Source organism: Ailuropoda melanoleuca, chromosome 6 (genome assembly GCF_002007445.2).
Source record: "Ailuropoda melanoleuca isolate Jingjing chromosome 6, ASM200744v2, whole genome shotgun sequence".
NCBI classification, from domain to species: domain Eukaryota; kingdom Metazoa; phylum Chordata; class Mammalia; order Carnivora; family Ursidae; genus Ailuropoda; species Ailuropoda melanoleuca.
The window spans coordinates 67,485,832-67,630,010 of NC_048223.1; the positions used below are offsets into that span (position 1 = coordinate 67,485,832).

At 43.6% G+C, this 144,179-nt stretch overlaps 2 long non-coding RNA genes across 6 annotated transcripts; both read right to left on the reverse strand.

Moving 5' to 3' along the window:
• Positions 1 to 41,811: 41,811 nt before the first annotated feature.
• Positions 41,812 to 48,415, reverse strand: LOC117802683. Of its 2 annotated transcripts, XR_004626134.1 has the most exons (4): positions 48,021 to 48,415; positions 47,739 to 47,872; positions 42,512 to 42,683; positions 41,812 to 41,997 (listed from the first exon to the last, which is right to left on the reverse strand). It is a non-coding gene; the product is annotated as an uncharacterized LOC117802683 (long non-coding RNA). The 2 variants fall into 2 exon arrangements; XR_004626133.1 differs by having other exon boundaries at positions 41,812 to 42,683.
• A 4,290-nt stretch (positions 48,416 to 52,705) lies between these two features.
• LOC117802681 lies at positions 52,706 to 84,566 on the reverse strand. 4 transcript variants are annotated; one of them, XR_004626128.1, is made up of 6 exons: positions 84,427 to 84,566; positions 74,701 to 75,011; positions 73,295 to 73,390; positions 57,065 to 57,133; positions 54,471 to 54,606; positions 52,706 to 53,654 (listed from the first exon to the last, which is right to left on the reverse strand). It is a non-coding gene; the product is annotated as an uncharacterized LOC117802681 (long non-coding RNA). The 4 variants fall into 4 exon arrangements; XR_004626131.1 differs by lacking the exon at positions 74,701 to 75,011; XR_004626129.1 differs by lacking the exon at positions 57,065 to 57,133.
• Between the last annotated feature and the right edge of the window lie 59,613 nt (positions 84,567 to 144,179).

Sequence of the window (144,179 nt, forward strand, 5' to 3'; positions counted from 1 at the left end):
GGCATCAGACGAACTTCCTGCTCATCCTTCAGGATCCTACTTCCATGTCCCCCTTTTCGGGAAGGTTTCCCTGGCCTCCTTTGACAGTTATAAGCTCCCCTCTCGAGTTCTCTCTGCTATGGCAGTTAGCACATGGCCCTCATTACTTGTTCTAAGCCTCCCCACCCTTGGGGAGCAGAGACTGTGTTCTACTCATCTTTGTTTCCCTGTTGGGCAAGTGTTGGGAGAGTTGGGAGATGGTAGGTATTTAATGAGTATCTTAGTCAGCTTGGGCTTCCATAGCAAAATACCATAGACTGAGTGACTTAAACAACGAACTTATTTCTCACTGTTCTGCGAGTTGGGAAGTCCAAGACCAATGTGCCAGCAAGGCAGGTTTCATTCTGAAGCCTCTTCTCTTGGCTTGTAGGAAGCTGCCATCCCTCTATGTGCTCAAGTGACTACTCCTTACATGCTCTTGGGGGAAAAGGAAGAGCAATCTCTCCGATATTTTCCTATATTCCACCATGTGGGCCCACCCTCATGACCTCACCTAAACCTAATAACCTCTCAAAGACCCCATCTCTAAATATGATCACACTGGGGGTTAGGGCTTCCACATAGGAATTTGGGGGTGAGGGGACACAATTCAGTCCAGCAATTAGTGTTTGGTATATAAAGTAATGGACTAATGGACATTACCCTGACTCATACCCTCAGTTTACCCTGAATTACTTCCTAGATGCACCTTGACTTGGATTGACCTATCTGGTGGCCCTTGACCTGTCCTTGGCCAATGTTTTGTTTCATCCCTGTACTCATATAGCACAAATGATACATTAAGGTTCATCACTGATCCAGCCAACTAGATGTCCTAACCTCCTTGAAATATAAATTTCTTGTATTCTCTATGGCATTTAGCACAAGCCCTAGCACAAATTGAAGACTTAGTCATTCTTTTTTAATAGCTCTACCTGCCCTTTACAATTGGGGCAGAATGTGAAAGCTGCTGAGAAATTGCCTGAGTCTTAGATTTAGGATTTTAGTTGCAATGGGATCTATTTTGCACAGAAATGTTTTTGATAACATTGAAACATTACTTGTTCAAATTACAGAACCTGATTACTCTTAGAACTCTTTCTCCAGTGTTTAATTTTATTCTTTTATTCTCCCAGGGAATAATTGGTGATTAGAATATCTTGTTTAGCTATCAAGAGCATCACATGTGGCAAATTGTCAGGCTCACTGTAATAATTTTTAATTTTTTTGGCCAATGACTTGAAAATGTTTCCCTCTGAGGCCTCAGATGCCTTTTTTCCACCACAAGTAAACCTTATCGACCCCATTTCAGTCAAGTTTAGTCTGTTCATTTCATTTCACTGTGAATGTTCTTGTAGAGGTGCTTAACGATGTTTCTAGATTTGTGAATTGTTATAAGCATAATGGGTTTTTAAAATAATCTTCACCATAGCTGTTGATTTTGCTAATCACAAATTATTTCTGTAGTCTATATAATGGGTGAGGAACCAAGCTGAACAAAAAGCTGGTTAGGTAGTTTTCTCTCTTCACTTGATTCAAAGGAAAGGAAAGTCGGATCAAGGATATTGAGTCTAGGGTACAAGTCCATTTTATGACTATTAACTTCCTGATGCAAGCTCATCAGTCACAATTTGGGTGCTTCCAATGAATATGATTGCAGAGTGTTCATAATCAAAAGTAAATCCAATTTGTGACTTTACCTAAAAGATTTGATTCACTGAACATTGTCAAGTGATCATACTAAGTGTGGTAAAAGATGGTATTTCATGATTAATAATGCCTAATAGGAAGATTAGCTAAAGAATATTCGAGACGGTCATGTACTGTCTGAAGTATGATTGGAGTGTGATTGAAGTCAATGACCATTCAAGTGCATATTGAGTTCTAATGGGAAAAAGGAAGATTTCTTGGTTATCAAAAGAAGGGGCAGCCAGACCAATAAGAACAATATGGAATAGGTAGTTCAAGTTGTGAGCCAAGTTCTTTTAAATTGGTTTTAGATGAGGGAAGCCTATGAAAGTCTATGTTCCCCTTGCAAGGTTCAGCTCTCCTCTTTGTTGCCAGTAAATTTTGTAACAGCTTTGTTGCTTTGATACCTCCAGTTGAAATGTCCATATATGCCTAAGTTATATGTCAAGGACAAGACTATGAAGCAAGTGAAACTTGTCTTTGAATCCCCACCACTTACTCATTCTGGACCTTTTGCACTATTTGGATCTTCTTATTTACTCTCCCCTCCTGATGCAAATCACAACTGCCTCCCCCTTGCTGTAGGCAGCCCTGATCCCCACGAGTCCCCCGACCACAGTCTGTGCAGGCCTATTCGACTATTCAATATCCTCCAGTCTGCTCACTCCACTGTGGCTGGTCTTACTCTAACTAGATATTAAGAAAGCACAGAAGACAATGAAGATATTTCACGATGAGGTCTAGACTCATACTTTGAGGGATACTGTCAAACCGGAGCATATTTAAAGGATAGGAGAGTGGAGTACTTGACAGAATTTCACATACATGGGCATTAGAAGGCACTGGGATTTGGGGAGAAGGATTTAGTCTGGTGCTTAAAAAATTACAAAAGATGAGAAAGCTGCCTTTTTGTGAAACTGTGTTATCATCATCATCACCTTTTATGAAGATCCTTGGCATGCTCTATATTTTATGAACATCAGCTCTAATTCTCACAGCAACCCTACAAGACCGGTATTTGTGTCCTGGATAAGGATCAGGCTTGAATCTTAAGAGCTAAAAGTCTGCTTAGAGGCCATGCACTTTAACATTCCTCCCAATACAGAGCCAGTAAACATGAATTCCATGTGCCATTAAGTAATAGGACTGGAACCCACGGATGGCAGTTGCAAGGAAGAGTTTTTGGTCAATATGAAATGGAAATTTCTAACAGAGTTGCTTTAAGATGGCATGGCTTTCCACAGGAGACGTGCAGTTCCAGTCACTGGAGGTGTGTGCAAGCCGCGCTGGACACCCACATGACAAGGACACTGCGGAGGGAGGTCATGCCTCAGAAGCAGAGATGAGACGAAAGAACTGTGAGGGTCCCATTAAATTCTAATTCTGAATCTAAGTCATGAATGGCATATAATGTTAATAGGGCATTCCTCCTCCCGCTCATGGCCTCCAGGATTATGAAATTTCCAGAAAGAACACCATCTGTAATATGTGGGCAATCTGTGAGGTTTAGATCTGTGTGTACAGGACACTGAAACCGAGGTCAGCATTAAAGCAAACACCATGATGCATGCGCTCAAGAGCTCACGTCTTCCATTTAGTTCAAACTGCAGCTCCAAAACGGGTCTAACTGGGGTGAAAGAAAGTTGTTAGCAGCTCTGGTTCCTTCTGGACACTTTAAGGAAGTATCTGTTTTCTTGCCTTTTGCAACTTCTAGAGACCACCTGTATTCTTTGGGTCATGGCCTCTTTCTCCATCTTCAAAGCCAGCAAAGTAGTCTCTTTAAATCTCTCTCTGATTCTGCTTCTGTAGTTACTTTTTCTCTGACCCTGACCTTCCTATTTTAAGGGCCCATGTGATTATACTGGGCCCATCTGGATAATCCAGGGTGATCTTCCCATCTCAAGATCTTTAACTTCATTACATCTGCAAGGTGCCTTTGTTGTGTAAGGTAACACAGTCACCGTTTCCAGGAGTTGGGACGTGGATATCTTTGGGGGACGATTATTCTGCCTACATAGTCACGTGAACTCAAGTGAATTATTACATCTCCAAACCTTGTTTTTTTCATGCGCAGAATGATGATAATGATAACAGGTTTCTCAAAATATTGTGAAAATATAATGAGATAATGCATCTAGAGTACTTAGCACAGAGCCTGGTACTTTCGTAAGCACTTAAGAAATTATGCTTTAAGAAACGAGAATGGAAAGACAGAGTAGAATCACTTCTCTTGCAAAATGGCTGTCACTGACTTAAGCTGTTTCCACAACTCTGTTTGAACAAAATGAAGAGGACAAAGCTAGTGTAAGCGGGAAAAATGCCAAAATTTGTATATTGTCAAAACCATTATCATCCTACAACCAATATACTCCTGTGCCCCAAACTGCTTATTCCAGTTTTAGACGGCTTTAATAATTATAAAGTTCATCCTGGTATTAAACTAAACTGCCTCTTAATAATGGCTTTCCTGTAGTTCTGTTTGCACCTGCCAGCTTGCTTATTGCACATCTAGTGGTTCTTCTCATAGACGGTGTTTCCTTAGCCTTTTGAAGACAACTAGCCTATTTCCAGTCCCTTCTGCCCCACCCTTGAGCTTTCTCTAGAGCAAACAAACCCAGTTCCTCATACTAAAATTTAACATAAATCAAGGTTGTTTTTGAGGCAGCAGAAAAAAAGAACTGAAACACTAGGTTCCCCCCCCCCTTTTTTTGGACCACATCCTCTTATTCATCTTGAACATTAGGATGAATAGACTATGAATACGGGGTGGAGGAAAGCCAAAGAGGCTCTCCATGTTACCACCACCAATACCCTGGCTCAAACCACTGTTATTTTTTTTTCCAAGACTACCGCAATAGCCTTCTAACTAATTACTCCTTCCTCTTCCCCCTGCCCCAACCCCCACCCCTCTGGCCTGTGTCCCTATCTTATAGATAAGTCTACTGATACAACAGAGTTTAAATAAGTAATTTACTTAAGGTCATGCAACAGTAAGTGGAAAAATTGACACCAAGACTGTTTTCATTTACAGCCTATTAGAAAATGAAGGACAGCCAATGAAATCAATAATTAGGGCATAAAAGCACACTCGATGAAATGAAAATAATGCACATTTGAAGACAACTTTAAAAGACTTAGGGTTCTGGTCTAAGAAAGATGGACTAAACACACTGCACCCCATCTCTTCTGAATGCAACTAAAAGTCGTCGACTGATTGCATGAGACAGCTATGTGAAAACTTTAAAAGATAAATGGCAGGGACGCCTGGGTGGCTCAGCTTGTTAATCATCTTATGATCTCAAGGTCCTGGGATAGAACTCAGACGGGAGCCTGTTTCTCACTCTGCCTGCCGCTCCCCCTGCTTGTGCTCTCTCTCTCTGATAAATAAATAAATCAATCTTTAAAATAAATAAATAAATGGCAGCATGCAGATTGAGAAATAAGACCTGAATTTGAAATTTAACCCAAACTGGTGAATTTATGAGTTTTTCCCTCCAGTATCACAGAGCCTGGACTCAAATGCAGCCCAAAATCTGAAAGGCACCCTGGCTGTTGTCAGGAAGAGATTTAAGAGAAGCTCTAGATTTCTGTTTCAAAAGGCAGGGAAAAGGAGATTCTATGGAACAGAGAGAGTGGAGAACACCCCAGGTTTTGCCCCTATTTTCTCCTATTCCAAACCCCAAGCAATAAAGGAGTAGCAGTGTTTTTGTTTCTGCTTTGTTTCTGTCCTACTGCTTGGCGCTAGTCATAGGAAGTACCCTACAGAGTAGAAAAAGTTAAGATTCAATTTTCTGGCTGGAAGTCCCAGTGAGCTAAAACAATTTGGTGAGATTGCAGAGAGAAGGGAAATCAAGAGTAATTCCCTAACATTATATATGAATACTGGGCCTACATTTGATATGCACATATATGGATCTGAGCATACCATAGGATTAGAAGACCTGGTGACAGGTTAGACCACACCCCAGCTGCCAAACACACATGTGGGACAGAATAACATTGAAAACACTTTGAAATTGAACTGATACTGGAAACTTCACCCATAGAAGGCAAGTTAGAACATGTGGCTTGAACGGAACCTGGACAATTGCCTACTAAAACAAAAAAGTCATTTCCCTAAGGATTTAAACAAGATTCGGAATCTCATAACATAACATTCTAAATGTCTAAGACTCAATCCAGAGTTATTTAGGAGAGAGGGGCAGAGAGATAGAGAGAAAACACAGGGAAATCTTAACTCTCAAGAAAACACAATGAACAGCGTCAACTCTGAGATGACCCAGATTACCTGTAAGAAGGAAGAGTAAATGCTCTTGAAACAAACAGAAACATAGACTATCTTGGCGAGGAAATAGAAGATACTAAGGAGAACCAAATAGATACTTTAAAAAGTGAAAAATAGTGAAGAGTATTAAGGAGGGCAAGTATTGCATGGAGCACTGGGTGTTATACGCAAACAATGAATCATGGAACACTACATCAAAAACTAATGATGTATTGTATGATGACTAACATATCATAATAAAAAAAATTTTAAAAATAAAATAAAAGTGAAAAATAAAATGTCCAAACTGAAAAATTCACTGGATGGGCTCAATAGTAGAACAGAAATGATAGAGGAAAAATAGATCAATGTAAATCATGCAATATTAACAGCACAGAAGATTTTAAAAATGAACAGAGCTTCAGGGAACTGGGGGAAATACCAAAAGCTCTAACATCAATATTGTTTCATCAGACTCTCAGAAAATGAGAAGAAAGAGCATGGAGTAGAAAAATTATTTGATGGGGGCGCCTGGGTGGCACAGCGGTTAAGCGTCTGCCTTCGGCTCAGGGCGTGATCCCGGCGTTGTGGGATCGAGCCCCACATCAGGCTCCTCCACTATGAGCCTGCTTCTTCCTCTCCCACTCCCCCTGCTTGTGTTCCCTCTCTCGCTGGCTGTCTCTATCTCTTGTCAAATAAATAAATAAAATCTTTAAAAAAAAAAAAAAAGAAAAAAAGAAAAATTATTTGATGGAATAATGGCTGAAGACATTCTAAATCTGACAAAAGACACATTTTTTTTTTTTTAATTCAAGAAGCTCAGTAAATTCCAAACAGAATAAACTCAAAGAAGTCCATCTCCAAACACGGCATAATCAAATGATTGAAGGCAAAAGACAAAGAATAATCCTGAAATCAGTCAGAGGAAACCAGTGTATCTCAAGGATATGAATGGTGGCAGATTCTTCATCAGAAACCGGGGAGCCCAGACAAAAGCGATACAACATTTTAAAGGGCTGAAAGAAAAAAACATTCAACTCCAAATTAATAACCAGTGAAAATATTCTATCCAGTGACTGTTCTACTGTCAAGAATGAAAGTGAAGTAACATTTCTCAATGTAGAAAAACTAAAAGAATGTGTCATAAGCAGACCTGCTGTAAAGGAAATGCTAAAGGAAATTATCCAATGGGAGGGAAATGATATCAGAGGTCTGAGGGAGAGGGAAAGTTTGGTGAAGTGGGAGTATAAAAATAAATGCATTGTGAACATGAAAAAAATTCTTGAGATCAATGGTGATATTGATTGCACAACCAGGTACTTAATGACACTGAGCTATATGCTTAAAAATGGCTCAGATAGTAAATTTTGTGTTATGGGTATTTTATCACAATTTTTAAAATTTTTAATAGAATAAAAGAAAAGCAATTACTGTATGTAAGCCACCATATTAATAAACCAAAAAAGAAAAAAGCCACGTAATCATTTAAGTTGATGCAGAAAAAACCACTTAAACACTTCATGAAACTCAACATCTATTCATGATCAAAACCATCAGCAAGCTAGGAATAGAAGGAAACTTTTTAAACCAAACAGAGGGCATGTACAGGAATCCTAAAGCTAACATCATACTTAACTGGTGAAAGACTGAATCCTAGCCCTCCACACTGGGAACAAAGGAAGGATTCTACTCTCACCAGTCCTCTTTGTTATTATACTGGAGGTTCTAGGCAACAAAAAACAGGAAAGAAAAATAAGTAAAAGACATAAAGATCGGAATGGAAGAAGTAAAACATCCCTATTCACAGATGACATTGCCTATATAGAAAATTATCTATATAGAAAATGACATGGAATTTACATAAAAGTTTCTACAGCTGAGTTTAGCAAGATTGCAGGCTAGAAAGTCAACACACAAAAATCAATCATATTTATATATGCTAACAATGCAGAAATTGAAACAGAAATAAACAAAATAACATTAATTTCCATAGATCCCCCCCAAATGAACTATTTAGGTATAAATCTAAAAATCATGTATAGACTTAGATATACAAAATGCTGATGAAAGAAATCAAAGAAGGCACAAATAAAAGAGAGAGACATACTGTGTTCTTTTAAATCTCTTGGATTATTCTCAGTGGATCAGAAGACTCCAGAAGGGTTAAGATGTCAATTCTCCACAAATTGGTCTATAATTTTAATGCAATCACAGCTGATTTTTTTTTGTAAATACAGAAACACTGGTTCTAACATTTATATAGAAAGGGAAAGGAACTAGATTAGCCAAAAGAATTTTGAGAAAAGAAGAACAAAGTTGGAGGACTGAAACTTCCTTTTTTAAAGACTTACTATAAAACTACTGTAATCAAAATGTGTAGCACTGGCAAAGGGATAGACACATTAGGTCAATGAACAAAACAAGAGTTCAGAAAAAGACGCACACAAATATGGCCAATGGGCATTTGGCCAAGATGGAAATGCAATTCAGTAAAGAAAATACAGTCTTTTCAACAAATGGTGATGAAACAATGGGATATCCCTAAGCAAAATAATGAATCTTGACATAACCTCACGGCCCATACCAATGTTCAAAATTGATGACACATTTACATGTAAATTGTACAACTATAAAATTTTTTAAAGCAAGCATAGAAAAAAAAGTCTTTGTGGCTTGGAGTTAGGGAAAGCATTTTTAAATTTAACAAAAAAGCACAATCCATAAGAAAAAAATAAGGATAAACTGGATTACATCAAAATGAAAAACTTTTGCTCTGTGAAAGATACTGTTAAGAGAATGAAAGCCAAGCTATATACTTGGAGAAATATTTATAAGTCACATATATGACAAAGGACTTATATCCAGAATATAGAAAGAATTATCAAAACTCAACAGTAAGAAAATAAACTACCCAAGTAAAAATGGGCAAAGGACTTGAAGGATACTTCACCAAAGATGATATACAGATGGCACATAAGGACAAGGAAGGATGCTCAACACGTGAACAGTTAGAGAAATGGGGATGAAAAGCATGACGAGATACCACCACACCTGTTAGAATAACTAAAATAAAAAACACTGACACACACACACATATCAATAACAATGTGATATGGAGTAGAACTTGTGTGAATTACTGCTGAGATGTCTATATATAAATCCAAGGGCTTCCATACTGACATATTTGAAATTCTTTCGAATGCCATGTTTCGAAGGAATGTTTCACTTAGTGAACTACTCTATTTGAAAGATTACTCTTTATTGTGATTGTTTCCCAGGATAATTCCATCATCAAAAAATGTTATAATCATTAAAATATGTATATTGATGATGCCGAGTGCCGAGGAGGACTCAGAGCCCCTGGAACTGTCATATGTTGCTGGTGGGAATGAATTTAATTGCCCCAAACGATGAAATACCACGCAGGAATAAAATGGGGCAAGTTAGGGGAGCTTGGGCGATTCTGTCGGTTGAGCGCCGGACTCTTGGTTTCAGCTCAGGTCATAATCTCAGGGTCATGAGATGAACCTCGAGTCTTCGTCGTCGGGCTCCTTGCTCAGCAGGGAGTCTGCTTAGGATTCTCTGTCTTCCTCTTCCTCTGCCGCTCCCTGCCATGCTCTCTCTCTCTCAAATAATTTTTTTAAAGAACTAGTTAATGATATATCCAACAACATGGGTGAATATCAAAGATTTCTGCTGAGTCAAAGAGAGTCTTAAGAGGCTGCATCCTGTATGATTTCAATTAATGACACTCTAGAAAAGACAAAAACAATTGATGGAGATGATGGAGAAAAGATCAATGGTTGCCAGGGGAATGAGGTAGGAGGAGGGAGTGGCTAAAAGCAGGGGCAGCACTGGGAATTCTGACAGCATTGGGCTTTTCCGTGGAGAAGTTTAATGTGAATCTATATTTGTGTTAAAATGCATAGAACTGTACATCAAAGAAGTCAGTTTTATTGGATGTTAATTAAAAAAACAGAACAAAACTTTATACTTCGCATTTTGGGTATAGATGAAGAAATCATACTCATAAAAAGAAGAATAAAACTGTGAAACATAACAGCACGCAGAACTGAAATGGTATCACATGGGTGTGAAAAAGTTTTTGGAAGAGAGTAAGTAAGTAACTTGACAAATTCACAATTTAATAAGCGACCATGGGATTTGAAGGCAGGCCGGCTGACCTGGACTTGGAAGGGCAGTCAGAGCACCACGCGATGAAGTGTCTATGGTCCGTTGTTAAGAACACTGGACAAGAACTCCAAATGCCTGCTGGTGAATCCTGGCTCCACCCTGCCTTCCAGTGTGGGATGTTACCTCATCCGGAAAATGAGATTAATAGCAGGACCTGCTTGATCAAGTTTTATCACGTCTAGAGAAAATGCTTAGTATATGACCTGGCACGTGGTAAGAGCTGAAGAAACAACAATCCTGAACCACTTGGAGACCTAGTTTCTCCACTGGTAACTAAAATAGCACCTGCCCTGTCAGGGGTTTAAAACCATACTCTGCACACGCGCTTCGTAGCTGGTGTGTTAGGATTTCCACAAAGAACACAAGTCCGTAGGGTTCATATTTGGTTATAGACATGGAGGAAGAAAATTGAATTTAGGTCTGTTTGATTAAAAAACAACAACACACAGTCTTCCTTCTACTCTTCACCCCACCCCCACTGCTTTCTCATTGTGGTTGCCTAATAATCACTTCCTGAGTAGATGTCCAAGAATATTTTACATTTCTACTCGGATGTTCTTTATGGAGTACCAGTGAAGGTTACATGACTCTGTGTGTGTATCTAAATACATAAAACCCTATATCAAAAAAGTCCATTTTATTGGATGTTAGATAGTAGAGAAAACAGAACACAAACATACTTAGCGTTTCTGATATAAATGAAGAAATAGTACTCATAAAAAGAATAATCAATTGTGAAACAAAAAGCAGGCAGAACCGAAACAGTATCACATGAGTGTAAAAAAATTTCTTGGAAGAGCATGATTAAGGAACTTGACAAAAAGTCACACATTTAATAAGAGACAACAGTGGAATTTGAAGGCAGGCTTGCACACTTGGTCTCAAAGACAAGAACGAGGAGTCAAGATCAGGAATGACAAGAAGGGAGGGAGAAGAGCAGAGAAAAAGCAGTAACTTTTCCGAGCAGAGCACCTCTGGTTAGCTCGCTGCGTTTGTGTCCTGGTGAAGCAGGACAGAAATGACAAGCACCGTGGCTATTATGACACATACAGATCACCTTGATTACTTCAAGTGATGTGGCTTAATACAGTCAATGCGCAGCAGCTTTTTACAACAGGCCAAGCTCTTTTCCAAGAATTGACGTCAGCAGGGCCTTGTAATTGTTCCTCTCAATGGCTCAACTGCCACTACAGTCACGGACAGATGTTCCCTGCATGACAGGGACTGTTGCTTTCCATACTCTAGCACAGGCCCACGGCAGCTACCCTCTCCCTTGGGGTTGGCAGGGGTTTGGTAGGACCTTTGCTTCTAGCCTATTTGCTGTCTGCATCATTTCCAGTCAGATGTGAGGGATATAGTTGGGGGCTGTCCCTTTTGCTCACTCGCATTAATGAAATTCAGTGTCAGAAAGGGATAGCTTGGAAAACTGTAATCCATCTCAACTTGGCATGGGTCCTGCCCCTACTCATAACCAGAGGGCTGTATGCCTAAGTAGTTTGATTTTTAAGTGAGCATCAGAAAGCCCTTTCCTCCTATTCCAATTCATATTCCCATGAGCCCAGACATGCTGCTAGAAATAGCAAGATTATTAAATCTGGACTAATATTTTGGCCAAACTTAATCTATTGATCTTTTAGCAAAGGGCAAGACCAAAGGGTAAGGGACTCAGGGAAGACAATTTTTTTAAAAGATTTATTTATTTATTTGAGAGAGAAAGCACAAGCCAGAGGGGCAGAGGGGCAGAGGGAGAGGGAGAGAGACTCTCCAGCATTCTCCCCACTGAGCATGGAGCCCCACATGGGACTGCATCTCAAGACCCTGAGATCACAACCTGAGCCGAAACTAAGAGTCAGATGCTTAACCGACTATGCCACCCAGGAGCCCCGAGAAAGACAACTTCTGATGGGAACTCTAAAGGAGAGATAGCAAAAAGGATTAGGAGTAGAAAGAACACATGAGGGAGTTGAAGTGTGCAGGATGGAGATGGGGGAAAGGAGAGCACAAATAAGAAGAGAAGTTAATAGAAACAATTTCGCCCACTCCATCAGAAGAAACGGACCTACTACTTCTAAGACTCATAAATAAGAGAACGATTCAATAATTGATTATCCTCTGTGTTTTATCTGGTTATCACCCTTTCGGTAATCTTTGTGGACTAGCAGGAAATCCAAAGATGTTGGGTTTTAGTGATAAAGCGTGATGCATCATCACTTTGAAGTTGGTTGCCTTAATTTTGCCTTTATTCACCACAAGCAAGACTTGGAAAGCTGTAAACCTTTGTGTGTTTTTTCCCCTGGCTGTGTTCCCATGTCCATAAATGATAATTCCGGAAAGACAAAACTCAAGTCCTGTCCCGGATGTGATCAAGACTGGACTATTATCTAGGATCTGAATAAAATTCTCATTTTCTAAGAGAATGCTTACGAAAATAGCTCTTGAAAGCCCGAAAGTCTGATTGGTTTTCCCACTATGTTTGAAGACGTTTTGACCTGAAATCAGTACACGCTCCGTCTTTGCGATGATTGGCCAAGCCCTGGAGTTGGGGTCGGGGGGGGGCAGAGGTGGGGAGGATGACTGTACACAGGAAGTAGACAGATGACATCTTCGATTCCTACAAAAATCTTTTTGTGTAAACTGTGAGAACTTTGCTGAGTTTAAATAAATACTTTGAAGTGTGAGATGACTGGGTTTCTCTCTGTGCTGCCTAGAGTAACCTCCGACTTCAGTAAGTGTCACTTCTCAGGAGGTAGACAGACCTACCAGCTTTCCCCCAAAAAGGAAAGGCAGAATTCCTTCTCCAATTAATAGAGGCTCTGATATGGATGCAGATAATTAACTATGTTATAAAACCTCTGGTTGTACCTCAATTTCTATTCATTGTGTGGTTAATAGTGTGGGCTCTGGAGTCAGAGAACTGGGTTTAAATCTGTGAGTCTGGACAAGTTATTAACTTAGGCTCAGTTTTCTCATCTGTAAAATGGAGGTCATTAAAGTATGGAAAGCCCTTCATCCTGTCCCTGGAACATGGTAAGGGCTCACTAAATGGCAGGTATTGTTATTATCACTATTGTTGCTCTTGATTTTTTTTTTATAATTGGCATAATTATTACTCCTTAAGTGGGTATCTCTATCCAGAGTGGGGGCCACCGCGCCAGTCAGGCTGGGTAGAGCGCTACCATCGCACTCCAGCACACCTAGCGCCAAGACGGCAATTCAGCATTCAGCTCAGTGTACTGATTAGTTGAGAGGAGCTTCCTGGAAGACTGCATGGACAAGAATTCTAAGGCTGCTGATGAGATGAGCAGAGTGCCTGATGGAGTATCACTGTGCCACCAGTGTGGGAGGACAAGGGCAGTACTCTGCTTATTCACCAGCACTGGCCTAGGAACTCCGGGCCAGGGCTCAGCTCCTTTCTGCTCTTCTGACAGCGCAGAAAAGTACGTTCTCCTTCCTGGTTACCACAATTTGAACACCCTGGATGTTGAAAAGGGATTTTTATTGGTAGGAAGTTATGACCCAGTTCAAGACCAAACACTGAAAAATTGTGTGTGTGTGTGTGTGTGTGTTTTAATTTTGTTTAGAATTTCATAGCTTCCTTCTGGGGAAACTATTTGGCTATTAGACATCATCATCTGAGTAACATGGTGGTCTCCTCTTTCTCAATAATGATGATAATGGCTTATATTTTCAGAGCACTTAATTTGTAAAATGCTTTTACATCCATTAGGACACTTTATATTCAACTATTTGGCATGCAGCAAGCACAAAAGGAAGGGAAGGCAAACTGGTGTGGCTATTTCTTAAGTCTCATTTCAAGTTCATTGATGATTCCAGCACATATGTTTTGTTTCCAAAGTGCTGGCGTTTCACTTCCAGGGTAATGGTATCTGCCTCTTGCTGTGAGCCTCCCTCTGGTTCTTGACTCCTTAATTTATTTTCCTTTCATTTATGATTTTTCCCCATGTAATACATGTTTGTCTGTTGTTAAAATATTGCCCTCATATTGTGCGGCATGCCCAAGTATTTCCTCCATGAGTCACTTATGGATCACGGGGCCAATTCTGTTCTAAAGACGAAATACCAAGGCTAAGATTAGTTCCAGTTTTGTATTAATGATTGCAGATTCTTAAGACTTAGAAACTTCCAATTGTTGCACAGATACCAAAATGGTCAAATGGTGGCCTATGTTGAAGGCAGGCTCTCATTCTTTTTTTGTACCCAAAGGTTGTTATCCTGTCCTCCTAGATAGTTTCTACTTCAGAAGCATAATCCATTCTCTCCCACTCATCCAGTCTCAAGAGATTTGGAACTCTTTTGCAATAAAAGATGTGTAAGGTTGACCCTCCCTGCCCACGCTGCTCTCTGCTCAAATGGGTTGAGTCAGTATTTCCTCTCTCCCTAATTCAGCAATGGGCCAGCGGGGTTTGTCTGATAGATTAAGACCCAATTAAATGACCTTCTTCAGACTTCATCTAACCAGGAAGAAGACAGTTAAGCAATGATTTAATTAATGAAGTCATAGAAGACTAAGGAAGCCGATCAGATCCTAAAACGTCTTTCCTCCATAGCAATATTTTGGGAAGTTTCCACGGTAGAGTAATTTGTCTTATGAAACTTTGAATTATATAATAGGGAACAATGCTTTGTCTTCTGTCAATCGTATGGCAACCTACATGGATCAAAATTCCTTAGATGAAGAAATAAAAAATATTATTTATTATTTATATGACATCAAAGCCCAACAAAACACTATTAAAGGCCATCTGGCCTTATATGTCTCTGTCTCTTTTTTTCCTTGTTATTTAGGTTTGTTTTTGTTTGTTTTTTCAGTATAGTTTACATATAATGTTACATTAGTTTCGGGGGTAAAACATAATGATTCAACAAGTTTTTACATTATATTCTGCTCATTATAAGGGTGGTCACCATACATCACTATTATAATACCACTGACTGTATTCCCTATGCTGTGCTTTTTACTCCCATGATTTATTCATTCCATAACTAGAAGCCTGTCTCTCCCACTCCCCTTCACCCATTTTGCCCATCCTCTCACCCCCCCCCAGCTTCTCTGGCTACCATAATACCCTCTAGGTCCATCCACAGTGTCACAAATGGCAAAATCCTGTATCTCTTATATAACTGTTTTCACTGAATGAGGGTTTAGTATTACGTCCTTGATATACATTAAAAAGTGCCCCAAGAAATAACCACATGAAATATAACTTTGCATTTAATGTGGGGATACAAATTGAATACATTCTCTACATAATTCAGTGTCTTTTCTTTGGTGCCGTTTCTGAGACATTTCTCAAAGATCTAAGTTCCATGAAAAGTTACCTTGAGTAACTGATATTATTCTCAAGGACAATGACAAATAATAATTGATCAAGGATCTCTTTGTTGTTGTTGTTGTTGTCTATTAGGAAGCTCAAAGACAGATGTGTGGTTCAACTTCAGTAGGAAACTTTGAATATATGTAGTCGGAGTTAGAAATGGCTTAACCAATGCAAATATGTGGTGTCTCATTAATAAGAAGATTAGGAGGGGTGATTGCTGGTATTGGTGTGGCTGTTTGTTGACGTCAACAAAGACACAGAATTTTTCTCTCGATTTTTCAGCCCTGCCATTTTGGGCTGGTGTCTTTTCAATCTAATGCTTAGTGCCTCATAGTCACATGATGGCTGTTACAGGACCCAGACCATATGTGCACATTCAGTTCAAGAGAAAAGAGAAGGGGTGAGCCAGCAAGTTCTCTTCTCCCTGACCATTTTAAAAAGAAACAAAAGCTTTTCCAGAATGAACCTACTTATATCTCCCTGGCCTTTCTGGACCACATGACTACCCAACAAAATCAGCTATATTAGCCTATTATCATAGCTATAACAACATATTTTGTCTGGTTCCATTTTTGTAAATATTTTGATAGGCAACCTTCAGTCTAAGGAATTGAGAAGTGTTTAAGATATGGCCCCTGCTTTCTATCAGCTTAGCCTCTAGTTCAGAGGCAATTCAGGACAATAATAACAATAAAAATAATAGTAATAATACAAGTCAATAACGTGGGTACACAAGACATTCATCATGAAACACCCATTGAGTGATCCAAATAGTAAATGTTGAAGGATCCAGATAGTAGCTAGATAGCAGTAAACTGAAGGTCTAGATAGTAAATGCTGAAGGATCCCACTGTGATTTGGGAAGAATAGGATGGGTTTTGAAGAGTAGAAAGAGTTTGAGGTAAATCTTACAAGGAATGAAATAGAGAATTAAATGTCTTCTTTTGTCATTAAGCCCCAGAACTACATGTATTCTGCTGTGATTTTAATATCTGCAAATCTGCTCCCTATCTTCTTTAATAGAGAGTCCATTTTAGACTTTAGAGATTTTTTGAGGATTGATGACCTATCAGCTCCCTGAAAATCAGAAGTCTAGTGATAAGGCAAATAGAATTAAAAAATGTTGAGGAGTGGTGCCTGGGGAGATCAGTCAGTTAAGCTTCCAACTCTTGGTTTCAGCACAGGTCATGATCTCAGGGTCATGAGATAGAGCCCGAGTTGGGCTCCATGCTCAGCGGGGAGCCTGCTTGAAATTCTCTCCCTCCCTCTCCCCTAACCCCTCCCCCACTGTGCTATCTCTATCTCTCTCTCTCAAATAAATAAATAAATCTTTAACAAAGAAGTTGGTAGCTGATGTAATAAACTAATGAATAAGTGTATCTAAAGTGTATAGGAATTGGATGAACCTGGAGGGAAAGAGGTGATCAGGAGATTTGAACCCTGAGGCCCTGGGTCCGGTTTCACTTGACATTTACTAATTGTGTAATCTTGGGCGAATTGCTTAACTTCTTAAGCCTTGAATTTTCTCATCTGTAAAATGAACACGGTAATTTTTTCCACACTGACTTGCAATGATCATATAAGCTAATATCCTTGAAAGTGTTGTGCAAACTTTAATAATGAGGTACAAAGTTTTATTCAAAAGTGACACTCATTTCAGCAATAGATTTCTTCATATAGATTTGATTATTATCACTTTACCAGAATGCTCATCTAACTAGGTTCAACGGTCCCCGTTGACTTCACGCTTGGTACTGGGAAGCGAAGCTGACAAGTCCGCTTATGCCAGGGCTAGTAGGCAGACAAGGAACTCTGAAACAGTGGACAAGTATTAGGTGCTTTTGTTCTTCCATGAGTGGGCTGACTCCCCTAGAAGGCTTAAAGAAAATCCTCAGATGTCAAGTCAGTGGGGTTCTTCCAGGTATGTACATAATGCCAGCTCAAGGAGAGTTCACACCCATGGTAAAAGTGGGTTTATAATGAAGCAAGATATTACCTTTCCATTTTGAGAAAGTCTGGAGTCACATCTGTAAAAATGCTATGAACCTCAGGAGAAAGTCTTTTGGGATAAGGATAGCATGAGGATTTTCAACAGCAGTTCAATCTCTCTTTGCTAGATTTGTCCATGGAAAACTTATAAGTAATTTTGGAAACAGCAGAATAATGAGCACTCTGGAGCTCTGATGTCACTAGCCTCCTCAATTAACTAACAGAAATGAGAAAATAGCACATTCATATATTATAAAGAAACCACCACATGCAACACTAAGTACTAGACAGGATGCAGGAATTTTTTTCAAATCCTAATGCCGTAAATATGCAATAAAGCAAAGAACAATACACAAGTAAGTTGAAAATAGAACTGAGCAGGTCCCATCCATTCTATTTTAAGGAAATCCAATGAAGTATGTACTGGGTTTCCAAAATTGTTGTAACGAGTGTTAGTGGAAATTCATGGGTGCCCATCTCAGACCCACCTCACTAGACTAAGGGAAAATCTTGCAGACTGCAAGAGGTTGTATCCAAGTATATTGCCCAGTATGCTTGACTAGTTATTATAATGTTAGGGCTTAGCATCAAATTCCAGATGTGGTACTCATTCTCTTTATTGTCTGTGGACCTGATTATTTAGCTGGAATAAAAGATTTTAAACAAATAGTCCAGATGGGAGACTGACACCAGCAATGTAGTAGTATAATCATTTCAATAAATCTTAAGTACAGTTAAGCACTGGTTTCCTGGCTATCCTAAAATTTACAATTGTTTCTGGGAAATTAAATAAAATTTTATGTTTATTACATTGCTCTGCAACACTCCTCATGGATTAGTTATTCTCCAGGGATTCTAGGGGACTATGATTAGTATGTTTTAATATGTTCTTAGGTACATCCTAGGTGCCCAGATCTTATATATAGCATCTGATTTCATCCTTATGGCCAGTCCAAAAAGTAGGTGTTGTGATCATTTTTCCATAGATTAAGTGGAACTTGGGTAGGTTAGCCAATTGACTCAAAACCACTATGGGGTGTACTTGGAATTTGAAGCAGAGCCCACCAATTACATAGCCCCTTCTCTTCAATTATTTTGAAAACCATTCTTTCCCACCATACCATGTGGTCTCTGGATAAATTACTAAGGATGCTTAAATGTATATATTGCCCTTTTCTATACCTGTAATGCCTACGAAATAGGGTTAAGAGGAATTCTGGCTCATTGGCTTTTCTAATTAGCTGAGGGTTAATGTTTTCTTTAAAAATCTTGCTGAGGCAGTTCTTGAAATGCACCCATCTTCTTCCTTGGCTTAGCAAAATATGGCAACTAAATGCAACTTTTTCTCTGGTCATGCTGTAGTCTTGACCAGATCTCTGCTCAACTTTTACCTCCTCAGAGAGCCCTCCTATGACCACACTTGATAAAAAAAAAAAGTCACTCCCACTCTCCCCTCAGCCTTTCACCCTGGCACCACTTTGCTTTTTCCCCTCAAAGTACGTATCACTAATTGATACATTACATACTGACTTGTTTACTTTTTGTCTATCTCCCTTCAATGTAAACTTCATGAGAGAAGGGCCTTCATGACATCCAGAGTTGTTTTTCCAGGGCCTAGGACAGTGCCTAAAATGTAGTAAGTACTCAAACAGATATTATGGGATGAACGAATGGATCCAGTTAAATATGAACTCTAACCATTTAGTCCTGTTGTTATAGATAGGGATGAACCTGTGTGTGCGTGACCCCCTGAGGCCCATCACCGGGCACTTAGGACTGGGTTCTTTATAATAAAGCTGTTGCCACACTATCCGATTCTGCCTCATACACACGGACTCAGAGCCGCAATTTTAGCAAATCAAGGCTTCTGCTCGTTGGAATCGGTCCATCAAGGAGTCTTACAAGATGAAGGAAAGAAGTGGTTTCTTGTGTGCTCTGCTTTCTACGCTGTGCATTCTTTTACGCTGAGCGTGCATGATGTGACCACTTTCCCTCTTGAACAAAGGACAAACACTTTGAAAATGACTCCCGTCTAGAGAAAGCAGGTTCCTATTTTGTGAGTCTGCTCTAGAGATTCCTGCCAGGGAATGGTGGTTGAGAGCTTGGGCTCTGCACCCAGACTGCTCAGGCTTAAATCCTGGGTCTGCCACTTCCTGGCTGGGTGACCTTGGGCAAACTTCACTGTAGGATTAAGTTTCGGTCTTGACACTCTCCTGCTCACATCCCTCTAGTGGCTCCCCATGACTTCAGCACAGTCTACATGACTGTGTCTGGTTCCACCTTGGACCTCTTTGCAGCCTGCTCTGCTCTTGCTTGTTCTGCTTCAGCCTCAGGGGTCTTCCAAGTGGGCCCATCTCAGCGCTTCCACATTTGCTGGCCCTTCACCAAAAGGCTCTTCTCCCACATGTTCTCATGGCCTGCTCTCTTGCTCTCTTAGGGCTCCTGCTCAACTCCAACCTCCTCAGAGATGCTTTGTACATATCTTTCTAACACTTATCATCCTTGAGCAACTATTAGAAAATCCACTCTCTGTTATCTGTGCTGCACCTTACCCCATCCTGACCCTAAATGTAAGCACATGAGGTTATCCATGTTGTCCACGGTGGGGCTACGAGGTCTAGAATAGTGAGTGCCTAGCACATAGTATGTGTTCAATAATACTTGTTGACTCTAGGAATCAGTATCTGACCTAAATTGTTTCCATCAGCGTCTCTTTCTCCTTGATTTGGCATTGGGTGCAAAGAGACTAAGTCAGCAGCACATGCTACAACGATAAAGTCTTGTTTCAAAAGCTAAGGCTCTAATCTCAGGAAAGCATTATAAGTCACTCTGTGAACAAGAGAATTGGGTCAGGAGGAGGGAGAGAGGGAGGGAGAGAGAGAGAGAGATTTGGATGTTGCTATTTTCAGGACTCTAATCCTACTAATTCTCTTTGCCTAAGAGACTTGAGTGCATTTCTGTTTCTTGCATCCCTGATCCCTGACTAATATAGGCCTGAAATCAGGTGCCCCTGCATTTTGGGTCGTAGAGGGCAGAGGAAGTGCTGGTGTGCCTTTTCACATTTGTATCTCCAGAGTCCCCTGCAATGATTTCTAGTACTTATATGATAAGCAAATAATGAATACAAATTTTTCAACTTAGAACTTGGTTCCAATAACATAGATGTAATGATCCCTAGTTTACCCTCCCAAGACTATATTTGTTTTCTATTCCCTTCAGAGGCCTTCCCATCATCTAGCTCCTCTCACTGAATATTTTCCTGAGCATTCATTCATTTAAAAATAAAATCTTTTTCACACCAGGTATGCACCCAACTCTGACGAAGAGAAAATATAGTGGAGTTTCTGGGTATTCTATGTCAAGGTCTATTGCCCCAAAAGGGCCAGTTACATCTTTAATAGTGTGGTGGGCTTTATAAATTTATATCTTCAAAGAGTGGACTTAAAATTATTTTGTGGAAGCTTATTTTTTTTACGCTGGAACCAGAAATATAGTTTAGCACCAACCAATGAATTGAAAATTCTGGTCTTCGGTATCAGAAAGCAATTATTTTGTAGAAGAAAATTAGGGCTTGCAGTGAAACATTTAATTGTAACCATGACAAATATTGTCCTATTAGGTGGTTCAACCCATACTTGAATCCATGTTTCTACCTATTCATCTCATCTACCTTTACCACAATCCCTCTCAAGAAAGAACTTCATTTTGATGGGTTACTGGTTTCATCAAGTGTCCTATGATGCAACCTGCACCATTTCCCATCAAAGATCCCTTCTGCTGATAACCCTCTCCATTTTCCTGTAGTTAATTTCATCATTCTATTGGGTTACTGGTATTTTCTTTTCTACCAAAGATGGAATCTCTTTATCCTTGTATTAATACCTTCTCAATTCATGCAGGAGCTGCCATTTAAATATCATGGTTTATTGCTTTTTGGATAAAAAAACCATTCACAATGATTGTGAAATTAGTTACCCATATTTTTGGCTTTTATGTATCATTCCTTAATTGATTTCCTCTCCTCTCATCATCACCTCCTCTTCTGGGTTCGCTGCAATTACTGACTGAGAAATCCTGAGCTGAATGGGATAAAGAGGAGAAAATTGATACTACCCCAGAGTCCCTTATACCCTGATATATCCTAGTCACAATTTAGAATGCTATCTTATATTAGATTGATTTTCAGGACCAGCTACCCATACCAGCTGAAAACTAGGACAAGAACACACTAATTCAATCATTTGAATATTGAATCCATTGCTTTCATTTGTCACTTTCGAGAACTATTTAAACCAAGTTGACTTAATTTGGTTGCAAAAGTGTCTAGACTTACAGTGTAGGAAGAAAGGGGCTTCAACTTTCTAGGTAATGGGAACAAACGCTCACAATAGGGCTGTGTAGTGACATGACTAATGAATGGACATACAACCACAGGAAAGCCTAAATTTTCTGTTCTCAAATCCAACCCCTGCAACCTCCCTCCAGAGATATCCCTGTCTCCCCACTCAAGGAGCCAAGACATAGGTAAAAATCCACTTCTTCTGGTTTTCTACTCATGGAAAAAAGCCCAGGTTGAAGCACTTTCCGGCTTCTAAGCCCAATGAACATGTCTGATTCTGTTCAGTTCTGAATCAACATTCTTATGTTTGGAACTATCTTGCTCTCCCATGTGAATATGGGTGTGGATTGGACTTCAGCAGCTGATCTGTGTTGCATGTAGGCAATTTTCGTTTCTCCTGGCAAGTGACCCATCCCTGTTGGATTCTGGACAGTCAGGAATATATGGGGGGGGGGTGTCAGAGAGAGATAGAGTCCCAAAATGAAGAAGAATTCCTAATGTGAGGAATTGGTTGATGTGCGCCTCACGGGAGGTTGTAGGGGTGATTCCAAAATGCCATTGTTTCATAATTTGTCAGGGTGTCTGGAGGGCTATCAGCACAGCATCTGTAGGCATCTGACCTCAGCCAATCAGTCCCTCTATGGAATTTTAAAAATCAGAGTTGAGGAAAGGGGTCCAGCCTCTCTCAGTTGGCAGAGGCTATAAGAAGAGAGATTTGAAGGTTCAGTGGTCTTGTTTCTCATTATAAAGGAAAAATTGGTTTGTTATGAGAAAAAGTGAAATTGACCTAGAGAGAGACCAAAGGTAAGAATGAGGCAAGAAAGCCCAGGTACTCCTCCAGCCCTTAGTTCCCACTGTTCCTGACATCCAGAGGCACAGCTCCCATTGGCACAGTTTGATGTTCAGCTATTTCTTTGATTATATAAAATATCTCCAGAAACCTTCTGATAAACTCGTTTTTCCTGGACTAAGTCAGTTCCAGTCGGGATTTTGCGTATTTGCACTCCAGAGTCCTAATTATACATATATACTTGAGAGCTTGTAACCAGACATCAATCAAGCCATTCTAATGGTATCTGGGACAAGGTGAGGTTTGCAATCAATCCAATTACATTATTTTCCTAAACTGCCAACCACAATTAAGAGAGCAATAGGTAAGAATCACATTTTTTCTGGTTCTGTGTTAAGGGCTGGAGTACAGTTTTCAACAGGAAGCTTCTAGATTAGCTTCAATGTACTTTGATCTCTTGCTCATCAACACAATCTCATGGTCTCCTTTCTACTGACTGAATACAAATGACTGAATACAAATGATGGAGAGGAATGGGCAGAGCCAAACCCAAAATGTTCCTCTATATATCTATACCTTTTCTCTTTTTTTGCCCATGAGATTGCATGTTAAATATGGCTTTTACTTTCAAAATTAATATTCTCCTTGGACCCTTTAGAATACATGCTTCCTGGGTTTTTTTTATAAGTTTAAATCCCAATGATGGTCGATGATGATAAACCATTTCAGTTCTCTCTCCCCACATTTCTAGAGCATTCCGAAGGTCAGACTATTTTCAGCTCTTGGTATACCCATTTCTATTCCTTGAATTTTCCAACTTTTCCTGCAAGTTGCATGAGGCGAATCAGCTCTCACAAGTCTACAGTTGAATGAATAAACAACCCTGCAAGAGTAAAGATAATGTTGTGAGTTGATTAAAGCTTCTGTTCCACTAGGTGGTGCTGGTTGACATGTCGTCTGCCTTGGAGCGTTTTCAAGGCCTCAATCTGTCACCATTTGGTTGGCAGTAGGAATTGATGACAGTCAGAGTTTATTCGTCCAAGCCAGGAATTTCTGAGTCTCCTTGTCCTCTGACTAGATGTGTGGGCTTCTTAATTCCCTTATTCTTAAATAGGCTAATGATCCTGTGTGAAAGGATGTAGTTAAGATGTCCTGCTCTATCTCAACACATCTCAGAGGCCCACTTTCCTGGGGTTTGGGGTTTGGGGGCACTGTTTCATTAGAGCTAGATGGGAAAGGGGCTGTTTGGCTAACAGTGAAAAGACATAGGCTTGGGTGACCAGTACTGGACACCTCACTATCACCTTGCCCACTGATCATTAGCATTTGGTCCCAGCACTGCCGGTGACCCTGGGTCTCTCCTTTTTTGCACCTAAGATAGCATTTTATCTTATTTTTATTTTTTTAATAATAATTTTTTATGTTATGTTAGTCACCATACAGTACATCCTTAGCTTTTGATGTTTTGTTCCATGATTCATTGTTTGTGTATAACACCCAGTGCTCCATGCAATATGTGCATTTTAGATATGACTTTTACTTACAAAACGTAAGAAATACTTCCCTAGGATCCTTGAGGATCGACTTACAAAGGACCTTTTAGAGAATTCATCTTTTGGCAGGACAATGTCTAATGTAGTAGTATTCAATTCATCAGGCATCATCAGAGAAAAAGGTATTGCATACAAGCAAATTTTCCAGATAATCAAACCTTATGATTTTCCATGCCAAATCTTTAGAAAATTTTGCAGTGTTGGAGTAGATAAAAATAGTTCTGAAGTGTATTGTACATGCTGTGCTTTTAAAAGCATAATATACTAAATTTAATTTATTTAATAACTTATAATCATTGTATTTATTTATATATTTGTTTGTTTATGTTCTAAGAGCTGCTTTGGTAATCTAGTATTTCTGCCTGGAAAAATTGCTAAATGCTTCTACCATTCTTCCTTTCTTCTTGACACACTCCACTCTTTTGTATTTTTCAAGTTTACAATTGATGACATATCTTATGCTCTATCCCATATTGGCAGGCTGCTCAGTATGGGTTAACACGGGCACGAAACTCCTCAACTGAAGTTCTGCATACTAATATCTTTGGACAGAAAACCCTGCATTCTGCCTGCCTTCCATGGGGTTCTCTGGACTCCTGAACACTTCAAACCCCAGGGACAGTTTCCTAGCCAATGGTCTAACCCGAGACCTCACTTTGGTTATGGTCAATCTCTGAACATTTCCTTCCCATTCAAATTCCACAATGGAAATAGCTCTATGAAAGACACCAAGGAAATAACATTAATATAATAAGACAGGGAGAGGGAGGAGGATATATGCAAAAGTCAGAGTCACAGTGGTAGGTTCTTATCGAAAAATGAAAGGCCAGAAAAGAGAAATAGCAGACAAGACTCCTTTATTCATAAGGTTGGAAACCCAGCTCCAACTGGCTTAGGCTCCAACATTCACCAAAGAAAGGACCATTTGGAAAACTTCAGAAGAGGTGTATACAAGGGTTCAAACAGCTTCCAAAACCCAACTGTTCTCCATCTCTGCCCTACTTTGCTCTGTCTTGGCTCTATGTGCAGACCTGCCTTCCTCATTCATGGCTCCCAGCAGAACCAGGCTCATATCCTCCTGGCTTCCAGTCAAATGGAGAGAGAGCTCCTCTTTCTAATAATTCCTACAAGCATCCTAGAAATGACTCATAGGTCTTATGGCTCCTGAAAGTGGATTGCTTTGATTGAAAAGCTGCAATACGCTGATGAAGCAGATCTGGTCCACATGTTCTCTCTAGAGATAAAGGGACAGATGACCACAACCACCTGGATTAAGGATTTAGAGTTTGAGTGTAGTCACTCCCCAAAGGAAAAGCGACTGTATTGTTACCAGTGTAGGTATGAATGGATACTGAGAGAATAAAACCAACATTTATGCTAAAGAAGCAAATGGAGATAAGCCAGTAAAGCCAGTAAAGCCAACTCCTGTTTTGACTCAGAGTGATTCTACCACACACCAGCCATACCTTCCCATTGGGTGCCTACCTCCACCCATAGGCTCTCTTCTCATGTCGCCCCTGCCCAGGCAGAATCAGGGATGGGAGAGGGAGAAGGCAAGGCAACTGCTCAAATCTCCATTACCCAAACACACTGAATTCTCCAATTTGGCAGGTTCTCAACTACTACAGCTAATTTTTCTTCCTTTTTACAGGCTTTAAAATAGGCCCGACATCATGACTATTTCTCCAAGGACATGAATGTTGTTGAAAACAAACAAATACAGCTCAATGTCTAGCTTCTATTACTCTGACGGTCAACCGTACTAACACGCCAGACAACTACTGCAATGTGAATCCAGATCATCTTTCTCACCTAGTTCCCCACTATTGAATTAGAAGTTTTGAAAAGTTCTAGAGAACCCCATGGATATCTCCCTCCCTTTTCTTTTCCCTCCCTCCCTCTCTTCCTACCCCCTTCATTCCCTTCCACAAAAATGGACTGAGATCCCATGTACCAATCACTGAGGACACAAGCACGAAGACATGAGTCAAAGTCTGACCTTGCTCACAGAGCTCACAAAGAATGGCATAGACAGGCAAATGGATAGTTATAATACAGAGTGGTCACCACTAGCGTAGAATTAGACATATGGTGGCATGAGCATAAAGATAAGGACCTTCCTCCCGGAAGGGTTGGAGAATTGGTTGGGTGTATTACCTACCATTACTGCAAGGTTCTCAGCACACACTTGCCTTCTCCCGGAGTGCCCCAGGTAATACAGGGGCCCAGCACATCCCTTAGACATGAAAGAGCAGAGATTCCTAACTTGAGTCCATGAGCACTGGTTTTAGGGGGTGAGGACAGTGTCTGAGGTTGTGTGCAAAATTCTTCAGGTTTGTGCATTTTTTTCTGAAAGAACATTTATAACTTTTACCAGAGCCTCAAGAGGACCATGATCAAAAGGGTTGAAGAGTCACTACTCCAGAAAGAAAGGGGGCGAGAAAAAGAGAGAGACGCAATCCCTAATGACAGATTTCTATTGTTTGATGGGGAGCCAAGGAATGAGGGCGATTCCAGCTGAGCAGGTCTTGCATCATCTCACTTTCCCTGAAACCATTTCCAGCTAGGACTGAGGTTCTCTAGAAAGTATACTAATAGATCTTGTTTCCTTCTTTTTTCTGTTCCCTTTAATGGTGAAGAAGCCTATTGCATGTTGATTATATTAAGTTAGCCACTGCCTATCCCCCACTCCCAGCCTTTCCCCAGGGAATGTTGAGCAATATCCTGACCAGGCTGCATGTGGATCTGGGCTGTGTCTGGCCTTCTTGTGAAGAAGATGAGGCTTGGTTCCAGGGCCCCCTCCTCTGTTCTCCTTCCTAGACTCTCATCCCCCAAACGTGTGTCTCTCCCCTCAGGGCCTATCCTGAGTGCAATTCTTCTTGTTCATCTTCATCCTCACCAAAGGATTAATTCACTGTGGTGTTGGTTGACAAAGGAAGGAACTCATGATTACACTTCAAGAGAAGATTATCGAGTGGATTTGGAAAGTTCTTCAGGATTCAAAGGATGGTTGAATGACTGCCAGAGGGACTGGTATTTTAAGGCACTAGAGACTCTCAATCACACTACAGAGGTGCGTGCTGATTCGTAAGGAGACTGTGCTCCCAGGCTGGAGTCATGACAATGGGCCAAGACTTCCTGGGAGTCACTGGACCTCCCAACAACTGTTAAGTAAGAGAACTGGACCAGATTCTCTCCAATGCATCTTCTAGCTTCAAAATATCAGAGAATCGAGTGAGTTAAAAAGCTCAATGTACAAATAAATTCCCAACAAGCAGAAATGTCCAAATACAGAATGGGAGACACTGAATGCCCTATCATGGAGATGTTGATATGGAAGCTAAAACAACTCCTTGCACAGGATATCATACAAAGGTGTGTGTGCGTGTGCGTGTGTGTGTGTACTTATTTGTTCATTCAACAAATACAAAGAAAGCCCGATCTACCTGTTCGACACTGATGAATCAGCATGGAAACATGACACTGAGTTTTTGCCTTAGTAAATCTGCATTCTAGACTCGGGGCCCTACAGGTAACACATGCCTGCACTGGTCAGACATGACAACAGGGGAAGATGGGGCCTGAGACAAACTTGGGAATATAAACTCCACTAACAGCATTCAAATGTTAAAATTATACTCATTTTGTGGGCCAGAATAAAATAGGCCTACAAGATATATTTAACATTGATCACAAAGGGGTATTCATGGTCCAGACAATAATAAAGATTTATTAAGTGTTAACCATGTGCTAACATTGTTCTAGGAGCTTTACACATATTAAGTGACTTATTTCTATAATAAATGCACTCTTATTAGGGACATTTATTACTTCTGTCTTACCGATGAGAAAGCCAAGGCACAAAGAAATGAAGTGAGGAGCCCAAGTTACCTGGCCAGCCAAGAAGTCTAACTTTAGACCCATTTTTGGCACTCTATGTTGCCTCCATAGATGATTTCTCTGATTCTGAACTTCTTGATTATGTGAAATTGGTCTTATTTGATCAAACTAAAGAAAGGGCATTAGTGAGCAACTCTTGTTTACTTCTTTTGTGCATGACCTATTTCATACAGCTTACAGTGAAAAGAGTTAGAATCCATTTTAGACTTGAACCAGAATGACTTCTGACACCTCATCTCATTTTAAAAGTTGTCTTCTCAAACGTAGGCAAGCCCCAAAACATGCAGATGGTGTCCTTGCCTGCAGAGCAGCCAAAGGCTGGAGTGGAGCAGTGAACAAATAACCTTCTATTTTACATCAAAGGACCAAGTAAATTATTCATTCTTCTGTCTAATAGACGTGTGGCCTTGACCACAAAGCAGTAGAGCTTAAGAAGTGGAAGAGATCTGATCATCACGTATCAGAGTTAGTTCTATGGGATGTCAGTTGGATTTACAAGAATACAGTAGCTTCGTGGTCAAAAACTAGAAATTTCTGAGTTACAGAGAGTCAACCTAGGTGTGTTACTTCAAGTTTTGTCAGATTCTTTGCTGTACACTGGGTATCCTTTTTGCCTTTCTTGAGCTAGGGATGTCTGCACAACAGATTTGGAAACCTGGCCTTCCCATCGATTTCACACATATGGACCTGAGGAGCTTGGAGAAGATGGGTGAGCCACCCAAGGTCACCCAGCTGATAGACGATAGCCTGATTTAGTGACATACTGAACGAAAGCCCACTGGATTGTATACTCCTGATAGCCTGGAACTGAAAGTAATCTTAAAGAGTATCTAAATTAAGCAATTCATTTTGCTAGAAGAGGAAATACAGCTCCAAAGAGGATAAGTTACTTGCCCAAAGCTTTACAAGCAGCGTCTGGACCGCAACTCAGGCTTTCTGCCTTCTCCTTAGAAGCGGACAAAACCAAAATGAATTTAAATATGCCAGGCAGAGAGATTGTTAACCAAGATTTTCCATGTACTATGTAAGAGCTTCTGCTAAATGTTGTAGGACTTTTACATGACAGACCCTGAAATGCTGCTGTAGCCTCAGTAAGAAAGCAATTGAGAGGTGACTGGTGATTACACATTAGGATTATGTGAGGAACTTTAAAAATAATACTGATGCCCTTTCTGGGGCCATACTAGATGATCTAAATCTAGAATTTGGAGGTAGGATGGTACCCTGATATCTGTACTTTTTTCTTTTAATTTTTTTAAAGACTTATTTGAGAGAGAGTGTGTGTGCATGTGAGTGTGTGCGTGAGCGGTGGGGAGGGGCAGAGGGAGAGAGAATCCTTGCACAGACTCCCCTCTGAGTGTGGAGCTCACGTGGGGCTTGATCCCAGGACCCTGAGATCATGACCCCAGCAGACATCAAGAGTTTGGCCACCCAACCGACTGAGCCACCCAGGGACCCCCTGATAACTGTACTTTTTAAAGTGACCCAGATGATTCTAGTTTATTGGGTGAAGAACCACTAACCCAGAGCAAAACAAGAGCAAAACAAGATCTGGAGTTGGGGAGAAGGAGAGGACACTGGCAGCAGAGGCCTCAGGCAAGAGTGTGCTCAGCTCATCCACAAAGAGGAGACCATGGTGCCCATCTCCTCATGTCACATACTACATACACACACACACACACACACCTTTTATCTGTCTAGAAGAGGAGAAACACCTTGTCGGAACAAGACAGCAGTGAGAAGAGATGAACAAAGGGATCATTAGCTAGCCTTGGCCCCAGCTGGGTCTTGATGGTGGGGATTTATGGGAAATCCTATCATCATGGCCCCATGGTTTTCTTCTGAAACACACCACACTCTGAGCATAGAAGTGGAAAAACAGGACTGGGAGTTACTTAAAACTTTGGGTAGACAAGATTGACATAGAGGACTCTCTAGCCACAGAACTCAGGGGTGACAGCAGGTGGTTGATAGATTCCATGAGGATCGTCTTTGTATCACAAATACAAGGAACAAGTGATGACTCCAATGAGCAGTAGATCCCACTGCAAATGGGCACATGTTAACTCCACTACCCAGGAAATGCTACCTGGAATGAATTCCTTGCCCAGGACAGTGCCAGTCCACTATGCTCATATCTATGTTCTTTAGATTCTTTTCAACCCTCCTTTTGTCATCCTTCAGCAATTATTTTTCATTTCAGACAAATTTTAGACCTATAACCATCACTCCAATTATTTCTGTAATAATGACCTTCTTATACGTTGTGAGATTGCCAAATCTGGCCATGACACAGCTGATTATGAACTTGTGACTCAGTGGCCGACATTTCAAGACAACCTTTAGCCAGTTCCAATAAAAAGTCAGCAGCCAGAATCTTCTAGCAATTATTGTAATTTATGTATTAAAAAACAAAATAGCAATACGCAGATTTCTCTAATTGATTCTTGACTGACCACATGAGGTTGGAATCTCATTTGGAGGGGAACCAGCTTCTTGTCCTTCACCCCTGATCACAGCAAGTCTCAGAATGAAGTGCTATCTGAGATTAAACTGTGGCTTTCTGTTTTTATCCCCCCTCCCTTTTTATTGACCCACCCCCCCGCCCTAGCCGGAACCCAAGAGCTAGCATGTACAGTGTGCCTTCCAACTGAACTGCCTGGTCGGCTATGACTCAGCTGTCCAGAGAGCCACAGCTGGCTTGGTGTGGGTTTTTAAAAACTCCCCTCTCTCAATCTTTCTCTTTCTCTCTCTCTTTCTCTGTCTCTCCGTCTCTCTCTCCAATTACACAGTGTGAATTAATAGCCAGTTCCTTCCAGTTGGCTGCGAGGAGCACGGAGGGAAACTCCTAGTTTTCTGGCTGCAGGCTTGGGCTGAGGAAGCAGCTTATAAGGTCAGTGTCCCAAACCAAAGCAGACAGCAATACAAATAAACAGCCATGGGGAGACAGACACGGAGTCAGGAAAATCCCCTACATGACTAGACTATCAGTTTCAGCAGTGCTGTGGCTGGAATGTCAGGTTCAAGCCTGTGACACGGAGGCCAAAGTGTTTGCCTTGAAATAAGTGGTGTTCTCAAGCCTCTTTCTCCTTAGTCAGTGACCATATTTTGCTAAAGAAAGAAAGAATCATGCCTGAATGGGATGGGTGGGAATTCAGTGTCAGATAACTCCAAAAATGATGGATTTCCAGGATTCAAGTTAATTGAGGTAGAAGGACATTCTAAATTAGTAAAGAGCCTGAATTGTAGAGGTTCTCGAAAGACAAGGGCCTACGGGGAGGGGTCCCACTGGGTGGCATTCTAAAAAAAGGTTGGGTGTTTGAGGTCCTAGATGTCATTTAAGTCCTGGCTCCAACTGCAGTTTGCTGGGATAAGTGTTACCAGAGATGCGTTTGTTGTGAAGCCAGTGCAGCTTGTATTATGGGACACGGATAAGGGGCACTCATACTGAGTTTGCATAGTCGTATGTTGTTGTAAAATATGCAAAAGTAAATTGCTTTGGTATTCTTGTTCTTAGAGAGGGGTCCCAACTTGTGTAAACTCCAGACCTCTTAAAACCTGAATCCACCCCAGTTCAGAAAGGTGTTTAGAGCTGGGGCTGAGGATGAAGGGGATTGCCTTAGCAGTTCACTCTCGTTCCTGTGGATTCATGAATAGAGGGGGTACCCAGCTGTGGGGGTCCAGCTTTTCATGTTCACCAGTGATTCAGGGCTCCTCTCTCTTCTTCCAGGCCAGGCTCCCTTGTATCCCTCAGAACAATTTGATGTGTCCCTACAGACGCCTCCTACATTCATGATCCTTACCTTAGAAGTAAATGAGAGAGTTTATATCCCTGGCACAAAAAAAAAAGTATTCAATAAGTGCTGGCAGTTGTTGAATTTTGGGTACTCAGAAAGGTATCCCCTTTCATGGGAACCTCACATCCCTGGTCATGACGATTTTCCATGGTGGGCATGTGGCTCAAGTCAGGCCTTTCAGAGTCCTTCCCTGAGTTATTTCAACTGAAAGAGGGTGAAGAGGACCTATTTTCTCTCTTCCCAAGGCTGTCGAGGATAAGGACCCATGACTGATGGCAGGTGCGTCTCCTGCCTTGTGGAAAAGCTGGTCTGAGAATGAGTGGAGACAGAAGGCTAGTAGCCCTGTCAGAAGGTCAGCCAGTCCCATTCCATCTTTCTATAGGTTCATGAGCCAATACACTTCCCCTTTCTCCTCAAGCAGGCTTCTGTCTTTTGCACTCCAAATTATTCAGGCCAATACATCTTTTATCTGGAATCATATTGTCATTGAAAAGATTTGTTCAGCTCTGTTTTCTCTTTCATTAGGTTAAGGCTTCCTCGTGGACATACTCTCTGTAGAGTCATTCTCTAAAATGAAATTTTAATCACTTTTATCAACACACCTCCTATGCATGGATTTCTACACATCTCTGACACTTCCGATTCAACTACCATATATTGAATGCCTATGTCCCTGACAACTGGCTCCCATCTGGACTAGGTGAACTACCTGGAATCTAGCTCTGCTTACACTGCAAAATATGCCACAATTTGCCCAGGCTCTGTCGCTGAAAGGGAGGAGAAACTCTCAGGTTGACCAATGATGGCTGTAACTTCTGGAATATATTAAGTGCCACACAGATGCTGGATTTAAGATTATCTGAGAGCTTGAAGGACATTTTGACCATCACAAGAGTTGAAACACAGAACTAGATGTGTTGGGTGTAAAGACTTCGCTCTCACTGAAATTACTCACAAGAGACAACTGTTCCCATTTGGGACACCTTGGGTTGGTGACTTCCTGTATTGCTAGGTGGTGTGCCTGGGGGACATCAGTTTTTACTGGGCACATGTAAGTGTGAACCACCACTCAGACCGATTTGCTCAACACTCAAATTAGTGCTGCCAAGAATAAGATCTTTCAATAAAGCAGTTAAGAAGGACCTGTAACTTGTTTGCAAATGATGTTTACGGTGGATTTATTAAACGATACTATTGAAGAGCTTGAAAATAGCCCCTTTCGTTAGGTAGGTTATATAAATCCAACTTGAAACCCAATTTTCACAGAAAGTAGGAAAACATGTATTTCAGCCCAGTTCAAGTTTTCACAAATTACATACTCAAAAGATCCAAATTATGGAATGAGTGATAAATGGCAAATTACCCTGAAGGGAGTGTTGGGTTGGAACTCAGAAATTCCAAGTTCTTGTCTTAGCCCTGTCCTTAAATTACTTCAGTTACTCTGAGCCTCAGTTTCTTCATCTGTAAAATGATAGGGTTGGACAACGTAGTAACTGCCATTTATTGAGCTATTCCTATGTGCTCAACATTGTACTAGGAGCTTCATGTACTATTACACTGTCATGTATTTCTCCTACTAATTCTTTAATAAGTGATACTTTTTATCTCTAATTCTGTACACATAAGGAAACTGAGGCTCAGAGAGATAGAAACTTTCTTAAGATCACAAAGATAGCAGGAGGCAGAATAAAGATTCACTCTGGATTAGACCAGTCTCCAGGTCAGAGCCTCACACATAACCACTATTTGGTACTATTATTCTGGAAGGATCTCAGATATTTTTTTTCCAGCTTTAAAGTACTTTTCTTCTATGTCTATGTAACATTCTATTTCAGGATGAACATGGTTTCTTTGTTATCTGAATGTATTTGGACCAGATTGTGGCAGTTAATTTCCAGTTCACCCAATTGTAATAAAAATGTGATCTCAGACCTATTTATTCAATTATAACCGGCTCAGAACTAATTTTCAGTAAAATTAAGATACACTAGTCAAGAAAACACAGATGGCCACTTAATTCTTTAACTTATTCTCCAGTTCATTCTGGCCACATTGCTTTTTTTAAGGCGCAAACCCTGTTTAGAAGGTGAATTTGTACTGAAAGAGAATTGACTCCTCTTGGTTTCTTTCCAGTTAGTACAATCCTAACCCAAACACTGTTCGTTTCCTGGTCTCCGATCCCTCAGCTCCACCCCGGCCACCACAAACACTGTCTGACCATGTGGTCTGACTGCTTGTTTTGGTGGTGGTGATTTCAATTCTACCCCAGCTCCTCTAAAAAGAATGTTGGGATTCCAAGCAAATCCATCAATAAGCTTACATTTAGCTTCCAGAATGTTTCTAACTCCTTGAGGAGCGGAGGGTTGGAGTCGCAAAGCAATGTAATGTATGGCCCATGGCCTTGCAGGGGCTCCAAATGGTGAGGGCGCAAATGAAGCAGCTAGAGATATAGAACAGTGTAGAATAAAGGTTATGTTAGGAACTCTTCACTGCCATGGTGGAGGTGAAGGTGGGCAATGCTGGTCGAGAGTTGGGCTCGAGAAGAGAGAGATGGAGTAGAGACTCAGATCTGTTGGAGAGAAGGGACTTTCCACTTAAGAGGAGTAAGAGAGCCCTGGGGACGGTGACAGATGTTCACTAAACTTGTTTGGTAGTCATCTGACAATATGTATGTACGCCAAGTCTACCCCTGACACTGATAGTGTTGAATATCAATTCTATCTCATTAAAACTAAAAGGAAAAACAAATAAGACATGCACAATGAGGCACAAAGAAAGGAATGAACGTGATATGCTGTTGTACCATGAGGAGACTTTCTGTGCTGAGCAGACTTCTAATCAAAACCTCTTCTTAAAAACTGGCAACTTCCTGGGGCGCCTCGGTGGCTCAGTTAGGTAAGCGTCTGCTTTGACTCAGCTCCTCATCTCAGGGTCCTGGGATCAAGCCCCTGCTTGCAGGGAACCTGCTTCTCTCTCTCCTCCCTGCTCTTGCTCTCTCTCAGTATCTCTCTCTCTCTCTCAAATAAATTAATAAACTCTTTTAAAAAAACTGGAAAATTCCATCAGAAAGTTTTGTTGAGAGCAGAAGCCGCATTTTTTTTTTTGCTCATCACCCTGTACCTATAACAATGCTCAATACAGAGTAAGTATTCAACCATATTTATCAAATGAATAAATAAATCATTTATCTACTTTTAATACCTAAATGCTGTATTTCATGTAGGCCTATGGCTCTCAAAGTATGGTCCCTGGATTCGCATCACTGACGCCACCTGGGAACTTGCTAGAAATGAAAGTTCTCGGGCCTCACTCCAGACATATTGAGCCAGACACTCGAGGGTTGGGGTCTAGCAGTCTGCGTTTTAACAAACTCTCCAGGTGATTCTGATGTAAGCTAAAATCTGAGAACCACTGATATGGGCCAAAGCTTTATGATGGCAACTTTACTACTGCCTCTAAAATTTGAGATACTCTTTCTTCTCTTCCCAGCTTGCTTTAAAATGGAGGAAGATGGGAATATTAAACCAGAACCAAAGCCAAAAAATACTGGCAAGTATCATCTGAAACACTGAGGGCTGACAGTGAAATCCTTATATTTTAAGGAACACAATTGTCTAAATTCAAATAAACCGAACTTAGATGTATCCTTTTCTTCAGACTGTTACTTTAACTACTATGTGGAAGTGTCTCTGACAGGAAGAGGAAGTAGGACATCAGGCCCGGGTAAGGCAATGTTACTCAAAAATCAAATGATGAGGTGTCAGTTAAGATGGCTGCCTGACCCAAATATTTTCCCTGCCTTCCAAAAGCTCAATAAAATGATTGCAAAAGAGTAAGCTCATAAGAACAAAGAATGGGAAGAACACCAAGATGGTACCAAAGATTTAACTTAATGTCTGAAAAACTGAAGAGGACAGAAGACTGTGGGACCTTCTTGGACTATCTTGAATGTACTTGTACTCTTGTTGGTAAATCCTGAGGAGCTGGGCCTGAAAGTTTAGCAAGGCTCTCTCTATTCCAGAAGTTAATCAGCCTCCTTCACAATATTTCATAGAGAATTTGGAAGAGACAGTAGAAAATGCAGTTCTAAACTCTGCATTGAACCAGTGAGGAAAATGAGGCATAAAGAAAATAAGAGATTGCCCCAGTAACCCACTAGTAACTGGCAGACCTAAGATAATAAACCATATCTCTTTCCCAGTATACGTTCTGCCATATTTCACTGCTTGTGTCAGATGATCAGGATTGTCAAGGCCTCCCATGACTAAGTCCCTTTTACCTGTCCAATTACCTGTACCTCTGTTGTACTGTTGCATGAGGCCTAGAAGAAAATACTGAGCGAGGGGTCAGAGGACAAAAATGCCTCAGCATTTGATTCACTAACCTGTCTTGTACTTGTGGAGGTATGTGGTATGTTAGAGAGTGGGGTGGGGCAAATGGGAATGGGGTTTTTAATTTGCATTTTTAAGGGTTTTTTTTTTTTCACTTATTTAAAAAAAAAATAATGTATGGGAATATTATTCAGTGATGAAAAAGGGAAAGAAATCCTGTCATTTGCAACACTATGGATGGACGTTGAGGGCATTACACTAAGTGAAATAAGCCCAATGGAGAAAGATAAACACTATCATCTCACTTAAATATAGAGTTTAAAACAAACAAAACAAAATAAAAACAAACAAAACAAAACAAAACAAAATCCCCCAAACTTATAGACACAGGGAACAGATTGGTGAGGGAATGGGTGAAATTAGTGAAGGGGGTCAAAAGGTACAAACAAAATAAATAAGTTCTTGGGATGTAATCTACACCATAGTGACTAGAGTTATTAATACTACATTGCATATTTGAAATTTGCTAAGAGTAGATATTAAAAGTTCTCGTCACACACAAAAAGCATTTGTAACTATGTGGGGTTATGGATGTTAGTGAAAGGTATTGTGGTGATCATTTTACAATATACACACATATCAAATCATTACGTTGTACACCTAAAGTGCATACAATGTTATATGTAGGCTATATCTCAAAAATAAATAAATTAATGTATGCTCATTAAATTAAATGAGCTCTACCACTGGAACCATCAATAAATTATTCTTTAATATTCGAGCATTCTTTGGGACACATTACTTTTTGCGCTTTAACATCCAGCTTAATATTCTTATGAATTATCAGATAATTAGGATTTCTTTAATCTTTAAACAATCAATATTCCTTTAAATATTTGTACATACTTCAAAACTGAAAAAATTGAAAACATATGTAGTTATCAAATTAAAATTTCCCAAATATTTAAATATTGATTGCTAAGGCAAGTAATTCTAAACATTTGGTTAAAACCACAATTCTACCATAATAAACACTCTTTAGCATTTAAGCACTTAAAAAGAAGACATGAAGGCTATTAAAATGATAAAAAGCTGATGTGTACCCTGAAATGAAAACTAGTTACTGTAACATTACACCTTAGATTTAAATACCATTATTTTATTTGCATTTCTTTCTAGGTTTGCCTTCTGAAAGATAAAGTAATTTTAGTGGTTTTATATTTTATACCTCATCTGACCAGAGAAGAAGGACCCGGTTCCGGTGTCTGAGTAATCAAAGAATTGACGTTTGACCTGTGGCAGCATCTAAGGCAGTTCTCATTCTCTGGTTTTCCAACTAAGTTCCTTTTTATAACTATGTTTCACTTATTACAGCATAGGAGTTCTAATTTTCTGTCTTCCACGTAGATTTACATTTTTGAAACCTAGTGCCTTTCTGAAAATGATTTCTTCTTTAATTAGGCACACCTGGCAGTATCTCACACATTGTCCTGCCATTTTGAGATATTGATTCGGCCCCTTAGCATTGCTGAAAATGAATATAAATCTTACTTGAATATAAGCCCTATTGGTATTTTATCACACTTATAAGGGCCATCTAAAGCAGAACTTTGCAACCAGCCTACTCTGCCATTTCCTATTGCTACCCATGAATTACAGGGGGCCAAAACAGAGACCCCCCGTACCCTGAGAGTACCCTCAGTGCTCGGGAGCCCTAGGGGAGGGCAGCCTTTCATGTGCCATGAATTAATATGTCATTAGATAAATATTATCCCTCTCCAAATGTGCCATGAAATGAGACGTTTAGGAAGCATTGGTTGGCACAATTCATCTCCAAAGAGAGAAGGGATTAAGTCTGCGTGGTCAATGCTCTTTTCTAGGACAAGAGGCTAATTCATCCTTTCTTCAGCCTGGCTAAGGGAAGCCCCATTCAGTTGGCTCTTTTGTCCTTTGATTGTTGCCTCTGCATTTTATAAAAGTTTGCATGCTGTCTGGCTGCACCAACTGTCCCAGACCCACCCTGGAACTTCCCTGAGCCCCAAGACATGAAAGCAGCCACCTTCCAAAGGATCTTGGGGTCCTTCAATGGAGGAAAGTAAGAGAGACCCCAATCTGAGCATTATCAATGCACAATGAGAATGGGTGGTGAATTATTATTCAACATAGTGCTAGAAGTCCTTGCAACAGCAATCAGACAACAAAAAGGGATAAAAGGTATCCAAATCGGCAAAGAAGAAGTCAAACTGTCTCTCTTCGCAGATGACAAAATACTCTATATGGAAAATCCAAAAGAATCCACCCCCAAACTACTAGAAGTTATAGAGCAATTCAGTAATGTGGCAGGATAAAATCAATGCTCAATCAGTTGCATTTCTATACACGAACAATGAGTGTGAAGAAAGAGAAATTAGGGAATCCATTCCATTTACAATAGCACCAAAAATCATACGCTGTCTCGGAATTAACTTAACCAGAGACGTAAAGGATCTATATTCTAGAAACTACAAATCACTCTTGAGACATTGAAGACGACACAAAAAATGGAAAAATATTCCCTGCTCATGGATCGGAAGAATTAATATAGTTAAAATGTCTATGCTACCCAGAGCAATCTACACTTTCAATGCCATCCCGACCAAAATACCAATGACATTTTTCAAAGAACTGGAACAAACAGCCCTTAAATTTGTGTGGAACCAGAACAGGCCCCGAATCACCAAGGAATTGTTGAAAAGGAAAAACAAAGCTGGGGGCATCACGTTGCCAGATTTCAAGCTGTACTACAAAGCTGTGATCACAAAGACAGCATGGTACTGGCACAAAACAGACACATAGACCAATGGAACAGAATAGAGAACCCAGAAATGGACCCTCAGCTCTTTGGGCAACTAATCTTTGACAAAGCAGGAAAAAACATCATTGGAAAAAAGACAGTCTCTTCAATAAATGGTGCTGGGAAAATCGGACAGCTACATGCAAAAGAATGAAACTTGACCACTCTCTCACACCATACACAAAAAAAACTCCAAATGGATGAAAGACCTCGATATGAGACAGGAATCCATCAAAATCCTAGAGGAGAACATAGGCAGTGACCTCTTTGACATCGGCCACAGCACCCTTTATCATGACACATCTCCAAAGGCAAGAGAAACAAAAGAAAAAAATGAACTTGTGGGACTTCATCAAGATAAAAAGCTTCTGCACAGCCAAGAAAACAGTCAAAAAAACTAAGAGGCAGCCCACGGAATGGGAGAAGATATTTGCAAATGACACTACAGATAAAAGACTGGTATCCAAGATCTACAAAGAACTTCTCAAACTCAATACATGAGAAACAAATAAAACAAAAAATGGGCAGAAGATATGACAGACATTTTTCCAATGCAGACATACAAATGACTAACAGACACATGAAAAAATGTTCAAAATCATTAGACATCAGGGAAATTCAAAACCAAACCACATTGAGATACCACCTTACGCCAGTTAGAACGGCAAAAATTGACAAGGCAGGAAACAACAAATGTTGGAGAGGATGTGGAGAAAGGGGATCCCTCCTACATTGTTGGTCGGAATGCAAGTTGGTACAGCCACTTCGGAAAACAGTGTGGAGGTCCCTTAAAAAGTTAAAAATTGAGCTACCCTATGATCCAGCAATTGCACTACTAGGTATTTACTCCAAAGATACAGACATAGTGAAGAGAAGGGCCATATGCACCCCAACGTTCATAGCAGCATTGTCCACAATAGCTAAATCGTGGAAGGAGCCAAGATGCCCTTCAACAGATGACTGGATTAAGAAGATGTGGTCCATATATACAATGGAATATTACTCCGCCATCAAAAAGAACGATTTCTCAACATTTGCTGCAACATGGACGGGGACTGGAGGAGATTATGCTAAATGAAATAAGCCAAGCAGAGAAAGACAATTATCATATGGTTTCACTCATTTATGGAACATAGGAAGTAGGAAGATGGGTAGGAGAAGAAAGTGAAGAAGAAGGGGGGGGTAAACAGAAGGGGGAATGAACCATGAGAGATTATGGACTCTGGGAAACAAACTGAGGACTTCAAAGTGGAGGGGGGGTGGGGGAATGGGATAGGCTGGTGATGGGTATTAAGGAGGGCACGTATTGCATGGTGCACTGGATGTTATACGCAAGTAATGAATCATGGAACTTTACATCAAAAACTAGGGATGTACTGTATGGTGACTAACATAATAAAAAATATTATTAAAAAAAGTTTTAAAAAAAAAGAATGGGTGGTGAGACTACTAACTAGCAGAATGGGAAAATACATGCGCATTTTTAAAGATGGTAGGAGTTTACATAGAATTTTGCACTTTGGTGGAGCATGTTTCCATATGCTTCTCTTCCTACTCTACATGACTTTATCAACCACCAATACTCCCTTCTACATTGACAATAGCAGCGGCAACATTCTATGATCCCATTATCCCCCCATCATCCAAAATTAGCATTTTGTTATAGGTCCTGTGGACTTTTTTCTTTAACAAGTCAGTAATTTCACCTTTAAAATAGGAATGACTCTCCAACGTAACAAGTAGTTGAATGGATTAAATGAAATCGTGTAAAAAGCCAAGAAACTAAAAACAATTTTTATTAACTACCACTACAATTCTATCATACACGATCTTCTCAGGGTTTGTGGAACATATCTATATTTTCCTATTTCCTTATCTTTGCTCACGGTGTTCCCCCCCTGCTAGAATGCCTTTTCTCTGTCAGGAGACCAGGCGCAGCTTACATGATGCTGCCTCTGGAGATTTCCAAGGATTCCAGGCAGGATGAGTCCCTTCTTTTCTATACTTCAGGAGTGCGCCAATAATTCTGCTTCTTAAAATCACTGGATTACATGATTTGTGCGCATATCCACCTCATCTAATAAGGTAAGTTTGTGGGGTTCAGAGATCGTGTGGTATATGCCCAGAGCCTCATGCAGAGCCTTGGGTGAAGTAAATGCGAGATATTTGCTGATCTGAAATGAACATTGATCACTGACTGATTTTCTATGCTTGTGCAATTGAACACACTCAGAGAGCTATTGATGAGTACCATAAATAATCATTTAAAACACTAGACTTACTCTGCTAACACCGCATATTCCTAGAACTGAGGAAGGGTGGGTTCACACTGTGGAACTGAATCACCTAGGAGACTCATTAAAAATGCAGACACTCCAGGGGCGCCTGGCTGGCTCAGTCCCTTCAGCATCTGACTCTTGGTTTCGGCTCAGGTCATGCATGATCTCAGGGTCGTGAGATTGAAGCCCAAGATGGGCTCCCGGCTCGAGGGGGAGTCTGCCTAGGATTCTCTATCTCTCCCTTCCCCTCTGCTTTTCCACGCCCCCTCCCCCACCCGTGCGCGCTCTTAAATAAATAAGTAAACAAATAAACAAACAAATAAATAGATAAACTCTTCAAAAGGAGCCATGAGACACTGGGGCTCACCGGAAACCCTCATGAGGCAGAATGTCTGGTGACGGAGCCAGGCAGCCTGCGTCGTTGACGTCGTCTCAGGTGGTTCTGCCACACGCCCGTGTTTGACAATCACCGTGTGGAAGTAACCCGGGTCCTCATCTCACTCGGCACGGGAATCCTACTCAGAGACGCTGACAACTCTCCGGCCCTTGTGTGCACGTCCTCCAGCTGCCATCTGTGAGGTCTTCAGACAAGGCGCTGCTGACGTGAAGGTAACCAGTCTCGCGGGAGGGCAGCCGCGGTGCGTGGGGCGGAGCCGGAAGAAGTCTTGTGAGTTTCTAATACCTTCCGGGAGCGAGGGGTGCGAGCTGAGAGCGGACTCTCGGGGCGCAGCGCTGCCCGCGGAACTGACGCACACTGACACTGATGTGGGATTTGGCCCCAGAATAGGTGGACTGGGTCCCCAGTGTTATTCTGTGACGGCTGTGGAGCCCAGGGCATGCTAGAAGGCTCTCAAAGTTTTTGTTTGGTTTTCTGTAAAATGGAAATGTGAGAACCTCCTTCGCTCTCAAGGATGTGATGACGACGGTGCGAGCGGCAAGGACCCATGTTCACATGTTTTATAAAATCTCAAAGTGGCCTTTGTTTCTTATTTTTATCGCACGTGTCGGTTTAAAATCTCCGTGGCTTCTCCCAGCTCCCCCCTGCTGGCTAGGCGGACCTCGAGTGCCGCTGTACCCTAGACACCGGTGACATCCACCGTGCACACAGGGACCTACCACCTGCCTCGGCACCGCGCACCTCAGGAGAAATGGCTTGGCCGCTCTGGTTCTCAGCCATAAAATGAGAGTTACATTACCCATTTACAGAGATGAAGATGCTCGCCGCACCCCATGCCGCGGTCATGGCTCTGTCCAGTGACACGGCCCTGCTTGGAACGGTGATGAGCTCCGCCGCTGTCAAAGGCCTGGGCCCCTGTCCCGTTCCATTCAGAAGGGGGTATGGCGCCCTCCAGCCCAGAACAAGCGATTCTGAAATTCGAGTAAAGGACGTCATGTCATCTCCAGAACTAGAACCTGCCCCTCATGATGGCTTCACTCCTCTCCCTGCTGCGGGAAGCAATTTTATCCCACTTGTCAGGCACCTTAGTTGCTCCTTTCCGTAGGCCCAGCGCCCCGGAGCACCTTAGGCAGATGGTCTCTCAGCATTCAGCTGACTTGCTCAGCAGTGAACTGAATGTATACTTGTTATCCAAAGGAAGATCTTGGTCAAAGATACACTGCATTGGTGAATGTGGTGGTTATAACAACACTTCTCTGTAGAACTCAAGGTTCCGCATATAGTTTAGACAGAAACTCTTATCTGGAAGGGTCTTTGACAATCTAGCATTTTCCAAAATGTATTCCATAGAACATTAATTATGTGAGATACTCCTTAAAGAGGGGGTAGAATTCCATTGTTAAATAATTTTAGACAATACTGCCTATTCGCTCAAGACCTCTTGAGGTCTCAATGCACAATGGCGTGTTAAGGGCTCTGAGAAGTCCTGCACTGGTCTCCACTTGTTTTGTTGTTTGAGAACCTGTTCATATTTGACATGATTTGGTAAATTTTGCTGTCTTATTATCTCAGCTTCCTCAAGCCTTACTGGTTACATGGTTTATATGTGCAGTAAGCGAACCACATCTTTTTAGGCTTTTAACTGCCACTCATTGCCTATGGAAATTTGTCTCTAGACTAACCTAACTTCTAACTAATCTTGTGGTGACATTGTAATCTCGGGTTGCCTTCGGTGTAAAAGAGCATTTTTTTTTCTTCAACTCAATTTTTCTTGAGTAATCAGTGACTTCTCATGTTTCAAACATCAAAAGATAAGAAAAGGTGTTAAATGAGAAGCCTCCCTCCCACTCAATATCCCGTTCCTCCTCTGCTCAGACGCCACTTCCCATCACCAGCAGTTCCAGAAGTAACCGCTGCTTTAAATTTCTTGTTTAACCTTCCAGACAATGTTTAGGCATATCAACGCATAGATCTATATCTATAGTGAGTGTGTGTGTGTATATATATATATATTTTTTAATAAGAAATGTTAGCTTATTGGGGTGCCTGGATGGCTCAATCTGTTAAGTGTCCAACTCTTGGCTTTGGCTCAGGTCATAGTCCTGGGGTCGTGAGATCTGCCCCAGGTTGGGCTCTGCGCTCAGAGGGGAGTCTCCTTGGGATTCTCTCTCTCCCTGCCTCTGGCCCTCCCCCTGCCCTGCCCCTGCTCATGCTTATGCACACTCTCTCTCAAACAAATAATCTTTTTAAAAAAGAAACTGTAGCTTATATTACACATTTTTCAAAGAGCAAAAATTATTTATCATTTTCCTACATGGCATAAAAATCACAAAATTGGATTCTGCTTTGAAGCCTTAATTTGCCCTTGTGGAGATAAGAAATGTGCTTGTGGAGGGCCTAGAAATCTTGGGAGTGGAAAACCAGAGACTTCTACGGGGCAGGAGGCTCCATTAGGCCTTGCAGCATGTGTCCAGTTTACGAGTCAATGAAATTGGGAAGACTCCCTCACCTTTATGGGCACAGATCTCTCCTGGATACTTTGTTACTGATATGAAATATGTGTCACTTGAGTGCAAAAAAAGGTGGGGTAGCATTCAAAAGGAGATTTGCCAAATGAAAAATGTAAGTACCATTAGAAGCCTAGCAAGTAGGAACCCAGGGAGAGGGGAAGGGTAGCCACAGCTGACACAAGGAGTGAACTATTCAGTGACGATTGCTACTTCTTTTTCAGTGTTAACCCACTGAGTCCAGCCGGTTTGTCCTATCATCGGGCAGTATAACAGAATGGTTAAGAGGATTTAAAGTCAACTGGGACTGTTTTCATGTTTGTAGCTCTGCCACTTACTTTCTGTGTGACCTTGAACAAGTTACTGAACCAGGTTGTGCCTTGATCTCATCATCTGTAAAATGGGCCAGTAAGTACCCACCTCACAGGACAGTTGTGAAGGTTATGGGAGATGTTACCTATAAAGAACTAAGCCAGGAGCTTGGCCCTGCAGGATTGGTATTTGCTGAAGAGATTTTTTTTTAAATAATAATTTTTTATTATGTTATGCTAGTCACCATACAGTACACCCTTATGAAGAGGAGATTTTTAAGAGGACTTTGCTCGTAGGTGAACTATTTAGCCTGTATCTTTACCCCATTCAAGTTAACAGTCCATTCACTTAGAAGTTCAGACTGAAAGCCCAGTGTTTCTGTGCAGAATGGGAAGTTTCTACCTGATTCCTCTGATTTGTTTGTTTGTTTGTTTTAGTGATGCTTGTGATTTCCCTTTGCTACTGCTGCCTTAGGAAGTTCTAAGTTATCCAGTAGAGTTGGAGCCAACTGGGTGTTCTAACCACTGAAAGACAATTTCAGTTCTGATGAATGACAGAGTCAGATTCTTGCCCTTTATCTTAGTCCCCAGGAATGGGTTAGTGGTCCAGTCCTCTCGCTAATTTGTGGGAATGGCTGAGAGAAAGATCCATTTCAAATATCATCCATTAACTCAACAGAAGCTATGCTGAATCCATGTTCTTTACATAAAGTAGAAATGATACTTGGAAAGTACCATAGTCTGAAACCCAACTGTGTAATAAGAACCACATTGCTGATGTCAGCAGCTAGGGGCCTGTAGCCCGTTGAAAGTCCTTGGGACTCTAGCATCTGCCCGTATTTATAACATTTTTGCTTTTTTGCCCTTGAAATGACACATCATCTTAGAGTTTCAGAGAGATTTCCAAATCAGGGAGGGCTGAGCCTATGTAAGAGCCGATGGGAGAGTCACGGCAAGAACGTAGTTCTCATCCAACAAATGAGGAATAGAGTTACTTCGGAAACTACAGGTCCACAAATTTCTTTAGAACTGAGGGCTCCAGACAGTTCTCAGACACTGCAGCCAGCCCAAGTCTTTGGAACCCACCACAGTGTATGTGAAGGAGGGGGATTCTTTCACGTGTGGCCAGGGAAATAATAATGCCTCACCAAACATTTCCAGGAAACAGGCGAACTATGGCTCACGTTATTAAATGTAAGTGTACATGTCTCACTGGGGCCCTCAAGATAAATAGTATGAAAAATAGTGCTTAATATCTCTCTGGGTGATTCTGCTCTGGAAACAGCTTAAATGACATGAAAATTGTCATCTGTTATGGATGAGAATAATAAACTCACAGAGTAATTTTTATCCTGAATTCAGATCCCGTCTGCTTCTCCCTCCCCTCTCTTTCCACATGCTGTAATGGGATAAATGATGTTTTCAATCAGGGAGGGATGGGAGAAATTAAGAAGCTTCAGGAAAAGTATATCCTGAATTTCCAAAAAGCTGTCTAGGTCAGTCCGGAGTCTAGTCAGAAAGCGTATTCATCCCGCCTGGATATTTCCACTGACAGCGGAAGCGAGGAGGGACAGCTGGAAATAATTACACTTGTGACCCTTTCCCAGGGAGAACCTAGAGTTGAAGGTACTTGGAGGCTCACAGCTTGTTACCATTTTGCTTTTGTTTCTCCGGGTGAGCAGTCATGCTGAATGAATTTGTGATTCACTAATAAACACTTGGGGGAATGATTTCTTGCTTCCCTGAGCCATGTTTTTTAATCCGGTCTACACCACCTTTCAAAATATGAAAGAAAAAAAAAAGCGTTAGAAAACCAAATGACTGTCTTTTCTCAACATGGGTGAGGAATGTTTTCGTTCTGTTTGTGTTATTACAGAAGAAGGTGTGTGTGGCCAGGGGAGGGGGGGAGGCACGAAATTAGATGTCAGCCCTACCTGCCCGTGGGGTGGCTGAGAGAACTATTACATCTCAAGTGGTTTGAAAAGTGTAAAAATTCTAGAACTATAAAGTCATATTATTCTTTTCTATTTGGTGAGCCTATCAGACCCCATCATACTACTTGACTAGTTTCCCAGACACACTACCGTAAGTCAAGGAAAGACTCCCCTCATGCCCTTAATGAGGCTATCTAACGTGTTCACCTTACCGGTGTTCTTTCTCATTTGAGCCTATGTGATGTAACCATTGCAGAATCTGTTTAAAAAACCAAAACAAGCAGAGAACATATATTCTGCTTCCATGGAACTGAAGGATCTGCTTGGCCCAGTCAGCTGACTTCTTCTCTCTCTACTTAGACACCTGTATACAACATTAATCCTGGAGTGAACCAGTTGTTCAAGGATAGTGTAGTCTTGCCAAAGAGCCAAACAATGTTTCACTATAGGTTATAGCTCCCGAACTTTCTGCCAGAAATTCAATACACACATCTCATACCTATTTCACTTAAGGTAGTGGAAAGAAAATATGAGAATGCTCCAGCATCCTGAGGCTTCTATGTGAAGAATGTCTTTCTGACTGTGTCTGCAGCAAGGTGTTTGTGGACACAGGTTTCCTGTGCGGGGAAGTTGCTGGCTCGTCCCAGAGATTCCTGTGTTAGTGCTTAGAGACACCGAGCTTGTGGAAGGCGTACAGCACACCTGCCTTGATGGTCACTGAAGCTTTATGTTAACAATCATGGGAAGGTGGTTTTAGTTTAGTAACTGCAAAATAGCTGTTTAGATAGCTTTTGTTTTTAAAAGATACTTACATCATCTTCTAGAACTGACCCCGTTAGGCTTTGCTTTAACTTCTCATCTACTGCTAAGAGCTCTTCCATCTTATTTCCTTCTATTCAGGATCTTTTTTTCTCCTGCTATAGCTTTTCTATGATTTTCTATGGTTTTCCCTTTTACCTACCCATCAGGCCTATTGTTCACTGAGCGAGCCTCCAGATTTTTGTACTAGTTGTAAAGTGTAGTAGTGGGGATGGTAGCATAATAATAATTACTATTATTTATTAATTTATTTGCTGTATTTATTTACTATTATTTACTATCATAATAAATAGAAAATGATAGTAATAATAATGGAATACTAGCTGCTGCAGTGAAAAATAGCTCTTCCATTTCCATTTGGAGACTTGACCTCCCTACTCTCAGTTTACATAGACACAGGACCCAGGTCTGGCCAACCAGAACATTCCATCCTCCGGCCCCAGGGACTGACTCACAGCTGCACATGAGATCCAACCAGGCCAATGAAATCTCATTCCAGGGGTTTCCCTTGGTATCTCTTTCTCCTGTGGCTGCTCAGCTGGGAGGATGTCTCAGCACCCATTTTGTCATCTCGTGGGGGATAGTCTGTCTGAGAATGAAAGCAATCAGAGGAATATAGAGCCAACTGATTCAGAGAAAACCCACAGCGAGGACCTTGGGTGAGCCATAGATCCAGATGCTTCTGAACCCAGAACTTTTTTGCTTAAGTGAGGTTTAGCTGGGCATGTCCCACTTACAGCTGGATGAATCTTGACTGATACAGTGGTTGCCATGTCACGAGTCGAGCACCGTTCACGCAGCAGGCACCTGGGCAGGCACTTTACTAGATGTCCTCTCCTTTAATCCACTCAATAATCCTATGTTTGTTCTCATTGTGTAGTTGAGGAAACAGATTTAAAGAAGTTAAGTAACTTGTCTGGGGTCCTGCGGCTGGTGAGGAACACCAACACCTTTGAATTGATATTATTGGTAAATTGACTTTAGGAAGAAAGGCCTGTGACATCACCTCAGAGAAATATTCACACGGGAGGGCTGCATTAGCCATCACGGAGGCAGTGAGAGCATGAATTTTAGGCACGCTGGAGCCTCGATCTTTTTTAGCCGGTCTCGTCAGAGCTGACCATGGATGAAATGTAAGCCAGACAAAACTGTGCTCACTTGGCCACGGGGCTGGTCAGATCCTGGGATTGTCCACAGGGAACAGGAGTGAGGACAGTCAGTCCCAAGGCTTCTGTGAAGAGGACAAGCATGTATGTCGGGCTATGTGTCCCATAGCTCCTTAACCCCTGCGAGAATTAGGTACCTCCTGAAAAGGGTCTTAAGCGGCTGGTGAGAGGATGAGGCCGAAGTTGACCCCAGAGGCCGTTCCAGCCAGCATTTGTGGCTTATGATTGATTTGTCATGGTCTGGCCCAGGGTGAGGTGAAGTCATTGTGGTTGAAGGTAAAAAAAAAAAAAAAAAAAGGATCCAAGCATGGTCATTGTCCCCAGCTGGGGCCTGTTTGTGCCCCGGGCCTTCTTTGCCTCTCCCCTGCCCTGCCCTGCCGCTAGGGGGCGCTCCCCAGGGCAGCCTGCCCGGACTCCCATTGGATGGCTTCTGCCAGGGGGCTGGCGCAGCAGTGGCAGGGGCCCCTGAGAGATGAGCGGGGACGACGGCCAGCTAGCGGGTTTCTTCCTTCAGTCTCTGCAGTACCCGCTGTCCTCCGTGGCGTGGGCCCTCACACCCACCATAGTTTCACCTCCGCCTCCTAAGCCCAGGCCCTAGACCTCTGGAAATGTGGCCTTCGTGCCTTCCGTCCTCCTGTCCTGCTGTCTGGCTCCTCTCTCACCTGTGTAACCAATCTAACATTTCCTCCTTCCTGGTTAGCCAAACGTCCAAAATAAAACCACTTCTGGAGGGCGAGGTTACCGTGCGTTTGAGTACCCTCATGCAGTATGTGCTTAAAAATAAGTTGGTTGCTCTGTGGGTTGGAATGCGATCTCTTGCCAGCCTGTCCAGTCCACTGTACCCTCGGTTTCGCGGGTCTGCCCCGCGGGATTAGGGAGCCTGGCTCTCAGCCTCCTTTTAAGGGACTGGCGGGTCCCCTACTTCCTACTTACTCCTTGCAGGCTACTAGGAGCTGAGCCCGAGGGATCGTTCCTGAAAACCTTTTCTGTCTTCTCAGTAATCATATTAAATATCTGATTTTGTGTGGGCTGCTCAGAGAAAACATACTTCCCTTTTCACTACAGGCAAGGCATCTCTGCATGACTCGTTGCTGTGATTGCTTTTTTTCCCTTTTTTCTTAATTTAAGAGACAAATCTGACTTACCCTGAAAACAGTGATTGTGGTTAATGGACTTAGCATACGAATTCCCATTAACGCAGCAACTTCAAGGAGGAGGTTTTCATCTGAGTGGAGGTGAATCACAGGATTTTTATACCACTGTATTGAAAAACATCCATCTTTAAATAAAAACCATTTCCTTTAAGCCATTTTTTCACAGTAAAGTCAGCCTCAATTCTTGTTTGCGCCTGAAAGAGTCGGGAAATTTATCTGTAGCCACAGTTTCTACATCTGCCTGCCCTTGCTTTCAGAATGCCACGTTTCCAATCCCAGTCTTTCTTGTTGGCTTACAGGAACATCCTCGGCCTCAGGAAGAAACCCAGAAGGTTCTGCATGGGCAAGTGGGGTCAATGGCACAGCTGACTGGAGCAGAGCGAGCCAGGGATGCTCACATGGGTACCGTGTTTTGTTGGCTCTATCATCTGCAACTGGGGGTTGGCCCGAGTGGGAGAACTTTGGGAGTATCCACAGGAAGTAGATATTTCCTGACCAGCTCATCCCTTGCTAACTCTCCAGCATTTTCTTGTCTGCAGCTAAAACATTTTGCCTTGTATGTTCCTGCCCAAGGCCTCTTGAGACAGTGGGCGGGATTTTTTTCTTTCATTTTTAACTTGTGCCAAATGTGTCAGGAGTTAAGTCCATAATGCATAGATCTTGGCCCTGGATCTCTTAAGGATGTGGCCTCTCTGTTTCTGCCACAGGCTGCACAGTAACCAAATGTGTCTGAGAAGTCCGACTCTTTAAGAATTCTTGGCTTGGTTCTTCTGTAGAAATGAAAACCCTGTGAAGAGGACACTGGGAAGACAAGCCTGACAAACTCTTCCCTTCCTATGATCTAAGTCAAGATGAAGAGAGTGGAATCCATTCAGACTGCATGTCCAAGGAGAGGTCTAAGAGGAAGCATCCCCAGTCTCTAGCTTTTGCTTCTTCTCAGACTAGGTCCTTTAGGCAGGGTTACTATATCTGGCCAAACAGGTCAACTTCAGGAAGCACTGCTCTATGCAGTGCACAGCCTGCCCAACTGTATATGGTGGCCCTCCTGTGGGGCTGAAGTTCCCCGGTTTCTCTTGCTACACCTGGGCCTAGACATAGAATGACTTCTCTCTCTTAACCCCAACTTTCTCTTTGTGTAAACTATTCATGTCAGGCCTCAGTTTCTTTGCCTTTAAAGAAGGGGTGATTCCCTACCTCAGAAAGCTTTTATGAGACTAAATGAGCTGGCAAAAAAGGGACTTACATTACTTAGGGAAAGTCTTCCCCAAAGACAATGTAGTATTATTTTCAAGTTGGCACTAACAAAATTACTCTATGGGAATGAAAAATTTACCCATATGAGCTAAACTAACTTATTACATGTGCTGTGATGACCACGGAAATTAATAAGGGCTAATGTGCCCCAGGGTCCCCAAGAAATGAGGCTGACCTCAAATCAACCATGCTTTGGAAAATTAGGGATCGCAAGTGGCCTTGAAATTATTATTACCCCTCTGTGCTACTACGATTCTTGAGTTGAGAATTATAACATTCATTATTCTTAGAGTCAGCCTCGTTAGGAAACGCTGTAGGTTATGGGAGAAGGTTGTCTTCAAGAACCAGATGGGCTCAGAGAGAAGGGATGGAGTTGCTGCACGAAGAAGCTCATAAAGCCAATGAGAGTTCCCTGGGGGGAGCAACTGGATTGGCTCCGAGGGGCAGAGTCCAGCAGCCCAGAAGCAGACAAGACAGACGTGAGAGATTGCATGGGCTGAGAAACAGTCTGGTGTGTCAGTGGGATCCACGGTTGATTGGAATGGAGGTTGCGCATTTGGAGAATGAGAGATAGGGATGAGTGGGGTGGAGTCATCACAAACCAGAGACCACAGACTGCTAAGAAAGCACCACGGGACCTGGGATTGGTCCTTGGACACATTGAATACGTACTTTTTTTTTTAATTTAAATTTTGTTAGTTAACATACAGTACAGTATTGGTCTCTGGAGTACAATTCAGGGATTCATGACTTACATACAATACCCAGTGCTCATCCCAAGTGCCCTCCTTAATACTCCTCACCCATCTAGCCCATCCCCCACCCACCTCCGTCCATCAACCCTCGGTTTGCTTTTACTGTTGCTTATGGCTTGTTTCCCTCTCTCCTTTTTTTTTCTTCCCCCCCTTTCCCATATATTCATCTGTTTTCTGTCTTAAATCCCACCTATGAGTGAGGACACCTTGTTGGCTCAGTCAGTTGGGCGTCCAACTCTTGTTTTCCGCTCAGGTCATGATCTCAGATAAATAAATAAAATCTTTAAAAGAAAATTCCACATATGGGTGAGATCCTATGGTATTTGTCTTTCTCTGACTGACTTATTTCACTTAGCATAATACACTCCAGCTCCAGCCACCATGGTGCAAATGGCAAGATTTCATTCTTTTCAATGACTGAGTGATATTCCATGTATATATACCACTTCTTCTTTATCCATTCATCAGTTGATAGACATTGGGTTCTCTCCATAGTTTGGCTATTGTTGATAATGCTGCTCTAAACATCGGGGAGCATGTACCCCTTCAAATCTGTATTTTTGTATCCTTTGGGTAAATACCTAGTAGTGTGATTGCTGGATTGTAGAGTAGCTCTATTTTTAACTTTCTGAGGAACCTCCCTACTGTTCTCCAGAGTGGCTGCAGCAGCTTACATTCCCACCAGCAGTGTAAGAGGGTTCCCCTTTCTCCGCATCCTTGCCAACACCTGTTTTTCTTGTGTTAATTTTAGCCATGCTGACAGGTGTGAGGTGAATCTCATTGTAGTTTTGGTTTGCATTTCCCTGATGACGAGTGGTGATAATGAGCATCTTTTCATGTGTCTGTTAGTCTTCTTTGGAAAAGCGTCTATTCATGTCTTCTGCCCATTTATCTGAATTATTTGTTCCTTGGGTGTTGAGTTTGATAAGTTGTTTAGATTTTGGATACTAAGCCTTTATCAGATACGCGGTTTGCAAATATCTTCTCCCAGTCCAGAGGCTGCCTTTTAATATTGTTGATTGTTTCCTTCTCTGTGCAGAAGCTTTTTATCTTGATGAAGTCCCAATAGTTCATTTTGGCTTTTGTTTCCCTTGCCTCTGGCGACGTGTCTAATAAGAAGTTGCTGAGGCCGAGGTCAAAGAGGTTTCTGCCTCTGTTCTCCTCTAGGATTTTGATGGTTTCCTGTCTCACAATATGTACTTTCTGTGGCCATCAAACCAAGTATGTGGGGAAGAACCTGTTCCCTCAAGCAGGTCACAACCTTAGAGAAAATTAAAACTTTTTTCTTTTCTACAGTCTGGTGCTTCTCTTTATGTATAATTTCCCATGTGGGGACACACTGCTTTGCCAAATAAACAGTCCCTTCCTAAGGGGTGTTCAGACTGGAACTTGTTTTCAAAAATGTGTTTGTCTCCCAACGAGGAAAACAAACTATTCCTAAAACTGGGATCCTTCAAATTAGAAGCCAAAGCAAGTTGCTGTAATGTACTTGTCATCGATAACTCACACTGAAACCAGAGTTTGGGTTTGTTTTTTTAAAGCTTAAGTCCCCAAACTCTCTTTTCAAGTATCATTGAGCATTTAGTCTGAACACAGACCTCCCGGAGATGAGGGGAGGTTTGGTTTTCTGATGCAGCACCTGACTCAGGAAGGGGCCATTCCAGCCATAGAGGCCATTAGGCATGGACTTCATTGTGACCTTGGGCCAGGCCTCAAATGGAGAGACCAATGCCTCTTTCCAAGGGAGCCCCTTAAGTGTAGTAATATAAGGAGTACACCTTCAGTCGAAACTTTGTTGTTTGCAAGGAAAGGAAATTCAAGCAAGCTTAAATAAAGTTTGTAAAAATATTGAGATGCCATTGAGATGAATTTCAGCCAGTTCTCAAGGGAACTGAGCTTGAAACTGGGAGCCACCAGGGAGAAGACGTCTCCTCTCTGCCTCCCTGGAGCAGCTCAGTCTGTCATCTGCTTTCCTCTGAATTTGCTTCATTCTCTTGTCTGCAGACATACTTGATTCGCATTATTCACAGCAGTTATGGTCTCTAAAATCACACAATCACTGAATTAGGAAATGTTGAGCTAATTACTTGTAGGGGAAATAAGGGATTAGGTTCCCAAAAGCCTCTGGTCCCAACATTTTTGCAGACTGAACAGTGCATACCCTTGTTTTATGTGTATTTCTGTTTTAAGGCACCATATTGAATATATATTGTTAATTCATTAACATTGAACTCACAACCAATATAGCACTCCAACCCAGGCCTGAAGGAAGCTTCTGTAACACACGTATTTTCTCTGTAAGGAACATCACAGCCTTCCTGAGCTCAGTAACAGTAGATGGTACTTCAGGACTGTGCTTGGGGTCATCGTAAACAATGAAATCACCAGCAAAATCAGAAAAAGGTGGAAAACGTGGTGTTTAACCGACTGTGGGAAGGACACTTGTTTATAGCATAAGAGCTAAAACAAGAAGGCCGAGTGTCACCGGAGTCAGACTCAGCCGGAAACATGGTGCTGAGTGACTCCAAGTGTTCGCCACTTTGCTCACGTTTGCAAATAACTGCGGAAGCACTTGAGTACGGATGTGGGGATGACAAATTTTAGCGACTTAGCCAATTCACAAAAATGGAGCACGCGGATAGTAAGGATCTACCGTAGCTTCTTCTCTTGGCGCAGGGTTTCTGCTTCCCTACAGCTTCGGTTGTCTCTGTGGCTTTCACTCCCCTGAACCCCACCAGCTCCAGCTTCAGCCGAGGCTGACGTGGTCTTTCTGCTCTGCTCCCTGTGGATAAATGTCTCAATCCCTTCACGTAGGCATCCCAAATCCCCCGAGAAAGAAGCCATTTGGCCTAACCTACCCTTTGAATTAATTCCATTTGGATCCAACGTCCATCCATGGTCCAATCTACTGCAGTACCAGCGAGGATGGTGGGTGTGCATTGGGGAAAAGGAGTCACACAATACAGGGGCTCCTCCGAGCTTGAACGTGGGTATCTTAAACCAAAAAGAGAAGGTGGGGATTGCAGACAAAGTAACTAGTTTTCTGGTGCAGTATAACGTCAGGACTATCAGGAAATATCCCTTTCTACTTTCTTTTCTTTCTGGATTTCCCCCCAAATGCTTACTGATGTTTAAAAGTTTCTTCACAGGGTCAAAGATGAAAGAGTATTCTTTCATGGTTGGAGATAGGTCTTAAAATACCAAAATGCGGTGGGGATGTTAAGAAAAAGAATGTTGATCCCCACAAAGGTGTAAATGGCTGATGGAAGTTCTTCCTCTGAAATCAGGGAATCGCAGAAGACAAGAGAGGAAGCAGGTAGTAGCACAGAAAGGGGAACCAGGGAGCTCTCCGGGAAATGGCACCTGAGTCCCAGTTTAATCTGGGCTGGTATTTGCTTGCTTGTTTGTTTTTTGTGTTTGTGTTTGCTTTTTGCCCCAGGTCCCTAAGATTATCTCAGGGAAAGGGAAACTTCTGAGGTGTCTAGTGGCCTGTGCTGTCTCTATGAGGAGCTGTGAATGAAACCCAGAACCGTCAGGTCTGAACTTTCCTAAACATCATCAGCTAAAGAGTCTCTCAGCAGCAACAACACACATACCCAGCTGTCAGGGAGCTGGACAAAAACTCCGTTAGCAAGACTTTGCCTCTTAAAATGCAATTTAGCAACCATCTTTCTCCCATTACTGGAGCTTTCTCTAGACTCTTACTCCAGCTCCAAGGTGTATCAAAGTACTTCCTCCAAACAGACGCAAACACAAGTAAACCTAGTAACATATCTTTCTAAGATGCCGAGAGATGACAATCCTATCCATCTCAGGAATCCAGAAAGGGAAGAATGGAGACCAGCAAAATGGAGAAGTCACCCTCATGGAGGCAAGGAGGAAGTGAAAATGACACAGATGAAAATGACACACGAATGGTTCTGGCTGGCAGGAAGGGCAGGCCCCAGGGAGAGGAGGTGCTGGGAATTCAGCGAGGGGGGTTGGAGGCAAAGGGATGAAGACAGGAGAGTCTGGTGAATGATTCCTATCTTACTGGGTAGATAAGAGCGGGGAAAATGTGGTCTTTGGAAAGAAGGATGATATGGGAGAACCAGTGTCTAAGAAAATTTATTCCCAGAGAAGTGGGGAAATCCAGGCTATGACTTCAAGAACTGGAAGATTTAGAAGCCAATACAACTGGGAATTAACCAAGGGCTTAAATCCAGTCCCTGACAATAGGCCAGGCTGAGAATGGCTCCTAACTTTATCTAAAGATCTCATAGAATTTTAGAGCTAGAACAACCATAATGGGGGGGGGGCTGTTTCCTGTTATCAGTCAGCATTTGGGATTGCTTTACCCAAGGTAAGTGGCAGGATATTAATATCAAAAAAGTATATGCCTTGTCCCTACAACACATCGCCCCCCACCCCAAAACCCTTCCTCCCTGGTTTCCTGATGTCATATCCTGGCATCGTGAAAGGGGGTGGAGGGGTTATATAACTGTCTGAAGTATTACAGAACATGAACCGATAAATAAGCTCTGTAAATTGCAAAACATGAGTCATGATTCTCTTTGTTCTGCATCTAAATAACTGCATGCTTAAAATTATATATTTTTGCTTCATGATAGAATTCAAAAACAAAACAAAATTTTAGAAAACCTCTAAGTGCCCTCTCATGGAGGAACCTATTTTCTCATATCACATCAGGCCTCGGCGATGACTGTTGAAATAATAGCCAGCATTTTTTAAGAGTTTCTGTCGTGGCAGGCACTCAAAAGCACCTACTTCTATACCTGTTTTAGAGAAGAGAAAGCCAAAAATAGAGAGGTTAAGTGGCTTATCTATGGTTACCTGGTCACCACTTGTCATAGCCAAGACATGAGCTCAGGGCCCCTCGCATCTAGACTCCACATTCTTGCTCCTTTCCGTGATGTGACACCATCTCTCGAGTCTCCTCTCTGAGCAGAGGTCTAGCGAGACCCCACAAACGCCAGCTTGAGCTTGGCCACCTGTCCCACAACCGGCCACCTCCCGGCTGACACTCTCATGTTACAGATGGAAACTTCCTGCTATGCATCCTCGGGGGCTCCCAGCATTCCTTCTCTCTCCTGCTCACAGCCTGATCTTTAAAAAACACTTCTTCCAGCTTCTAGGTGCAACCTATGACCCGCTCTTGATAAGGAAAGAGAGATATGAAAATAAATATAAACTTGAAGCAGGGTCTTGGGAAACCCGGAAAAGTATTTGTACTACTATTAACTATCTAAAAAATCGACTCAGTTTGGGGGCAAAAAGAATGTGAGATACACATGACTCAATGGGCTGAGGCTCATCTTGAAACTACGGGTTTAAAATTTGAACGGGAGAAGAGGCTGCTGGGCCCTCCAGTCCTCGACAGGGTAGTGGGAGTGCTCTCCTCTCTCTATAGATGGGTGAAGTTCTAGGGGTAAACGTTCTGTTTCAATCAGACCTGGGCGAGGTGATGGAGACACAGTGACAAAAAGGCAAAGTCCATGTTCTTTTGGAGATTACAGGTTGCCTAGAGAAGGGAACACAAGAATATAAAAGGTTCTGAAGTTTGATTGATAACCAATATTTTTATTAAAAAGATTGGGGGCACCAGGGTGGCTCAGTCAGTTAAGCAGCTGACTCTTGATTTATGCTCAGGTCATGATCTCAGTGTCCTGGAATCGAGCCCTGTGTCAGGTTCCCTGCTCAGTGGAGAGTCTGCTTGGGATTCTCCCCCTCTCCCTCTGCTCCATCCCCACTTGCTCTTTCTCTCTCTCAAATAAATAAATAAATCTTTCAAAAAAAAGATTGAATGATATAATGATTTCAGTAGATGCAGGAAAAATATTCAGTAAAAAAATAACTCAAGAAACAGTAGTAAAAAGAAGCTTCCTTCAATTGATAAAGGGTATCTACCAAACCCCATCAAAAATCATATTTAATTTTGAAATTTTATAAACATCCTTATTTAGTTTAGGAATAAGTCAATAATGTCTATTGTCACATCTGTTATTCAACATTGACTTGGCAGTCTTAACCAACACAAGAAAATAAGAAAAAAAGTTATAAAAAAAATCTAAGACTGGAAGAGATGAACTGTCATTTGTAATCTATTTGATAATTTGTTTCAAAAAGTTGAAAGAATCAATAGGCAAACTTTTATAAATAATAAGAGTTAATGCAAGGTAGCTGAATACAAAAGTAAAACGAAAAATCTAATACTATCTGGCAATTGCATAGCACTTCATGCATTTCAAATAACTCAGACTTGTTTTCATTTGTAGCAACGCCCCCAGATCCCGTGAGTTTGATTACATCATCATCATCATCATCAGTGACAGTGGCTTCGTTCTTATTTGACGAATGTGCAACTGAGGCAGACGCTGTATTTTTTCCTTTTAAAAACCTGAGGTGTGGGGCACGTGGGGGACTCAGTCGGTGAAGCGTCTGCCTTCAGCTCAGGTCATGATCCCAGGGTCCCGGGATGGAGCCCTGCATCATTGGGCTCCCTGTTCAATGGGAAGCCTGCTTCTCCTTCTCCCTCTTCCCCTCTCCCCTCTTCATGATCTCTCTCTCTCTCTCTCTCTCAAATAAATAAATAAATAAATATCTTAAGAAATAGAACAAAACCAAAAAAACTGATGTATAATTTATATATGTTGATATTGATACTTTTTGGTATTATAGCTCTATGAGTTTTGACAAACATATAGTCATGTAAGACCCACCACAATCGAGATATAGAACCACAAAAAGATTCTCTGGTGCTCCTTTGCAGTCAACCTCTCTTCCCTCTCCTCGCCCCTGATAACCACTGATGTCTTTTCAGTCCTATACTTCTGCCTTTCCTCCTGACATTTTTTTTTTCATTTTAGCTTCTTATAAATGGAATCATATAGTATGCAGCCTTTTGCATCTGCCTTCTTTCACTCACTATAGTGCATTGGACGTTCATCTGGGTGTAGCCTGCTACAGTAGTCCGTTCCCTTTTGTTACTGAGTAGTATTCCATTGGGTGGATCCCACCAGAGTTTGCTTATCCATTCACCCATTGAAAGACATTTGAGTGTTTCCAATTTTTGGTGATTATGAACACAGCCACGTGATGATTTGTATACAGGTTTTGATGTGAACGTAACTTTTCATTCTCTTGGGATTGTTGGGTCAAATGGAAAGCATGTTTATCTTTATAAAAGACTGTCAACTGTTTTCCTGGTCAGCCGTATTTGGCATTCCCATCAGCGACGTATGAGAGTTCCAGCGGCTCTGCATCCTTGTCAGCAGTGATATTGACCACATTTTTAGACTTCAGCCGTTCTAATAGGTGTGTAGTAGCATCACATTGTGGTTTTAATTTCTACTTCCCTAATGACGAAAGATATTGAACATCTTTTCAGGTGCTTATTTGCCATATGTATGTCTTGTTAGGTAAAGAACAAAGAGGTGGTGGAAAAAGATCTGTTCAATGTTTTGCCTATTTTTAAAAAGTGGATTATTTTCTTATTGAGTTGTAAGAGTTCTTTATATATTCTGGATATAAATCCTTTATTAGATATGTGCTTTACAAATGTGTCTCCCAGTCTGTAGCTTGTATTTTCATATTGTTAACAGTATCTTTGTAAAGCAGATTTTGATTAAGTTCAATTTATCATTTTTCTTTTCTGTATTGTGTTTTTGATGCTGTATATAAGAAATTGTCTAATAATTGTAAGTCACAAAGATTTTCTCCTAAGAGCTTATAGCTGGTTCCTGATGAAACAATCCTAAAACTTACTGAGCCCTCATTCATTATTCATCCCAATCCTACGAAGTAAGTTGCATAGAGTAAGGAATAAAAAAGATAATTACAATGCTGTCTTTGGACACAGAGACAGAGCTGTATCATTTAGCAGTTAATTTTTCTATAAAGTTCTCATATATGTTTTCTTGCTTCAATAATTCAAGTATATTTCTTGAGATAAGGGCCATGCTCTCTAATGACTACTGTGTCCAGCACTGTGGGTCCAGGGGGAGATATCCAGTTGTACCCAATAATGCAGCAGATTTCATTTGCAGACTGAAGGGCACCTTTTGGACCCTTCTCATTCTGCTAACCCAGAGATCAAATCAGTCCTTTTTCAGCGGGGTTGGGTTCTAGACGAGGAGGCTGTCTACTCTCTGGGTCCAGGGCCACCATCTGACTGACAGCATAGCCACCATCTGACTGACAGCATAGACTTAGCATTTCTCAGACAATCCTAAGCCCTCAATAGCTACTTGCTCTCAAATCCCCACAGCAAAAAACAAACGAATACAGGTTTATGAAGAACTTGAAGGAACCTGAGACACTGGAAAGAAATACAACACAAATTCTAAGGAATCTGGTAATCTGATAATCTGATAATTCAACTAAGCCTGGTAGAAACAAAAGGAGGTAAATAGGAGTTTCAATGTAAGTATTATGGGAATAAATGGCCAAACCAAAAGTTCAATAGATTTTACTAAAAGTATTCTGGAAGTAACTCCCAGAACTTAGATAAGAACTCCAAACTCCACATTCTGAGCCTGATGAGGAATTATCAGAGCCATGGACCTCTGCTCTGGGGCTGACTAATCCTTCTGTGATGCACTTGCTGAGAAAACAAGCTCCAATGGTACATCCCTTTGGTGCTGTTGGGTTGTTGCTATCTCACTCAGCAAGAAAGAAGTGAGTAAATATTGCCTTCGTTTTCAGTTAGGGAAAGGAGACAGAAGGTAAATAGAGTAATAATGTTGTGTGTGGTAGGGGAGAGGGAGTGGGTAGGATGAAGACACTCCATCCTCTTGAGAAGCATAATATGTCACAAAAATCCACTAGAGAAAACAGAATAGAGCAAACACTTCCATTAAAAAAATAATAAACCTTGAGAGAAAAGAAGACTTGGGAAGACAGCTTATTTAAAATGGCTTTTCCTATTTATGATAACCTTAAATTTCATCAAGGTTGTAGTATGGTTTCAAAAATGTTTGGAGGAGCAGGGTATATGGACAAAGGATTTCTAAACAAATACACATTTATAAGAGTAAAGACTTTTTAAATAGGTAACTTCTAAGATAAATTTAAATTATGACATTCTATTGTTACTAAAAATTGTTATGACTTGCCATGTGTAAGTGGATGTTCTGACCAAATGGAACTCGAGCCATGATGTTAACACACCCAGGAAAGGAGTGAGGACTGTGCATTCAACTTTATGGGGGCTACTATTAGGATGACTCATATGGAAATTGCTTTGTAGTTTAAAATTAGCCAAAGATCAACAGTTTTATATGGTTCAACCTAATTCTGAAGGAGAGTTCAACCCTAATGATCGGTTTTCTAGTACAGTATATTTCTAGTTGATACTCATTTTCCTAATTGAAGCCTGCCTGATGGGCCCAGTCACAGACCCTGACTCTTTGTCAACTCAGAGGCCAGCTGAGGGCCCCTGCTCCCCTCAACCACCTTAACCTTCATCATCACCATCTTCAACCACCTTCAACCACCTTCATCATCCACTTCAAATACTGACAACAAAATACAATCACGGTGGGTGTGGATGAAATTAGCACTTCATGTGAGCTGAGCTTTTTGGAGATGTTTGTTTGTGCTACTTCCTTGATTCTAGAGACCAGGGTTTCATGTTTTAGCTGCAAAATGTGTTCTGTGTGTTCAGTAAGACCTCTCCTTTGGCAATCAAAGAATAGAGACCTCAAAATGTATATGTAACCTTTCCTCTAAGCATATAGGTCTATCTATTGCCTTTATTTATTTATTTATTTATTTATTTATTTATTTATTTATCTTTTGCTTTTGATTGGCTCATCTAACAAAGAATTGAGCAGCTGTCATCTGCCCAGCACTGTACCTACCACTGGGGATTGCAAAGCTGTTGAATTTCCATGTAGGTGGCCAAACCAAATATACATCTACATGGGCTAAGTTACATGACTTAAGTAAAAAAGCAATGCATTTCTGAAGTCACATTGTAATGAAGCTACAAATGCCAAGAGACTTGCTCAGATGGTATTTTGAATCTGGGAGGAAAAGAACTCTGTGACTAGAGAAGTCCAGAGTTTCTCTGTTGAAGAAACAATAGCATTTAGAAAGGAAGACACCAGACAAAAGATGGTCCAGGTCGGAGCTCCAGGATCAACAAAAGCGTGGTCCCAGGATAGTTTATGAGGATCATGAATAACTGTGTCTATTATTTATCATGTAGACAGTCAGGTATAATCCACTATGGGGCAGTCAAGTGTGAAGGATGGGTACATTTATCGTTTGTTAGCAGAAAAATCCACAAATGCAGCAAGAAACAAAGCTTCTTTTGTTCTTTGCCCTCTTCCTGTTCTCTCATCTTCCCACTCTCCCTGGGAGCTGAGTCTGGGTGATGGGTACCGAAGTCTCAACTCACCGAGTTGGGAGCCCCTCAATATTTCTGGCAGTGGTCCCAAGTTGAAAACTGCAAGCCACAACCAACTTTCATGTTCCTATCATTTTTATTTAAATACTAGATTTTGGGGCATCTGGGTGGCACAGTCTGTTAAGCATCTGACTCTTGGTTTTAGCTCAGGTGGTGATCTCAGGGTTGGGAGGTCAAGCCCTGCGTCAGGCTCAGTGCTGAGTGCAGAGTCTGCTTAAGACTCCCTCTCCCTCTACCTCTGCACCTCCCCCCCCCAAAGAAACAAAAATAACTTAAAAAAATACTAAATTTTAAGCATTAAAAATGTTGTGTTCATGTTTGGTAAGTTTAACTGTTGGCAAACAATTTATAGTTTTGGAAAAGACTCCAAAGGACCAAGCTGATTGTCACTTCTCTATTCAACTCAGAAACCATATCCATAGATGGTTAGTGACTTCATGAGGAACACCCCTTGGGGTGTTTTTATTTTAAGAGAAGTCATGGAGGACAGGTCAATGCTTTACCCAAAAAAATGAATTTCTCATGGAAGAGTTTTCAGCCCTCAGGCAGATAAGTGGAAGAGATGGTTTAGGACCAGGGAATCTTTCAAATATCACTATATTTCAAATAACTACTTTGCTGCCCAGAAGAGAGGTTATCCCTAACAGTGATGATAATAGAGAGAGAGTGGCCTCTTCTCCTTCCTTCTGACACTTAACAGGCTGGTGTTAGAACCTCCATTTGACCCTGAACAAGTCTGGTGTCTACTGAGAGAATTCTGGGACCCGGATTCCTCCAAAAGAAAAAAATAATTTGGGCAGGTGAGAAAATTATAGTCACAGTGTAAACATTGGTTCACGATAGCCAGTCTCCATGAGTGGATCCTGGGAGACAAGGAAAGGCAAGGTGGCCCAGCCTTGGCCCCGCTGCTGCAGCCTCCCTCACACCAGCATAAATTCACGTGGGCATGGAGCGAGGATGTTTGCACTGGGGCCAGGATTGGATGGGCTGCCAGCATCATGTAACAAAGTGTAAAGGGGGACTTTTTCTGTTGCCCCAGAATTTTCCCAAACAGCAGACATCCAGTACCCTCCTTCTAGAGACAGTGGCCACCCCTGCCTGGACCAACTTACTAAATGTCTATAGAACCAGACTTCTTATAGGCAACCACAGTCATTCCGCCACCCCACCCTGCCGTCCGTTCCTCATAGGCAGAGGCCTGGCAGGGGGGAGAGAATCAAGGGTCACGGGTCAGCCCTGCAAGAATCCAAAGGGCTCACCACAGCAGCCTAGCAGGGAAATCGGCTATGTGAGAGGCAATTCCCTTGATCCCCGGGGGGAGCTCAATAAGCTGCTCACAGTCCGAAAGCCGTCACTGCACATAGTATTCCACCCGTGTCATATCCCACCTAAATAACACGCCCGGAACCCTCGAATGCAGTTTCTGCTCTGAGCAGTATGCAGTTACCGCTTTAACTTCATCATTTAGGGAACTCTTGGTCTCTTTCCCTTTAACAAACCTACCTTCCACCCCTTCATTTATATCAAGGTATAAATGACTTTAAAAGTTAATGCTTTGAATAATCAGGAGAGAATCACGAAGTTCACTAGAGCCTTCTGGTTGTGTCTGGATCTCTAATTACAGGCTCTGGCTGACTTCCACGTGGTCATTCCCCACCCTGAGGGCAGTCCGCAAATCGGAGTAATGCCTGTCAGAGCCACTGGGTGGCACTGGCATGCCTGAGTTGTAGGCGAGAGGGAGGCTGAAAGAAAGAAAAGAGGCAGGAGAGAGTCAAGGCGGAGGGGGAGACGAGAGGGAGAGAGATGAAAGAGAGAAAAGAGAGGTAGAGAAGAAAGACTAGGTCACAGGCAATAACTGCCTCGTGGGGCCTCTGTAGGACCCCTGACAGAACAATGAGGTGAGCAAGTTTTATCCATCTTTACATTCCCAGGACCTAGCTTCGTGTCTGGCACTCCGCGACGCTCTGGGTCAGCAGCTGGTGAATGAACACTGCAGGCCCTCCAAAAAAAGATCTTTAAATGGGGAGGTCGAGGCAGTGTGCGTCTGAATGCTCCACCCTATTGTTCTGGGGCAACTCAGTTGAAAAGTCAAAGAGGGAGCCTCACTGTGGCTCTCAAACAATGGTAAACGCTTGCCTTGTAAAGAAAAGCAGAAATACCAACACACCCAAGGTTAGATTACCCAGGAGTTGACAGACTTATTCTGTAAAGAGCTGGGTGGTTACTGTTTTACTCTTTGCCAGCCATTCTTGTCTCTGCCACAGCAGCATGAAAGCAAGCACTGACATTGGTAAATGAATGGGTGTGGCTGTGTGCCAATAAAACTTTATTTGTGAAAACAGGCATCAGGCCAAATTTGGTCCAGCGTCTGCCAGACCCTCAGTGCTTTGTGTTCTGAGGTAATCTTTCTGTTTTCTTCAAATTTGCCGTTACATCCTCTTTGACCCAATACCACTCTTGTAGCAAATGACTATCCACCGGTCTCTTCTGAGTCCGTGATGACCCCATGACCTTAGACTGCAAATACCTTGGAATCCAAGAGTCCACATAGATGGCTTCAATGTACCATCGGGGTTCCCGTCTTCCTTAGCTTTGAAATGCTCATGACACATCACTTCTGAAGATTCCACAAAGGCACAGATGGCGCAATGTGATTGGTGCCAAGTTGCAAAGCATGAATTGTCGGGGAATGATACTGCTCTGGCTACAGTGGACTGAATTCAACCAGACTGAGAAAGGTCAGTCCCAGCTCAAACTGTGAAGTAACTAAAGTTTTTCTTTAGAAACTTCTACACACACACTCTCTCTGCCCCTCCTCTTCCAGTATTCATTCCCCTCATTCATGCTCCCTGCTCTCACTTCCATCAAGAACTTGATTCTTCACTTAGCTAAAGTCGAAGTAACATATAACAGATTATATCACTTCCCCTTGTGGGATAGTGACAGTTTAATAAGGTTGAGAGCATTTGAATAAAGGGACACAGCACTAATGGTGGGATATTATACCTCCTGGGGATGATTTTTTTTGTTTGAAAGTGGATTCCACTTGGATCACGGTCGGGGGGAAAATCCAGGAGAAATACTGAGTAGGGCCACCGTATATAGCCTCGTGGCTTTGCAGAATTCCATGGATTGGGTTGTGAATGACATCTTTCGGAGCTGTGTAACACAGTGTGTGTGCTTGTGTGTGTGTGCGCGCGCACGTGTGCGTAACAGTTCCTAAGAGAGGCCAAGTTCCCTCAGAGATAGATAACTGAAGTGTAAGTTTGTAGTTTTGAGTTTTCCTCCTTGGGAAATGAAGGAAGTTGCCATGGGTGGGATTTTTTGCATGCCAAATGAAATCAAGCACTCTGGACCAGATGGAAATGTATCTCCTTCCCGAGAGAGGCTTCCTCATGTCGTTGATCATGTTGAAGCCTCTCATGTATTTCAAAATCTCTGTGGCCCCACCTCTTACTCCAGGCACTGCAGCAAAAACCAGTTCCTTGAAGGTTTGGGCCAGCTTCCTGTCGGCTCAATCAAACAGATCTGCGGTCGTCCCTCTCACTGCTCCTCTGACGGCAGGAAGAAGCAGCTCTCCACTTACACATGGGTAAAATGGAAACGTGGGACTCCCTTACCAACAGAGGAAGGGATTCAGTGAAGAAATGTTTCCCCCTTTCTTCTCAATGCAGATGCTTCTTTTTTTTTTTTTTTCAAAGAAAGCCACATTCTTAGCTACACAGTCAGACTTCAATGGCGACCCAACAGTAACTTTTTTTTTCAGGTTTTTTTTTTAATAGATTTTATTTATTTATTGATGTGACACAGAGAGAGAGAGAGAGTGAGAGAGGGAACACAAGACGAGGGAATGGAGGAGAGGCAGAGGGAGAAGCAGGCTTCCTGCTGAGCAGGAAGCCTGATGCCATGCAGGGCTTGATCCCAGGACCCTGGGATCATGACCTGAGTCGAAGGCAGACACTTAATGACTGAGCCACGCAAGTGCCCCCCAATGCAGGTGCTTCTGAGACCACATTCTACAAAGTTCCTCAAAAAGCCCTGGAAGGATCAAAACCAGTTGCCCACAGCAGAGCCTGGTTTCCAAAAGAACCTTGGCATTGACTCCCCTCTTTCCTTTTTCCCTCTCCTGTCCTCCCTCACTGCTCCCTGGGACCACATGATGAGTAAGTCACCTGCATAAAGGCCTTTGTCTGAGGCTTTGGGGAAAACCCAGACTAAGACACTGTGCTTGTTCAGTTCTCATGAGAAAACCTGTCATTGGACACGAACTGCTGTGGGTCATCCAGAGGCAAAGTTGCCTGCAAGGAAACACACCTTACTCTTGGACAGTGGTCTTCAGGGCACTTAGAAGCAAAGCACTTTTATATACAGGATCTCAAAGACAAAGCTTATCTGCGGCGTCCTTCCCCTGCTTACTCTCTCTGGGTGTTGGCGTCTTCTATGGCCCCATCTCTCTGACACTTCCAGCTCTGACATCAACAGGGCCCACCCTGCTCAATGGGCCAGAAGTGGCCACGGACTGGTTACTGGGTACCCATGTGTTGGCTGATTATGGCCCATGAAGTGGCCCATGAGGTGGCCAGATGTGAAAAATTCTACCCAACTAGATGTCTGTACTAGCTTGGGCTTATTCAAAATTTGGACGTGAAAATAGATAAAAGATTAACTAGTCCATGGTGACAGTGGAGGAGGGCAGATGTGCAGAGAGAAGCAGACTCAACACGAGGAGACCATGCAGCCCAGGAACCAGGGATCCCGAGACGTTCCCGAGCAAGGTCAGACTCTGCACAGCTTAGAAGTTCTCGGTTCAGTCCAGGTTTCCTTATAATATCTGCTACCTAGTAGGTCCTCTTCTTTTTTAAGTGGGCCTATGCATGTCTCAGCTTTCTTACAAGCAGAAAAACCTGGTCCCCCAAACCTGTACCTCCCCCTCCCCAAGATCTTCTTTTCCTCCTGTCCAGCAAAAAACAATGATATCTATCAGGTGTCATCTCTCCAAGGACAGGAACTCTCGAGCGCTTGAAGGGGTGATTCTCAAGGCACTGGGCTGGGCCAGCAAGGGAGAGATTTGGGGGAAGTGAGCATAGTGGCAGTGCCCCTTGGATGACCCTGTGTAAGCAGCTGTTCAGACTGTCTATTTGCATCTCCAGCTTCATGGTAGGAATTCGGTCCTGGAGAAAATGACAGGGATCTATTCACATCTGGCAATCCTTCCACACTGGAATGTACATTCCACAGAGGGCTGAGCTCGTGGCTTCCCAGCAGCCCTGCCAGTGACTAATGCCCATGGTATAGAGTCTACCTCCCAGATTTTCTGGGATTATCCAGATTTCAAATACGCTGCCCCAGGGTTGCTGTAAATCATTGATCTAGCCCATAAGTTCCAATGGTTAGTGAATCATTTAAAATAATTTAAACTGGTGGGCATTAAGGTAAGGATGCACTTGGATTCAAATGATAGGATTCTCACTGGCTGAAGAAATATTAATGGTTCACGGAGCCACAGATACACTATGTGTCTAAAGCTGCCTAGATGCCATCTCCTACTTCAAAATCATTTGAAATATGCGCAAAATCTTTGAAATCATTATAGAATTTTATTTTACTGTCAAATGTATACAAAGTAAAGGAGGAAAAAATATATAATTTTAAAGGGATCCCACAATAGCAATATTCCTCTTGGAAGAAATGTGACAATTCAAAAGTAACATTTTGCCTGATACTCTCTATCTCATCAATTTAAAGATGCACATTTACTTAGAATTTTACATCTCTGAAACGAGAGTGCCTCTTTTTCTGTTGATGGCAATGTGTATTTTAATCAAAAGCATTTCTTTTCTTTCCTAGTGTCCATTTAAAATTGGTGCATTTTGTAATTAATGGCAACTTAGCTTCAATAATATACAGTAATAGTGATATAAATGTTACTCAAAGTGGAAAATTTGATAACACTTCTTAGATTACATTAGAGAAGCACAAACTATCAGCCCTATAGCTTTCAGTATTATATTGAAGAAATTTATTATAAATATGTCTTTAAAAATGCAGTTTGTAGCAACTCACATATTATTATCTAAGTCACAGTTAAAAGCTCCAGATATTTAGACTGAACATCTGATTTCTACCTTGCTCAAACCTAGTGTTATAGCAATATGAATAATTAAAAAAAAACCCTTTTGTTCCAGAAGCTCCAGGTATAGGACAAAACATTGTGCCTCACCATTATGATAGATTTAGCTTACTGTGAGTATAAAAAGTTGCCTCTATCATAGTGTTATGTCTTAAAAGTTAACACTAGAGTATTGGCATATGGATGGACCTATAAATCAATGGATCAGCATTGATAATCCAGAAACCAATCCTTATATTAAGTCAATTGATTTTCAATAAAAAGGTCAAGGCAATTAAATGGGAGAAAGAATTATCTTTTCAACAAATGGTGCTGGGACAACTGGATATCCACATGCACAAAAGTGAGTAAGGAGGGTACGTATTGCATGGTGCACTGGGTGTTATATGCAGCTAATGAATCATCAAACTTTACATTAAAAAAATGAATTTGAGCCCTAACCTCACACCATATAAAAAATTTACTCAAAATGGATTATATACCTAAATGTGAGAGCAAAATGATAAAAGTTTCAGAGGAAAACACAGGAGAAAAATCTTTGTGATCTTGTTAGGCAAAGAGTTTTTAGATATGACACCAAAAGCATGATTCATAAAAGAAAAAATTGGTAAACGGAGCTTCATCAAAATGAAAATATTTGTGCCTCAAAAGACACTATTAAGAAAAATGGAAAGACAATCCACAGAAGGAAGAAAGCATTTGCAAACCACATAACTGATAAGGGACTTGTATCCAGAATATGTAAAGAACCCTTACAATTCAAGAAGACAGCAAACAACCCAAATAGAGAATGGACAGAAGATTTGAGTAGCCATTTCACCAAAGAAAATGTATGTACAGCAAACAAGTAAATGAAAAGGTGCTCAACATATTTAGTCACTAAGGAAATGAAAGTTAAAACTGCAATGAAATACAACTACACACCTATTAAAATAGGTTTAAAAAAATCCCTGATAAAGAAGCAGAACAATGGAACTTTCACCCATTTCTGGTAACTCCGATTTGGAAAACAGTTGGGCAGTTTTATTATAAAGTTAAAAAAGGTGCTTATCATTCAACCTAATAATCTTACTCTTATACATTTACCCAAAAGAAATGAAAATTTATGTCCACACACAACCTGTACACAGATGTTTATAGTGACATTGTTCATAATAAGCCAAACCAGGCAAAGCTCAAGTGCTGTTGAACTGGTGAGCAGCCAATCAAACTCTGATGCATCACACAGTGGACAACTAGTCCGCACCAAAAACAACTAACTGCTACACCTGGATGAACCCCCAAACATTATGCGGACTAAAAGAAACCAGGTGCAAGAAGTTATTATTGTACTGTTCCATTAGTATGAAACGTTCAGAAAACACGATTTCACAGGTACAGAAATTAAATTGATTGCCTGAGGTTGGGGGAAAGAATGGAGATTCACAACGAACAGAAATGAAGGATATATTTCGGATGACGGACATGTTCTAAAACTGGATGGTGGCGTTGGCTGAACAACTCTTCAAATTTGCTAAAAAATCGTTTAATTGTACATGTAAAATAGATGAATTTCATGGGTATTTCATATACATGGAATTATACAACTATAGCTCAATAAAGCTGGTTTTTTTTAAATCAACACTGGAATTACTATGAAAGTTTTTGACCTTGACATCCTGCCAACCAAAGGGTATGTGGTTGCGGTTGTTGCTTTCTCTTATAAGCTGTATGACACTTGTTGATAAGATTATTGATATGGACATATAACATTATTAATACTAACTTTGGAGGTGTAAAATATATAGGTTCTAAGAATTTTTTTTAATTATCAAATAACTATAGAATCACATCAGTGAGGATAGATGCCAGTAGCATAAGCTTGAAAGAGTTATACGAATAACACATATGTTCTTCCAGTTCATGTGACAATTGATATTATAAGATACTGAAATATTTTCATATTTATAAACTCTACTAGAGACACTGAAATGATTTTGTGATTTTCAATCCAACTACTTTGCAGACAAATTTGATTATGTTTGAATATATGATTTCTAAGATTGATGCCTGTCCTTGAGGGAAACCAATATTTCAACTTACATAAGGTCAACTTTATCAGTTAAAAATAAATGGTTCTTAAGAAATTTTATAGATCTTGAGTCATAATTTTTGTATTTGTTTTATTGGTTAGGGCAAGCCAAGTGTTGTAACAAATCAACCTCCAGATCTCAGTGGCTAAAGACAATAAATGTGTATTTCTCACTCATGTCATAGTTCAGTGGAGGTCACTGAACTATGACTCCTGTCTAGTCATTCAGGGATCCAAGCTTCAGCCACGTTAAGGTTTTACCAACTTCTATTTCCTTGGAGTTTTCTTCATTATAAGGTTTTTATTGGAAAGATGTAAATTTTTATTGGCCAGGCCTGAAAGTGGTGTGTATCACTTTGGTTCACATTGCACTGGGTGGAACCCAGTCACTTGGCCACATCTAGCTGCAAGGGACTCCAGAAAAATTAATTTAGTTGTATGCCTAGGAGGAGGAAGAGAAAGCAGATATGGCTAGGCAGTGGCATTTCTGCCTTACTGATTCTTGTCATATGATACTATTATTGATTTTTAAGAAGTAGCTTTTTTGAAATTTGATTAACATACCATCAAATTCATCATTTCTGAGACTACAATTCAGTGGTTCTTAGTATATTCACAAAGTTGTACTATCATCACTACTATCTAATTTAAGAGCCCCCAAAAGAAGCCCCATACCCATTAGTAGTCATTCTCCCTGCCCACTGCCCTGGCCCCCGGCAACCACTAAATACTTTCTATTCCAGATGGTTCATATCAATGGAATTATGCAATATATAGCCTTTTATAAATGGCTTCTTAGTACAGTGTTTTTGAGGTTCATCCCTATTGTAGCTGTAATATGTTGTAGTTGTAATGTATCAATATTTTATTCTCTGTATTGTGGAATAATATTCTATCATATGGATATAACACATTTTGTTTATCCGTTCCTCAACTGACATTTGGATTGTTTCCACTTTTTGACAATTATGAATTATGCTGCTATGCACATTCTTATACAGGCTTTTGTGTGGACATACGTTTTGCATTCCCTTGGGTATATACATAGGAGTGGAGTTGCTGGGTCATATGGTAACTCTATTTTTACATTTTGATGGACTGTCAAGCTGTTTTCCAAAGTAGTTGCACCATTTTACAATCCAACCAGCAATGTGTGAGGATTCTGGAAGTTCTGTATCCTCACCAGCACTTAATTGTCTGTCTTCTTTATTTTAGCCGTCCTGGTGGTTGTGAAGTAGTAGCTCATTGTAGTTTTGATTTGCATTCAGCTGATGCTAATATTGTTGAACATACTTTCGTGTGCTTATTGGTCATTTGTTTATCTTCTTTGGAAAAAAATGTCTATTCAAATCCTGTGCCTACTTTTGAGTCAGTTTATTTTTCTTTCTACCACATGGTTGTAAGACTTCTATACATGTTCTGGATGGAAGTTCCTTTTCAATTCCCTTGGTCTGTAAAGATGTTATTCCATTATGTGTTTTTCTTTTCACTTTCTTGGTAGTGTTCTTTGAAGGACAAAAGTTTCATTGTGATGAATTGCATTTATTTATTTTTGTCCATTGTGTTTTAGAAACCATTGCCTAAATCCGAGTTCACAGAGATTTGCTCCTAGGTTTTCTTCTAGGAGTTTTACAGTTTTAGCTCTTACATCTAGGTCTATGATGCATTTAGAGTTAACTTTTATGTAAGTTGAGGTAGGGGTCCAACTTCATTCTTTTGCATATGTATATACAGTTATCCAAGCACAATTTGTTGAAAGACTATTCTTTCTCCATGGAACTGTCTTGGTGTCCTTGTCAAAAATCAATTGACAGTAAATGTAAGAGTTTATTTCTGGACTCCTAATTTCATCTCATTGATCTCTATCTATAGCTATGCCAGTACCACTCTGTTTTAATTACTATAGTTTTGTAGTAGGTTTTAAAATTGGGAAATGTGAATCCTCCAACTTTGTCTCTTTTCAATATTGTTTTGACTGTTCTTCATCTTTATCATTGATTTTTACAATTTGATTTCCAAAGCTGGAGAGGGAAAAGGGCAGGGTGGGGCTTTACAAAGAAAATTCTTTACAAATAAAAGTTGCTTTACAAAGAAATATTCTCTAAGAGAATTGTTACTGATAGTAGTCGCCATGATGTACAATTCTATAGCTGTATTCCAGAAAATTATATATATAAATAGTTTTCATCATCAACACCTTGAGGACATAAAACTTACTAGTCTTCCTCATTATTCCTGATTTACTGGGACATAAAAAGCCCTGAATGGGATAATCTAGGGAAAAAATACTTTATTCTTTTTGCAAAACTTCCACTGCTTTGTTACAAAATCCCATTTTTAAAGGATTTTGTATCCCTTTTTTTAAAGATTTTATTTATTCTTTTTGCAAAACTTCCACTGCTTTGTTACAAAATCCCATTTTTAAAGGATTTTGTATCCCTTTTTTTTTAAAGATTTTATTTATTTATTTATTTGACAGAGACAGAGACAACCAGTGAGAGAGGGAACACAAGCAGGGGGAGTGGGAGAGGAAAAAGCAGGCTCTCAGCAGAGGAGCCTGATGTGGGGCTCGACCCCAGGACTCTGGGATCACGCCCTGAGCCGAAGGCAGACGCTTAACCACTGTGCCACCCAGGCACCCCAGGATTTTGTATCCTTAATGTAAAGTGAACTTGGTAGTTAATTGAAACAAGGTAAAATTATCTTCCAAGCAGAAAATATTGGTGCCTAGATTCCTAAATTCCTGAGTGCTAAGTCAGGAAATGTACACATTCATCCCTTCACGGCTGAACAGAGAGTTAGAGGAGCCACTTGTGACCTTTGAAATACAGTATCACTTGGTTTTCCTAACGATTACTCAGAGATGTGCCCAAAGGTGATTGCAAAGCACTGGGAACAAATAATATTGAGCAAGTGTGGAGGTTGCACCATGTGACAGGAGAAATAGAGACAGGCTTTGGGAAGAGACAGCCATGGATTTCAAACACGGATTTCTAACAGGCTTTGTGAACTTTAGAAAGATATTAAGCTTTAGTTTCATTATCTCTAAAAATTGGTAAATAGCTCTTACAGGATTGCTGTGCAGCTTAACTGTTTAGGTGAGGCAAGGGTTGCACTGGAACGTGCCCAGAAAAATACGTCATGGATCAGCCGTCAATCAGTCCACCTGTGGACAAATGATGAAGAAGACCATATAAATAATACTTTAACTGCGTTATGATGATACATTTGGTATTTCTTCCCAAGAAATCTTATTCTTTTCAATAAAAAAGTCTGTCAAATAGAATTCACAAAGCATGATATTTTTATATCTTTCAGGCAAATTTTCTTATAAATAAACAAATCAGTTTTTGAAAGCCTCTTTTGTCAGCTAAATTGTCCTAATTCCTGGTTAGGAAAATCACGTTCCTTTAACACTTTGGGACTCGGTGAATACCATAGATTCAACAGTTAATCTTCAAGTTCTCACGAGGAAGTGAGACAACCAGAAAACAGGAAGTTAAATGTGTGCAAAAGTGTATGTTTTGGTTGCCCATCTGAGGATGAGGATGTGGTCTCTGTGTCCAAGGTCACGTCTATAGTAGAAAGCCAAATAGCCCTGATTTTAAGTTATGGCTTCTATTGCACAAAGGAATCTGTTTTTCACTCACACCATTTCCTTGACAACCATACCTGGCACACCACAAGTGCTCAATAAATGTTTGTTGGATGAATGAATAAACAAGTGAACCACAGCAGGGATCATGCAGTCCAGTAGTTCTTGAACATGTTTTTAGCTGTGGACGCTTTTCAAACAAACTATTTCGTGGATACTCAAAGGGATATGCAAATGCAAGGTGGGCCTTGAGACAGACTGAGGGCCCTGCACCCAGGATCCTCTAGATTCTGGACAGCAGAGCCCGGAGCGATCCTTGTCCAACTTCTCATTTCAGAGAAGGGAACAAGAAGGGCCCAAGAAAATCAGGACTTGCCCAGTGCTTCACAGTGGAGGCTAAACGCTCACTCTCAACCTTTGGAATCCCTGTGCCAGTGGGGAGAAGGGCACATTCCACTGAGGGTTTGCATCACTGGGAGGGCATGTGGGCACCCTGGGGCCATTCAGGTGGCCTTACAGAGGAGCTGGTATCGGTGGCTTATCCAATATTCAGAAGTGCGACTCATTCTATGGTGCAATAAAAGTCTTCGAGCTGTGTCACTGAGGGCTCTCCGACAGCGAGGCTCTGCCTGCGAGCTGTAACTTTGTGACCTCCCAGCTCTCCACACAGAAAGGAAATCGATCCCAGTTTACACATCCTAAACTTGTTGCTAAAAGAAAGGGACTATGGATTTTGGGGGCACCACTTGTGTCCAATGAGTAGACACGAATTTAGGAGGTGAATATGGATTTGGTGGCACTAGAATCCTTCCAGATCAAAGATTTTATGAGCATCCAGTCAATAATATCAATTAGTTCTAAGCGTGGAGAAGATATCTCACCCTGGGCTTTTTGTCTTGGGTCTTCATGTTTGCTCAAATCACACCTGTTTTCCCGTCCATCCTTCACCCCTCCTCTTCCACTTCTGCTGCTCAGATGCTGCAGAAGGTCTGCAACACGGAAGGCCATCCGACCACGACAGGCCAACGCCCCCATGGGATGTAGCTGAGGATCTGCCCCTTGCTTGAGCCGGGAGCTGATCACTTCCCTCTGCAGCCTCTGCTACCATCTCTGGCTCCTTCTCCTCCCCCTTGTTTTCCATCACAATGGAGATGAAGAAAAAAAGGCCATCAGATTCCCTCCTAGGCAGGCACTACAAAGTCACAGAGATGAGATTAATGTGTGATTTAATGCTAGCTATCAAACCATTTTTCAACTACACAGTCCCAAATAATATATGATCTTTTAATGGACACACAACAACAACAACAACGACAAGCATCTGAAGATATCCAAACGGTACTGGGCAGAGTTCTACCTCGCTGGCAGGTGCTCAGGGCAGTGTGGGGGCTGAGTGCCCAGAGTCCCTGCTGTTCTTCCAGTCGGCCTAAAGAGGGAGCTGTTTCCTTAGAATGGCTGAGCAAAGGGCCTGCCCAGCCGCCTGGGGGTTTGCAGGACCACAGCAGCCGGGGCTCTTCATAAACTTCATGTATCACTGAACAAACCCGTTATGCTGTCATCATCTTTTTTAAAAAACCATCCACTAAACAGACAAGAGTTCTAAGAGTCAGGAGACCTGTCATCCCAATCCCACCTGCCTCATGGTCCTAACCAGGTGCTGCTGGCTAAGTTCTGTTACCACTCAGGCTGTGTCCTCATCAGTAAGGTGGGCGCAGGGGCACAAGCCCCACCAATTTCGCTGGGTGGGTAAAAGGATTGTGCTTGAAAAGTGTGTCTGTCACATTATAGGGTGCGAGCCCTAGAGGCTGAAACACCAGGTTTGAACCGATTACTAGCCACAAGGCTATGACCAGGTTTCTCACCTCTCCACCTCTAGAGTTTTTCATGTGTAAATTTGTAAATCTAATTTACCGTAAACACTTAGTATTGTTGTAAAGAACAGATGAAAAAGGCACGAGATGCATTAAATAAGAACAGTACATAGTAAGCTCTTGATGAATGGTAGCCTTTAAAAAATACAGCTATTGGAACACAAAGGTTTTCAAACCCTGTCTTATTCTGCACAAGTGAGGTGCATGATTTGGTTTGTTCCCCCACAAAGATACGACAATAGCCTAGAAGGAAAGAGCTGTTTCGGATCCAGATAGAAACACCACTTGGCCCTAATCTCTTTAGGATGTTTCATTGGAAGGAAGGCACCCAAGGCACATGGATGTGAAAGAGGGAAGCTGATGATCTTGTCTTTGTATTTTGGAGAGAGTCACTCTCAGTGTGTTTTCTCTGTCTGTAACTAGGCATTCATTCATTCATTGATTCATTCATTCAATAAATATTTATGGAGCCATAACCGAATATGTGCACTGTTAGAGTCTGTAGAAAGATGAACAAGGCGCAGTCCCTGCCCCCAAGAAATTTGCAGTCTAGTTGAGGAAGATGAAAAGATACATGAAAAAGCGGTCACGATGTAGAGAAAGCATAAGCACAGCTTACTATGAGGACACACAGAAAGGGCCCCTAGCCTGGGCTGTAAGGAGGAGAGGGCCACAAACCTTCTTGGAAGACAGAATGAGCTAAATATTAACAGGGAACATAAATTTGCTATTTGAGGTGGGAAGCAAGGGTGTTTTAGGTGTGAGTTCTCCAGGTTCCTCATCTATAAAATGTAAGAGTTCGACTAGGCGGTTTCTAAGATGGCGCTCTGAAGAGAGGGGGATGGGAAATAGTGAACAAGGGAGACTCCTCACAATAAACCTCACTTAAGGAATCTTCGCTTTGCATCTTCAGGAGCTGCTAGGTTGTGAGCTTGGGTTTAAAAGCCAGTGGTGAAGCTGGATGGTGACAAGGTCATAGGTATTTAGAAAAAATCTATCTGGAGTCGCGTGGAGAGTGGATGGAAGGGGTGGTTGCAAAGAAAGGGATGACAAGATAGTTAATTGGAGGAGGGGGGAGGACATGAGTGAGTCAGGGTCAGAGGCAGATGCAAAGGTGATTCAGAAGAGGAGGCTGAGTGCAAAGGTATTTCGGAGGTTGAATTGATAGGACTTGATGACTTTGACGGAAAACAATAAAGAGAAGTTAAGAATGACCCCCAGGATTCCTGCTGGGCCCCTGGAACCACCTCAGAGCTCCCTCATCAAGCATTTAATGAAAGCTTCCTTTAAGCACATAGTCTATGATCCACATTCTTTCCAATTGAAATTTACAATCAAGTTGGGAAATTGAGACATGTTAACATCAGGGGTCCTCCATCTTTGTTTTCGGTTTGGAGTTGTTCTGCTGTTGTTTTGGAGAGAAGGAAGGACTAGAACCTTGGACTGACTGCCAAACAATTGAAGCCTTCAGAAGGAGAGGTCAACCATCGTGGGAAAGATGGCAGACTTTTCCATTTGTGACTGATGGAAGCATCAAGTAACTAGACTTTCTGGAAGTTAGACAACACTCATTGGAAACCTTAAAAATGAACATTTCTACTTTTTGGAATTTAAACTAAGGAAAACAATAATTAAGACACACAAGGATGAGCCCAAAGATTTATTTCAAGGATGTTTATTGCAAAGTTGTTTATAATTGTGAAAAGCTGGAAACAACGTGACATACAGAAATAGTGCCCAGCCTTAGAGGACAAAAGGCAGCCTAGCTCTGCAGCAGAGGAATTCTCAACTATGAAGAAAGGAAAATGGGGTGGAGATGTCCCACTGACCTGAGGAGGTTCTTATAGTCATGTACTGACCAACATGTTCTTTTTGAATTGAGAATAGGGGCCCCACAGACAACATAACAGTTGTACTTCTCAAGAGGGCCTTCCTTTCCCTCTTTTCTAGCTCCCAGGCATTGCTAAGCTGAGTATTCCCAGCAAAGCAGTAAACATGTCTGAGACTTGTCCTTCCCCCACCAGTCATCTTTCCCTCTGTTGTTTCCCCCCATCCCCAGAAGGCTTTGCTTCATGTCTGAAAGGTCAAAGATGTGCTGAGTCACTTTGGGCAAGTAGCATTGGTCTAGGGATCAGAAAACTTCCTCTCTTACTTGGACTTTTATTTATTGAGTACCTACTATGTGCCATGCCTTAAGCTAAGTCCCAGAGAGAGAATGATACATGAGACACATTTCCTGCATATGGTAGACACTGACATATACCTACCTAATACCAATTGCCCCTATTGCCTTATTAACTAAACCCTGATTGTTTTATGAATTTTGACACATCCAATTAAACAAATATGTCTCCAATTCTTTTTGCCTCTATAGGCATCCATAAAATCCCATCTGACCAAGGAGATACAAACCAGAGTCACGAAGTAGGGCTTCCAGAAAAGCTCTGTAAAAGGGGCAGACTTGGTTAGTGACTACCTCATTATCCATCCCCCCCATGTTTCTTCCAGCCTGGAATACAGATATGGTAAAGGAGCAGCTATTTGGTGACCACTGGATGACAAGCATGAGGAAAAAAAGCCACATAATAAAGATAGGAACCTAGATTTCTAAAGATATCATGCAGTTATCATAGCAATCTTGGCTACCCCAAAAATAATAATAATAATAAAAAATTAAAAAATTAACCCCCTAGTTTGTCTAAGCTATGGATTAACTGGGCTTTTTGTTACTTGCAACTGAACACAATCCTGAAAAAATACGTGTGGGATGAGATGGGGGATAATGTAGGAGAGGTAGGAGCCCAGTCATGGAAAGACTGGTGAGACCTTGGGCAGGTCACAGAACCAGTCCATCCCCAGTTTCCTCAGCCATAAAAAGAGGGGGTTCATATAAAGGAGGGGATAGCTATGAACAGGGGCTTCCCTGCAGCCATCCCTTGCAGAACTCCAGCTGGAGGTTCTGGCTCCCTTGCAGGACACGGAAGTTTCCACGGGAAGTGCCATCCCACCCAACCCCACCTCCCTCGGTTTCACACTGCATGGTGTATTCCAAGGATTGCGCTGGCATTTCAGTTTGAACACTAAGTGGTGACTCAGAACGAACAGAAGTGTGGACAACTGTTTACTAAGAAGGCAGCCTTTGGTGTGACAAATTAGAGTGGGCTGCTGGATTGTGCAGTACTCCTGAGCGAGGCAGCTTGGAAATAGCACATACCATCACGCCGGGTAATTGATTCATTTCTCGTCTTGTCTTGCCAAGCAGGGCATCACATGCCAACCCAGTCCAACCCAGAGTCAAACAAGCCAGGGAAAGTGTTCGCTTTTCCGGACAGCACCCCACAGACCCTGGGATGTTCCTTCAGCGCATCTCATGTATCTTATAATTCCATCATGTGGGGATACACCACTTTCCTGAGACTAGTCATACTTTTAGTTTACTTAACCTCTCTGAGCCAAGAGATTGCCTGCAGAGAACATCATAAAGTTTTAGAGCCAGCAAATGAGCTTCCACACCTTCAGACAACCTCAATTCTGTTCCTACTAGAACATTTAAAACCAAACAAATAGATTGATATCTGTTAGTTACAAGGAAGCAAGGGGTTACTGGGGACACAGATGATGAAGACATCATTCCTGTTTAAAACAGTCAAACTCATAAAAACACAGAGTAGGACAGTGGTTGCCTGGGGCTGGGGGAGAAGGGAAATGGGGAGATGTTGGTCAAATGGTACAAAGTTTCAGTGATGCAAGATGAATAAATCCTGGAGATCTAATGTACGTCATGGTGACTATAAGTAACCGCACTGTATTGTGTACTTGAAATTTGTTAAAAGGTATATCTTAAGTGTTCTCACCACAAAAAAAAAAGGTAACTATGTAAGATAAAGGCTTGATCGTGATCATATACAGAAGTATGCATCTATCCAAATATCAAGGCGCACACCTTCACTACATAAATTTTTAATTGTCAGTTATACCCCAAGAAAACGAAAATAAAATTGAAGCATAATAAAATATAGCAAAACATGAAAAAAAAAAAAAGCTGTGATCACTGGCCTTGAACTTAGCATGGCCATACAGCCTAAGGGTGTGCTCTAGGCTAGGAGGTCAGCAAAGCCACCTAGCGGATGAATCAGGATTCGGATTCCAGCTCCAGCCCTGACAACAGATGCAGGTCTGACTGATCGCCTTGACCTGTCCCAGCTTCTGTTTCCTCATCCCACAAGTGGTGAGAAGAGGACCTGCCTCCCTTGGAGGATGTGACCATTATCTATAACGTAAGCACGCAACAGTGTGCGGGGGTGGGGGGGGAGCTGCTTCATAAATGAGGGCCATTCCTAGTACTGTTAAGTGACAAGCTAAGAATTCGAAGTAATGACAAAAGAGGCATCAAACGTAGCAATGCGGGATGAGTACTGAAGTCATGGTTGAAAGTGTCTGGGACTTTCATGCCTACACATCGTTCCCATCGTTCTCACTACCAACCTGTGAGGAATATCCCCCTTTGCAGATGAGAAAACTGAGGGTGGAGAGAATTTAAGAAGCTTGGAAGCATCTGGTAAGAGGCAGAGCCAGGATCTGATTCTGTGTGCTTTGCATGCTGCAAGGGCCTCGTGCCAGGGGACTTCAGTTCAGAAGAAATCAGGGCGCTGCGGTAGGCAGGGAAGGCTTCAGAGGGGCAAGCCCATCACTCAGTCTGCCAGTCACCACCAGCACCTGCCTACTATTTGTAAAGCATTATTCTGAGCAAGACAGACAAGATCACTGTGTTTGTGGGGATTGTGGGGGAGGATTTGAGGAGCGGGGGAGAGGAAGAGGAGAAAGGACATCGCAGATATAGAATGTGTACCCAGACCCTTCAGTGCACCTGGCTATACCTCACCCACCCACGAAAACATCACCTCCTCTCTGCCTCTGATGTTGCTGGGGACCGCTTCCCATTTGTGGTTCCACCACTCCTCGCTTTGCTTGTTCTGACGTCTTGACTCCCGTTTTGCACCTTGCCCCCATGGCACTATGTTCCCCCCGACTCCACAGACGGTCATCTCTCCTGGCTCTGCCATGCCCCTTCAGGCCATAGTCTCCTTCTAAGTACTGCATCTGAAGTAAGAGGCCCTCCGATGCTATGCTCCCTACCACCCCCATGGGAACCTCCCCAGCTGAGCGGGCCCCCACTCACCCGCCCTCTCTCAGGGGAAGGGCAAGTAAACAAGGAAAATGCCAGAAGGATTTGTTGAGGATGATAGAATCCACATGCTAGAGTGAGAATGACTTAGGTTTACCTATTGATTTATACACACACACACACACACACACGTACACATGCACACGCACGTGGAACTCAATCACCAGATATGTGTTTGCCTGTGTGTATGTGTCAGATAAAACTTTGTGTTCCCCTGCTAGAATGGAAGCTCCAAGGTCAGAGATATTTGCGTGTTTTGTTTTCCAGAAGAGAAGCCCAGCACAAGGTGGGCCTCCGACAAGCACCTGGTGAATGAGTGAACCTAGGCCCCCCAGGTAGACGCTTTTCATGGGGAGGGCTGCCCAGGCTGAGATGCACTTCCATGAACCTGCCTGGGGCCGAAGGGAGCCTCACTGGCTGGGTGCCAAGTTGATGCCCTCAGTTCCAACCGAGGCAGTGGGAAACCTCTTCCAAAAAAGGGGGCAGGATTTTGATGTTACAGGAAAACATCCAGGAGAGAAAGAGGGAGAAGGCGGGAGTTGGGTTGAGAACTGCTTTGGGGAAGAATCACAGGAAAAGATGCCCCATTGAAGGTCTTGCAGTAAAGCGGTCCGGAGGAGAAGAAATTCATCTAAGAGACTTTATGAACCAGATTCCTCATGTTGTGTGACTTAAGTGTCCCCATCCAACTGCCTGAAGGACCCCCAGGCACGTCCCTCCCTGCCCTTCCACTCGTGCAGGTGGGGCTCTAACCCGCAAAGGGCAGGAGGAGCTCAGAGAGGAAGGCAGTGCCTGCAGACAGCTATGGGCTGGATGCATACACAGGGGCTCCCCGCAGGGCCTGGGGGCTACCACCCCGGCCAGTGTTTACAGATCGCCCTCCGCCGCGGCCCCACTTGGCCTTGTTCTTCCAGGCTCCTCTCTATGCTCCACAATGTTCTTGTCCAGTGCTGTTGGACTGGGAGGGGCATTGTCCTCGTTTTAGGGCCTTTTTTACTATTTGAATTCATGATGTTCGGTCTCTGTCAATGTGATTGCCATCAGGTGCCAAGGGATTATCATTTGGGTTAGTAGTTGCAGTTGGTTCTCCAAATGTATTCTGACAGACACCGGCTGCTGGTCTATTACATAACCTAGAAATGGCTTCGTTCTCAAAGATGAATGCCTATGTCACTTTGGCTGCCTGCCTCCCTGGCTCCTTGCAACGATTGGAGAGTCATACCTTCTTCTTTTGGCAGAGTCCTTCCCGACTGGACTCCAGCGGGAACCTAGATCCCCAGCATATGACACCATAACTCTTCCTGCTTCACACCCTGAAATGTATATGTTCCTGTAACAGGAGTCGAGGGGAGTTATCCTAACCATTCCAGGCCCTATAAGGAGTAGGACTTTCCGGACCTGCATCAAAGAACACCTGAAGATCGACCAGGTCCCCTGGCTCATTTCTGTGAACCCTGGGGCAGAACGCCAAGCAGTCACTAAATAGACGTAGCTATAGTTACAAAGTTAAGTGGGATTAACCGAGGAGCAAATGTTGAATTAATAGGTAAGTTCAACTACAAGTTCTGTTATTCTTGGCTTTTAAATTTTGAATGTTGGCTTTTATTTTTCCTGTGAGCACGGGATGTCATGGTCTGAGAGGCTGTTGACTACGTGTCCCAGACTACAGTTTTCTGAGTCTAGACCTCAAGCCAACCATGCTTAGTGGCTATGTGGGGCCTTCTCCAAACCCATGTTCTAGACTTTTCAACAAGATATAATCCTGCAGGAAGGAGAAGGAAACCCAGGGGGAGCCACTTCGCTTTCCAAGTACAGCTAAGGAACGTTCTATGGTGGAAAGAATGGAGCGTCCTTTCACAGAAAGACAACAAATGAGATATCTGAATTTATCCTTCCTGTGTTCAGACCTGTGAAATTCTTTTTTTTTTTTCCTTCCCAAAGTTACTTAAATAGACTTCATTTTCCAACGACAGCCTGGCCTCCTCTGTTGTTGGGCTAGACGATTGCAAGGCCAGGACTCTGCACAGCCGGGGCATGGGGGTCGCTTCCACTTGCCGAGTCTCGCTACTGTGCGGGCCGCTGGCGGCGAGGCTCTGCACATGTGGGGAGCGCAGAGCACCGCCTCCTGGTGAACTCGGCTAGTGGGTTAGTCTTCATCCCTGAGCCGCTGCAGCTGCTTAGCCTTGCAGCCTACACAAAGCTCAGGTGCATGGTCCCTTCTAGCTGGTGCCCTTCAGCTGAAGTTCCTCCCAACCCCAAGGAGTGTGTGTGTGACGGGCATCTGTGAAACTCCCCCTAAGCTGTCTTAACTGCTAGGGAAAACTGCCCCCTGCTGAACTGGTTTGTGACCATTCTACCCGAAGAAAGCAATCGGACCACCCCTTCTCTGCTATTGGGAAACACCTCCTGTTCAAAGTCCTCGAGGTCCTCTTTTGTCCTCCTTCCCCTTCATTTAGGCAACATTTTCCATTTCTAAGGACTCGAGAACCACAGTTCAGTGTAACAATACTGAATCATTACGAGACAACCGCGATCTTGGGTAGACAGCGCTTCCACAGAACTCAGGGAAATCTGACACCACCATCAGCTCGCATGCATTGGGTGCTTCCTCTCTGCCAGGTCCAAACCATCTCTTTGAACCATCTGCGTACCTGTCATGATTTAACTCAGACGAGCCACATTGGTTCCGTCGTGGCCTGAGATTCAGAAAGGCTAGGTAGCTTGTCCGCGGTAGTCACAGAGCTATAACTGGGACTCCGACACTGGGACTTGTCTTATTCACGCTCCTGCACTCCCGCTCCCCTTTCTGGGAGGGGAGTTGCTGCCACCACAAAGCCACTTTTACAGAGAAAGCAGCTTGAGGTCAATGACCAGCCCAAAAGTTCAGGTCAAACCTAGAATCCCAGGCGGTGGCTACCAACCCCGAGCCTCATTAGAATCACCTGGGGAGTTAACACCACCACAAAACACACAATGCCCAGGGTGCATCCTTAACAAATGTGATTTAACTGATCTGGGGAGAGGCCCCAACAATGGTATTTTTAGAGAGATTCCCAGGGGATTCTAAAAAAAGCAGCCAGGTTTGAGAATCTCTAAGAGCTCTACCAGATCCCAGTCTAAAGGTCAGCCAACCCAAATGCCTCCCCTTATCTCACACACCTGTGAGTCCTGTCCAGCTGGGAAGCCCCTGGAGGCGGGGCGGTTGGGTCACCCCCACGTACCCCTATGAGAGCTGAGGACATTTGTAAAATGGGGAGAATGAGGTGGTGCAGAACTACGGATTCCATCTGAGGATGTAAGATGCCTAACCTAGCACCGAGTCAGTGCTCAGGGAGCGGGCGTGGCGTGAAGACACTTGCCATTGTCTTAGTGGCAGGAGTTTTGTGACCCTAGTCCCGATTTCACTGCCCTTGGTTAGCCACAGGCACTTGAAATAAGCGCTACCACTTTTGTCAACACCAACTTCTTCAAGTCAGTCCTGAACACACACACACACACACACACACACACACACACACACCCCATACCCCAGTATCTTCACACCAACATACGTGTTCAGGAAGTGGCCCTTTTGGCAGCATTCTCTGTGGACAAACCCCGATGACAGATAAGCGAGGCATCCTGGGGTTATCAGTGCAAATCATGGCAGTTTTTACTGTTGGTCTGAGTGTGCAGAGGCCCAGGCAGGACCTCCCAATACGGAGGAAACTCAGAGAGGAATCTCTTACTACTCGCTTGCCTAATCATTTCCACTTAACACACAGTGAAAGCAGAACTTTGTGACACACTAGCCCTGTCTGGGCAAAGGTTCTGCTTTTTCTGGAAGATCTTGGAAAAAGAAAAAAAACCCCAAACACTCGTCCCTGAGGGAGGGAGAGCATCTCAGTCTTTCGTGTGTTCCACGAGCATCCATGGTCACTTTTCTCGCCTGTGTGACCGGCGCTGTGCTGGGGACCAAGCCCCTGAGCACGGGTCGGGGATGTCGCTGCCCTAGAGGCAGCAGTGGTCCCAGAGAGAGAATGGAGGCATACAGGCGAGCCCTGCTGGAGCTGCTAGGACTCTCTTGCTGGGCTACCTGCAAGGTGTCAGTGAGCGCCCTGTGTCAGGAACCTCATGGCAATGTCCATACTCAGCAGTACGCACCAGAACCGCCATCTGGTTATCAAACCACTGAGACGCGGGATGCCTGGGGGGCTCATTCGGTTGAGCGTCTGTCTTCAGCTCAGCTCATGATCCCGGGGTCCTGGGATTGAGTCCCTGCGTCGTGGTCATCATCATCCATCATCATGGGGGGTGGTCCCCGATCAGCAGGGAGTCTGCGTCTCCTGCTCCCTCTGCCCCTCCCCCATGTGTGCATGCACTCTCTCTCCACTCTCTCAAATAAATAAACGGAATCTTTAAAAACAAGAAACTACTGAGATGCTTCTGAAGCAGTGGGCAAATTGCCAGTGCCCTGCACGACCCCCCCAACACCTTGCAAGTGCAGCACTGAAAGAGTTAACTCCTGGCACACAAGAGGTCTCAGGACAATGTTGTGGCACCACCCTTGCCTGCCAACTGGTTAGTGCCCGTGGTGAGCTAGGTGGCCAACATTACTCCTGCCTCTTGGTAAGCGCGGCTCTAGAATCTCTATAGAGAGAGGACTTAAGGGCCGTAATCTACTCACAAGGTAGAGATTAGACACCTGGCTTGAAGCTGCATATGCATAGGTTCTGGTTTTCCTTCAACTGGGGATAGCTTAGGGGAGCCGATGGTTGTTTTAAGGAGCTGAAGTCCTTCCCCCCACAAGCCACTTCCTGGCAATGCTTCCACTCTAAACTGAAAATTGTAGAACGTCTGTATTTCCCTAAAGGCCCCTCCTAAAGGAAAAAAATCAACTTATCTATGGAAACCCAAATACATATTTTTAAATTTGCTACCCAGAAAGATTGGTCATGGTGTTCCGTTATGTGTGAGCCTAGCCCTGATTGGGAGACTTACCGGGATGCGCTCACTGGCACCCTGGGACACGGCCCCCAGAGTTCATTCGCGAGAGGCAGCTCTGATGGCTGCTACCAAGAGATTCAGGTTTCTGCCAGGACAGCAGTATTGCCCAGAGGGGTGCCGAAGAATTGAGCGTTTAATGATGGATGGTGTGCTTACAGGCCTGAGCCTTATTCTTGCCCTGCTTAGCACCTTGCACCGCCCCCCCCCACCGCCACCCTGCATCTCCTGGCTTCTTGCTTGGTCTGACCAATGGGAGACATGGAAAGGTGATCAGAGGGTGGGAGTGAGGAGAAAGCCAGGATATTCCTCCTCCTTTCTCTCTGCCTCAGGCAGCCATCTCTAACCTTGGCGGTACCAGATCCCACAGGAGGAGGCTCCCAGCCTTTGCCAGGAGAGCGACCCCTGGGCTCCTGCAATTAATTCTGCCTCCTCCTTCTGCTCCTTCCAGCTGGGGTCACTGGCTCTCCGCTCCTGGTAATCTTGCGTTGGCCTCACTGGCCTCTGTTGGCTTTCCCGAATCCCATCACCTGTGCAACCAAGTCCTTGCATGGCATTTCCTCTGTTTCACTCTGTGTCGTGTCTCTTTTCCTGGTCGGGCTCTCATTGATACACTGAGTAACTGTGCTCTTTAGAACATTCCTTCCCCTCCCTGGGCGTCAGTCTCCTTGTTAGTAAATGAGACTGGAGGAAGTATTTGCCAAATTTTATTTAGTTTCATGGCGTCTATGGATGTAGGGCCCTGCATGCTGGGGGACCTACAAGAATTGAAATGCCTTTCACACTTCAGGGTGGTCTGGGAACAAGTCCTTCATTTTGTTTTTCATTTTGAGCTGCAGTTTCAAATCCTTACTTTGGAAACAGGCAGGGTATAAATAACAAGGAATATATTTTAACGCTGCCATTTAATAAGTAATAGATTCATTGTCTCTGTCGTACCCACTTCAGAATTGGCTATTTCCTTATCTCATTCTGAAGTGCTGGAGGTCTGAATGGTTTCCGTCTGGTGTTAGAACTGTGCCATTTGGTGGTACCACCTGTGTTTGTGGTTCTATCTCAATTCCTTTTGCCTTTTTTTTTTTCTCCTTTTATTTTTTGGGCCATATAAATCACCATTTTTCTGGGTTGAGAGAGTCTCATCATTTAACTTCTCCTTCGAAGATCGCATGGATTGTGGTTTGGCTAGAGAGTGGTTCTGTTGGTTCCCTCTCCTGCCTCCGCAAGTGCTCGGGGGTAGGCAGCCCCTCACCTCCCCAGCCCACCCATTCCCACCGCAGAGGCTCTGCGTGGCCTGGCACGGAGCAGCTCTTGCGGTCCTTGCTGGGCCCTCTTGAGCAATCCTGGTTGGCAAGGCCCGTGAACTTCCTCAGCTGCGCCCAGAGCTGCTGGGGAGGCAAGACCCGGGGAGCAGCAGAGCCGGGAGCACGTGTCGCTCCTCGCCAGATCCGTGTCAGGAGTGATTCAGCAGGTGGTGACGCATCCACTTCCTAGAACTGGACTCTGAGAGGAAGGACAGGGACGGCCACACACGTGGCCTCGTAGACACAGCCCAAGCGGCCTGGAATCAGACACGCTTCCATCACACTCGCTTTGCGAACCTCTGTAATAATAGTGAACCATGTTGGTTAAGCTCTAACTATGTGAGAGGTACTGTGCAAAGTTTTTCTGCTTGTATTATCTCGTTTAATCCACACGGTCATAGGGGATGGATTTTACGGAGGAGGAAACAGGCTGAGAGCAATGAAGCAACTTGACCAATGCTGGATTAACTCGAAAGGGCTCAAGCCAGGACGTACCCAGTACCCAGGGTTGATCTTCTCTCCTAGGCTCTTTGCCGCTTTGCATGTGAAGTACATTTCCAGGTGTCAGTCACCTTGTTCCCTTGTCTTTCACACCAGGGTATTAGCGCCTGTCTGGCAGGGTTATTTCGTTCTCTTTCTCTGTCTTTCTCTCCCGCCTCACATTTGTTGAGCTTCTATCTCATCTATGCCCCAAGTTACAACTGGGTAACGGTAGGATTCACTAGCCAAAAAAACAAAGTAAGTTCAAATAATTCAGTAAGTATGCAAAATTTACCTGCTGAGTAAAAGGTATTTAGGGAGTCTCCCTTAGGTGTTCAATGAGGCTGGACTCAAGCGGATCTTCAGAATGCACTTAAAGAATTCATAACACGGCATCAAAGCAATCTTGAGAAAGAAGAACAAAGCTAGAGGTATCACAATCCCAGATTTCAAAATATGCTACAAAGCTGCAGGAATCAAAACAGTAAGGTATTGGCACAAAAATAGACAGATCAATGGGACAGAATGGAAAGCCCGGAAGTAAATCCTTGCTTACATGGTCAATTAATCTATGACAAAGGAAGAAAGAATATACCATGGGGGAAAGACAGTCTCGTCAATAAATGGTGCTGGGAAAACTGGACAGCCACAGGTAAAGGAATGAAACAAAACCACTTTCTTACACCATATACAAAAATGAACTCAAAATGGATTGACCTAAATGCAAGACCTGAAACCATAAAACTCCCAGAAGAAAACATAGGCAGTAATTTCTTTGACATTGACCTTAGCAACATTTTTCTAGATATGTCTCCTGAAGCAAGGGAAACAAAAGCGAAAATAAACTATTGGGACCACAAGAAAATAAAAGGCTTTTGCACAGTGAAGGAAATCATGAACAAAACAAAAAGGCAACCTACAGAATGGGAGAAGATATTTGCAAATGATATACCTGGTAAGGGAGGTAATATCCAAACTGTATACAGAATTTATATAACTCAACACTAAAAAAAAAAAGAGAAAAAACCCCACAAATAATCCAGTTTAAAATGGGCAGGGGACCTGAATAGACATTTTTCCAAAGAAGACATCCAGATGGCCAACAGACACATGAAAAGATGTTCAACATCACTCACCATCAGGGAAATGCAAATCAACACCACAGTGAGATACCACCTCACACCTGTCAGCATGGCTAGCATCACAAGAAACAAATTTTGGCAAGGATGTGGAGAAAAACCTTCATGCACTACTGATGGGAATGCAAACTGGTACAGCCACTGTGGAAAACGGTAAGGAGTTTACCTAAAAAATTAAAAATAGAACTACCCTATGATCCAATAATCCCACTACTGAGTATTTACCCAACGAATACAAAAACACTAATTTGAAAAGATATATGCACCCCTGTGTTTATTGCCACTTCATTTACAGTAGCCGAGATATGGGGGCAGCTCAAGTGTCCATTAATAGATGAATGGATAAAGAAGATGTGATTCACACACACACACACACACACACACACACACACACACACTCCAACATTACTCAGCCATAAGAAAAAAAAAGAGAGAGAGAGAGAGAGAGAGAGAGAGAGAGATCTTGCCATTTGCAACAACATGGATGGACCTAGAGGGTATTATGCTAAGAGAAATTAAGTCAGGCAAAAAAAGACAAATACCATATGATTTCACTTATATGTGCAATCTAAAAAACAAACAAAAACCAGACCCTTGAATATGGAGAATGAACTGTGGTTGCGAGAGGGGAGATGTGTGGGGGGATGGGCAAAATAAAGGGGATTAGAAGATACAAACTCCCAGTTAGGAAATAAATAAGTCATGGAGATAAAGAGTACAGCATAAGGAATATAGTCGATAATATTGCAATAATGTTGTATGGTGACAGATGGCAACTACACTTGCCATGAGCACTGAATAATGTATAGAATTGTTGAATTAATATGCTGTACACCTGAAACTAATAGAACATTGGATGTTGCATAGGCTTCAATAAAAAAGGAACAAGAACTCAGAGCACTGTGACCCAGGGGAGGCCCACACCCCATTTGCACATGTGGAACACGGGAGCAGCTGCAGGGAGGGCTCCCATATGAGCAGAGGGCAATTTGCAGGGGACATGTGGAGCCATTGCATCTCGTCTGTACCTTTTTCTCTCCAAAGCTGTGATGCAGAGCTAGCTCCCATCAGACCCTGAGGTGGTGGGCTGGCACCGGGAAGTTGTTCGGAGGCAGCTGGAACCAGGCATGGTAGCAAGAGAGCAGTCCCTTCCCCTTTGAGAGTTTAACAGTCAACGTCTCGATACTTGGAGCATGCTGAGGGGTCTCTGAGGAAGAGTGGGGTGGGAGGATGGGCAAAGTGCATGTAGCAGTATTTGCAGGGCCACCCTTTGACTCACTTTCTCTTGAAGATGGGTGCGTCTCAGCAGGAATGAGCTAGCCTCTGCTCCCGGCCGCCTCTGGGAGGAACCCTCTAGACAGGGAAAACCAAACTTACTCATGGGGCAGGAAAGAGAGACCTTGAATGAAGGGACTCTGAGCAGCAGTTCCCGGGAGGTATTAACGGACCCGTGGGCACTGGGAGATGAGCCTGACAATGACTGGAGTGGGACGCAGTAGAGCGTTTCTGTACTCAACCCTCTGGGCTTGGCTGCCTTACCAGGTACCTGGTGATAGTCCCACTGCTCTGTAGGAAAATGAGGGCTTGTCTGGTTGCCTTCAGGAGAGCTGTGTCCTGGCTGGAGGTCATAGATCTGGACCATGAATTGTACATCCTTCCAGAGCCCATGTCAGAGGAGAGCATATTAAAAGTTCCTCTTCTCCGATCTCTGTAGGCAGAATGCCTAAAAGGAAACGAGCAATCAATTCACAGCTTTGGATGCACCATCAATTGTGGTAATTTTACATTCATTTCACAGTGCACAGCATCGATCACTTGGCTTCCTTACGCACTGTGTCGACACTGTCTGTGTCTTTGCTTTATATACAGTTCACAGCAAACAGGAACTGGAAGGATCAAAACAACAACGACAACAACAACAACAACAATTTAATTGGCCCCCAGAGAGAGTAGAAGCCAGGGAAGACAGCATGTGAGGCAGACCAGAACATGTAGGCTACTGTTTTCTACCGGTCTGCAAAGTAAGCCATCTTTCCCCAGCAGGGAATGGGGAGCCTAGGGAGCGAGGCAGGGAGGAGATACAAACAAGGAGATAATAATAGAGAGAGAAGATGAAGAGAGGTGTTATTTAGGAGAAATATTCCTAGAATAGTCAATGTGCCTGTAATGTGAACCAACTCCCCCAAGACCTCCCTCTCTGGGGAGATTTCTTGGAGTCTCTGAGGTTACTACTCCTTTCTCTAAAGGCCCAGAGCCCTCCCTCTATATTTTCTGTTTTTGACCACACTGAAATGATTGTTTCAGCATCTGTCCCCCCTTTACATTTGGAACTTCCCGAGAACAGAAAAACATGGCTGCCACGTGTTGGTACCGCCAGCACATGTGGCTATGCCTAACACACTTGACTCCCTAGTGTGCTCTTGTCGCATACAGGACCCTCTGTGTGCTAGTGACCCTGGGCTGGTCCTGTAATCTGTTCATGTGGAGCAGGAGGGCCATCTGTCCTAGCGAAGTGAATAGTCTCACCCAGTTACATCTTTCATTTTCCCCGACGTTCTTACCTTTGTGACATTAACTCCTATATTAACTCAAGTTACAATTGTCCTACATCACCGTGCTCTTCTTAGGATCGGGAAAAAGGTGCTAGAAAGTCTTCTCAGAGCTTGAAGATTGTTTTCGTTCTAATACTAAGCTATCTTGTGTAGAAGATGCGTGTATACGCTCACACCTGCAGAAAACTCTAAAAACGGACCTGGTCGATGAGTTAGGATGGTGGGATTACAGTTGTAGTTTTTCTTTTCAGGACAAATTGCCTTTATAGTGTTTATTGTATTTGTACAAAGACAAATGAATAAATATGCAAACAAAGAAGTATAAAATAGCTGCATCGGCAGAGAAGGAAAAACAAAGATCATGCTTCTCTGTCCAAACTTCCGTTACTGGAATAGCAAGCAACGCTTTTTTCTAGCTGCGCAGAAATGAATAGATTATTTAGAATAGCACAGCACCTGGGTGTGGTGAGAAGTTTGAGGAGAAAGCATCTAAAATTCATGTTACTCCTCCCTTGGGGTTGGGGACTAGGGTTTGTTCTTGCCCTTCTCGTGGTTGATTGCACTGGTTAAGTAGCAGCGAAAGGGCAAGAATTTTTCTATCCATTTCTGGTTGATGACATGCCCATTCGTCATCTCCCCTCTCTACTCAGAAACAGTGAATGCGCTGTGTTGCACAACGGCCTCTGGGAACTTGTGCAGAGCACCCGTTTAATGCTGGCTAGCCTGCTTCAGAGTGTGAATCTTGCTGAAAATCAAATGAACTCCATAAAAGTTCTGCGGTTGCTAAGAGACGTAGTATCTTTAAACGTCAGTGACCATTTCCCCTCAAAATAGCTCAAAAATCATCTATTGTTTGGCTTTAGAAATTGCACGATGTGCTACACTTAAAATGACTGGACTAAGATCTTGACTTCACCATTTCCTAGCTGGGTGACCTTGGCTAAGCTACTGTTCCAAGCCTCATTTTTCCTTCTCCGTCCACAGGTAGTGGTGATAGGGAACAATTTCATAAATTACAAAACACTCTGGCTTGAACAACTGTCTTTTTCTAAGATTCATTTACTTATTTATTTACTTGAGAAAGAGCGAGTTTGGGGTGAGGGGCAGAAGGAGAGGGAGAGAGAGAATCTCAAACAGACTCCTTGCCGAGTGTGGAGCCTTATGTGGGGCTCGATTTCACAACCCTGAGATCCTGACCTGAGCTGAAATCAAGTCAGAGTCTTAACCGACAGAGCCACCCAGGCACCCCTAAGTTTGAACAACTTAATTCACACCAGATATGGGAATGTACGTGAAAAAGACTGAAAACAGAAAAGACATCAAAATTTAAATGAGGCCCTGTGCCTGATTCCTTGAATATTGTTTTTACCATGTTTGAGGTAGATGTTAAAAGCTGTGGGATCTGAACAAGAGGTGATCTGATCTCTCAAGTTGTTATTTAGGTTTTAAAAAGGAATTTGGGAAATGGAAATTTAAAATTGATTTTGTAATAATTCTTCACTTTACAGAATAATTAACAATGGTTCACTGTTATTATCATTATTCTTGTGTAATATTATATGTTATAATTAACATCATTAAGGACCCAGCTATCCTAGTTCATTTTAAGTGTGATTTAATTCACAAAATGTTGTTTTGAGCCCAATTGCAAAGGCACAGTACTGCAGAACACCAGGTACACATGAAGATTTCCAGTGGACACTGGCAAATGAGACTTCAAACATCAGATAAGAAGGAATTGCATTTGCCCCCTCTGAGGTCTGTAAATGGATACTTCTAGGGTGTATATGCTGACATTGGCAGTGGAGCTCAGCCATGGTGTCTGTAATTCTATGCTCTGGGCAAACAGAAAAATCTCTTCCTTTGATCCCTTCCTTGCTGAGCCCTTTCTGGACTCATCCTCGGGCTACCTGCCTCACACCTATGTTGGGTACCCTCTGGTGGTCTCGGAGGGCTGCCCAGCCTCTGCCCCGGTACCTTTGTCTTGGTTCTGGATGGGTGTGGTAATGACACCCTCCTTGAGTCTCTGCTTTCCAGAATCCTTGTAGCTTTCCTCCTGCTCAGCCTGTCTGATCATCCCTGATGTCAAATATCTAAACAGAAGCCAGATATTCGAACTTTGGACTTCGACAACCAGCTTGACAGTGACAGTGGCCAACTATGCTCATCCTGGGACCCTGGGCAAGGTTATGCAACAGTTGAGAACTTGAATTTGAACTTGATTTTCCTCATCTGTAAATGGGGATAATAACATCTATTGTAATTTTTCTTATTAAGTAGATAGGTGTGTTTAGGATGGAATTAGCAAGCTAAGCAAGTAAGCCAGCAAGTAACTTATGAGTGTCATTGCTGCTATTGTTACCATTGCTATCATTATCACTCTGAGCTACAAGAACTATTAGCAAGCAAGTATCAATTTGGTCTTGGTGCAATGACTGTAATATAGGACTTTGTGGCTAGAGACTTTATGTAAGTCTACATACAAACGTGTTTGATGCCCCGAAGAACAAATGGATAATCATCTATACTTACGTAGAAACCCAAAGCGGGATAACTAAAAATTAATTTATTTTTGACTTTAGAATGCCTACGTGTGTGCGTGTGTGCATGCGCGCACTTAACATAAAAAGATAGTGAAATCTGTATTCCCTAACATGCATTAACAAACTTAAACTTGGGGGATGAAAGTGGTCCAATGTAGTGGTCCAAGGGTCAGAGAAGAAAATGTTATTGCATGTAGTTTACACACTTGGATTTAGTCCACATATAGAGAGTCAAGGTAGCTTGAAAGAGGAGAGAAGATTGACTCATAATGCTCATAAATAAGTAAATAAATAGATAATAAACAAGCCCTAGAACAAGAGTTTAACTGAACAAGAGATCAAGAGTTCTCCTGTGGCTCTGTGAGAGAGCCAAGAATGTTTGCCTGGAGAGAAGGCTTGAAGAGCTCTGGTTTCTTTCCTCTGAAGTTTGAGGGCCATGATGTAGAGGAAAGCATTGCTCTGCTTTTTTCCTTACTGAAAAAACAGGACCAATAAATGAGAGCAAAAGAGATCAAACTGGGCTCAATGGAAGGAAGAACTTTTTTTTTTAAAGATTCTATTTATTTATTTGAGACAGAGAGGGAGGGAGTAGGATTAGAGGGAGAGGGAGCAGGGAGTAGGATTAGAGGGAGAGGGAGAAGCAGACTCCCCACTGAACAGGGAGCCCGATGCGGGGCTCAATCCCAAGACCCTGGGATCATGACTTGAGCTGAAGGCAGATGCTTAACTGACTGAGCCACCCAGGCGCCCCGGAACTTCTTAACTGTATCTGTGGTACTCCTCAAAATGGAATGGATTGCCTCTGGGCCCCTAGTTTTTGAAGAGTTCAAGCAGGAGGTGGGAGCCCACATCTCAGGGATGTTGTAGATGATTGGGGGTATGGGAGATTGGTTACGGTGACCTCTCTGATACTCTTAAAGATTAAATAAAATTTTACTCAGAGAATTTCTGTGTTTTGTTTTCCTAAAATTAAAAGAGATACAATGTAATTTGACAATCCCATCAAATAGGTTGGTCCTTATTAAAATGTGCAAGAAATGGAATTTGCAACTATGCTATATTGCATATTATCTTTGAATATTGAAAACACATAATATACAGCAAACTAAACTATTTTCAACTTTCCAAAATAGCTCTGTAGGAACTATGTAGGAGAAGAATCTCTAAAAATATCTCTCAATTCTTTAAAGCTTTTTAAAAAATAATAATAATATAGACCATCTCAAAGACATGACAGAATTAACCCACTATGAGTTATACGGCCAAATATTTCAGAAATCTTGATTTATGATAATGCATCATAGTAATTATGCTCATAAAAACATCATTTGAGGGGGTGCTTGGGTGGCTCAGTTGGTTAAGCAGCCAACTCTTGGTTTCGGTTCAGGTCATGAGCTCAGTGTCATGGGATCGAGCCTGGAGTAGGGCTCTGAGATCAGTGGGAGTCTGCTGGAGATTCCTTCCCTCTCCCTCTGCCCCTCCCCCACTCACGCCCTGTCTCTCTCTTTCTCTCTCTGTCCTAAAAATAAATAAATAAACCTTTTTTAAAAATCCCATTTAAGGATCTGTATGCCATATACGATTCTAACAGCTCCCTATGAGGTAGATATTTTTAGTATTCCCATTTTACAGAGGAGGAAACTGAGGTTCACAGAGATCAAGAAACTCAATCAAGACTGCCCAGCTAAATGCGGAGCCGCCTGACTCCCCAGCCCCTGCTCTTTCCATTATGTCACACTTCTTGACCACTTCCTGTCTTGCCTGAACAAACACGGCTCAGGTCAAACGTCCAAGCAATGATGACGTGCCCCTGTCACACCTCCCAATTAAACCCTATAATTTCGAAGTCTGAGTTGGAAATCCTTTGGCTCTGTGTTCTTGTCTGGCCAGCCCAGAAAAAATGTTTATTTTTGCGATATGCCTCTGTCAGAACAGCTGGATGTATTTGATGGCCATTCATACACAGACCCTGTTGAACTGGAAGTGTGGCGTCATTACCTCACCTCATAACTGAGACACCCTTTTGCCCTCTGCTCCTGACCTGGGGTCTGTTTCAAGAGGGTGTTAAGGCTATTAGTAGGTCCATGGAGGCTATAAATAGAGCCCTCGGCTTCAGCTAACTCACCGTGTTTATGTTTTTGGGTTGCACTGCAACCGTTGTTGGTAATTATAGATGCGTGGGAGAGCATGGCTACTGATGAATAGTTCCTCCTCTTCGTTTCCTCTTTGCACAAGCCCAGCACTGGGGGTGTCTGAACTCACAATCCTATCATAAGGTCCCTCATGTCTAGTCACTGCTGTGCTTCCTGGACAACTCAAGAAACCAGTGGGGTTGAAAGATTTCGAGATAATCCACATCACCATTCACATTACAACCTGTGTAGTCAATGCCTTCTTTAAGAGAAATAAGGGGACATCAAAAGAAGATTTTTCCTCCTTCTGCCTGCAGATAGTGTAAGCAAGCTTTCCGCCTTTGTGGTGACAAAGCACTTTCCAAATAAATACAGGTAAGTGTGTAAAGAAGATTCGTGGGTCCAACGGAAGTCGTGATCCGCAAGGGAACTCAGTGAATGGTAGCAAATGTCCAGTACATTTTTGTATTCTGGAATATAATCTGTTTGGTACTCCCAAGGTACATGCAATCTCTTAACCAGTGAAGTGGGGAAGTTACCCTTTCCAGGTTTTCTCTTGGTTCTCTGGTGTGCCAAGAGAAAGGGTTGGTTGTAGGTCAAGGATATTCCTTGAGCTGACTATGTGGCTACTGGAATAGTCAGGCACATCTGATTCTAACCAGTGTATAGTTCTAACTGGAGATACACGAAGACAAGAGGAAGATACCCACATCCTGTCCAAGGACAAGGTTCTGAGGTCAGACAAGCATGTGACAGGTCATGAGGAAAGGTAAGCAGTGAAAGAAGCCAGTCATGGAGGACCACATAGCGTGTGATTCCACATGTATGAAATTTCTGGAATAGGCAAATTTATAGAGACCAAAAGTAGATTGGTGGTTGTCTGGGGCTGAGGGGCATGGGAGGTTGGACAGTAATGGCCAAGGAGTGTGGGATTTCTTTCTGGAGTGGTGAAGTGTCTGAAAATTGATAGTGGTGATGGATGTACAACACTGTGGATATGCTGGCAGTCACTGAACTGGCTTTAACTGCGTGAACTGTGTGGTATGAAAATTATATCTCAATGAAGCTATTCAAAATAAAGGTAAGAAATGATACATTTGGGGAGCTGAGCTGTGAAAAACCAGAAAAGTTGGATGAGCTGCAGTGAGGTGGAGAACGCTAACAGGAGACGGTCGGCTGGGCAGCCTTGGGAGGGAGGTCAAGCTGCTCCGGGCAGAGGGTCCATGCAGCCCCAGCTACAGCTCATGTGTTTTGAAAAGGGCAGAGATGGCTACTCCCCTCATGTAAAAGACCTCTGCGGATCACAACAGGATTCCTATAATCCACTTCTTCCATTTTAGGGAAATACATCTGTCTAAAGATCGGATCCGGTCAGTTTGGTGGATCTCACTCCTGTGACAGGATTACAGCTATGGATAAATTAACTTCATTTGCTGGAGGCTAACTAGAAATTTAGTGTGTGCATCATAATCCTTGGGGGTTTAATGCTCTTGCAGACAGCAGTAATCTTCTGTTTTGATTTTCTCAGGACCTCACTCAAAGAGTTCCAAAGTTGGCCCATCATTAGAGTGAGAAGGTGGTTTTAGTTACATTTGAGGGAAAACCAAAATTTCACCAGCATTTCAGCAACAAATAATGGATGAGGAGCCATTTGTACAAGGTTCAGTTCCAGAGAAGGTGCTGTGAGAGTTTTCCTGTGGTATGTAGCATGCCCTGGTCCTTCTGGGACTCCCCAACCTCGTCTCCCACCCTCTGTCTCATAGAGAGTCAGAACTGCAGCCCCAAATGCATGTCTGCATTTTTTACTTATGTTGTTCATTCTACCTAAAACATTCTTTCATGGTTCATTCCCCGTTCTGTTTGCCCCCCCTTCATTCTTCCCTTCCGACTCTGGGAAACAAATTGAGGGCTTCAGAGGGGAGGGGGTAGGGGACTGGGATAGGCCGGTGATGGGTATTAAGGTGGGCACATATTGCATGGTGCACTGGGTGTTATATGCAAATAATGAATCATGGAACATTACATCAAAAACTAAGGATGTACTGTATGGTGACTAACATAACATAATAAAAAATTATTATAAAAAATAAATAAATAAATAAAACATCCTTTCTACTTCTCTGTACTTGGCTAATCCCTACCTGATCTTCAGGAATCTTCCAAGAAGCCTTCCCTGGATGCTCAGGATGGTCTGGGAGTCCTTCCCCATGTTCCCACAGCACCCTGTGTAAACTCCATCAACACATTTACTGAATTATAAAGGGATTATCTGTTTATCTGTTTGTTTTCCCACTGGTCTGGAAGCTCCCAGGAGGGGGCACATCACCAGGTTTCTCTGTCCTCAGGCCATGGACCAGTTCCCAATACGTAATGTGTCTTAATAAATGTGAGCTTAAAAAATGTGAGCCCTTCATTGCAAAAAGGCTATTCAGTGGCCACCTGGAAAGTCTGATCAAAGAAATTTCATGCCATCCCTCTCAACCCCAAGTACCACCCCAATCCATGGACACATTCAAAAGGATCATGGAGTGGCGGGTCGTTCTTAGTGTCCACAGGCCTAGCACAAGGCAAGAGCACACAGTAGGCTCTCCTTAAACATTTGCTAAACCGATCTATTTATAGTCCTTGACTGTCATATGTCTAACTCTCTTACAACCCTCACTTTCAATACCTGAGACACGCCTACCCCAAACTTGTTTTCCACATGCTGAGCGCAGATGCTCGTTTGTTAGCTGACAGAATGACACTGGGAATTTTCCTGCACTGGAACTACATGACTGTTCAGTTTTGACAGCAGCGCCATCTTGGTAACGGAAGGTTCATGTCTGATTATTCAAATATTCATTTACAAAAATGAGTGGGGAAACAGAAAAAGAAAATGCTGATATTAGTGAAAATAAGCAGAGAGGTCTCATCAATTTAATAAAATTTGGATGAAAATAGAAATGATTAGGTGTGCTAAAAGTGGCCAGTCTTGGGCCTCAATTGGATGTTCAATGGAGGATAGGTTGATTGTATGTTCAATAATGAAGAAAAAGAACAAATTAAAGAACACAGTGAAATCTGGAAGTGTAGTGTCAAGTATAGTAACCTGAAGGCAAGGCACAGTTAGCATTTTTAACTATTTTTTAACTCTCTGGGAGTCCTTCCATGCCTTAACAAATAGTATCTAAGCCTATTGTTTGATATCCATCCTTTCGATTTTTCATATATTCTTATGAATGCATTATATATCAAAGCAGGAAATGACTTCTGTCAGATTCGAGATTCTTGAAGCCTTTTCCAGCACCAAAAAACTTTGGGAGGAGTAACACTTTAAGAGGAAATAGCCAACTGAGGACAAAGCTCAAAGATTATATCTTGGCTACAGCCTTATTGCCAAGTAATTAAAAGCACAGGCATAAGACCCAGAAACACCTGGATCACCTAACAATGTGTCTTAAGTTACTTCATCCCACAAACCTCAGTTTCTTCATCTGTAAAATGGGAATGATAGCAGCCATCTCAGTAGATGGCTGTAAGATACCAATGTGTGAATAGGTTCCATCTGCTTAGTCCACTGCCTGGGACTTCCTCTGAGCTTATAACATAGAAACTGTTGTCTAGGAGGGAGGAGGAATGCTGGAAGAAGCCATGGGAGGAGCCAAACTTGGCCTACTTCACAAATTGTCTAGGGCCCCACTGGATCCTGAGCTCTATTAAAAACTTGATGCGGAAACACTTACAGCTTCTGTTACTACTCCCAGTCTACCCACTGGGTCATTCTGGCTTCTGCTGGGGTGAGTGGGCGCGTGCTATTTATTCACCTAATGACTCCTTCCAAGTTTGAGAAGCTGGAAACCCTGACGGTTGTTCCACCCGTTACTTCTTTCAGTTCACCACCTCTGCACTCAGAAAGGTGTGTCTTCTGCCTTATTGTGAACCTGCGTCTTGATTTTTCAGTTGTCTGAGGCTCCCAGTTCTTTGAAATAGGTGATTACCACTCCACAGCTGTGCCATCGGAAGAGGCTGGCTTAGGGTGTACTGTCAGAAACAGCGCGGGGCAGGCAAGCTCTGGGGGACGGAGACGCTCGTTCACCACGCTGACCCTCTGTGTGGGTCGGGACTGTACCCTCATTTCTATTCAGACAGCATTTCCACTTAAGTTTTTTGATGGCTGATTAAGGTTTAATGACATGATTTCTTACTGTTTAACATTTATTATTTGTAATTATTGCCCCTGTTTATTCAAAATTTTTGAGATGGTCTTACACCTCTCAGGTGGCATCCAGACCCCGAACGTCCTCAAGGAGCAAAAGCCCAGCGACAGCGGTGATGGGGTCCGATGGGGGAGGGGAGCAGCAGCAGAAAACATGCAAGAAAGTGAAAGATGAGATGAAAGAAAAATACTCAAGGTAATGATAGCAAAGCACCCAGCCCAGGGTCAAGAACATAGTGGCAAGTGCTCAGTAGTTTACATGTCTACCTTTTAAATCTTTGTTGTCCCATCACGCTGCCCTAGACTTTCGCTTGTGAAATGACTTGCAGACAAAATCAGTAGTTCTAAATATTTTCGTGAAACTCTCTCCTTTTCACAGGGAAGCCTTCCACAGGCGTTGTCAATGCTCAGTCTACATTTACTCACTCCCCATCAGCTCCCCCGCACTTGACCTTGACCTTCCTGCCCAGCTCCCCACTGTAGCGGCTCTCCCTCAACACCACCCGTGGACTTCTCCAGCGGGTGCCCCCCCCCGTGCCTCGCTGGCCTCCCCAAGGGCTCTGAAGTTGTTGATCAGTCTCTTTATCTCAAAAGCCTCTTCCCTGCCTCCCTGCCGCCCTGTACCCACTTTCCCTTTCTTCTATTTCACAGTTTCTCTTTCTGGCCCCTTTTGCTTTGCCCACTGTTTTCAGTGGATGAGTTGAAAGATCTGTCTCTGGCTGTCAGTCCTTCTCACAAGACATGGCCATCCTTTGCCGTGGTTTCAACTACCTACCTGTAAACGACTTTCGTGTTTTTCTCCTCATCTCTGACCTAGTTTTTGAGCATCGAACCCACATAAGCAAGTGCATGCTGGGCTCCCCACTTGGGCACCCCACAGGCATCTCAGGTTCAGCTGACACAAAACTGAATTAATTGCTTCCACCCTCTCCTCTCCACATCATCTGTACTTACTCAAACCAAGATGCTGGATGGCAGCTTGGGTTTCTCATTTCCCTTCCCCTCCCCGCCCCTCCTCCTACTACACGTCCACCAAGTCGCGGGAATTCTGACTTTCCAAAACTTGTCTGCTCCATTCATGCTCCCACGCCTTGGTTGCAACGCTCAGGTCTTCCTTGAATTATCTCGATGGCCTCCAAGTGCATTTTCCTGACTCCCGTCTTTCCGCCGTCAGACCCGTTCCCCTCTGGGTTACCTAAAATGAAGGTCTGCTAAGTCACTACCTTATTTAACGCCTAGCCCGTGGCTCCATTGCTTATAGGGGAGAATAAAAACCCCTTTGAGGAGCCCGCAAGGGGCTCTTTGACCTAACCCCCCTATTTTATCTCTACGCTTCTCCCTGTATCCCTTCCCTCACTCCAACTTAGACCCTGGCCATCACACTTTTAGAAGTTCCCCCCAAAGCATCATGGTGTTCCACATATATGCAACTGCGAATCTGTATTTTGTATTTGCATCTCATTCCCACCTAGACAAGTGCCTATTTCTTCTTAGAGGCCCAGCCCACGAATTGTCTCTCTCTTGTCTTCTCTAACTGCCCCTTTCCCGTCGTCCGAGAGCAGACTCCTTTCTCTGATCTGCCACAGTCTATCTTTGCAAGGTATCTACCACATTTGTTTGCAGGTCTGTCTCTCTGCTAGACTGAAAACTCCTTAAAGCTGGGAATAATGTCTCACCAGTCTTTACCCGCACCCCAGCGCCCCAGGCCTGCCATAAAGCAGACATTTTTGTCCGTGTGATCAATACATGAACACAGCACCTCATTATCCTTGCAATCAACCAGAATGGAAAACTCCAGAAGCCACCTTTGCCAGCTTCCGTTTCAGTGTCAGTTGCTCAGTGTGGGCAGCTCAGAGCAGCTTCCTGAGCCCTCCAGCAGTGCAGAGAGCATCCAAGCTGCCATGAAGGGTGCCCTGTCATTGGCTGAGCCAGAGTCACCAGCGATCCTGCTGATAGGACGGCCTCTGCCTCCTTGAGCCCCAGTCCCACACCCTACAGACTGTGCATCTTAAAGGTCATGGTCATGGGCGGTCCTTATCTATCAAAGCATCAGTAGAGAGAAAAAAATCCCACTCCAGGATATGGCGAGACATGTTGGTTTCAAAACATTGCAGATCGTTAAATGAGTAATGTTAATGTGATCTCAGAATAGTAAACACACCCCCACATGGATAATAATATTAGTTGCATTATCTGGAAAGGAACAAAAAGCAACATTTGGCTGCAGGGACTATGGAAGAGATGTCTGAATGGGTAATTCCAGTTCTGTTAGGGCAGGTGGGTTGCATTTTTTGACTACCCCCCCATGTGGCACACACCCCAAATCAAATCTTTCCTCTGAGGTAAGTGTAAGATTTGGGAGAAGTGAAGGGAAGGAAGGGGGGCACACTTAGAGGAAGAAAACAAAGACCTTCGTTTTCTAAAACTGTCACTCACTCTGATTGGGAAAGAATTTCTCAAGAATTGAAAATGTCCTGCACGGGAAGTAAGCTTGATCACACGGCTGATTATCAGCCTCGTGCTTGTCAGGGATTGGTTTTTCCCTTCTGTGGTGAGAGGATGGTCACAGGCGAGCTTGGACATCTTCCCCACCGGCCTGATACTCATTTCAACGGATCTGGCACCTATCTTCTAAAATGTTTGCGCACACTGGCACTAGTGCGCCAAACTCATATGGGAGACTCACGATGGCAGGTGGGGGCTGTCTGCCATTTCAGTGGGTTTCCATGGAGCCAGACCAACACCCTCCCCCGAAGAGCCTTTTTGATACTACGGCAGCTTGCACGGAGCCTATACATGTATCCGGTTAAACAAAATGCACTTTCTTTCACCCTCCAGCTAGCTTGCCCAAGGCTCTTCTCTCTTCCATACCCAGTTCTTTCTCCGCTCCCCCCAATCCAGTATCTTGAAGGACTCTTATCCTTAAAGGAAACAACCCAGTCAGCTAATTCACCGCAAGGTGGTGGCTACTCAATATGACTAGTGTTTACATTTAGAAGAAAGATAAGTACTTTATCCAAAGGAATGACTTTCTAATGGTGAAGTTTCTGACCTTATCATGGGAACTGTTGGTACTTTCCTGTGCCTCTCACCTACATTGGTGACTACCAATGATGAGGATACATAAGCACGACCCTCATGCATGACCCTCATGCCTAGTTCACACTTTATTCCCGGACAAGAGGCTGGTAGCTTTCTTCACGATTATCAAGTTGCCTTTACACAGTGCCTGTTTTAGCTTTTTTTTGGAAGCACTTAGCAGAATAAGTTAAATCCCAAGTCTCCTTGTCTCATACCCTTAGCATCTCGCCACTCTATCCCAGACTTCTTGAGGATAAGGAGGTTGTCATTACATGAGCCCTTAGGTATGTCATTTTTAAGATTCAAGTCATACAATAATCGTACAGCAGCTACATAAGGATACTCATGCATTCACCTATTAATCACTTATTAACTCCTGCTGTGTGCCAGAAATTGTTCCAGAGATGCACCAAAAATCAAAATTGACACAAAGTCCCTACCCTGGTAGAGCTTTGAGCTGGAAATTTGTTTAAACTATTTCCATCTGTCTCCAGAAAGCAGAACTAGGACAAACGGGTAGGAGTCTCAGGGAATCAGATTTCTGTTTCATATACTATACAACCAAATATGGAAAGGTAATGAGCTTCCCATCACTGGAGGAGTGTGGGAAGAAGCTGCATGACTGCTTGTGGCAGAGAGATTCATGCATAAAGCTGGACTACCCATTGCCTTCGATTTTTTACTTTCAGCAGCAGGGTTCTGGTTTTCAACTAAATCTTACCTTAATATATTAAAAAGCAGAGTCACTGCAGTTGCAGTGGCAAATACGGCTCTAGAGGCCTCTCTGAATGCTTCTCTGTCCACGAAACCCTAGATGTCCACAGGCCGCTGGGTGATCACGAGCTCCCAGCTTACCCAGTGTCCTGGGGGATCTGTGAAGCTAAGCAGGATGGCATAAGTTTCTCCCAGAGTCTTCCCCTCCCTCTTACCCACTTCCACCTTCTCCTGGGCATCTGCTGAAGCCAGGCAAAAGAGGCAAAGGTTCTGGACGTACGACGGGACATTTAATGAATGCTGTTTGAGAAGGTCAATATAAGCCGAAGACATTTTTTTTTAATGGACCTGAAGATCACAGCGTGGCTCCTCCAGCTCCAAAAAGAGCACATTGTCTGGCACCCTGAACCTTGAGGAAAAGCCCACAGGTTCAAAAGGATGAAAAGGACCCTTGCAGGAAGAGGGCAAAAGACCAGACGGAGAGAAGGCACTCATAGGCCACTCACTGAAACTCGTAAGAACTCGTTCGAACACTTCTCTGGTGACCCCGCATGTATTCTTTAGTTTCTAACATAAGGCTCACTTCCTGGCAATGGACCCTATCATCGCACCCAGATGTAGCATGTTTAACTACGGGATTGCACGTTATTCTGCAATCCGGAGCGGGGAGTCGGAGAAGTATTTTCCCTTCAGTTTTCATGATTGGAAAGTCCCAACCCCTTTGGGCATCGTGTGCTTGGAAAGGAAAACCTTCAGCAACTCAGAGGACTTGGGGCTGGCAGCTCCTCACTGGCTGGGACTGGCGATGATATGTGGGATGTGGGAGAGGGGAACTTCGCAGCTTGAAATAGAGCTCAAAGTCCTCCCCGGCGCATAGCCACCACACAGAGCTTCAAGTTTGCCCAGTCATAACCTTATCATCCTTCCAGCTAGAATTTTCCTGACAGTTCCAGAAAAGCTTATCAAAACTGGACTCACATCTCCTAGCCTCATAATCTAAACCATGAGCAAAAGTAAGTGAGTCAGCTGGGCTTTCCTCAAACCCATGGTTTTCCAAAACATGTAACATACATGAAACTTGATTGGGGGGGGGGGAGGGAGATGTTAATAGGTGTTAGTCCCTAGAATTCCGAAGAGCACTAGTTTGGAAAATTCTGTTTGAAATAAAACTAAGCGAGTTTCTATAGAATGAATAAGTCCGGGGAATGAAAGGCATAGCATAGGGAATAATATAGGTCAGTGCTGTTGTAATAGCTTTGTATGGGGACAGATGGTAGCTACACTTGTGGTGAGCACAGCATGACATACAGACTTGTCAAATCACCATGTTGTACTCCTGAAACTAACATAATTTATGTGTCAACCATACTTTAAAAAAAAAAAGCAGATTCATTGCTGTAGGACTTTTCAGAGCCTTGAAAATGTAAATTGTGACCCTCCAAAAAAAGAATAAAGAATGCAGCATTTCCCAATTTCATTTGAACTCCAAATAGTTTATGTCACAAAGCACTCCATTTTCCTGAAACACACTTTGCAAAATGCTCTGATAAGCCAAACACTTAACCAGGTATATGAATTTAGAATTTTATTTTTTGTTAAAGTAAACCAGTATATCCGAAGTACCTCAATGTCTTATCCACCATCTCGGGACAGGACTAGACACAGATGAAATGTTCACACAACTGAAGCTTCGAACACCAAAACCATTCAACAGTTTTATCTAAAAATCCCTCTTAAGTGTGCTACACGCATCTCTACTTTTGATTATTAAAAACAAAACAATACATTCTGAGTATAAAAGTAAACACGTGTTTATTTTCGAAAGCTCATAAATTTGGAAAAGAAAAAATAAGACAAAAGTTACTCACAAATCCGTAACTATTAACATTTGGCATAATTTTTCTTATTCTGCATCAAACGTATGCTGAGGTATTTTTTTTAAATGTTTCACAATTCATTTAATGTTTTCTATATCTTCAAACATTCTTTGAAAATATGTTTTAATGGCTCAGACTGTAATATAAATGTATCATACTTTACTTAACCATTACCTTCATTGGACTAATCAGCTGCTTTTATTATAAATTGGGATGAACATTTTTCTGCAGAAATCTTTGTCTCTATTTTTGTTTCTTTTGGACAGATACCTGTAAGGGGAATTCATATATCCAAGTATATAAATATCTGTAGGATCTTCATACATACAGTCAAATTACCTTCCAAAGGATTTGCACCATTTGCATCTTATAAGAGCAATTTATAAGACTGTTATTTTACCACACCCTCACCAACATTAAATATTATCATTTTTCAAAAACCACTGTTAATTTGAAAAGTTAAACTGCCATAACTGTTTTGACTGTTTATTATCATTAGCCTTAAACATTTTTTAGACTAATTTGCCACGAATATTTTCTACATGAAATATGCCCATTTTTCTCTTGCAGCCTTAATATCTTTCTCATTGATTTGTGTGAATTCTATCAGGATGACTGACTATACTATTTGTGACAAGTAATTTTCACCCCTTGCTGCCTACCTTTTAATTTGTTCATAATGTATTATTAAATAATCTGGTTTCAAGGCATAAATATTAACACCTATTTATATAAAAATATGGCTCCTTTTTTTAAAAAAATTTTTTTCCTTTGTTTTCCTGCTTAGAGAATCCTTTCTCATTGGGAAGTCTGACAAATATTCACTAGATTTCCTCTGGATAGTCTATGATTTTTTAAATCCTTTTTTTTTAAAATGTGGTGTGCTGCTTGCTTTTTAAACTGAATAAAGCATTTTCTTAATGACTCAGGGTCACAGTTTTGAGCAGCATTTAAAGCTCGGTGTCATGAAACAGAACATCCCCAGGAGCAGCTGCAGTAGGTAGAGAGAATTCTCTCCATTCTCTGTGACCTCAGACTCCTGCGATTTGCTGGTTCTGTGGCTAATTTTCAGTTTTGATCTCTCTTTTTTTTTTTTTGACATTAGGCTCTCTGCTCTCACTTCCTATTACAGAGAGTTGTCTGCCACTCCCAGCGCTCCCTGCTTCGAACAGCTCACACCCCAAAGCACCATATTTGTATTACTGTGAACTAATGATGTGTACAGGTGAGCATGGGTGTGGAAGTCCGAATCATGGCCCTGGCTGAGATGTTTTCATCCTAATCCCTGGAAAACCTGGATATATTATGGTACATGGGAAGGGGGAATTTAGGTTGCTAATCAGATGACCTTGAGATGTGGAGGTCATTCTGGATTACGGGGTGGGACCAATGTAATCACATGTTTCCTTAGAAATGAAAGAGAGGGGCAGGAGTGTTGGGAGGACCTGATAGGAGGAAGACTCAGCCAACCACTGCTGGCTTTGAAGACAGAAGGTGGCTACAAATCTAGGGTTCAGGCAGCTGGAAGCTAGAAGCTGGCAAAAGAAAGCTAATGGAGTCTCCCTGAGAGCCTCCAAAAAGGAATACAGCCCTCCTGGCACCTGACTGTAGCCCAGTGAGACCCATTTCAAACTTCTGACCTCCAGAACTGTAAAACAGTAAACCCGTGTTGTTTTAAACTACTAGGTTTGGGGTGATTGGTTATAGCAGCAATAGACAGCTAACACACTGAGCCTAGAAGACTCTGTGGGCTTTACAGCATGGCCTTGATGACTGCTATTTTGGTTGCTCTGAGGTTTTATTCCCACTCCCCACTCTTCCTCCCAATTATTTCCATGGTTGCTGGAAATCTAGCCTACATCTAGATCAGAAACTAAATGGAGCATTATTATTTTACAGGAATTGGCCTTGACAAATTATGTAGCAGACATTGGGTCAAAGGATGAAGCAGTAGAAAGCTGGAGAGACAAAGTATTTAATAGGTTTTTCAGAAAAATCACAAGGCGGACCTTCTGCCCACTTTGGAAGAAAGAACATCCAAAAGAGGGTCATGACCCCTGGACTAGGCAAGAGCATCACCATTTAATCAATGTCTGTACTGGCTCAGATAACCATCAGTGTCTGCAGATGAATTCCCCTCTGTCTAAAAGACAGGTGCTTCAAGGGTGTGAGACACAAGGAATCCATTCAGCAGAGAGTCTTCGGGAGCAGACTGGGGAGTCAATGGAGTTTGTGCCACCAAGAGCCTTGGATCCAGACCAAGTGGTAGAGCATGGAGTAGCCCAATAAAAACACAAGTAGGCCTCAAGAATAGCCCACAAGGAAGATGAAGTGAGGCTCAGGAAAGTTGGGGCCAGCATTGCACAGAGGGACGCTGCCCCTAACAGGCATCAGGACATTTGCCCGGTGGCCTAAGTGGAACCTGCACTTAGATAATTTGTTGTGATTGATGTTGAAGAGGAACCTGAAGTGTGTGCTCTTTAGTCCTGTATCCCTAATGTCTACCATAGTGTCCTGCATATCGTAAGTGCTCAATCTTTAAATCCCACTCTGGGTCTAGTAACATAGATATAATACTGCTCCTTGATAAAATTTTCTAGCCTTAACATGAAAGACTCATTCATGCAGCCTTAGCTCAATCTTACTTAGGAAGCCAAAAGAGAAATGAGGAAATATTTTATTAGTATGTTAGAATTGTTTTTTTTCCTCCCGATGGAGAAAAAAATACTGGTTTTCCCCAAGTTATAAGATTTGGGATGATATTTTGGAAAGAAAAAAAAAAGCAAAATGGCTAAAGATAAAGACAGAATAATAATAGCTTAATGCCATAATTTAATATGTAGTTTTAATAGCTGAATGCATGTATGGCATTAAGAGAGCAGTGCCTGGTGTCAGTGCACTCATGAGATGCTGACTATCTTTACGATTCTTCCACATTTTTACATGTCCTTCAATGATCAAAAAATAATACCCAGAAAAAAAACCTTGAAATCGTAATTTATAATAAGACCAAAGCATAGATGGGTGTGTTATTTTATGAGAAAAGAAAGTAGCTAATGGGCAACGACAAGACAATTTTTACAAATATAGACTAGCATATGCGACACGCACACTTATGGAAATGAAAGCGTAGATTTAAATATATTTTCTTGGCTGTGTTCATTACTTGAAGGATCACATAGTGAATCCCCTACTAAAGTAAAGAATACTTCTTCAAGCTTGTATTACTACTACAATTTTTTAATACATTGATTTTTATAGAAAGGGTCTCATTCAAATAGGAAACGCCAAGATAAATGAGCCAAATAAAGGGTTTCACGCTGGGTCTAAAACATGAGCACAAAGACGAACGGTAACACAGAGATCCGGCGTATCGGGCAATGTCGATTAAGCTGTATCCTTCACTGAATAAAATTCACCTTCAAAGTACTGGCTGGGGGGGGCGCCTGGGTGGCGCAGTGGTTAAACGTCTGCCTTTGGCTCAGGGCGTGATCCCGGCGTTCTGGGATTGTGCCCCACATCAGGCTCCTCTGCTGGGAGCCTGCTTCTTCCTCTCCCACTCCCCCAGCTTGTGTTCCCTCTCTCGCTGGCTGTCTCTATCTCTGTCAAATAAATAAAAAAAAAAAAAAGAAAGAAAGAAAAAGAAAACTATTATCCGGGGTGCCTGGGTGGCTCAGTCATTAAGCGTCTGCCTTCAGCTCAGGGCGTGATCCCGGCGTTCTGGGATCGAGCCCCACATCAGGCTTCTCCGCAATGAGCCTGCTTCTTCCTCTCCCACTCCCCCTGCCTGTGTTCTCTCCCTCGCTGGCTGTCTCTCTCTGTCAAATAAATAAATAAAATCGTTAAAAAAAAAAACAACAGAATACTGGCTGGGGCACAGAAGAGTCATAGGAAATTGACAGCCACCCTACACCCTAAATGTAAGAAAAGACCAACTCATCTAAAAGACAAATTAAAATAAAAAACATAAAGCAATTTAAAAAACTCCCTTCTAATTAGGAACATTGACTCCATGTTTGCAGTTATGGAGGCGAGGAGAGGTCACATCCATTCGCTGTCATTGAGCAAGCAATAGGATGGGAGTGAGTCTGAGGTTGCCAGCATAGACTAACTAAACGATCTATATTTAATATGAATGACTGCGTAGCTTTTGCCTTCCTTAATTATCAAAGACAGGTGGTAAATGTATAGCTTCAAGACCACGGTATTAATTACTCCAGCACTTTCTTCTCAACAAACTGCTCTCTAAATTTCTGAGCCCTTGTTCTTGATGGAAATGCAGTGTTAGACCTAAGTGAGGCCCAAATGGATTTTATTACTGACTTATGTGAGCACTTTTCTCCTCACTCACATTGGTGGAAATCAACCAAGAAGACAGTAGGCTCTTCTGTTTCTAAAAATAATACTTCTGAGCTTTCGGAAAAGCAGTTGCTAATCACTGGCAGTTAGTGTGGCTTCACTGATAAAGAGTTGTGCCAACACACTCTGTTTTTGAGAGGGTTTGTAGTGTGTGAAGTGGAAGGAGCTGCAGAGACAGACATTGTGCACCTTGATTTTGGCACAGCTTTTGACAAGGTGTTTCATCATGTCCTTACAGAAGCTGTGGACTGTTGATTAGTATGGCTGATGGATTGTTCTGACAGTGGTCAAAGAGCACTGAATGCTGGGCTGACCAGGAGGAGTCTCTCCTCTTAGTGCTTCAAGGCACCTAGACCTTGGCCTGTCCCAGGACTTTTATCAAAGGAGTTCGTTGAAGCCTTTGTCAGACTACCCAGTATGCTCACCACCATTTGGAAGGTCTATAGCTCATGATTCTAGTGGCAGCCAGGAAAAGGAAACAGAAGATCTCTGAGATGTATTAGTTTGGGCCTTGGGGAGGTGTAGTCCAAACCTGGCTGCACATCAGAAACACCTGGGGCCATGGTGAAAAATATAGATACCCAGGCCTTTCCCCAGGCCTGCTTAACTAGGATTTTAAGGGGTAAAGTCCTGGTTTTTTTATTTTAACTTCCCCTGGTCATCCACAGACAATCAGCCCAGCATCCCATCTTTAGAACCATTGCATTGGTAGGATTTAGTAAAGAAGCTTTTCCAGGGTCATAATGGAGCTGGTGGTCTAGAGATCTTCATGCGTTTTCAGACTAGGAGAAAACGCTTCTCTACACTCTGGCTCCATCCAACCTTGACCCTTTCTCATGGGACAGAGCAGGGGAGGGGCGGAACACAGTACCTGACAAAGAGAGCACTGGCTGTGATGTCAGCCACATTTGGAGTCAAGCCTTGTTTCTATGACCTGTCAACTGTGCGAGAGGGTGTCTGGGCCTCCATTGTGTCCATTAGCAGCCAATCGATGCCAGCTACGATCTTTGAGACTCTTCGGCAAACTCTCCAGGTCTGAGGATCTTGAGTCTATAGTTTTTACCAGAACATGCCTTTTACCCAGCTCTGCCCAGAGAAGGAAAGAAGCCGCCACCATCTACTGACCGTCAACTGTGTGCTGGGCACTAGGTCCCTCACAGATCTAATCTCATTTCCTTTAATGGTCACCAAAACCCTTGCCCCTGAGGACCCTGAGCCTCAGAGAGGTGAAATGACTTCCCCTGAGTCGCTCAGCTAGAAAGGGACAGATAGATATCAAGAATTTGGCTAATCAACTTGCACTGAGGATTCCCCGTGGCACTTTTAAAATGGTTAATATAAGGAGTGGAGAAAGCTTTGCCCTTTAAAAAATCTAAACAGAGACATTTTGAAACTGCGAGGGAGGGGGGAAGTCACACCACCTACACTCCCCATTACCTGAACACTCAGCAATTAGCCAGAGGAAAAGCCCTACAAATAGACAGTCATTGCTTGGTCTTTCTCTTTTTCACACACACACACACACACACACACACACACACACACACACACACACCCTTGGCCACCTTATTTAAAATTACAATATCTCCCCAAGTAGAGTTTTATTCTTTTCCCCTGCTTTATTTTTCTTCTTACCACTTATCTCACAAACTATCATTTGGGTTATTTATCTTGTTTATTGTGACTCATCCCCACTAAAATGTTAGCTCCTTGAGGGGTAGAATATTTGTCTATTGCCTTTCTTTCGATAAACAAGTTGCCCAGAAGAGTGTGAACACTGACATTCAATAAATATTTGTAACATGAATGAATGCACGTGTGAATGAATAGAAAAAGCCTAGAAATGTAAATATCATAAATGTTGAAAGTAATTGTGATCTCTTTAGACAGCTACATGTTCTGGCTTTTCTATTACAAATATATACTATTTGTGGGGCGCCTGGGTCACAGCGGTTAAGCGTCTGCCTTAGGCTCAGGGCGTGATCCTGGCGTTATGGGATCGAGCCCCACATCAGGCTCCTCTGCTATGAGCCTGCTTCTTCCTCTCCCACTCCCCCTACTTGTGTTCCCTCTCTCGCTGGCTGTCTCTATCTCTGTCGAATAAATGAATAAAATCTTTTTAAAAAAAACAAATATATACTATTTGTATAATAGGAATTTTAAAAAACTGTCTCAGTTGTCCAGGTTACTACTGTTTTTGAGCTGAAGTGAGAAGGAAGATAGGAGCAGGTTTATCTTCTAGAGGACAAATGTGCTGGATATTTCAACTCTGAACCTGCTTTCTTGCCTTCCTCACTCTGCTCTGTGCCCTGCTCTCTCATCCTTTTTGAACTGAATCAACAAGCTCACTTGACCTTTGGTTTCCATTTGGGAAAAGAATGAGGGGGCGCTATCTGTGGCCCCCACACTCAGGCTGCTGCCTGGGGGCTGTGTCTCTCTACCCAATCCCAGTGCCTGGCAGGTGGCTTCTGGGTGCCCCTTCTCCCCGGGGGTCTGTAACCCTCCTGCCCTCGCCTCCCCTTGGGCCTATGTGTGTAAGCGCTCTTCATCTTCGCGTGACCTGGAGTGCTTCACTGCCCTTGCTGGTCTTCTTAACTCTGTCCATACCTTTTAAATAGTCCCTTTATTAAATTCTCCTCACTTATCCAGTATAGTATGCCACCAATGTCTTGCTGGGTGTCTGGCTGATTATGTGCTAAATGGAAAAATGTGCTTACAGTCTGGAGAGCCAAGTTCTAATGTCCCATTTCACCACGGGCTTGCTCAAGGCCAAAACTTTAAGGCTCTTTGGGTTCAAGTCATCTGAAAACTAAGAAAATTGGGAAAGCTGGCCTCTAATATTCTGTGATTTTGAGAAACCCTTTCTTAAAGAACAAAGTAGTTACTTCTGTGATTTTAAGAAACCGTTTGGTTAGAGAACAAAGTAGTTACTTCTCTATTAGCTAGAAAATGTTAACTTGATCCGGGTTCTGAAAAGAGCCCAGTTTTCCAGAAACTTACCCACCAGGGTTGTAGTTATAATGCTGACAATCAAGTGGGGCTTGGCAATAAGACAGCCAGCAAATCCCAGTCCTGTCTTGCCCTCAGCTTAGCTACATATCAGTAACTTCCTGTAAAATCGGGGTTACATTTTTTAAAACAATTATTACACAAATAACATACTTATAATAGGAAAATCAGAATCTGTAAGTAGTAAAGAGATCATTCCTGAGCACTTGCTGTGATAAGCACTGGGTGTTGTATGTGAATGATAAATCGCTAAATCCTGCTCCTGAAACCAGTATTACCCTCTATGTTAACTAACTAGAATTTAAATAAAAACTTGAAACAAAAATAATTACTTTTAACATTCACAACTGATACCTTTCTAGATTTTTTTCTCTTCACACATTCATTCCACAAATATTTCTGAGCGCCATTATGCCTGGCTATCCTAGGGATGTGGATATAGGACTAGTGTTGCATTATCGGGGAAATACGTCCAGAACTCTGGACGCTGCCTCAATTCTCCACTTTGCCCAAGTATAATATCTGAAGAATTATGTAATCTCTGCTCTTGGAGCAGTGTGTACACAGGACACCCAAGATTCTGAAAGAGTGAATTTTTTTGTCTGTAAGGACCAAGTCGGAACTTTCTGCCATTTGACTTGGCCATTCTGTCCTCCAGCTTCCAGCCAGGAGGCTTTCCCTGTCACCCACCCAAAATGCCAGCAATAAAAATAGGCAGGGAACTTAGGGCCCCTTCTGGGAAGTGGGAATTGTTTAGCCAGATAACAGGAGGTTTTCTAGTCTTGCCTTTGAAAGTCAGTGCAGGATCAAGGCAGTGCACTCCGTCTGGCGTGACTGGAAAAGTGGATCTGTCCAAGCGGCCGCACACACCGCTGGGGCAGGTCGGGGCTGTGTGACCCGTGCCTCGCCATCCTCGTGCCAGTGAAGGCAAGTTCTGTTTTGTAGCAACATTATGCTCCAAGAAGCATCAGTCTATCTCACTGACACTCTATTTTGAGGACTATCGAAGATCTAACCTTGGGTTAGCAGGGGCAGAAAAGAGCCAGCACGGCCTCCCTAGGATGAAATCAGGCACAGTTATCAACTTATCTGTGGCCACTCAAGGCTTCCGAGAAGGCCCTGGACCAGCGTCTGTCACATCATAATGGCTCATGAAATTTTGTGAATAAATGAATGAGCAAAGAAAGGACTCTTAATTAAACCATACTTTAATATTTTATATTTAGCAATATTTAACACTTATCAAAAAAGATTTTGAATTTATGACGGACAAGCAGAATGGGAGGGAAAAAGGAGAAAGAGGAGGAGAAGGGGGTCACAGAGCCCAGTGGGTCAGACAGCGTGGACCATGGGACAACCTGCTCTGTTTTGCCCCAGACTCATCTGTAAAATGGGATACTAAATTGTACCTTCCCCATAGGGTTGTTGTGAGTGTTAAATGAGTTAGTGATGTAAAATGCTTATGATGGGGCCTGGCACATGGTAAACGGTCAGGAGAGTTACTCTTACCCCCCTCCTTCTCCACCACCTCCTCTGCATGCAGAGAGCTTTCCCGATCTGCCCCTAGGAATTCCGTCCTCGTTCTGGTAATTGACTGGGCAATTAGCCAGAGGAAAAGCCCTACAAATAGACAGTCATTGCTTGGCCCTTGTGCCCTTCCCTATATTACAAGACGCACTGTATCTTGTATCTTCATGGTATGTCCGTCAGAGACATTTGAAAATTATAAATAAACTCAACACTGAAATTAGCTTCAATCGGCAGTCGTCCCCCCTTGACCTTCCTCCTGTGCCAAATACTGTAAGCGTGCAGAGAGAACACTGAGACAACGTCGGAACCCAGTCGATCTGGGGACTGAAAAGGCAGTTTAAGTTCTTACCCCCATTTACCCAATACAAATTTAGTAGATGCCTGCTGTGATCTGAGCCGTGGCAGAAACACCAGGATGAATCGGAAGTTAATGTTTTCTTAAAGGAAACGTCTGGGAGCACCTGGGTGCCTCAGTTGGTTAGGAATCTGCCTTCAACTCAGGTCATGATCATGGGGTCCTGGGATTGAGCCCCACATCGGGCTCCCTGCTCAGCAGACAGTCTGCTTCTCCCTCTCTCTCTGCCTCTTCCCCCCTGCTTGCTCTCTCTCTTGCTCTCTCTCTCTCTCTCAAACAAATAAATAAATAATCTTGGGGGAAAAAAGAAATGTCTGTCAGAGGGCGGGGGAAAATCAGATTGCTTATGAATACAGGTAGAGCGTGACGTGGGCCACAGAGAACCAGGGGTGGACTCATGTGGCCCTTCGGTGACACGAGGGAGTGGTTTCCGCTGGGGACTCAAGGAAAGAGAGTCGAGTCCATACAAATGCAGGTCACTGATGCCTGCTGTGGGCGGAGACTCAAGCCGTCTTAAGACAATTACCTTCAGCGTAAGGACGTGGTCCGCGTGCAGGGCGCTTTGTTCCGCCAGGACTGAAAAGCCGGCCCAGTTTGTCATGTTGTTCGCCTTGATATCCGCAGGCCCCCTCGTCGCCGCCACCACCGTAACTCCTACCCATGGCAGCCATGCGTCCAGCCCTGGATCGGGACCTGCACCCGCTGACAGTCTCATCTTGATCGAAACGGCCCCACCGTATGTCCCTTGTCCTTCAGGGCCCCGGGTGGCAGGGGCCCATGCTCAGAGAAATACTCACCAGAGCCACGGGTACCACAGACGCAACACGAGAGACCTCTGAAGCCATGAGTCTATTCTGCCTGTGTTGTAAACACGGCCCGTGGCCCAGTGGATACTAGTCGAGGTCATAACCGACCATTTATTGACCAGCTCAATCACAGCACAACCCCAGTAACTAGCTGGGACACTGCGAAGGCGAATGCAGCTCTGGCTTGGTTATCATGCTGGAATCCCTGCGAACGGCGGCCGCGAACGCTGTGCTGAGTGCAGGCCGCTCACCCAAAAGGGGGGGGGGCCTGGCTGGGAAAGCCACGGGGTGTGAACAGCTGGACTTGTCAGACAGAAGGACGAAGGTTTGTAGAGAAAACATACCACAAATAATGACATGTGTTTCGTGTTTTAAGCACTCCAGTGGCAAAGATGCGGGCAGGTGGCTTTGTAGATATCTTCCTTGGTGGCACCTGAGTCTTTGTCAATATAACAGCACCTTCCCTGGGTATAACACTGTGTGATTTGGGTAACACATCATTTACAAGATGGTATTCTGGAAAGGTCAGCACTGTGCCAACCCACCCACAGCCTCTTCTGTGGGGATCCACCCTGCCCACGCTTCCTGCTGAAGGGGCAGGCCCAGACGGCCCCGTTAAGCACTCAGTGTCTCACCTCCTCTGTCCACTGATGACTGACCCTGGCCCAGGCTCCGGGGCAACTGTAATAATCCATATGGTGGTCAGGAAATTACAGTCTGCCCTAAAAGATGGACAGGACCAAATGGATTCTCTCTTAAGGCCCTGAACTTGAAGCAAACATAGCCACCAATTAGTACTAGGACCAGAAGTAGACATGTAGTATGTTGTCTAATCATAGAAATCAAAGATCCATGAGCTCCTGCAGCTGAACACCCAGAAGCCTTTGTGGCTCTTGAGTCATGTTTGAGCTCTGGGCTCCTTGAGGCCAAGACTTAATATGGCTCCTGTTCCTGGATTTCCATGAAAATTCCTGATCATTTAAAAATAATGTGACAGGGGTGCCCAAATGGCTCAGTTGGTTAAGAGGCTGACTCTTTTTTTTTTTAAGATGTTATTTATTTAGTTGTCAGAGAGAGTGCACAAGTAGGGGGCAGGCAGAGGGAGAAGCAGACTCCCTGCTGAGCAAGGAGCCCCATGCAGGATTCGATCCCAGCACCCTGGGATCATGACCTGAGCCGAAGGCAGAGGGTTAACTGACTGAGCCACCAGGCATCCCAAGACGCTGACTCTTGATTTTGGCTCTGGTCATGATCTCAAGGTCCTGAGATGGAGTCCCACTTCAGGGCTCCATGCTCAGCGGGGAGTCTGCTTCTCTCCCTGTCCCTGTGCCCCTCCTCCCACTCGGGCTCTCTCTCTCTCAAATAAATAAATAAATCTTTAAAAATAAATAAATATAAATAATGCAACATAATATAATATGCTAAAACCCTTTGTCTCCAGCTGGCTTGAATGGCTTACTATTCCTTGCACGAGAAAGAGCCAGACTGAAAACAATGACAAATTAAAGCTGGGTCCCAGCTGAACTCCTTCCTGGGCTGTGAAGCCTTCTAGAGAAATCATGAGAAGAAAGACAAACTGGCAATGTCTTAACCACTACTGGGAAGGCAATAGAAATCAAAAAAAGAAAAAAGGGAACCGAAAACCTTTAAAGACGACTTGGAAAGTGTGTGTGTTGAGCCCCCCTGTTGAGCGTACGGTGACTTATGGAACTGACACCATGAATGGAGAAGACATGGCCTCCCTGAGCTCTCTCCTCCGTGAGCAAGACGTAGCGTTTGAACAACCCAACTTAAAATAGACAACGGATGACCGACTGCTGGTGACAAGATATACTAAAGGCACAGGAGTCACAGGGGATGGAAGCCAGTTCACAAGAAAAACAGGATAGGATTTGAGGCCGCCTCAAAGGCAGGTGCTCAGTGTAGGGCGTGTCTACATGGCCCTAGTTTTTGTTTCCACTCGGCTTTGGAAACTAAATGACACTGCTCTCTGTTTAAAAATGTAAATGTATTGGTTCATATAGACTGTGTCTAAATAAAACACAGTTTCTAAATATCTCCTTAATGGTAGCATTTCATGGCCAAAGGTATTTCATGGCTTGGCGTTAAATACAGTTTGGCCACTATCTAAATATTCCAGTTGATTTAGAAATTGAATGATTATCATGCTTGATCCATGCAGACATTCCAGCAGTTAAAAAACTACGCTGTAAATTGAAGTTTTCACTACTCGGATAAATTTTTTTCTATGCCTGCATTATATTAATCGTATCTTCTTGTCAAGAGGAAGCAATGTGGTGATGTGGCTAATTTATGGACTTTGGAGACAGGTGGGCTTGAGTTCAAATTCAGACTCAGGGACTTTCTAGTCAGGTGGCCTTGAGCAAGTTTCTCCTGCAGTGTCTTTATTTCTCAAATAAGGATGATGATAATAATAATAGTACATACCCTACAGGTTGTTGTAAGACTTAAATGAATTAAGGTACATTAAATGCTTAAAGCAGGGCTGCCTGAGTAGCTTAGTCCGTTAAGTGTCTGCCTTCAGCTCAGGTCATGATCCCAGGACCCTGGGATCGAGCCCCACATCAGGCTCCCTGCTCGGCGGGGAGCTTGCTTCTCCCTCTGCCTCTGCCATTCCCCCTGCTTGTGCTCTCTCTCTCTGACAAATAAATAAACCAAATCTTTAAGAAAAATGCTTAAAGCAGTCCCTGGCCTGTAGGAAATAATCTACAAATGTTTGCTTCTATTACTTGTATTACTTTCTTTTTTTTACTTAATAATATTTTTTTATTGTATTATGTTAGTCACCATACAGTACATCCCTAGTTTTTGATGTAAAGTTCCACGGTTCATTACTTGCGTATATTACTTTCATTGAACTCACAAAGTAAATCATTGAGTACATGCAAATATTGTGCTAGGTATGTACTTCTGTAAATTTGTTTAAAACTCACAAGCGGAGGGTAGGAATTAGCAACTCAATTTTATGGCTGCAGAGGTGAGGCATAGAAAAATTTAACTAGCTTGTGAAAGGTTGCCTGGTTATTAATTGGCAGAGCTCGGATTCGTTAATTCACTCACCAATTCACTCAACATGTTTTTATTGAGCACCGGCTACATACTATCCTAGGTGCTGGAACGCAGAACCAAGCAAACATCCTTGTGTTCATAGAAGCTACTTTCAACTAGGTGAGACAGTCAAAACACAGGAGAAGTCAGTAAAATATACAGTAAGTGGGACAGTGGAGTGTGCTGAGCAAACAAAAGCAGGGAAGGGGAGAGGGAGCGTGTATGTGTGTGTTGGGGGAGAGGGTTGGAGTTCAGAGTGCAATTATAGCTAGAATAGGTAACTAGGTATGGTCTTGCTGAAAAGGGGATGTTTGAGGGAAGGTGTGAGAGAGAAAAAAAGCAAGTCATGGGGTATCTAGGGGAAAAGGTTCCAAGCAGAAGAAAGATCATGTGCAAAGGCCCTGAGGCAGGAATGTATGTGGCATGTTCCAGGAAGAGCAAAAGGGCCAGCCGTAACTGAACCAGAGAAAATAAGGAGAACAATAGGAAGTGAGGTCAGGGAGGTCTCAGCTGACATTGGTATTTGCTCAATAGAACCCTGTCCCGTGTTCTTGTTAACTGGGGTTCTGCCTCAACAAAGTCAACACATCTTAAGAAGCCACTGATGGAAGAGTCTGCCCCTTGGAAAGGCCATCTCACCTCCCAACCTCTCCATCTTGTAGAGAGGAAAACCCAGGCTTGGCGCTGGCAGGCAGGTAGTTCATCAGAACCGGAAACCACCTAACCAGCACCCCCTCAGCCCACTGGAAGCAACCATGACGGTGGTGCCCGGAGCCCTTGCAGAGATACGCTGTGGTCTCTCTGAGCTCATCACCGCACCTTCCTAGGCAAGAGTTTCAATTCAAGGTCATTTTTGGTTCCTTTTCAGAAGCAGACTCAGAACCAGATCTATTCAAGTGTAGGAACAGTGCAGACACATTAATAGCCAGACCCAGTGGGGGTTTTATTTTCCATTTCCTCCTCCCACATATTTATTTGTTTCTTCATCTCCTCTGCGTGGTAAAGGTGCCCTCGCAGGATATTTTCAGATGAAGTCTGAAAAGGTAGGGTGGAGAATGGAAGGCATCACCCTATGTTGGAACCCACTCTTCCCCAGACTCTGTTAGGCTGTCTAGAATTGGGCTGCCTGGGTTCAAATCCCCATTCCCCCACTTAGCACTGGGGATGATATATCTGCTGCTAGTAAGCTTCTAGTCAGAATGGAATGTAATCATTGAATGCTATTGTAGAATTTAGCCAAAATTGGGGATTGCCTCCTGTCCCTTGGGTGCTGTTGCAGTGAGAAGGATGTTTCAGGACTCCTTGGAGGTATCCAAATGGTGTGGTTCTCTGAATTTCCACTTAGGGCATTACTTCCTGTCAGATACTTCCTGTGTCCTGTATCCAATAGTTCCTCTATTGAACTTTCTCGTCCTCCCCTGCTGGGTGGCCCCAGCCCCCTGACACTGAAAAGCCTCTTGAGTTCTTAGAAGTAGCCACGGGGAGGTCTCAGCCCTGTCTGTGGTCTAGGGAAGCAATAGCCCCAGTGCCTCCAATGGGGATGGGATTCCAACTGCACTTACCACAGCCCCGGAACAGATTCTGAGCTTTTCTTACCTCGTGCAGGGCATTGAGGTATGTTTGCGAATTCTGTGGTAGAAACATGAAACAATGAGCAAGTGCCTTTTCTAGACAAGGAGGCCTTTAGTGAAAGAATCTTACAGGGGTTATTTTTTTCCTCCTTCAGTGTAATTTCTCTTTTGGGAAAAGGGCACACAGAATTCAGTGAATGTCGTTCAGTTGTCCCAGCTTATTAACGCTATGTGTTCCTGTAGAAGGGAAAAAATAAATCACTACGTGGTTATGTCAGGAAGTCCATGACCAGGATACAGCAGACAGTCAATGTTACCATTGGCAGTGGTATAAATCAGTGAATAAATGGGACGTTAGTAACAGCTCCACATTTTATAGGAATAGCCAAAACTATTGCCTTCAGGTCATTATAATTGGAAAAAGTATGTCCTACAAATGCTTCTGTAGGTCACTGATTTAAACAAATAATGTTTTCTTATTGGCCCAGAGGTCCATCTCTGAGATGACTTTATCATGGTTCCCGCCGAAGCTTCAACAGGCAGAACCCTTTCTGATTATGATTTTTTTTTAATGTTGCTTAGGCCCATCATCACACAGGCTTAGAGTCAAATAGTAAAATGGCTTTGACACAAACCCCTGAAATGCATTTAAAAACCATAGAAAGGATTCCTTGCAGACCAGAAGCCAAGTGCAACATGGGTGTTGACCCCCGGCTTATCTCAGTTGGAAGCTTAGATTGAGATGTGCCAGGACTTTCTGAAGGATGCACCACAGGACAAAAGAACCTGATTAAATGATAGAGACTCACCAATTCCACTCCCCGTCCTATCCCCAAAGACATGCTCACCAAGACGTGTGCACAAGAATATTCGTAGGGGGCGCCTGGGTGGCTCAGTCGTTAAGCTTAGTCTGCCTGCAGTCCAGTTCATGATCCCAGGGTCCTGGGATCGAGCCCCGCATCAGGCTCCCTGCTCAGAGGGGAGTCTGCTTCTCCCTCTCCCACCTCCCCTGCTTATGTTCCCTCTCTCGCTGTGTCTCTCTCTGTCAAATAAATAAAATCTTGGGGAAAAAAAAGAATATTCATAGCAGCTTTATTCATAACAGTCAGAAGCTGAAAACAACCCAACGTCTGATAGTAGAATGCATTAATTGTAGTATATACATTCAAAAACTGCTACTAGAGAAATTATTGTTATACACAGAACTTGATAGGATCTCAAAACACACTGAGGAAGAGAAGCCAAAACAGACACATACACACTATATGAGTCCTTGTGCGTGAGGTTTCAAAGCAGTGAAACTAACCAGAGATGGAAATCAGTGGATCTCCAGTTAACCTGACCAGCTGGGGCAAGGAGGGCGTTAGGAAATCGGAAGGGTACAAAGGAGCCTGCTGGTTTCTCCATTATCCTTGATCCTGATTGGGGCGATGCTTCCATGGGGGTATACATATGAAAAATTCACCTTCTATGCATTTAGCATTTGTGCAGTTTCCTCAGCATTAGGCTATGCCTCAATTTTAAGAAGAAATATAAGGAAATAAACAAAAACTTAAATCAAGAAATAAACAGGATCTCTGTTTTCTGGGTGGCTTTTCTAAGACTCTGGGATTGCAAACCTAAGAACCATGACTCATGACTCCTTTGTGAGGAGAGAAAATGTGAATTCCACCTTTTTCCACACTACCCAGAGAGGGGTCCCCACGGCGGCGTTCTGTGTTCTCGTTGTCACTGAAAGAGAAACTTACAATGTCCAGAGCCCTTGACGTCCTGCCAGTGAAGGAGGGGGATGCCCTCAAATTCCTCGCAGCAAGAACCCACTTGGGTGGCACTAACCTTGGCTTGCACATGGAACAGTACATCTGAGAAAGGACAAGTGAGGGCATCTACATCCTACATCTGAAGAGAACCTGGGAGAAGCTTCTGCCGGCGGCTCACGCCATTGTGGCCATTGAACACCCGGGTGTTGTGAGCATCCTATCCTCCGGGAATACCGGCCAGCCAGCTGGGCTGACGTTTGCTGCTGCCCCCAGAGCCACTCCTACTGTGGGCCACTTCACCTCTGGAAACTTCACCAACCAGATCCAGGCAGCCTCCCTGGTGGCTTCTGGGGGTGACTGACCCCAGGGCTGAACACCCATGAAGGTCCTGAGTGATCTCTACCTCTGCAGGGAACCTGATGACTGAAGATAAAGAGCAGGCTGCTGCTGGAAAGGCTGTAGCCCAGGGGGAGTTTCAGGGTGAATGGGCTGCTCCGGCTCCTGAGTTCACTACTACTCAACCCGAGGTTGTGGACCAGTCCAGAGGCGGCGCAGGTGCCCTGGGTAGCGACTCAGCCGGTCCCCACTGAAGACTGGAGCGCTCAGCCCACCAGCTCCCGCTGCCCAGGCCACGGAAAGCAGAGGAGGAACCAGGGAGTAGACTTAGGTTGCTTTTCCACAAAGCCAAGCAAAGTGGAAATAAGGTCGGGGGAAAAAAACGTGAGTTCTGTACAGTTAGATTTATCCCAGGATGACGATGTGGGATATTTGTTCATCCTTAACCAGCATTATGGAAAGCTGTGTGTCAGGCAGTGGGCTAGATGCTGGCAAGACAATGGGGAGCAAGACTGTTACGTTCTCACCATAGAAGAGGGGGCAACACTGCAGAAAGCAACTGGACACATCATTCTCTGATTCTGAAATGTGACACAGGCTCAAAGAAGAAAGCACGGGAGAGGTCTTCTAGGAGAAGGAATAAGAGGCTGGCCTAGGAGGGAAGTCTCCCTGAGAAAATCACATATGCACAGAGATATGAAGGGTGGGCGGGAGTCAGCCGGGAGAACGAGGGAGAGAGGAAGGGAAGAAAGGGGCAAGGGAAAGGGGAGGAGAGAGCAGCACGGGCGAGGCCTTGAGTTCCCAGATCTGGGATTCGAGAATTCTAGTGTGGCTGAACTGTAGTGAGTGGAAGTGGGGAGAAGAGGGAAATGAAGCTGAGGGAGGAGAAGCAGACTGAGGCCAGGGTGTGGAGGCCTTGCCAGGCCAAGATTAGGGTTCCAGTCAGATGCCAAGTATAGTACAAAGTGTCAACATGTTCTAAGGCTTTTAAGCAAGATCTAATTCACATTTTCAAAAGATTTCCAAAGTTTCCAAGAAAAGAATAAACTAAAAGGCAGTAAGAATAGGGGCGCCTGGGTGGCTCAGTCTGTTGAGTATCTGACTCTTGATTTCAGCTTGGGTCATGATCTCAGGGTCGTGAGATTGAGCCCTGAGTCGGGCTCTGCGTTCAGCGGGAAATCTGCTTGAGATTCTCTCCCTCTGCCCGCCTCCCCTGCCCCCTCTCTCTCTCCCTCTGATGTCTGTCTCTGTCTGTCTGTCTCTTTCCCCCTCTTACCCCATCAAACCCGTGTACACACATTCACAGCAAACCCTCACGCACTCACCTGCTAGACCCCAGCTGTGATGAGAGTACAGGAATGATGGTGCACACCCAGGGCCCCAATGACAAATTTCAACGTATCACTCAGTTCAAGGAAAGGAAATCAGGCGTAAATTCTGCATTTACTCGACAGCGATTATGTGCCAGGCATTGTGCCAGGGACTTTCACATTTGGTAGCATGGGTACTATGATGGACTTGCACATTTGTGTCCCCCAAATTCATATGTCGAAATCCAAATCCCCATTGTGATGGTGTCAGGAGGTGGGGTTTCTGGGAGGACATTAGGTGATAGGAAGGGAGCCCTCATGAATGGGATTAGTGCCTTTCTAAAGGGGCCCCTAGAGAGGTTCCTCGCCCCTTCCACCATGTGAGGGCATATTGGATGATGGCCATCCATGAATCAGGAAGCAGGTCCTCACCAGCCACAGAACCTGCCGGGAGCTTGATCTTGAACTTCCCAGCCTCTAGAATGTGAGAATAAATTTCTGTTGTTTATAAACCACTCAATCAATGATATTTTTATTATAATAGCCTGAACAGACTAAGACATATATCAAATTAGGTATTATAATTCCCTTTTTAATAGGCGAGGAAACTGCAGCTTGAAGAGGTTAATAATTATTATATTGATATCTCACAGCTATTTTAAAGGGCAGAGGTAGGATTTGAATTCAGAGCTACATGATGATCACTTTATGAAAGGTGTATGTCATGTTTATAACAAACATCAGGGACACTCATACAAAGGAATGACTCTCTAATGGTGAAATTTCAGACTTTAAAACACCTGGATGAAGGCAGGTACCTCTGAGCACTTGTTACAGGCAACACCGTACTCTCCTCTGACCATGACAATTGCAAGCCCAGGTCCATGCACAGCAGCTGGCAGGCAGTGACGTCTGAGAGCAACCAGAAAGAGGTGGGGGTGGCTGCCCAACTCCACAAGCAGTGACAGCAGAGCTGAGTTCAGCTCAGGTTTGCTTGGGCAGGTACAGCCTTGAGTCACTCTGTGGCCTCTTACACCGGGTTTCACTACGAGTCACATCTGATCTAGCTCCAGAAACACCACCACAGTCTTGTGGGGAGAAAATCAAAAAGGGCATGAGAGGCTCCCCAATCCTGGGATTAATTTCCTTAGGGCAGCCACCTGACCAAGGACACTGTACACTGGGGACCCAGGGAAGAAGGATGGATCCTCTAGGGTTTGATCAGAGAAGCCGGGCTGCTCTGAGTGACATTGAACAAGAGATTGGTCATAAAGGTTAGACCTCGCCCACCTATGGAAGCTGGGGGAGTCAGTGACAGCTTGTCACCTCTGCACCAGGTGGGGACCTGTGCTCACTGTGGTCAGCAGCTCTGGTAATCAGGAATGATCATGGGACTTAAAGTGGGGCAAGCAACCTAAACCAGAGGCACAGGGAGCACCGGAAGCAAGGAGCATCGGCTGGAGCCCATGGCTGCCTCTCAAGGCCGGCGAGCTGGACAACACAGGGCACCTGCCAGAGCAGCCGTCTTCTCCGTGGAATGGCACACGCCGTGAGCCGCTGGCTCCGAGACTCCGTAGGAGGAGCCTGGGGGGCGGGGGGGAGCTGGAGGAAGTGCGGGCTGCACAGTGGCCATGCGCCCACAGAATGAGCCACGAGGTCAGCCTGCGCTGGGGGCCGCCTGGTGCTCTTCCCCAGGCTGCGGGGCTGCTGCTGCTTCCCTTCTGCCTTCCCAACAGCAACCAAATGCCCCTTGCGCCAGCCCTAGCTTGGAACCGCATGGGGAGGAGGGTGCTAGGAGACACCGGCAGCTTCGCTAAATTGACACAAAACCAAGGCATATCAAGAGGAGAGCTCTAAAGACCAGTGACTCAGTAAACAAAAGGTTTTATAATATGGGAGGGGTGGAAAGAGAATTCCTATTCAAAGCTGTCATGCAACCCCGGCTGCGTCCTTCTGCAAGAAACAATTCAGGCATGGAGTGGGTTAGAGCTGGGAAGCCATTGGCAGCGCTGATGTGCAAGGCACCGTCCGTGGCCTCACTGGGGGGTACAGAGCTTTAAGGTAGTACCCTGTCCTCAGGAGGAGGGACACAAGGCAGACGTGATCCACACAGACATTTACACATGGCATACCCCGGATGCCTGCAGGAGACTTCCAAACTCTGCCGAGGGTTTGCTCCAACCAGAGGCTCTAGCATCAACAGGCTGGGTTCATACTCAGCCTTGCCCCCGACTAGATGTATGATTTGGAGCAATTTACTTCATTGCTCTGAGCTTCCACTCCCTGATAATATAGACACAGTAACAATACTTTTGTCATAAGTTGATGATAAGCATAAAAAGTGATTACGTATGTGAAGTCCTGGCTCATAGTAGATACTCAGTAAATGGCAGCCATTTCAGATTGTATTGTCACCACCATCATCATCATCATCATTACCACTGTTCGTTCTTGGACCCCAAACCCAACTGAGTAAACGTGTGGCTTTAGTGTCACAGACCCACAAATATACAAAATACATATGAGCGCCCCATCCCCTAAAGAATCAGCACTTTGAGCGGCGCCTCGGTGGCTCAGTAGGTTAAGCCTCCAATTCTTGGTTTCAGCTCAGCTCATGATCTCATGGGTCCTGAGATCGAGCCCTGCGTGGGGGCTCTGTGTTCAGCAGGGAGTCAGCTTGAGGATTCTCTCCCTCTGTCTTTCCCCCCACTCATCCTCTCTTTCTCTCTCTCTCTCTCAAAGAAATAATCTTAAAAAAAAAAAAAAGAATCAGCAGTTTGAATAAGCCAATGTATTCCGGGTAATAATTTGTTCATTCGATAAATGGTATGGGCCTACTACCATGCAAGACATGTGGCCAAAACATGGTATAAGCCTCAAATGACCAATGTAGACAATGTCCTTAGGATTTGAAGTTCAGTTCAGCAAACATGGTCTAGGCCTCCCACAGGACTCCAAAGGAAGGGACTATACCGTGGCTGTCAGTGGCCAAGGCTCAGAGAGCAAGTAGCATTGGAGTCCGGCTCTGAAGAAGGGGGGTGTTCACTCGAGGAGGCGGGAGGGGCGCTCTCCAGGAGCAGAGTAGGAGGTGAGCACTGGGCTGGGGCTGGAAAGCCCCTGCTGTGGCCAAAGGGAGTGAGAGAGCAGAGCATGTTTTTCAGGGACTCAATCGGCCAAGAAGCAGACCGCACATTGCTTTGAAGGCCAAGATCAGGACTTCCGTCTCCAGGGCGGCGGAGAGCCATCGAAGTTCATACAGAGAAGGTGCACAATGAAAGCCAAGTTTCAGCAAAGCTAAGGTGGCAAAAGTCTGTGGACTGTCTTGAGTTGGGGACACACTGTAAAAAGCAAGGCCAGTTGGAAATCCTGACACAGAAATGCAGGCAGCACAGAGAGGTCTGTGTGAGATGATAATACTGCAAAGAGGAGTGCAAGAAATAGTTTGAAGGAGAGAAGCAATGGTTCGTGGTGCCTGCTTGCACGCCGGTGCGGAGATGTTAAGAAGGAGCCAAGATCCCAAGCCTGGGTGGTGTGAAGAGACGCAGGGAAGCTGGGGTAGGGAGTAGAAGAGAGAAAAGAGGCTGTGTCCCATGTGGGGATTCAGTGGGTCCCACCAAAGATCAGGGTAACCGGCCTGAGGAACCTGGCTGGTTGAGAGCAGAAGGGATGGGTGTGAGAGAAGGATGGGCTGATCTTGAGGAATGCCCAGACACAGCTGAGTTAGTGTCCACAAGTCAGGGTCGTGGCCACAGTCAGGGTCCCTTGGGAATCCGATGGTACATTCAAAGGGCTAAAGAGTGATCATGAAGGGACTGCTTACAGTGATCATAAAAGATCAACCACCCTCCCCAACCTGAAGATGAGAAGAGGGAATGATGTTCCCTGGAGCCCAGTGAGGGGGAGGGTGGAGGGAGCTGTCCAAGCAGAGCGGTGGCCGTTTGGGCACACGGCTGCTGCCCCAGCCTCCGATGGTCCAGCAGAGAGCAAGAGGAATACCTACTCCAGCTTTCCTCTCCCTACACCTTCTCATTTCTTAAGAACAGCTCTCATCAGCCAAACCCAAGCAGAAGCCACAGGATAAGGAAGTGTGGGCAGAAAAGGATGAACAGAGACCTTGGGGAGAAAATGGAGAATAACCAGAACATTGACCCAGTAGGATTCCTTAGCTCAACATCATCCTCGGAGCAAAAGTAGAAATGATTTATGTATATCCCTGGTAATATAAACGTGTGTAACATTCTGCCCTTCCTAGAGCATCTTCACACAGGTGCTCTCTTCCGAGCTACACGGCGCCCCTGTGTAGACAAGACCATGCTCTTCAGGTCAGTTTATCTCTGAAGCCCAGAGACGTTAAACAGTGTATCCGAAGTCAGTCACACAGTGAGGGAACTACGAAATTTGAATTAGAAATAAGGCTCTCTGACTCCTAATCCAGTGCTCTGCCCCAGATGTGAAATTCATTTCCCGGGGAAGACACCATGCTGTGAACGGCATGACGAAACTGCTGTCCTGAATGTGGTATGCCTCCTGGCCCCCGCCCGGCTGGGGGTTCGGAGCCTTCTTGGGTTGTTTTCAATAAGCAAATATTCCTGACACTTCAATTATCCCAATCCAAACAATGAACACACTGTGTAAGAAGCTTCATACATTTCATTCAGTTGGATGCAATGAGAAAGCTTTGTGTGCATTCCCTCAAAAAAAAAAAAATTGCCCAACAAAACAGAAATTGTTGTAATGGAAACATCTAGGCTAGGAGAAAAAAAAAGGCTCTGTGTTTTAGGAACCTGGCTCTGATTCTTTTCATCTTCATCACTGTGTCTCGGCAGAGAAAGTGTCTTCTGTCAGGAACGCATGCCTTCCCTTCTACAAATCGAAGCAAGGCCTTCCTACACGTAGGCAACGCTGAACTGTGTTTGATAAGGTATTTTTTTAAACGTTCCTATGTTGGGTGTCATTTCCATATACATCCTACCAAGCCCCTCCCTCTACCTGCTGTTAGGAGTTGAAGTGTGTCCCCCGATAAAAATATGTTGACTCTCTAATCGCCCAGTACCTCAGAATGCAACCTTATTTGGAAATCAGGTCCATATAGAGGTAATCATGTTAAAATGAGGTCATTAGAATGGGCCCTATTCCAATATGACTAGTATCCTTTAAAAAAGGGAAATGTGGACACAGAGACAAACACCCCGAGAGGGAAAATGATCTGAAGAGACAGGGAGAAGATGGCCATCCACCAGACAAGGAATGCCTGAGGCCACCAGGAGCTGGGAGCGAGCTCAGAACCAGGTGCTTCCCTACAGCTTCTACAACATAGACACACTTACATTCAAGAAGGAGCCAGAAAGTGGTAGTTATTTCCTTGGCAAAACTCAAGGTTTTATCAAAACATGTCCAAAGGGAATGTTAGGAAACTTGATATAAATTAAATATTACTGCTCTTTCCGGCCTCGCAAGAGGAGTCCCGGTGTCAGTGGCTGCTGTTGTTACCCGAGTTCATCAGGACACTGTGGGTTACAAGTACCAGAAGATCCACACCAAGTGGTTTAGACAATAAAGATGACTTCTTGGCTCCCACACCTGAAAACGCAGATGTAGTCTCAACTTTAGAAGCAGTTCGATCAAGGCTGTAGACAAATTTCTATGACTCTTTCAATCTTGCCTCTTCGGTGTGTAGCTGGCTTCCCTCATGGTAGCAAACGGATTGCGGTGTGTCTCTCTGAACCCCGGGGGAAGAAGGCTCCTATACCCCAGACCCCTCAGCGGAAGCCCCAGATGTGGTGCTGAGGACACCATCCCTGGCCAGTTCTAAGGGAAAGCTGACTGCTGACCGGCTTGTGCTGACCTGTGTAGTCCAATCACTATGGCCACAAGCCTGGGACTCCCTGCTGGCTTGGCTCATTTGGGGCCTACTTCTGGAGCTGGAGGGAACGACCAGACAAGCCGGCCTCTACTGGATAGGAGATGAGCAAAATGGATGAAGAATCAGCACAGCGTGCCATCCAGCACTAAACCTAACCTTTGTCCATTACCCTTAACACCCCAGCCTTCCATAAAACTTGCCGCACCCACACGGTGAGGATCTGACTTTCAGGAAACCCGAGCTTGGGCCATGACCATCTGCTAGACTATGAAATCCAGAATATGAACGTTTCTTTGCATATCTTAGGAGGGATTGTGAGTAGAGGAGGTGAGACTGTATTTATTTTATTTATCAAGCACTGTTCCAGTTTCTATGGAGACGTAAGTTCTCCCAAAATGTAGTATCTTAAAATAACAATGATCATGTCTCACTGTTCCTGTGGATGTCAGTGGGCATATCTGGCTCGGGGTCTGCCCTGTGCTTGTGGGAATTGGGTGTCTGGGCCTGAGTCATCACAGAGGGTACTCTGCTCACCCGTCTGGCACCGGCTCCAGGGCACCTCCAACAGCGGAGGCTTCTCGGCCAGCCCTCTGTTCCTGTGTGCTCTCTTCATGTGACCCCTCCTGTGTGGCCGTCCAGGGCAGGGGTCCCAAGGTGTATGCGCGCGCGCGCGCGCGTGTGTGTGTGTATGTGTGTGTGTGTCCATATACATATACAGAGAGAGACAAAGAGACAGAAAGATAGGCAGACCCATGTGACCTAGACACGGAAGCCAGCAGCTTCCTTGCTGCAGCCCTGTGCTCATCAAAGCAGTCACAATGTCCCACTGGGTCAGGAGGAGGACAATCAAACTCTACCCCTTATTAGGGAACATTTTATTTATTTATTTGAGAGGGAGAGAGAGAGAGCACGCGCAAGCAGGGTGGAGGGCTAAGCAGGGAGCCCAATTCAGGGCTGGATCCCAGGACCAGAGCCAAAGGCAGACGCTTAACCAACTGAGCCACCCAGGTGCCCCAAGAGAATGGCAAGGTTCTTGATTAAAAAAAAAATACCCACTGTGTCTGTGTATGGACACTATAATCTGCCACATTCAGAGCATGTATATACCGTATCGTGTTCTAAGTACAAATCAACTCATTTAATGAGCTGGGTACTAGACTTCCTTCTGCAGAAAGCAATGGGGTGTCCCTGTGTGCTTGGTCCTCACTATTTCAGCACCTCATAGCTCAACTTCCAAATGCCAAGACTTAGCCTGAGACCTTCTGCCTGCTGTGTTTTGGCATGCCAGATATGTTGGGAAAGAAATATCCTGTAGGAGTAGCCATCAACTAGTAACCGACAGGAGTTGGTGTATACATTCCCTGGCCCATTTGCTCCGTGGATGGCAGGGCGGGGATTTCATTCTGAGGCCCGTGTCCTAGCCTGATCCCCCAAGTTCCCCACAGGCGTTAAGCTCCAGTGGCCCACAGTGGTGACCTCCGTGGTAACACAATTTGATCGGCTACCTTCCTTCCCTGTCATCTTCCCACCACTACTGGTGTTTCCCATGCCTCCCATATAAACTAGGTAAATTTGAAACTTCAGTGGGGCAAACCCAAACTAAGACTTTAACCTGGCCCAAGATCCTTCAACTAGGACTTCGATTCCAGATTGCCATTTCAAGTAGCTTTGAGAAGCCCTTTCTTAGCACCTTAAACTATGGGACATGAGAGAAAAGGCAGTGCAGAAGAAGATAAAAAGCTCTGGGAGAGGTGATGGAAAAGGTCCATTTCAGATCCAGGATGCTCAAAGGTTACATCCGCCAGCACTTACGGAGCTTCCGCGGTGAGCCAGCCGCTGCACGAAATGCCAGAGACCCGCAGCTCTCCGATTCTGGGACCAAGGCCCTGGTGGGAACCACAGTGAGGCTTTTCGATGAGAAAGCCCTCCTCCGGTGGAAGACTCACTTCAGGAGCTCTGTGACTTGGGCATGAACCAGCACAGGTGGGCTAGGGTGATTGGATCAGCTCGGGCAGCCGGAAGGAAACGCCGCAGGCTGCGTGGCAGACACAACAGAAACTGTGCTCTCTCCCAGTTCTGGAGGCTCCCTCTAAGATCAAAGCGCAGCCGATCAGTCCCAGGTGAGGGATCTCTTCCTGGCTCACACACGGCCCTAAGACGCCCTCAGATCAGGGAGAGAGGGTGGGGACGAGAGAGACGGAGAGAGAGAGAGCACAGCACGCAGAGAGAGAGAGTGAGCTCTCTGGTGTCTCTTCTTCTAAGGACACTAATCTATCAGATCAGCCCCACCCCCACCGCTGTAATTTCACCTTAGCTACCTCCTTATAGGCGTATCTCCAATACGGTCACGTCAGGGCTTGAACGCGTAATTCTGCAGGCACTCAATTCAGTTCACAGCGGGGAGGTTCTGGTAGATTTCTGCAGGCGCGCACACTTCTTAAAGCATTTTGTGTTTGGTTTAGTTCGTAGTTGTAATCATCACCGGTGGCAAGTTAAGGCAGAAGTGCTTTTAACTACAAAAGACAGTTTTAAAATGTAAAGGCATACATGTTGTGTGATTGGATGGCCCAGTAGTCCATCTTAAAGAAGTGCTTTCAACCACCTCCCAGGGCAACAAGTGCTTCTCCGTTTTGGGGAGGGGACATCTGCGTTAAGGAGCCTTCATGAAGACATCCCCCACTTTTCCAAGAACCCAAAGTTGTTTTCCTGGGAATATATCATCTCACTTACTCTCCAGCCTTCTGAGTAATACCTGTGTGATAAAAAATAAATTAAAAGCCTGCTGCTTTGGCCAAATAGCTGGATTTCATAGCTGCTGATTGAGCCAGCACCATCTTGGACTTTAAGAGAAAAACTCCGATTGGTGAATCTTACCACTGTCCCTTTTCTCTCTCTTCGTAGTAATGATTGAGCAAGTTTTAGGTGTGAGGCAATGTGCCACCTGCTTTTCATGGGGCTGTGCCTTCAGCAGCTAACGGAAATGAGAAGAGGTGAACAGGCACTAAGACCAGGCCTCGGTCACGGACCTGCGGACGCCCTGTCCCTACTCACCTGGCTGCACCTGTGAGAGACTGTTTACCACATTCCGGCAACTTTTCACTGAGGTGTCTGTACTGCTCTTGTCTCCTCCGGAGATTTTCTCTGACCTCATTGGGGACAACCCTCAGTCCGCGCCCAGCCGGTGGAGGACTCGGAGGTAGACCACGCAGTTTCCCAGAGAGCCCTCAGCACGATCGCACCCCCACTGGTGGTAGCCCACATTTGAACAGACATGTTATTGACCTCTCTCCCTTCTTTGTCTCGTCTTCCACACTTTGTCATTTGTGGGTTCTAGGATTCGTTTCCCAAATTCACTACATGAACCCGAGCCTTTGTCTCGGCATCTTCTTTTGGGGAACTCAAACTGAGACCATCATTTACTGTGGTCAGCAAGTACCCAACATGCATGCCACCCACTCCATTCCAGTGCTCTTGACAGACATGCCTGTGGACCATGGCTTCTTCCCATTGAATCTGGAAAATAACTTAGAGTTCTCTGAGCAGCCATTGGGAGCTGCCCAGTATTGGCATGTGGGATGAAATCCACTTCCCATCCCAGCCATAAAGAATAAATGCCAAAAGAGCAGTAGTCAGGAGATGCTTTAAGAGTTTAGGAGCAGGACAGTTAGACTATGGTGGGCTAGAGAGAAGAGAAAGTATCCACAGTGGTAGGACCTGCACTGACCCTTGAAAGATCGCCACGGTCCTGCCATAGCTTCCTGGGTGGTGAATAACCAACAGCATAGATCGGGGGATGTGCCCGGTATGTTCAGAATGCAGAGGATCTAGGCCACAGAGGAGTTTATATTGGCTTTGCCAGATGGATTACATCAAGGATCTTGAGAACTTTCTCCTACAAAAAGCGTGTAGGTTTTAGTTTCTTGATCTCCTTAGTTCTGGTGATTTTGATGTTCAACCAACTTGATTCATTCTTCATCCGCTATCAAACTTTGAAACTGCCCCCTCTACAACCTTGAACTCTGAATGTTGTCTTTCTTCATTTCCTGGCTCTTTCCTTCAGTCCTTGCCTCCTCCTGTCAACCCCCATAATGGTGGGTATAAATTATGAAGATGGCTCAGAAGTTTCGGTCTATCCTTCACTTCAGTTACCCAATGGATATTTCCAGCTGGTTGTCTCAACAGCCACTCGAAGTCCACATGCCCAGAGTCAAACTCATTTTTACCCACAAAACAGGCTGGTTTGCTGCTTCCTTAGTTTTCTGAAGGGCACCACTGTTCCTCTTTCTATCAACCATGCTGTCAGAACCCAGGAGGAAAGAAAACTAATCTAAATAGAATGCCAGGTACCACGCTACTTATCATTACCACCTAGTCTCATTTAATCCTCACAACAGCCAAGGCCATAAACAATACTCTCTCCATTTTTAAGTGAGAAAACAGAGGCTAAGAGGAGTTAAAGAATTTGCCTGAAATTGGAAAGTAGAGCTAAAATTAGTTTTAAAAAATAGAGCTGGGATTCAAACTCAGGTCTGTTTGACTCTAAAGTTTGTATTCTTATCATTCTTCACCAAGATCTTTTATTTTCCCTGGAAATAACTCTTGCCTCTGTCTATCCCTTCCATTTCCCTGCTACCATTCCCATCTAATGTCGCACCCCGGGGGGGAGTCTTTAACAGGTCTCGCTGCTCATAACAGTCAAGGGCAGGAGATGCACACAACACAGCAACAGGTGCGTGCTATGGGGAGACTGATGTTCAGCCTGCCTAATGCATGGTCTCTGGCCTCAGAAGAATTGACAGCTCAGCAGAGACTATAGGAGAGAGATGGTAGGAGGAATGTGAGAGGAAAGGGTAGGAGGTAGAGAGAGGGGAGAAGGGAATTGGGTGTGGGCTATGGAGAGAATCTGCCAGTGTCATGGTTTGCTATGGAAACCTTTGGTCTGCTCTGCCCCTAGTCTATTTCTGGGTACTCTTCCTCACCCCTCCCTGCTATCCACACAGGTACAACATGGGCAACCACGATTGTAAAATGGGACCTCCTTCCCCTAACACCATCCTAAATGCAAAACCAAGCAGCCTAATGAAGCACTTCTAGAGGGCATTTGTGAACATTGGTTGGATTTCTTTTTAGTATTACTAGCTAACACTGTCTAGCTCTTACTAATGGGCTAGACTCTGTGCTAAACACTTTCTAGGCATTACATTATTTAATCCACATGACAACCACATTCTGCATAAAGGCAGATTGGGCTCACAAAAATGTACCTGGGATCCCAAGGTTGAGACTGCCAGCTCCAGGGCCCTGTATACTTCACCACTATATTAAAGTGCCAGCCCAGCATATCCTTCAAAAAAAAATGGTTTTTGTCACAAAAGTAACATAGTCATACAGTGTGTGTGTATATGTGTGTATGTGGTCATCATAAAGTATAGATAAACAAAAGAAAATGAAAAATCCTATTACCTCACCATCCAGAAATAACTACTGTTAACATGTTAGCAAATGTGCTCCCGGACTTCTTTATGCCTACATGCACTATTCCCCTTTAATGAAAACAGAATTATACAGTGCAGATAGTTTTGTAACTTTTGTTCATAAAACAGCGTATAGCGCATTTCTTTCTTTACCATTAAAATAGTCTCCTATGCTACGGGAAGTGGTATAGAGCTGCTATCTTCCTTTGAATGGATGTACCACAACTTATGTAACCAGTCTTTATTGTTAGACATTTAGGGTTTGGGTTTTGTTTGGTTTTTCAGCCTTGCACTCTTGGAAGTAATTCTGTGATGGACACCCTTATGGTCAAAGCCTTCCGAACAGGCTCCTCAGAGCCTCCTCCAAATCCCTCAACACTCTGTAGCAGGAGGGAACATGGCTTTGGCACATGGCGCCTCATCTGCTTGGAGCGCTCCTTCTCACTCTCCACTTATAGGCTCTCAAGTCTCGGCCGAAATGCAGCTTCTTCAGGAAGCCTTCCAAGACTGTCTGGACCAAATCAGGTCCCTTGGTTGTTTGTGCTCATGGACCCTACACAGCTCCTTTGTTGCACTAGACATATTTGAGATTCATTAATTGGTCATGTAATTCTTTGTCTAATGGCAATCTTCCCTATTAGATTATTAGTTTCATGAGGGCAGCATCTGTGACTCCATCTTTCACTATGCTATCCCCAGAGCAGAGCAAGGGCATGCAGTAGGTACTTAGGGTCTTTGAAAAAATAAATGAATGAATCTTTGTGGACATCCTTATCTATTATCTTGACTGAAGCCAAAGCATGGCTCAAATAACAGACACATTTTTATGATTTTTCATACATTGCTCAATTGTCCTCTAGAAAAGTAGTGATTCCTATCCCATCATTAGCGTGTATGTAGAGTGCAAGTCCCCCTTTTGTGCGCCTTCAGACAAACCATCACTTATTTTTTAAAAGCCAGTTAAAAATGACTACCAAATTACATCAATAGTATTGGAGTTGACCCCCAAATCAAATTATGTATAGACAGTACAGTTACTATTTTACAAAATGTACTCTGAATCCACAGAGCAGATATTTCTGCTTATGTATTTATTATGACTCTATGATATTAGTTCTACCGTCAGATCCTAGGTTACCTGATTTTTACAATGATAACTAACATTTGCTGGGGACCCACTGCCTCAAGACACCATGCCTGTGCTTTTCCTGCATTGTCTTATTTAACCTGTGCACAGCCTTAATGAGATAAATATCATGATGACTCCCAATCGCAGATGAGTAACTGAGGTGTAGAGCAGTTAGATGACTTGCCTGAGGTCACACAACTAACCAGTAATGGTGTCAATATTTGCACACAGCCTTGATTCTAGAACCTATGTGCTGAGCTAAGCATTACACAGCTTCCAGTTCCAACAAATAGCCCCTACCTTTTCAGATCCCACTTCCAAGATGCCTTGAGTTAAAAAAAAAATCTTGGATCCAACATTATTTCAAAATTGTCCTTCTAGAGATAATTTAAGGACCTACTATATGTCATACATCTTACATCAACTCGTTTTTCATTATTTTTATTTCAGTGCTATTATTATTGCCATTTTACAGACGACAGACTGAGGCTCATGTAAATTATGTAACTTGCGCATACAGCTAGGAAGCAGGAGAACCAAAATCTCAATCTGCAGCCTGTAAGTCCTTGCCGGCTTCCCCAGCTGGCTCCCAGCAATTGCATGTGGCTTATTCATTGACCACTTTTTTTTTTTTTAGCCAGGACTTTTATGAAATCAACTCATCTGCTGGAAAAAAGTACTTGTATAAGAGAGAGGAGATTCCAGTTCCAGTGTTGCCACTAACTCACTCTGTGATCTTAGGCACAGAGGAATCATGAGCTTCCACTTCTGGGGGCAACTGGGTGGCTCAGTCGGTTAAGCAACCAACTCTTGATTTCTGCTCAAGTCATGATCTCAGGGTTGTGAGATGGAGTCCTGAGTCAGGCTTCATGCTCAGTGAGGAGTCGGTTTAAGATTCTCTCTCCCTCTGCCCCCCACCCTCACCCATGCACACTCTCTCCCACTCTCTCTCTCTCTCAGTGAAATAAATAAATAATACAAATAAATAAAAAGGCCCTTCCACTTCTAAATTCTGCAACCCTATGCACTGGGCAATGGGAAGAACATCAACTCTAACCCCAGAAAGATCTGTTTTCAAAATGTGGCTTGCCACTTCCCAGCCAATGGATCTTGGTCATGACGGTTAAATGTTTTGAACTTTATTTTCCTCATCATTGAAATGGAGATGATAGGTTCCTTGCTGTGTAATTATGAGAATTCAAGCTAGCACATGGGACCCCTCCTGGCACGTAGCTGGCATCCGTGAGGAGAGGGGCGCCGGTGCCCGTGCTGGCTACGCTGGTGGCTGGCGGGTGGCTTCCCTCCGTGGCCTGTGCAAGCCTCAGTCTCACCGTAGGACTCTCTACCCACATTCATCTCTGCTCCAGCTCACACACACTCACACCTTTGAACTTTCCTGTGACTCTGAGACAAACTTTTCAGTCTCTCTTCAGGTGACCTTCATTTGTACGGAAAATCTGAAACTGTACAGTCAGAGTTGCGTAACTGTGAGACTGGCCTATAAAGGAAGCCGCTCTTCTCTTCCTCCTGCAATTTTTTTTTCAGCGACTTGAGGCATTCCCCTTGTGGGCGTGTGATCTCCCCAAAGGCAGCAATACCTCAGGCAGCCGCAACCACAGCCCTCAGCCTCTGCAAGCGAGCGTGCAGAGCACCTGGCCTCCTGCAGACCCTAAGCTCTGAGAGGTTCCATCTGGTGGCTGCCTGAGAAAAGGCAGGCCGGGCTTAAAGGCCTCTGGGCTCCCCCCGGAGCAGTGAGCTCGCGGGAGCTCGCTGTCCTTCCCCAGGGCGCAAAACTGCCTCTGGGAGAATCTCGGTCCAATGCCCATGACGCAGGGCCCCAGACACCAGAACCAACAGCCTCAGATGACCCTCTGGCCGCTCTCAACACACCCTTGGCTACGGTCCAGGTGGGAGAGGGAAGTGTTACCACGTCAGTGCAGGGATGCTACAGGGATGGCAGAAATTTCTTAATTTCAGAAATAGGACAAAAGCTACAGAAACGGGCTGTCTTCTACCCGGTGGTCCTTCGCCCTGGTCACGCTTCAGTATCACTGGGAGGAAAAATGGGCAAAAGATGGGGCCAAATATCACGATAGCAAATTTTTACATCAAGCTCACTATGTGCAAGACACTTAATAATCTCTGAAACCCCAAAGGGTAGATAACATCATTATCTTCACTTCGCACACGAAGAATGGGGGGGCGGGGGTTAAATAACTTGCCTGAAGGCCCTCAGCCAAGAAGACGCAAAGACAGGGTTCGAATCCACACAGCAGCTTGGTTTCAAGCACTGAACTCTAAACCGCTGCATTTCACCAAAGAAACATTTCAGGGGACTGATCAAAATATGAAAAAAGTGCTTAACCTCACCGGTGACCAGGGAGCCAGTGTGGTGGAGTGTGCACGTGCAAACAGCCAGGGAGTCCACATCAGGCCTTGCAGAAAGCTGATCTGTTAGGTCTGTCAGAGTGCACGCTGGGAGTTCCCCTGGGCAGAAGCCCACCTCAAGCGCTCCGTGCCTCTGGAATATGCACAAAGTGTTACATGCGAGGATGCCCCCTATAACACCATCCGTGCAAGGTCTCTAGCCATCTCTGTCTGCGACTCAGTAAAGCACCTGGCACCTCCTGGGCGTGCCAGGACTATTTACAGAAATAGATGAGCAGTAAGTATTCATTTCTCTAAATAATGATGCATTTGTCCACATATTTCAACAGAGCTACTAACGATTCACCAGTACAAGTGTGGCCAGACCTGAGTTCCGCAGAACTAAAAGAAATGAGAAAGGCTCTTCTCCTCCCAGCTCTTTGTGCCGAGAGAATGGCCATGACCCGCTGTGTTATCCCGGCTCCCCAGCCCTGCAGCTGCTGACTGGGTTCAGCCAGTGGGACACACCAGTGGATCGGAAGGAGGAGTGAGAGGTTGGAGTTCTGATTCTCCTCTCTTCCCTCTCCATGACAAGTTGAAGTTTCCTGAGTGGTTGAAATTCCTTGCAGCCCCAGCTAGCCTCAGCTCTCTCTGAATGGTACCCCTCCTTTATGGCTATGACTCATACTGGCTTGGTGGCACCTTTCCTTCCCCTTCAGGTCTCTAAGAGGGGACAGTTTCCGTCATCGCTAGTCTCCCATTGCATCACCATCCCTGTTGCTTCCATTCACCTGGCCTCAGCTGTGTAGCTACCCCCCCTCAAACAAAACAGGCTTCAGTTGAAGCCCTTGAGTTCACCATCATTTTTCAAGGATCCTAAGTGATTCAACCTCAGAGTTTCATCCACTGCCTATGCACCTGCTATGTTCTGGGAAGTCAATTTGATACTGGTGTTACCAGCAGAAGGAAGTCAGTCCCTTCCACCTGCTGGATCGGGCAAGCACCATAGCACAGATCTCCCAAGGGCTGGTGCAGGATTTCTTCCTCCAAATATGGTCAGGACTTAGCTCTTTTCTAGGGGACAATGAATTAGGATGGTGTACATTCTGTTCAAGTGGTTCCTGTTCGGGGGTCAGTATCAGATAAATCTGAACCCAGTGAAAACATCTATGCCTTTAGAAAGCTCCTAAGAACTTGATCCAATAGGACAAATGTAGTGAGTTCAAGGAAGCCAGGGGAGCTAAGTGGAAGTAAAACTGCTTCTCCTGGGTGTCCCCATTTCAGAGAAGGGCACCACCAACCAGCTCATCCCAAACCTACAGCCCTAAAATCTCTTGCTCCATCCCTCGAAACCTCTCTCCGGTTCTCCCTCTCTTACCCATCACCATTTCTATTGCCTTGATCCAGGTCCTTACCTTTTCTCTTCTGGCTTCTGATGGGCATGAGGAGTGGATGGTGTCCTCACCTCTGAATTCCCCACTTAGCCCCATGTCTGGCATCTGGTGGGTCCTCAGTAAGGTGGATTGTATGACTAAAAGTCTACCACGGTGGCCTCTCGCTTTTCTTCCCCCCACCCATCCATCTCCCCTCCTCGCCCACGAGGTCTTTCTCAGAGATATGCTTACATTATTCCTTGAAGTCCTTCAGTGGTCCACTGTGGCTCTTAGCGAGGGGTCGCCAAACTCTCTGTAAAGACAGAGCAGATGTTCTAGGTTGCTGGGCCATGTCGGCTGCTGTAGTGCGAAAGCAGCCATACACGGGACATGATGAATGAGCTCGGTTGTAGTCCAATAAAACTCAACTGACAAAAACAAGGGGCAGATTAGATGCAGCCCTCAGGCTTCAGTTGCCAGCCCTGCTATAAGCCCATTCAAGCTGCCCGGCATGGCCCGGCGTCTGTCTAGTTTTGTCCCCTGGCTCCCCTCTATCACACACTGCTCTCCTGCTTCTTATAGTCCTTCACGTGTGCTATGTGCTTACCAGTATGCGTGACTTTGCACTCGTTCTTCCTTTCTAGAAAGCCCTTCTGCCATAGCTATGTCTCTGAAACATGTCTTTCAAAACTCCTTGCTTTTGATGTCTTCCCTATATACCCTCCCCTCCCCTGCCCTGGAGAGTAACCTTGCCCTCCTTCTGTTGCCTTTTTGTTTGCTCCTCCTTCCATGATGCACTTAACCCTCTCTCTTGGCATTACTTCTCGACATGTCTGTGTCCGATTATGGAAGGGGATGATGCCGGGTGCAGAGACGCTTAAGAAATGTTGTTAAATTGAATTGAAGCCAAGGTACCTTTCAGTACAGTGATTCCGGGTGTCCCAGAGACAACTCCAGTTTTTGCTTGTGACCCCAACATAATTCTTAATTAGTGCCCCTTTTCACTCTCTGAAGTGACCCATGTTTATGGTAAATGATATGGTTGCTCCCACTTTCAGCGTCCTTTGAACCATAGTGCATAGGGGGTTGGGCTGCCTGGCCTGTCCTTGGGGCCAGCAACAGAAAGGCGTAGGTGTCCTTGCCAGTGTTGGCCAGCAGATCCACATCCCTGGCTTCCACAGGCCCCAGCCTGAACAGCTGGGGGGCCAGGCCAAAGAGGTTGCTCGTGCAAGTTCAAAAGTCTGTTCTCATGCAGCTCGGTGGGCTGGGGCCAATTAAGGCATCCAACACAGTCACACTTTCAAGGAGGGCACAGTCCCACAGTGGCCAGTTATCCCTGCCCTATCTATGACCCAGAACAGCCCTCACCGAGGCCAGATCACTGTGGAGAGAGCAACAGGACTTCATACTCAGTGCAGGAAATCCTTCAAACCCTGGTCCCACCAGGGGCAGCTCATTCACGGTGCCTGTCTGTACAAAGTGGGGATACTTTATTGTAGCGACCATCCCTCATCAAGGGTCAGAGGAGTGGCTCCTGGACAAGGTGCCCAGAAAAGAGAAAGAGAAATGCTGAATGCCCATCCCCCCTCCAACGCCTCCTCCACTTGTTTGACAAGCAGTCTGATTACCCTAGCCTCTTTCCTGAACTTCCTCCCTCCTCCCCCGCACCTCAGACACTTCCATCTCTGTTCCCTGGGCCCCTCACAAGAATACGAAATGGCCACCCGGATGTGGGGCTGCATAAGGAGCCCTTGGTTCTTTGAAATCCATCTCAAATCCAGGAGTGGTTCCCACAGCACTCAGAGCTCTGAAATCAGAGTAAAAGGCAACTGAATGCATTTACCAAAAATATGTCCCTCTTCATGTGAATCTCAAGGAGTTATCTGTACAACCATCTCCCCACAGTGGCCCTTCCAAAAGGTCAGCCTTATTATTTCCAAGAGAATCAAGCTCCTTCTTGATCTCAAGGTTCTAACTCGTGACCTTGAATCTATGCTCCTGAGTTTTTGTTTAATAAGTCATTTGAGTAGCTTTTGAATAATTCCTACCCCAACCCAGCTACATTCAGTTTTTCCAAAGGGAGACGCCTCCCTCATTGTGTATCAAGCAATGCCCTACTTTAAAAAAACATGCCAAGAAGCAAAAATGCAAACTTGGAAAACAAAGTGATCACTAGCAGACATTCGGAAGGATTCTCTGCACAATGAGCAGTTTCTTTACAAATTGAAAGCGCTCCTGAATTTGTTTGTAACTTCTTAAAGCAGAGACTTCGGGAACCCCTGTCAAATAAAGACCATCTCTCAAATTATAGCAGAAGGAAAACAGGAATCAATTATTCCAAATTTCTCAGAAACACTCCTTTTTTGTCCCCTATCTCAACTTACGTTACACAGAACATAGGTGTATGCTTGAACCAGAACCAAAAAAATAAAATAAAATTCTGCACCAAAGAATATGACGAAACAATTTGGTGGCAAAAGCTGTGAATTCTAAGACTTTTCAGCAAATTGGTGATTTATTGCCCACCAGGCACAAGATACTCCATAGACTTAGAACAGGGGGTCATAACTGAACCAGGAATCCTCCCTGTTCTGAAGGAGCTATCCATTCAGAGGATAAATAAGAGAGAACACAAACAATTTACATAAGACAGCAAATGAGCTATGAGATCCTGAACAATTTATGCAACCTTACTAAGTCGGCTTCGTCGAAAATGAAAATGGAAGTTGGTATCTCATAGGATCTCCATGAGGGTTAGAGGAGTGATGCCAGTCAAGGGTACATACAATGCCGGGGAACAGAACAGGCCATCATCAGGTGTTAGCCGTCCAACTCCTGTAGCTCTCATCCACCCACATGTGTCTTACCTGCTCATTGCAGAAAGTAGAAAGAAGAAATTATTCAGTTAGGAGAATCAAGAAAGGCTGTGTGGAGGAAGTGGAATGTGAGAAGGTCTTTGGGGGGGAGATGATGTCAGGGAGGAGGAGTCCACACGAAGGGGGTGTGTGAACTACAGCAAGAGGAAGGACAGGCTCCTACACAGGAGCATAGGCCAGGTTCTAGAGGCTGTGGACAGGTCTGGCTGGCATGAAGGACACATAACAGGGAGAAACGGGGGGGGGGGGGGGGGGTAAGGCTGGGAACAAAGGTCGAGATCAAATTTTGAAGGAAGTTTCACCTTCCCTGCTGAAATATTTGAGTGTTACCTTATAGGCCATAGGAAGCCACCAAAGGTTTCTGAGGAGAGAAGTAATATTCTGAGTTATATGTGAGATGTGTTTTTCTGTTAACAGTGGACCAAATGCATAACAGCAAAGAGACTGATCAAAAGGCTATGTTAATACCCTGGGCAGGAGGTTAACGAGGGCCTAAGGAAACTCAAAGACTGTAGAATACAAATGAAGGAGATGTTCTGGAGGAAGACTGGCAGGCCCAATTCCAGGAAGGATGGCTGGAGTCCGCTTTCAGGAATTCACATTTTGAACTTGGGTATGGATGTCATTAAAAAAGTTAGGGAACGCAGGAAGAAGAACCAGTCCAGGGCCAGGTGAGAAGACATCTGTAGCCTTCTACTGGCAAGAAGGCCTTGAATAGAAATGGCTCTGTTTTGTCATCTGTGAAATGGGTATATCTGAGTCTATTCCATAACTTCACACAAATAGCTTTCCTGATTTCTAAGTTTGGGCTTCTCAGGGGCTGAAGTCTCTTCAGTCATGATTCACTATAATTTGGGGAGTAAATGAATCACCCCCTGTGAGCCTATTTATATCTATTACTAGTTAGTCAGGAAGCCTAACACAGGCTGGCAAAGTCAACTATGGGCCCAATATTCTAAAAGCATCAACTTGGAAACCAGAAGATGAGTTTCAACTGTTTGCTAAATGTCAGTTCCTCTGGTATCCAAAACTCCAACAGCAGTTATTGAAACCCTATAATTTCTTGGCCACTTGGATGAAAATTTTAATCCTGTATCTGTCAGGGTCAGTCAGAAAA